Source organism: Rhinatrema bivittatum, chromosome 3 (assembly GCF_901001135.1).
Source record: "Rhinatrema bivittatum chromosome 3, aRhiBiv1.1, whole genome shotgun sequence".
NCBI classification, from domain to species: Eukaryota; Metazoa; Chordata; class Amphibia; order Gymnophiona; family Rhinatrematidae; genus Rhinatrema; species Rhinatrema bivittatum.
Genome location: NC_042617.1, coordinates 538,596,444 through 538,718,155, shown reverse-complemented (window position 1 = coordinate 538,718,155; position 121,712 = coordinate 538,596,444). Strand labels below are relative to the sequence as shown.

Sequence of the window (121,712 nt, the reverse complement as noted above, 5' to 3'; positions counted from 1 at the left end):
CCCCCCATGGCCCAGTGCAGGGGGAACGCGATGGAGGGTGAAGTGACTTACCCAAGGTCACAAGGAATGGCAATAGGATTTGAACCCTGGCTTCCCTTGTTTGCAGCCCAATGCTCTAACCACTCAGTTTTTGGGGGCTGTTATTTTTTTGTTCTCAGTCTTTGGCATCTGCACTAGGGAGCGCCGGAGAAATGTTTAATGGGGTGGGGCGGCCTTTGGGTCTAGAAATAGAACTCCATTCCCTATTGCCTGCCTCCCACCTCTCATACCCTCGGGGTATGAGAAATTGGTGAATGGTGGGAGTCTGGGGTGGTGTGACACTTTCTTAGGGCTGATACAAGGGTATTAGATGCCCTAGACCAGTGGTCCCCAAACCTGTCCTGGAGGGCCACCAGCCAGTCGGGATTTTGGGATATCCTCAATGAATATGCATGAGAGAAAATTTGCATGCACTGCCTCCATAACATGTAAATTCTCTCTCATGCATATTCATTGAGGATATCCCAAAAACCTGACTGGCTGGTGGCCCTCCAGGACAGGTTTGGGGACTATTGCCCTAGACAAACCTTACAGCCTTTCATTCCCCCTTCCCTCCACTCCCAGCATAATGAAAGCTTATGTATTATTTTCCATTTTAAAATTTATTAACTCCCCCAAACTAAAAAGGAAAATAGACATTTAAAGTACAATCTTCTGAAGTAAAAATATCACTTACAACAACACATATACTGTATAGGCATACACTGCAAAAAAAAACACACTTTCAATAATAATAGTTTAATTGACTTAATAAACTACTTTTCTCATAATAATCAAGGCAATTTATGGATCCCATATGGTATTAAGTCTATGGTAAAGTGCACTGGGTGTGTACTTGGCCCAGAGAAAGCCAGGAATAAACTGAACTACAATTCCAATATAGTAAGCCTTCCAAATCATAACTGCCAGCACTCAACCTATGAAAAAGCCATACTGCAAATATTACATCAGGCTCTAAACACCAGTACACCTCCTATTAGGAAAACACATTAAAGCCAGGTTGGGGTAAATCCCTACACGGAAACTACATGCTAGCAGAATACCTAAAGCCTCAGTCACAATTGCAGAACACAGATAGACTCTCGCAAATACAGAATAAAGAGATCATAAAATATAAACGGAACCATGCAGGCAAAAACTGAACTGGAAATCACAAGAAGCCAAACTCTGTAAGCAATGCAAACACAATCAAGAAATATAAAACATTAAAGATACCAATAAAAAGAATGTCAAATCTGCTGATAAATTCATCCAATTAAAAACATGTTTAAAATATTACTAAACAATAATAAAATATTTCAAAACAGCAGATATATCACATCCAATAATTAAAACCAACAAGGATAAAAAAGAATCTCCCACTCTCCATACCTGGGAACTTTAAATTTGCAGTCCTCCTGAAATTGTCGTAGATTGGAGGAGGGTACACAAACTTTAACCTCCCTCACACACGTACACAGGAGGAATTCCTTTTATCCTCCCCTTCACTGGCTTCAGCTAAATTAATATGCTGCTCTTCCCCTCTAATGCTACACCAGGATACTTGTTACCTCTTATTTTGGGAAAAAGTCAACAACTGGCTGTTTAGTCGGCCTTCCCCTAGACTCCACAGTACAGATTTATTCCTCTGCTACCTACCTAAACTCTTTCTGATCACAAGTCCCTTAAGCTTCATCCACTTCTGGGTCATTTCTACTCAGCTATTTCTTAATATCCCTCACATCTCCAATAATTAACTTACTTATTAATTATATATATATGAATTTTATATATATATATATATATATATTTATTTATTACTATCCAGTGTATTCCACTTGCATTTATATTTATGCCTCATTTATAGCTAGGGACCTTCGTTTTCAGTTTTTATTTTATTTTTCCTGAGGATTTCAATGTTATAACAAAAAATTCAGTGGAAAAATTACTTTGTTGTAACACACAGGTGAAAAATCAGTGAAGTCATTTTTCCACTAATTGTTATAACACTGAAATTCTTAGGTAAAATAAAAGAATAAAAGCTGATAACTATTTATACTAAATGTACCTTTACTTGCAATCTACCCCATATCTGTATATCGTTCTTGTATATGCTCAATGTTCCTTTGGTTTTTTTGTAATCTATCTTGTGCCTACCTTTAGGGATAGGTAGAATATCAAACGGCTATAAATTAATTAAGGGACTTTTGTGGGTAAAAAAGTGTTTCACATGCAGAAATGGCCTTTTACAAAGCCACCTACCTGATATGCTGGCAAATTTACATGTGCGTGCCGTGCCATGTATGCTTGCAATTTTACCTGGATTGAGTGGAGGCATTCCCAGAGGTGGGGGCTAGGTAGGGAGTTAGACCTTCACACATTCTTTGGAATTTTAAAAAATATGCACCTACATTTTCACAAAACAAATTGTGAGGACATTTTAGCAGGCATAACTTGTATGGAAAGATTTTTGTGGGATAATTTTCAAAGCAGATTTATGCGTGCAAGTCCACTTTGAAAATTAGTGTTACTTATGCAAGTTTTTGTTGACTTTCTAATGCATGGTGTTGTAAAATTACGAAGAGGCAAAGGGTATTACCAACTACTTTAAGGGCTGTCTTTTCAAAATCTAAACGCCACATTGAAAGAGTGTTTCTATAAATTGTACACCCTTAAGAAATTAAAACCTGTACTCCACTCTCCTGATTTTTGTACAGTACTTCAAACTACAATATTTTCTAAAATCGATTACTGTAATTCACTCCTCCTAGGCTTACCCAAAAACTCCATCCACCCACTCCAAATACTACAAAACAAGCTGCCCGGATCCTTACTAACACGTGCAGAAATGAACACATAACACCCGAACTAAAGGAATTAACTTGCTCCCAATTGCATCCCGAATCCAATATAAGATCCTCTCCATCATACATAAGGCTCTTCACAATCCCAAGATGAATTGGTTCAACGACTCAATGATACTCCGAGTCAACTAAACCAACCAGAAACCAATACCTCACCACCATCCATACACCCTCCCCCAAAAACACCAACCCAGCCTCCACAAGAGCACGTGTGCTCTCCATAGCCGGCCCCACCTTATGGAACACAATGCCAGTAGATCTACACCAAGAGGACTGCCAAAAAATGTTCAAGCAAAAACTAAAGACATGGCTGTTCACACAAGCTTACACCTAACACTACCCAGTCTAGCCACACAAGCTTACACCTAACACTACCAGTCTAACCATACTACACCTTAGGCACCCAATCCCCGCTCTGTTCCTTCCTCCTTCTGATGTCTACTTCTTTGAGACTTTCTCTATTTCCTTGTTACATTTCCTTGATACTATATCCTTGTTTCTTGTTCAATATTCCCATACATATCCTAGATACTATTTCCTTGATACACGTTCAATTTTCCCAAATTCCTCAGTATAATGTAAGCAACCTTGCAAGTATTTAATAACCTTCCCCTTAATATACTTGAAGAATCTTAGTATACTTGAAGCAATCTTGTTAGTAATTTTTGTGCGGTGTATGTAGTTCCCACCTCATGAATTCATATTTCCATCTTTAATTAATCTTCCTGACTGAAGGTTTCCTTGTACCCTTATATTTCCATATATAGTTAACTTGAACCTTCATATATCCATATACAGTTAATCATTCTTACATATATATTGTTCATGGCATTGCATATATTTGTTCTCCTGTTTCTTGTCAAAAGCAACTTAAGCATAGTTTATTGTTTACTGTTAACCAATGTGATATCATTGATGAATGTTGGTATCTAAAACCATTAAATAAATAAATAAAATAAAAATGTAGGCATGAATGAACTACATCAACAGTCATTTTTAATGCAAAGTTTCAAAACAATCATTGGTCCCCTGACACAGAGCCGTGTTTCGCCCTGTCAAGGCTGCGTCAAGAGGGATAAAATCATTTAAAAAGAAAATGAAAAAAATCTAATATAATAGAGACAGATCCTATAAAGACTGCACAATCATAAGCCGAGCATAATAGACAACAATACATAACAAAAGGCACATAATTTCAAGCTGAAATAAGGTTATGCTTTCAAAAATTCTTGCATGTAAAGCAAACAGGACTCCTAGAAATTTACTAAATATCCTAAAAGCCATGACAAATTAATCACGTTATAGGAATGATCAATCAAAACTAAGGAGATAAAAGCAGGAGATAAACATGAATGAAAAAAAAACCCATGTCAGGAGAAAGCCAGAGGCCAGCATTGGGCTTGAAACACATCCCTTCTGAGTTGTAAAGTCTGGAGTGTGAAAGAATCAATGTATGGGATAACTAGAAGGTGACCAGAGGGATAACCTGGACAGCCATGTGCACAAATTATCAGGGAAATTAGAAATAAACAGATCACTCAATTTCCTGATTGAATCCAAATGGGGCCAAAATATAAATGTGCATAAATCATCATCGATGTTAAACCTATATAGGCCACTCAGTTTCCTGGATTAGTCCATCTGCGACCAGGGAATGAAGGGTTCACATCCACCACCCATATTTCTCTTTATCGTGCCCTTCTGTAAACCGTTGTGATGGCTATTTAACTTAACCACGGTATAGAAATTTTTTTAAATAAATAAATAAAACCACCCTCTCATACACACACCTACCCCACCCCCCTCTCATACACACACGAATCCCACCCCCCATCACCCTCTCATATATACACACATGCAGAATCCGCCACCCTCTCATACACACAAACCCCACCTCAATCCCCAGGACTCTGGGCTGCACTTTACCGCTCTCTCTCCGCCATGCTGCACTCTGCGCCGGCAACGCCACGGGACCTCTCTTGTGCCGGCAGGGAAAAACCCTGCCAGCACGTTGTAAAGCTGCGCCACTGCAGGACACTGGTGGGACCTACCTTTTGCTGGCAGGAAGAAACCCTGCAAGCACTTTACAATTCTGCGCCATCACAGGACGCCAGGACTTTTCTTTTGCTAGTGGGCAGTGGAAACCCCGCCAGCATGTCACTGCTCCACGCCGCCAGTCCTGCCACCAGAGTTTGCCAGCATGAAGGGTGAGGCAGCTGTAGCAGAAAAGATTCAGGGGGAAGTCCAGGAATACGGGCACCGGAAACCAAGCATGAGCCTCAATACCAAGGTCTGAGGAGCAGACCTTGCCTTAAATACCTAGAAATGAGGGAGGAGTCTCAGGAGGGAGCCACGACAACTTCCTGACATGGCCCCTTTAAATCTTATCTTCAGCCAGCGCGCGGCTCTAAGGCAGACAGGAAGGGGGAGGAGTCATCGCAGCCTAGTTGGGCCCTGCATCCAGCCTAGCAGTGGCCATGGCCGCGGGGAGAACACCGGAGGAGGCCCCCTGCTCCTGTAGGAGCCTTCAGACCAATCCAACGCCGCAGGTGAGTATTTGGTCCAGGCCGCGGACGGCGGCCATGACAGTCTGCCCCGGTCGTGGCTTGCCGCAGCCAGCGGCCATAACATATGGTATTAGGCCTAGTGCAACACATGTTGGGTGTAGGCTTGGCACTCAAAGTCATGAATAAAGTGAATTACATTACAATATAGTAAACCTCCCATACCAAAACAGTGTTAACTTCCAGCACTCAAATAGTAACAAACTTACCTACCTATGAAAAGGCAATGCTAAAAATATTATATCATGCTCTAAAACACCAATACACCAATTGGCTGCCAATAAATTATTCACTCGCTCATCTATAATACTTCATCTACCTGGCTATGTACTAATCTTCGCATATGCAAACCTCCCAGTCAACTCAGATCCCTCTCCAAAAATCTTCTAGATGTACCCACAATTAAACTGGCCAAATACGAATTAACTAGAAAGAGTGCTTTTTCTGTAGCCGGCCCTGTTTTATGGAATTCACTCCCAGACTCTCTCCGCCTCATTTCCTCAAAACAACAATTTAAAAAATCACTAAAAACTTATTTCAGAAAGCTTACAGTTTACTCTCCAATTTGCAAAATTAACATTCATTTACATTACTTTTATTTAAATAGTTTCAGTCATAAAATATAATATCACAGATCCAATCCACTTACTGTTTAATGATGTAGGGCACAAATGTCTATTGATTTATTTATCTAATGATAATTTTTAATTTGTTATATTTTGGTTTATGTATGTTCGGTTGGATACCGCTTTTTTATTTTTATTTATGTATGTTTGGTTGTTAACCGTTTTGATTAATTCTTTGAATTGTAAAGGCGGTATATAAACATTTTTAAATAAATAAATAAATAATACACCTCCTAGTAGGAAAATGGAGCAAGCCTAGGTGCTATAGAACCCTACACAGAAACTACACACTGCCAGAATACCTCAATTTTAATCACGCATGCATAACTCAGACAAATAAAAACACAAAATACAGAATAAAAAGAATATAAAGTAAAAATTAAAATGTGCAAACAAAAACTGAAGTGGAAACCACAACACTAGACCCTGTATGAAGCACAACAATAGAAAAACAGAAATACTACCATTCTTCATAAAATATATCAAACAATAAAATCAAGAAATTTAAACATCAATAATAGTAAAACCATACTATTAAAAACAATATTTCAGAATAGCTGACAAATAGAATGACATCCAATAATTAAAAATTCCTAAAATAAAAATGTTCCAATAAAAAAAAAAAAAAAATTAAAAAACAAACACTTCAAATAACACTCAATGCTTAAAACTAGCAAGGATATAAAATCAACCACTCTCCATAACTGGGAACTTTTGATTTTCAGATGCCCTGACATTGTTGTGGATTAGCAGATGGGGTGGGGAGCAGAGGTTGTTGCACACAAACTTTCTCCTTACTCTCTCTCATATATACACATACATATATTCGTTCTCTCTCACACGCAAACACACAGGCTGTCCCACATATGCATGCTCTATTACGCACACGTGCGTGCTGTTTTGCTCTCATACCCTCTCTCACTCAGACAGGACCTCTCTCTTTCTCGCACACACACACAGGTTCCCTCCATCCCCCTCTGTCTCTCATATACATACACATGCACCCTTACTCCTTCATACACACAGATAACCTCTCACTTTTACACACATTCTCAGCAGTTCGTTTGGTAATGAAAACTGCATCTTAGGAGCATGTTACTCCTATTTTGCAGAATTTACATTGGCTTCTACTGAAACAAGGTATCAAATTTAAGATTTAATCATTGGTACATAAATTTTTAACATAATGGTCCTTGTTATCTGAACAGTTTGCTGAGTTTGTACTCTCCAACCAGGCCACTGTGTTCCCAGGGGAAAACCCTTTTGAATATTCCACCTATAAAACATAGTCATTTAAAAATTACGAGGAAAAGAGACTTCTCAATCATAGAACCAACTCTTTAAAATCAACTGCCTGAATCTCTACGTTCCACAGATAATTATTGTACTTTCCCTAAACATTTAAAAGCTTTTCTTTATTGCAAAGCATTTGGTTCTGATGTTACCTATTGAGATGTAATTTGATGTTTTTATTTGGATGTTTTAAAAGTTATCTTTATATTAAGTAATTATGGGCCTCATTTTCTAAAGTATCGCAGGCCTGCGATACTTTAGAAAATCGCGCTAATGGGGGCACAGGGGCGACAAGGGGGACGGTCCTGCGCTAGCCGGCAGCGATCGCACCGCCGCGGTGAGATCGCTGCCGGTTTCCCACCCAATAGCGCCACCATAGAAGGTGTAGCTATTGGGCACGAAATAGGACGCGAAAAGGCACCTACCTTTTCGCTGTCCACGGCGTCTTCGCGGAGTCTGCCCCGGTGATGCCCCGACTCCTCCTCTTCCGGGGCCAACTCCGCCCCGATTTAGGTAGCGCAGGCATGCGCTACCTTCACAAGCTATCGCAGGCTTGCGCTGTTAGCCTGCGATAGCTTTAGAAAATGAGGCCCTTTATTTGTTGTACTTCGCTTAGAGTGAGTTTGTTATAGTCAGATAAAAAATGATTTTAAATAAATAAATAATAGAAGCTCCCTCTCTCTCTTATTCACATACACACTTCTTCATAAAGGCTCCCACTGTTATATTTGGGAGCTTGCGGGACGGCCTCACTCATCCCTGATCCGGCTGGATGCTTCTCACAGCCGGGATGCTGCCTCAGCCAACCACACTGCTCAGAGTGGCTTGCATTACGCCTTGCTGGCTTCCCCTAGGTGCACACATGCCCGATGCTCCTGCTCTTAAAGGGTTCGTGACGGGAAGACAACCACGGCGCCCTATGATGATGTCAGTGGTACTCCACTACAGATGCCTTAGCAACAGGCTTCCTGCCATGCCTTGAGTCATCAGTGCATATTGCCTTGTTCCTGCGTTTCTGGGCTCCTGAGTTCATGTTTCTGCCTTTCTGCCCGCTCTGCCTTGCCCTTACCTTGCCTCTTCCATGTCCTTGTCTTGTCCTTGCCCCATCTCTCTCTGTCTGTACCTTGGCTTGATCTCCAGGATTCTGACCTCTGCTTTGGACCTCAGCCTTCCCTGATTGCTGCCTGGTCCTGACCTTTTGCCTTGGATCTGACTACGCCTTATCTGCTACCTGCCCCAACCTCTGGCCTGTCTCTGGTATGTCTTGTCTGCCGCTAGGCCTGACCTTGGTCTGTCATTGGACTCTTGTCTGCCTGACCTCCCTAGGGACCCACCTAAGTCCTGCTGGCCACCAGAATGCAAGGGCTCAACCTGCGGAGGTGGTGTCTAGTATAGGTGAAACTCCAGTCCATCTCTTCGCAGGACACATCTGCCAGCCATTGGTGTCAGCCTGGTGGGCTCGCCCACTAGACTGCACCAACCACGCCACAGCACTAAGGGTCCACTGATACCGAGCTCATTACAAAGTTTCTGAGGCTATGGCCCTGGTGGACCTAGCCATCGTATAGACTATTCCTGGTATGGCTCAGTGCATTCAGCAGCAGCAGAATATCCTTGACCAATTAACAGGGTCCTCGAGAGACTTGCAACCCAAATGGACACCTTGCCTCCCGCACCAACCTCGCCTATAGGCCTCCTGCCATCAGGGCCAGCTGTTTCTCCAAGACCCATTTTGCAGCTTCCACCACCAACTTACTACCACAGGGATGCTAAAGAATGCATGGGCTTCCTGAACCAATAATGCAGCCAAAACAAAAGTAGATCGGTACTAAAAGTATTTTATTGATTAAAATAATAGAACACAGTTGCCTGACTCAGGCTGAGTTTCGCCCATACAAGAAGGGTTGCTTCAGGGGATGAATAAATAAATAAAAAGAACCCAATATAATAAGTTATTTAAAAAATAGTGAAACATAAATAAATACAGAAGTACACATACAATGTTTGAATAAATACCACATCAAAAGCAATAACAAGAAATCAGCCAGAGATAGTCAAAGTAAGAACATAAATGGACAGACAAATCTGAATAATCATATTACTGATTACCTAAGTTCATGCAAGAAGCTCAACTTAGAAGGTGTCCGTTCAGACCACAGTTTTTAATAATAATAATTCTTTTCCAATGGCTTGGAGCAGTGTCACTGCAGGTGCTATTCTATTGAAATAATGCATATATCTTATTACATCACAATAAAAGCTCAGAAAAAAAATAAATTTAGAAGTTCACATTAATTCTTAAGCAGTTAGCTTTTGTATATTTATAGACCCATTACCACATGTTATGCATTATTTATCAATAGAGCTAATGTTTTCACAAAGTAATTCCACTTTTATTTAAAAGGAAAAAAGAAAAAAAAAAGAAAATGCTGTAAAGGTTTAGCAGTAGCACCTTATTAATATTAACATGTGAAATAACAACAGAGTTTTATCAAATCAAAGCAACTACTATGGAGATTAACACTAGTTTAACGAATATGTAGACAGCTATCATTTTTAGAAGTGCTATCATTAAAAATAAAAAATATGCCTCAAGCAATTAGCATATATGGGGTCACTTGCTGACCTCTTGGGGCTTATGCCCAGACCCTGAAAAAGGAGAACATCAACAGCCATACCCAAGTAACAATACAAGGAAAGTCCCAGGGCGGGAGGATCTCTAGAGAGTACTCTACTAGGGGAGTGAGAGAAGAAAAATCCTTTAGAGTTGCAGTTGGATTTTTTTTTAATTGCACTAGAAGACAACGTACCAGCTGAAAAATTGTCCATATTTACCAAGTATTCCAGTACATTTTGTTGGTGGAACAGCAGTCACTGATGTGCTGTGGAAGTTAGGAAGGACAGAAAATATCCAAAGCCTAAGGGCCCTGAAAAAGTGTCTCTCTGTTCTGTCAGTAGGACCTTAGAGCTCCAAGAGGCTTTTAGTGGTCACTCAGCTCCCAGATATAGTCCTGAATCAGGACAGCAGGTGGACCAGGAGTTACACACAATTGCAGACACACTGGAATTGGCACTTCCAAACACAGATGAACAAATTCCAGTAGAGCAAGGAGCCACCTATGCTCCACCTTCTCCAGGAATCCTCTCAAGATTCCTCCTGAAGCCCCCCTCACAGGCTGCTCCAGAATTTACTCATTGTCAAAGCTAGAGGCTGCCTCACCTCCAGGAAGCATGGATCCATCTCAAAGAGCCCAGAATACCCTGAGCCTCTGCTTTTTTTTATTTCTAACTCCCAAGGTAGCACCTGGAGGGGGGGAGCACCTACTCCTTCTACTAGCTCTATGGTCCTACTTGTCTTCTAGTGGAGACTTATGGTAACCTGGCAATGAACCTTTAGGTCCCCTTACAGGTGGGAAAAAATCTCCAAGCATTCTCCAAGGCCACACACATCATCTATCCTGACGTGTATCCAGCTAAACTTAGGACAGCCATCAGCTATCCAGCCAATCATAACAAAGTTTGTCCTAACCAGTCATAGTCTGACCACACCCCCGATAGGCCTCAAAATACCTTCTTTTTTTTTTTTAAATCCGGCTTGATGCCGCTGCACATCCAATATATTCAGCCCAGTCGCGGCTGACAAACATGCTGTATAGCTGGCTATGTGTTTTATAGCTGGCTAAGAAGATAATTTTTTGAATATGGACCCCTTTATGTTTTGCATCTATCGATACTGTAATTCATCTTAAAAGAAAACTATATTTGAACACCTATCCACTGAATCCTGCCTGGCTTGTAAGTGTACCTGTCCCAAAGAGCTATGGTAAAACACACACACACACACAGGAGAACACAACTGACTGGGCCAAGGTGGTTAGCCTTCACCTCCACAAAAAGGACCCACACTTGGGGGATACAGGAAAGGGGAATGAGAAGTGTGAAGACAGCCCTGGTTATAAATTCTTTTATGGCCCTTAAGGATACGTGCCATCCGCCAAGAAAGGTTTACATACACAAAAAGCCTAGTGGTCAAAAAACCAGGGAAGTCAAGATCCGAATCTTGTTTCACCTACTGATGCTTCTTGTGACCTTATATAAGTCATTTCACTCTCCATTGCCTCAAATACAAACGTAGGGCCCTATTTACTAAGCATTTTTCCCATAGATACAAAATGGAGAAAACCTTTAATAAATGAATGAACCCCTTAGACTATAAGCCCTTAAAGGCAGGGAAATACTGTACTGAATTTGTAACATGCCTTGAGCATAGGTTTGGAAAGAAAAGCAGTTACATCCAAACCCAGTAAAACCAGATTTGAGTAAGCAGGGCAGACCTCACTGCTTAGGAGTGGCATCAGCACTTAGTGGGCGAGGCTGGTTACTTGTCAAAAAAGATAATTTATAAAGTTCAGTCTCTATTAGTAATAGGCTGGGCTACATCTAAGTCAATCAGAGAAGCTCCTGTTTTTCTGTATTGCTTGCATTTCTAAGAGGCAGAGTACAGTACAGTATTAGCTGGGGGTTATACTCCATTGGAGAGTTTTGTTCATGCACAGATTTGCCGGCCCTAAGCTGAGATGGGATAAAAAGTTGTTTGGTGAAGCTGGCAGTCTCTGAATGACTATTTCCTGGTCCCTTGCATGAAGCAGCAGAAGCAGGGTTTAACCAGTCTTCATGCTTTCCTGACAAAGGCTGTTATATTGAATTTTGCAAAGTCCCCACTGCTCCCCAGGTCAGTTGGAGCTGTGCAGATGGTGTTCACAGCCCCCGGAAGAATGGGCCACATTCAGGATCCCTTATTGCAGGAAGCGCTGCTGTGTGGCCCTAAGCCAAAGGACTGTCACTGCAATGATGTTTTTTACAAACTCCACGTATTAAAATGACTAAAACCACTATTAGATTTCAGTGACTTCAGAACAATCCTATAAACTTTAATATTTTCCACAATTGACTACTGAAACTCTCTTTTATTCGGGCTACCATCCATTTGCATTAGACCCCCTACAGTTACTGCAGAAAGCCACCGCAAGAGTCTTATGCGGTGGAACAAACTTGGACCACATTACACCAACATTAATCAATCTTCTTTGGCTACCAATTAAATACCGAATTGATTACAAAATCTTATGTCTGATTCACAAATCAATATAGCTTGATAACACAGAATGGCTTAACGCCCAACTTCATCTACATACCTAGGAAAGAAACTTAAGATCAGTTAACAAAGGACTGTTATCAGCCCCTTCCATTACATCTAAGAATATAAGAACATGCCATACTGGGTCAGACCAAGGGTCCATCAAGCCCAGCATCCTGTTTCCAACAGTGGCCAGTCCAGGCCATAAGAACCTAGCAAGTACCCAAAAACTAAGTCCATTCCATGCTACTGTTGTTAGTAATAGCAGTGGCTATTTTCTAAGTCAACTTAATTAATAGCAGGTAATGGACTACTCCTCCAAGAACTTATCCAATCCTTTTTTTAAACACAGCTACACTAACTGCACTAACCACACTCCCTGGCAACAAATTGCAGAGTTTAATTGTGCGTTGAGTGAAAAAGAACTTTCTCCAATTAGTTTTAAATGTGCCACATGCTAACTTCATGGAGTCCCCCATGGTCTTTCTATTATCCGAAAGAGTAAATAACCAATTCACATTTACCCATTCTAGACCTCTCATGATTTTAAACACCTCTTTCATATCCCCCCTCAGCCGTCTCTTCTCCAAGCTGAATAGTCCTAACCTCTAATCTTTCCTCATAGGGAAGCTGTTCCATCCTCTTTATTATTTTGGTTGCCCTTCTCAGTACCTTCTCCATTGCAATTATATCTTTTTTGAGATGCGGCAACCAGAATTGTACACAGTTTTCAAGGTGCAGTCTCACCATGGAGCGATACAGAGGCATTATGACATTTTCTGCCCACTTATCAGAAAGTCAGGGAGAAAGCAATTTCTATCGCAGGCCCAAAATTGTGGCATCAAATACCATGTGAATTGTGAATGCAAAAAGATCTAAAGGCTTTTAAAAAGACATTACAAACTTGGCTTTTTAAAAAGGCATATGATTCTTAAAGTTTTTGGCAGCCAAGGCCCATTTGCAATGTATAATTTTGAGTTCATATCTTAGGCCTGGATTTTCCATTCTCGCAGAGAATGGTGAATCCAGCGGTAACGGGGGTCGGGCCTGCGAAAGCACCCGGGTCGGGCCTGCGGCGATCGCACCACCACAGTGTTATCGCTGCTGGCTTTCGCACTCAATAGCGCCACCGTGAAAGGTGGTGCTATTGGGCGCGCTACTGGCGATAACAGTCCTTACCTTATTGCCACCAGCAAAGATAACGCCGCGTCTGCCTCTTCACCCCCCCCCCCCCCCCCCCAACTCCTCCCCTCCCCCGCCAAGCTCTCTCACCTGTGCCAGGAGCCGCTGACCCCGTCCCCGGACCACCCTGCCCCTTTTCCCAAGCCCCGGGACTTACAAGCGTCCCGGGGCTTTACGCGCACCCCTGGGGCTTTTGAAACTAGGCCCGGCGCGCGTAGGTCTTTGAAAATCTGCCTATTAGTGTACAATTCTTGTTGCCTCTATCCATGCAAGTCTTTGGTAAGGCCGGGAATCCAACCAACCTCCTGGGCTTAGGTTGAGCAGTGGTCTCCTTTAGTGGGCAGAAGCCCCTCCCAGATGGCAAAAACAGTCTCTGCACAGAGAGTAAATCTCTCTCTATCTCCCCAGGATGTGCAAAGATTCCAGTTGGTGTCCTCCTTTTAGAACTGATATTTATTCATAATTAGTCGTCTTTTCTCTTGAGGTAGATCCCTGGTGGAAGGGATCATGGATGGAACTGCAGGTCCACCGATAGGTAGGAAGAGGGGCAGAAAATCACTTCCTTCCAAGTCTTGAAAATAACTTCTTTGCTCCCCCCCCAATAGATAATACCTGATGTCCTCTGCACCAGGTCACCACCACTTCTGGGGCAGGTCGTCCCTAAACCTGGGCACCTTCAGCTCAGGGTTCCTTAGTTCCTGAGTCTCAGAAAGGCCAAGGCCTTCAGCAGCAGGGCTCCTACTAATTAAAAGTCCGAAAATCCAAATCAATCCCTGAGCAAGTACTCTGCACCTGGTGTGGCGAGAATAGTAGTGGAGCCCTGACCTGCCCTGAAGGGGTCTCAGATGGCTTCCAAGGCTCCAGGAGAGCTCAAAAAGTAACTAAGGAAAAAGTCCGATCTTCCTCTCTAGCTTCCAACTTGGACTGCCCCCAGGGCCCTTTGTGGAACTCTGCTATAAAACCTCCTGCAGGGGATATCCATGCAGCCCGCACTGGGAGAGCTGCCAATGAATGGATCCTCCCCCTGATTATCTTTCTCCAACTGCACTAACAGGTCTATGCCCAGGGCTTACTGGGAACCTGGAAAGGTGCCCGGGTTACATAAGGGCACTGGGATTTTTGGAGTGATGATTTTTATGTTGCTATAGTTGATGATTTTTTTGCTATAGTTACCTGGACTTTGTTTTTTAAACTGAAGTGCTTTTTTTTTTTTTTTTTTTTTTTTTTTTTTTGAGTTGAACACCACAATTGTCTCCTTGCCATGTTCTGGGGTGCTTTGCTACCTCCGGAGGATTCCTCTATTAGTGAGTACAAACTGATCCGTGACCGTGAATTGGGTGAAAGTGAATGACGGTGCCCTGCTGGGGATCTGTCGCACAAAGTGCCCCGGAGGTATACACCTCTTCTCTGCTGGTGGATCTGACATCCCAGGTGCTACCAAATTGAAAGGCCTGGAAAGTCAGTGTGCAGCCCTGGGAACGGTGTGGTCCCTAATTCCGCCCACCCAGCGAAGAGGGAATTATACCTATATTATAAAAAAATCAAATTCTAGACAAGTCAATGCACAATGAAGGGCATGTCACATAAATCAAACATGCGACCTGACAGGAACCCTGTTTCACTTGAATCATAAATCAGTAACTATCGATTGTGGTAGCAATATAATAGCGTAAATGTGAAACATGTTGATCCAGACCTGACAGGAGCCCTGTTTCTGTTTATGAATGTCTGAAGTGGAGAAAGAAACAACATAATAGCATAATTATAAAACATGTTGCTCTAGCATTATTTGTTCCTCCAGACTCATAGCCAGATTTCATAATCAGCACCTTTATATCAGAATAAGAGTCTAACAAATGACACCTAGAAGTCTATAAAGAAAAATCACTCTCCTTCATTACAGTATGCATTTTCTTCCATAGAGACTTAGAGGCCAATTTTAGGAACCCAAAAAGTGGGTCGCTAAAGGGGGTGGAGTTAGGAGAGGGGAAAAAAAAAAGTTAGGAATGTACCACTGAATTTCAGAACTAGGCACCTAAATCGACAAAATAGATGGCTTAAATTTAGGAACCCTAGGATGTAATTTCCAAAGGGGTTGTTATGTTTGTTGGCTGGCGGACTGCCCCTGTGAGCCAGCTCACTCAACAAGCACTGCCCAGCCATGCTGGCAATACTATTCCACACATCCCGGAGCACTGCCATCACCGTTGGGGGCCTTCCTCTAGGCATGTGTATGCAGCACACACTAACCTATGAAAGCCCCACAGCAGGAACAGACTTTCCCAATGCCCCATGATGACATCACATGGCCAGGTATTTTAAGCCTGGCCGTGCAACACAAGATAGTCTCAGCAACAGGCTGCCTGCTTGCTGCTACTCCTTAATGTCTTCATCCTTGCCTTCACCTCTCCAGCCTGCCTTCATGCCTTCAGCCTTACCCAGCCATGCCTTTGTCTCTCCAGCCTTTCCTTTGCCTCTCCAGCCTTGCCCAGCTTGTCTTCATCTCTCCAGCCTTGCCTCATTCTCCTCGCCAAGCCTATCACCTTCTCTCCTTTGGAGAGACACCTAATATTGATCTTAGCTTGAACTCTCAATTTTCTTTGCCTGGCACCTGCCAGTAACAGCCTGGACTCTCATTATCCTTGTTTGCCACCTACCTCCAACCTCAGCCTGACACTGGATCTACTCTTCAGCCTGCGACTCAGAGACTGCCACCTACACCTGCCTGCTCCTGGAACCCAAAGGCTCAACCTGAGAAGAAAGGGATTTGTTAGGTGAAACTCGAGCTCAGTCTCTACACCATTTGCTCTACCAATTGGCAGTAAGGACCTACAGGGTGTTTTCTATAGATTGCATCAACCTCACCCCAACACTAGGGTCCACAATCCTAGCAGGAGTTACACTGCCAAGATGGCAGCTGCTGTATGAGGCCAAAAAATGACATCATGACCACTGATACACAGTAAAAATAAAAACAAATGCATTTTACCGGAGATGCCATTGACTGTATGGGAGCAGCCATTTTTAATAACATCACAGGCAAAGACATCACCACCGAGCATGTTCAGTCAATGGCTATTTTTGTTTTCAGAGATGGCGCATGTAGAGGCAGCCATATTTAATGAATGACATCACAGTTAAGCATGTGCAGCTTCCCCTGTTTTTTGCAAATGCCCGCTGCTTTTAAAAAAAAACCATAGTACCAGCTAGCTTTAATTGGTTGATACAAGGGCTTTTAACTTTTGTGAATCCTTCTGTTTTTTTTCACAAAAGATAACAATGCACATTGAGTTGGTTGCTTTTTTTGTTGTAGTAAAACATTTTCCATGAATTGCACTAAAGGTTGTCTACAGTCTGGGTGTACAGCTGCCCTACAGACCATAAATAAAAACCATCTTTGCTGGAATCATACACTGTGGCCCCTGGAATGTGTCTTATTCTCTCCCCTCTTACACCCCCTCTCTCCCCACCCCACAAAGGGATATGAGACAAAAAAAAAAACCATGACGTACTGAACCCTTTTCAGTTTGGATTTTATCCAAATCACAGTACAGAGAATCTTCTATTGGCAACTCTAGACACACTCAGATGCAGATTTGAGATGTCCACTAAGTACATTCTTGTCTTATTGGACATAGCAGCTGCATTAGATATGCTAAATCATGAATTACTGCTTTTACAACTACAGAAATTGGTATTTCTGGGCATGTATTCAATTGATTTAACTCTTTTCTAAATAATCATTTTCAAGTAAAAATTGGCCCTGAGAGGTAAGAGTGATACCCAGTCGAAACGAGCTCCTCAGGAGTTGGCACTTTTATTTAATAAATATCTCCATCATATCTGTAGCCTATTCACCAATTTTGGAGTGGGCTACAGAGTATACTCACATATAACATTTTTTTGTCTCCATCTCAACTTCTGTGAAGGATGCGTTAAATCATATTGGAGACTGCTTAAAATCCATTCAGGACTGGCTGTTTGTATACAAAGTAGCATTAAATATTAGTAAGACAAATATAATTCTCAAAGGCACTTTGTTCACAGAATTCCCAACCTTCTTCACTTTTCAGGACTTTACACTAAACATTTCTTCATCAATTCAAAACCTGGGAGTGCAATTTGAATCCGATCTATCGCTAAAGGAACAAATCAAAAGCGTAGATACAAGTGCTTTTTACAAACTTTGGCCTGGATTCTCTAAGGTCGCAGACCTTAGAGATAACGGGGGTCAGTCCTGCGAAACTGGAGGCGATAAGGAATCTTATCTTCCGCCGCCAGCGATGTGTCCGCAGCATCGGCCCCGGTGCCGCCCCAACTCCTCCTCTTCCGGGGCAGACTCCACCCTGAGCTAGCTATCGCATGCGATAGCGTTAGAGAATGACCCCCTAAGGCTCTTGTGACCTTTGGAACAATTTTTGACCATGAGCGACTTTAGAACTGTGATTCACTCCCTGGTTATATCAAAACTTGTTTTTTGCAATGCTCTTTACATAGGTCTCCCAGTATATATGTTTAAATGCTTACAAGCAGTTCAAAACAGCAGTGAGACTTATCACAGGCACACGACTTTCTGTTCCCATAATTCCAGTTGTATATACATTACACTGGCTCCTCATAAAATGGAGGATCCAGTTTAAGATTGCATCTCTGGTACATCTAGCACTAAACCAAAAAAAGAGTCAGAAAAAGAATGCAACCACAGCACAGTCCAAGCTCCAAAATAGCATTTAATACTAAATGTGATAGAAATTCCTGTGAATGCATGGGTGCCTGCCTGAGGGTGTGTCTGTGTATGAGAATGTATGGGTGTCTTCCTGGGGTTTGTATGTGTGAGAATAGGTGCCGGCCTGTGTGTGTGTGAGAATGAATTGGTGCCTGCCTGGGGGTCTGTGTGTGTGAGAATGAATGTGTGCATGCCTGGGGGATGGTGAGGGAGTGGTGTGAAAATGACTGGGAGCCTGCCTGGGTGTGTGTGTTTGTGTGTATGTGAGGGAGCCATAGAGAGTGAGAGCATGAGTGTGTATGAGAAAATCCAGGGGAGTAAGAGTTTGTGTGTAGGGGGGGGGTGTGGAGGGGGAGAGAGTGTCTTAGAGCCTGAGAGTGTGTCAGTGTCTGTGAGAGCGAGAAGTTATGGTGGGTATAAGAGCATGAATATGTATGTATGTGACAGTGTATGTGTGAGAGAGAATGGACATGTGAGTATGTGTGAGAGAGAGGATAACCTCCTAATCCTCGACAATATCAGGGTGACTGGAAATCAATAGCTCCCACGTATGGACAGCAGGGGCTTTTTAAAATCCTTATTAGTTTTAATTATTGAATGTTATTTGATATATGTGCTGTTTTGAAACATTTTATTGGTATTTGGGAAATTGTAAAAAATGTATATGATTTTAATTAATAGAAATTCTATTTATCAGTAGTTTTAAAATATTCTTTTATTAGTATGGTTTTACTATTATAACTGATGCTTTATGTTTCTTGATTTTATTTGTTTTATGAGGAATGGTGGTTCTGTTTTTCCATTGTTAATACCAGAGTCTGGCTTCTTGGGGTTTCCATTTCAGTTTTTGTCTAATTTGTGCTCCTTTATTTTGTATTCTGTATTTGGTAAGGGTCTGTCTCTGCTCTGTGTGTGTGACCATGAGAGATTCTGCTAGCATAGGGACCTATAGCAATCTGGTTTGTTTTGTTTCCACAGTAGGTGGTGTATTGGTATTCTAGGACCCAGTGTAATATTTACCCTTGCTTTTTCACAGGTAGGGTTATTGTTGTTTGAGTCCTTGGTGTTATTACTGTTGTGTTACAATGGGATTGCAGTATAGATTCTGAGTGTCTTTTTGTGAGGTTTTGTGTTAGTTCACAATGTGCCTGGCAGTGGAAGGTGTTTGTGCTGCTGTTACTGTGAGGTGACACCAGAATTTGAAAATATTTTTTAGTATGATGAGCTGTAAGTGAAACATCCAAGCTCCATTGTTTGGGGGAATTTCAGTGGATGCAGAGAGTTACAGAACTGGAGGTGCAGGATTTATATTGACATTCTGTCCCTTCCTATAAATTCCAGACTTCACTCTCCTAGCCATATAGAATTAGTGGACTGAGGCTATCAAATAATTATATAGTGTGAAACTGGCCAGCTTTTTAAAGTTACGCAGAAGACCCTTTGGACTTTCTTATTAACACCAAATATTCAAAAGCTGTGTTCATCCCATCAAGGTCATATATCTCATTAAAGAGGTAAATTGAATAACACAATAACTTTGTTTTATTATTGTTATTCATAAATTAGAACAATAACATTAATCTTGGAATATTATATATTTTTAATATAAATGAAAGGTTTTCACAAGATAGGTTGTGTCGTGAAACATTTTATTATGTATATATTTAAGGAAACATATATAAATTGTCAAAATATATTTTGTTAGTTTAACCTTTAACCTCTGGTTTGCTAGTAGACTGAATTACTGTGTCCCAAAATTATGTTTGTCTAAAAAGTGTGTCACCAACATGAAAAGTTTGGAAAGCTCTGCTCTATAGAGTTGCAATCATGAAAAATGCCAGAGGTCATAGAAAAAATACCAGAGGGTGATGCAAACATCCCCTAAGGGTCTACAGACTTCTTCCAATACAATACTCTGGTCTCGATGAACATGGCCATGTGTATGTTTTTAAAACCCCAAACCATAATACTATCCCCACCAGATAAGTATCACTGGCAGACCAAGTGATATTTGACCTCTGGGAAAATACAATTCAGACACGCTCTATAGGGTGGCGAATTTCAGTTGGAATCCTACTTTCTCGAAGGCTATGCTTGTATTAATGAGGTGCACACAGCTTTTGAATTTAAACAGGTGCTTCTATCATGGCTGCACAGATTGTTATAGGGAACAAGCACAGAACCTTTAACAGCCCCCACCTTTGAGCTTCTGAACTACAAAATACAAATAAAGGCAGATTTCCTAAACTGACGAGGATATAAGGTCATAAGTATCTGGGGAACAGTATGGTAAAAAAAAAAAAAAAGACAGTTCCTGCGTAGCCTTCTTGGCCAATGCCAAAATACTGGAGCCTCTGATGCCTGTACACAGAGTAAAACCCCTATGAGAAAATACACCATTACAATTTTACCAGCCTAAACCCTTTTTCATCAATTAAAAAAAAGCAAAAAAAAAAAAAGCATATCTGATAGGCCACCCCAAATCATTTACAATCAATTTGAAACACTCAGAGATTATTTTGGAATCATTAAAGGCAAAGTGTACCCTCCACAAGTGCTCTTTTCCTCCGATGTTACTGTTCCCTCCATGCCATATGTGCTCCCAGACCCTTCAACGGGGAAAACTGCACCCACACAGACGAAGAAGGGGCCTTGATGTACCATAGAGATGGACAAAGAACTTTCAAAAAGTTACATATTAAATGAAATCTGACACTTTGAACAAAAATCTCTTTTCAGAATACATAAATATGCAGCTGCGTCAAGGTGTGAGATTTCATTGACTGCATACCCTTCTGAAAAAGCTTCATCTATTCCAAGTCAACCTACTCTTACACTTGGACTGATTATTTCATGAACTCCTACTTAGAATCTTCGTTATCAATCAGTTCTAGTCTATATGATGGTCCTTTATAAGTAATTAAGTTTCTCAGGTTGGTTCAGTTTTAATATTTATATTTTTACCTCTTGAAGTTCAAAGGGGTTTGCTTTTGGATATTGCCTTAAAAAGGCACAAGATCTTAAATTGCACCCTATACCTTATATTCAGCCAATGTAATGACTCCAGAATCAGAGTAATCCTCTCCTAAATGCTACACCTATTTTCAGATGCCTCAAGAGCATTCCTGACAGACTAGTAATTAGAATATTAAACTACATCACCTCCCACTCCCCCCAAAAAAGCACAGTCAGAACTAAAACTATATATATACACACATATTTTATTATAAACCGTGCAAAAGAAGAATGGATGAGGAAAAGCTACAACATTCCTGTTACGCTATAGAAGCAGAGTGAAAGGAACAGGTGTAACTCAGGTTACTGATGCACTCCATTAGGACACCAGGAGCTCAAAGCTTTGCCTATTCCTGCGATCCATGTGAAAAAAAACCCGCACACTGTGTGGTGGACAGCAACCTAGCGACTTCTAGTAGGGTACAAGCAGATGTTTCTTTCTTGAAGTGCAATTCATTATCAACCCTGGAAACCAGCAACAAATGTAGCTTGAGGGCAAAAACGACAGTCTTCTTTTCCAGCCCGGTAATTTTCAGAAAGAAGAGTCAACAACTGTGGAGAACTCTGAGGTTCTAAGAACGTCTGCAACATGTTGCACCCCAGACACTGCAGCCGGCGACTGGAAGCACCATGGTGTTGTTCAGTGCCACTCCATTTGTGATCTGCTGATCAATTCCACAGGCAGCAGAAGTCTTTTCATTCCCCTCCTTCCTCTCTCTCTCTCTCTACATCTTTAACAGAAAGACTTCTGTCTATTTGCCATCCCTTTACTTTTTGCTGCCCCTGCTCTGGTAATGCATCCTGGTCTCCTGCATGAAGTTCCTGAAGGCTGGCTCCTCGTGGCTTTCTTCGGTTGCTGACATGAAAGAAAAAATGAAAAAAAAAAAGTCAAAATAATATAAACTACAAAGTTTTCTCAGCGGTAAAGAATGAGAAACAATACACCAGGAAGTAAAGGTGCAGAGGTGGGAAATTATGGCCTTCGGGTCACATCCGGCTTACATGAGCTTTTAGTCTGGCCTCAAAAGAAGGTCCAGTTAGCTTTGGTTGCTCTGGGAAAGTGGCAGCAGACTGGGAGAGTGGGGGGTTGAAAACACCCTGCCCACCCCGCTCCTTCTTGGATCTATAGGAGGTGGGGAAAGTGGACCCAGGCCAAAAAGCCTGTGAGCCAGGATGCCCTAAGCACACTTTCTGGAACTAAGAATACAATGGGCAACAATGAAAGTGTTACTGACCTAAAAAGGTCCTACTCTGTAGTTTCTTGATGTGCTGAACATGAATATGACCATGAAAAGTTTTTTTATTGGCTCTCGTTTTGAAGATATTTAATATAGTTCACTTTCTATGTTTAGTCATGTAAATTTATCCAGTATGACTGTAAATAAGCCTAGAATGATGTAATATTGCATCATATTGCATAATACCATCATGCACACATCATCCAGAGTTTATTACATCATTTTCTGATGCAATGCAGTTCTACTGCCATGCTGCTGCTGAGTAAGCTGACGTCAGCAGTGTACTATATGAAGCCCAGTCAGAAAGGGTGAGCATTTGAAATATTCATGCTGGCTGACTACTGCTGGACACTCTGCAGAGATGCTCCCGAACAGGTGTACAAGAGACAAGCAAAGAAATCTAAGACGTAGTCTATGACTTCATTTTTCAAACGGTATTAACCGTAGGTCTCCTACTATTGGCATACAGTTCAAGATGTAATTATATTATTGCATATTACAAAAAAAACTAGAGCCAATTTTGCATTTTCACAGTCACATTCGTGTTTAGCACATGGAAATGTATAAGAATTGACTCATTTCATTTCAGTAACATGACTTTTGTGAAAATTTGTTGCCCAGTGATATAGGAGAACTTCCAAACCATACAGCAGGAAAGGAACAGTATTGCTATCACTGTACTATTGACCTGTCAGTGACTATAATCAATATTACACAATTGTGCTTATGATTGCATCTTCCTTATTCTGATACTGGATAAGAATATTACCCCTGTGAATATATGTTAGGAATTTTATTTACCTTTCTCTAATGGTGTAGATAACTCTTAGAACTCAATCTACTAAAACCTTTTCCTATAGACACGGCATGGAAGAAAAGCCCTAATGAATTAGGCCCTTCACGTGTGCACGCCAGAAATGATATCTTTGCTGTATTATGGAAGATAACTGTTGTAATAAACAGAAGCGTTCAAGCCCCTGTCAGGATATTTCCAATGTGTGTACAGGAGTTTGGGGGGGATTCTCACTGTAATACACTGAAAGACATGGCTTGGCATTTTATCTCAGCAGTAAAAATTTCTGTCTCAGTGAGTTCTCATTTCTCTGAATGACAGCATGCTTTTCCCCTAAAGGGCAGAACTACTCAAGAAGCGATCAATGGTTGAAAGAAGTGAGGCCTTTCCTAAAACTGTTCTCTTACACACTATTATTAATTGGATTACACAAACTCTTTCTCCTTTCGTTTGGTGGTTACAACGGCACCACTATACTAAACCATGATATTTATCTGCTCAGTTTTTCTTAACACACGGTCCATTTCCTCTAAATTCTGTCATATTCCAGAAATACTCCGCTAAATAAGACACATCAAAAGATTTTTCTAAGATTTTTGCACTTGTCTGGCTGTAAAAAAAAAAAAAAAAAAAGCCTGTGGGGAATCTGAAAGTAGAAGTGTGTCACAACTGTAGGAGGTTTCATTACTTGAGAAATTCAGGTTTAGAAATCAGTCTAAGCTATATGCAGTGGAAACCAGCAGCTGACAATTTATAATTTTTTATCTCTGAATCTCCGAACAGACACTACAATGCTAGCTAGTCATCAGTTATATGGGAACTGAAAGAGGTTGGTAGCCCAGAACTTTTGATGTTCTGGGCTACCAGTGCTGAGCTCACCATTTCTACCCAATGTATCTATCAGGCCTTAATGAACATCTGGATCCCTTTGCTAAGAGAACTACACTATGGTATTATTTCTTGCAAATTTCTGATTATAAACTAAGAACTGATATTTCCCTTGCTCCCCCCATTGCTTTGAATTAAGAGACTTTGTCCTGCCTCTGGATAGAAAAGTTGTGGGCACATGCTAGCCCGAAAAAGGTGAAATTATTACTTACCTGATAATTTCCTTTCCTCTAGAACAGTCAGGCCAGTCCATATCAATTGGATTATGCACATCAAACAGCAGATAGAGACAGATCAAAGCTCGCTGATGTCACTCCTTATATAAAACTCTGTACTGACATCAGTCTGCCAGTAAATTCTGCAAAAGCTAACTGTGGACAACTTTGACAATCAGAAATAATTAACTTTCTTTTAAAAATTCTTTTTAAATTCCAGGAGAACAAGGAATTAAAGACAATCAGAATGAAGCGAACCACATGGGGAAGGAAGTAATACTCAAAGACCTTAACTTCTGATCAATATAAGACGAATGTTTCTTGCTTTAAGGCCACAAGTACTAGCTTTGGGGTTTTCATACGTATTGAAATATCCATGCAAGTGTCTCGTGAAGTCTCCAACGGAATGTTTCGTTTTCTTTTATCCCGAACAATTAAAATCCTTCCTAAACGCAAGGAGGGTTGTTACTCCCTCAGTTTCCTTAATGTGAGGAATATAAATATGTGAAAGTCTTTATTAATGTTAAGCCGATTTCAGTAAAGATATTTAGTATTTTTCTCCCTTTATATATTCTGTCCCCCCTTCTGGGATATTTCTTTAAAGGGGATTACATAATGTAGATTTAGTTTTGGTTTCTGTGATTAGATTGAATTTCCTTTGATGTACTAATGTATTCCTATTTTCTGTAAGTAAGAATTGTCTTGCTGTAAAGTTTGAAATGATAAAAATAAAATTAAAAAAAAAATTATGTTTAAATTCCAGGAGTACAAGGAATTAAACACAATCAGAATGAAGCGAACCACATGGGGAAGGAAGTAATACTCAAAAGACCTTAACTTCTGACCAATATGAGCACCAACGACTCATTTATTTGTTTGCTTTTATCTACCGACGTTTGTCAGGAACATCACATCACATGCATTATCTGCTCTAAAAATAAACAGTAAGCAGCATTGGGTGGGAATATGGACTGGCCTGACTGTTCTAGAGGAAAGAAGTTACATAGAAACATACATAGAAACATAGAAATGACGGCAGAAGAAGACCGAATGGCCCATCCAGTCTGCCCAGCAAGCTTCACACATTTTTTCTCATACTTATCTGTTTCTCTTAGCTCTTTGTTCTATTCCCCTTCCACCCCCACCATTAATGTAGAGAGCAGTGATGGAGCTGCATCCAAGTGAAATATCTAGCTCGATTAGTTAGGGGTAGTAGGGGTAGTAACCGCCGCAATAAGCAAGCTACACCCATGCTTATTTGTTTTACCTAGACTATGTTGTACAGCCCTTGTTGGTTGTTTTTTCTTCTCCCCTGCCGTTGAAGCAGGGAGCTATGCTGGATATGCATTGAAAGTGAAGTATCAGGCACATTTGGTTTGGGGTAGTAACCGCCGTAACAAGCCAGCTACTCCTCGCTTTGTGATTGCGAATCCTTTTTTTTCTTCACCCCTGTCGTTGAAGCTATGCAGGATATGCGTGAAGCATCAGGTTTTTTTTTGGTTTTTTTTTCCCTGCTGTTGAAGCAGAGAGCTATGCTGGAAATGCGTGATGTATCAGTCTTTCTCCCATGCCGTTGAAGCAGAGAGCCATGCTGGATATGCATGGAAAGTGAAGTATCAGGCACATTTGGTTTGGGGTAGTAACCGCCGTAACAAGCCAGCTACTCCCCGCTTTGTGAGTGCGAACCCTTTTTTTCTTCTCCCTTGCCGTTGAAGCAGAGAGCTCTGCTGGATGTGTGAAGTATCAGTTATTCTTCTCCCCTGTCGTTATCAGGTAAGTAGTAATTTCACCTTCACCCAGTCAGGCTAATCCAAAACAAACGGAATGCACCAAAGCTACTCCTTCACAGGACGGGATACTGCTTGTGCTACCTTCAACATCATTGAGGTAAACGAAGCTTCCTCCTTTACTTAGATATCCAGAAAATAATGCTTAGAGAAGATATGCAAGGACAACCAAGTCTCTGCTCTGTGACTCTCTGCCGGAGAGACCAATTGCAGTTCTGTGCTCTTGTGGAATGCATCCAAATAAGGTTTAGGCAAAAGCACATTAGCCTCTACGTATGCAGCTGTAATCAATTCTTTAATCCATTGTACCATGGTTGCTGTAGAGGCTGCAGCCCCTTTCCATTCATGGCCATACAAAGCAAGATGGTCCAAAGCTCTAAATTCATTAGTCACCTTAAAACATAGCGCAACAGATGCTTATGCACATACAATGACCAAAGAAACTCGTACTCCATAGCATTTGCCTTTTTGTCTAAGGAAAGGAAGGAAATGGAGAACTTATTTACCTGATAATTTAGTCTTCCTTAATGTAGACAGATGGACTCAGGACCAATCGGTATTGTGCTCTTCTGCTAATAGATGGAAGACTGAGTCAGATTTCAAGGCTGATGTCACTCTAGATATACCCCTGCACTAACCTCAGCTCTTCAGTATTCTCTTCGAAAAGCCATTGTGGATATATCTTTGCTTAAATAACTTGATTAAACTTGATTAAAACTTGAACTGGTTCAATTAATTTCCAAACTGGAGACCGCCAGTGCACTCAACCAATTATGCCAACACCGGAAAACTGTGGGTGTCTTGAACTAGGGGTAGGCCGCGGCTTACCCGTATTTGCTTAGTCTCGAGGTTTGCTATCAGAGGTTCTCCTTTTCTGGGGCAGCCGTGGGCGGGATGCTGAGTCCATCTGTCTACACTAAGGAAAACGAAATTATCAGGTAAATAATTTCTCCATTTTCTAGCATGTAGCCAGGTGGACTCAGGACCAATGGGATGTACAAAAGCTACTCCCGGACAGGGTGGGAGGCTGCCCGTGGCCCACTTAGTACTACCCTAGCGAAGGCTGCATCTTCCTGGGCCTGAATGTCCAGGCAGTAGAACCTGGAGAAGGTGTGCATGGAGGACCACGTTGCCGCCCGACAGCAGCTTGATTTCTGCCCGGGCCCTCGTAAAATGAGCCTTAACCTAGAGAGGTAAGGGCTTTCCTACCTCTATGTAGGCCTCCTTGATTACTTCTTTGATCCAGCGGGCTATGGTCGCCCACGAGACCACTTCTCATTGTTTCTTCCCGCTGTGAAGAACGAACAGGTGGTTCGTTTTGCACACCAGTTCCGATCTTTTCAGATATAAGACTAGAAGTCTGCCAACATTTAAATGGCGAAAAAAGCGTGAATCTTCAGAGTCCTTATGTTCATCTGGAGATGGTAGCAAGATGGTTTGGTTCAAGTAAAACTGGGAAACCATTTTCGGTAGGAAGGAGGGGAGTGCGTGTGGCTGTATGGTTCCAGGCGTGAACCTAAGGAACGGTTCCAGACAAGATGCCTGTAGTTCGGAGATACGACGTCTTCAATGTTAAGAGGCATAGTGACAGACTGCATGTTGGTATGAAGGAAGCCCAGCTAGGAAGTCTAATACTAGATTGAGATTCCATAGAGGAACCAGCCACTTTAGGGGTGGTCGGAGTTGTTTAACCCCTTTCAGGAAGGGGGATAAATCCGGATGGGTTGATAGATAGATACTGTCCACTTCGGCTCTGAAGCACACCAGTGCGGCCAATTGGACCTTGAGGGAGTTAAGTGACAATCCCTTCTTCATACTGTCCTGTAGGAACTCCAGAATCATGGGAATTTTGGCTGTCCGCGGGACAATCCCGCGGTCCTCACACCAGGTTTCAAATACTCTCCAGATCAGTATGTATGACAAGGATGTGGAGAACTTGCGCGCTCGGAGTAGGGTGTCAATCATGGCCTTTGAGTAACCGCGCTTCTTCAGGCGAATCCTTTCAAGGGCCAGACCATAAGAGAGAATCTAGACAGATCTTCGTGGAGGATCAGGCCCTGCCGGAGAAGGTCCCTGTGTGGTAGGCACAGAGGGTTCCCCGCAAGGAGTCCGTGCATGTCTGCGTACCATTGTTGTCTTGATCAATCCTGGGCCACTAGTAGAACTATTCCCTGTGATGTTCTATCTTGCGGATGACCCTACCCAGTAGTGGCCACGGGGGGAAAGGCGTACAGTAGGTCTTCCTCTGGCCAAGTCTGGACGAGAGCGTCAATTCCTTGAGATTGTGGCTCTCGTCTGCAGCTGAAGAACCTGGGGACTTGGGCACTGAGACGGGTGGCCCCAGCGATTTACTATCAGTTGGAAGGCTGCGGTCGACAGAAAGTAATACCAAACCTTGGGCACCAATAGGCACAGTGGTCGCAAGACCTGACCCTGCAACTTAACTACCCTCTCTGTAGTCAGAAACACTTTCCCTAATCGGGTAATGAAGCGCAACCCCAGATATTCCAAATGACTGGGTCGGTGTCAGCTGACTCTTTGCTAGGTTCACCACCCAGCCCAACAATTCTCGGAGCTGCAGTACCTGCTGGACTGAGCGAACACACTCAAATCACCCAATCATCCAGGCATGGGTGCACCAGGATATCTTCCTTCCTGAGTGCCACTGCCATCACCACAGTCACCTTTGTGAACGTGCACGGCACTGTTGCCAATCCAAAGGGAAGAGCCCGGAATTGGAAATGTTGTCCCAGAACCATAAACCTCAGGAACCACCAGTGATTGGCTCGAATGGGATACAAAGATAAGCTTCCATCAAGTCCAAAGATGTAAGAAAATCTCCTTTACGCACCGCTGCTATGACAGTGCACAACGTTTCCATCTGAAATTGTGGAACCCGGAGGGCAGCATTGACCTTCTGCAAATCGAGAATGGGCCAAAAAGGGCCCTTCCTTCTTTGGAACCACAAAGTATACAGAATACGACCCTGGAACAATGGCGTGGAGGAGTTCAATCCTTCCAAAGTATCCTGCACCGCCTCTTGCTTGCACTGGAAGATGCAACGGGTGACCACAAAGGCATCTCTGAGAGGACAAGAAGATTCTAAGGCATAGCCGTCTTATCACCTCCAGGACCCACCGGCCGATGTGAATTTGGTCCACTTCTTGTAAAATAGGGGACAGCTGCCCTGCAATGGCCACCAGAAAGGAGCAGACCAATACACTTTCCTTGTCCAATCTTGCTTCTGCTGACCCCTTGAGAACCGCCATTCCTCTGAGGTCTGCACTGGCTCCCAAAAGGCTGCTGCCTGCCAGAACTCTGCTTCTGCGGCACTGCTCCAGGGCTCCTGCCTGCACGAAGCTTCCTTGCTTTTCGAAAATGAGCTTGGGCGGAAAGGACATCTTAGAGCCGTTTCCGTCCTCAGGCAACTTATTACCCTTCAACTCTCCCAATTGCTTCATGAGCTGCTCCAAGTCCTCCCCAAAAGAGCAGCTTTCTCTTGAAGGGGAGATTTGACAGTTGTGCCTTAGACCACACATCTGCCAACTAATTTCACAGCCATAGGAGCCTCCGCGCTGTCACCGCAGTGAACATACTCCTGGCAGAGGGCCAGATCACAGAGCATCGGCCACATAGGCTACTCCCACTTCCAAGCGGGCCGCCTGTGCTGGCCCAGTCACAGTCCCCGACCGCTGGTCATGTTCCTTCTGCATCCACCTCAAACAGACTCTCGGCATCAAACTTCCACGAACCATGGCACAATGACTCAAAACCGAAACCTCAAACAATCTTTTGAGCAGGATCTCCAGTTTCCGATCCTGGACATCCTTTAGAGCTGCCGCTCTGGCTACCGGAATGGTTGTATTCTTAGTGATCGCAGACATGGCTGCATCCACCTTAGGAATTCTCCAGTATGTGCTCTGGCAAGGGGTATAGCTTTACCATAGCTCTTACCACCTTCAGGCCTGCCTCGGGAGACTTCCGCTCCACCAGCTTCTTCACTGTCTTTGGCAATAGAAAGGCCTTGGAGGGGGGGAGTCTCCTTAATCCCTCTAGGACCAGATTCACCCCTTCATTATTCGAGTCCTCTTGGATGACTTTAATCCCCAGCTCCTCTAGCACCTGGGGAATCAACTGACCCAGCTCCTCCTTGCAGAAGAGGTGGACCACACATGAGTCTTCAACCTCGTAATTGGAACCGCCTCCAGATCCTGCATTGGATCCGCCAACGCATCATTGTGTCCTGGTGTGGATCTGAAGTGGATCCCCCATAAAATCAGCAAGATCCTTGTCCAGATCCACCAAACCCCTTTGGAACTGATAGAGATCATCCGTTCCTTCCGATGATTCTTCCTCCACCGTGGACCTCTGGACTCCCAGTGTGCTCAGGATCCCACCTGATTCCTCAGGTCTCCTAGCCTTCTTAACCGGCCGGGAACTCCTGGAGCAGAGTCTTTTGGATCCCAATTCCTTCCTGGCTAGATAAGCCTTTTGAATGAGCAGTACAAAATCCGGAGAAAATGCCTCCAGATCAGTGGAGGAAGAGTCCTGAACAGCAACATCTAGAGCATCTGTCCAACCCCTGCTACCAGCAGGGTCCTTCTCCACCAGAAACAGGGTGGGAGCGGGGGTCCCAAGGCACTGAAATGGCAGACTGAGCCTCAGCAGATGCTGCCAAAATGGCCACTGGCTCTTCCAGTCTCCCCCGCCCCCCCCCCAGGGCCTCCAGTCAGCCTAGCTGCCTTCACATTTCATTCACCCCCCAGGGTCCCGGCCAATGTCCCAGCCCCACCCCCCCAGGCACAATCGCAGCAAAACAAGGCCAAATAGAGGCGAGCCTGCCTCAAACTGCAGATGTGACAAAGTTTGCCACGCTGCACGGGAGCCTGCATGTGCAGTCAGGCCTAAAAATAAACCCTGAAGAAGCAATTGCTCCTGCCGCTGTCAAGTGCTGAAACAGTCAGCTCCTAGCCCTGATGAAGGTAGACAATTCAACCCGCTCCCTTCTGCCTGCCTCCCTCCCCGCAGGAAACAAAACTTACCCGCTCCTCAGTCCTGCTCCCACATGCTGCCGCACTGTTTTTTTTGTTTTTGTTTTTTTAAAGAAACAGGAGCAAAGAAAAGGGGAAAGAACTACTTCCCTGCTTCTGGAGGCCACACATTGAGGAGTCAGGCACACAGAGGGAGTAAAGGGCCCAGAGAGAGAGAGAGAACCAGACCCCCTGGCTATCTACCCCCTCTGACAAGAAGGGCCGAGCCCGGACAGGAGTCACCAACCCCCCGCGCTCATCCTGCTCCACCCAAGGGATGGCCCTCGAGGAAACAACTCCAGACTGTAGGTTGGCACCTCTACCATCTGCTGGAGACAGAGAAATATTGAGGGACTGCAGGTGGCACTCTCAGTTAAGTAGGAGTTCCTCAAAGTTTTGTTCTCTGGTTCCATCTGCTGGTAGGGATGCATAAACACACTTGTCTGGACTGATCCAAGGTACAAATAAGAAGGGAATTTATATACACATCTATTAAAAAACAGACTGGGCAGACTAGATGGGACATTTTGGTTTTTATCTGCCACCTGACACTATGTTATTGTAACATTACTCTAACGTGGTTTTTGTGAATAGATATCTTCCTTACTATGATGATCGATATCATCTGTATCACTGTCTACTTCCTCTTCTTCCACATCCACGTTTCCTCGTGTCAGGATGAGGTCAGAGGGGCCCAATTCTTGATCATCTGGACCTAAAACAATACAAAGAACACAAGCAAGTCATAACACCCTCTGCCTTCTTTTGCACCATACCTGAGGCTCTGCTTCCATATGATGGAGACCAGAGACAGTCTTGCATAAACTCATCTACTTCACCCAACAGAAGATCTGCTCATACATCCCTGCTCCTAGTATGACTAGAAAGGCTCAATGTATGATCATTAGAGCCCAAAGATAGATCTTAAATATGAGCAATGAAGAGTAGCAACCCTTGTCTCACCCCTCTGCCAGTACCAGATCCAAAAGATTCAATTCAGTGTCAGGGAAAGCTAAAAAAAAAGGAACAGCACCAACAATTTCTACTCCATGTATTTAGCTTACCCCATGATAGGCTTAGGTATTTCATTCCTTCTCCCCTTCTATGCTGCACCTACCATTATGTTTCCTACCTCCATGGCCCATGTCTCTGTCAACCTTGGCTCTCCTCGAGGAGTATATAACTACTGTTGAGCCAATATGACTCTCAGTCATGCCCTATGCCATCATGAACACCCCTTTATCTGGAATATGTACCTGTTACTGAGCCAGGTTCCAATGAGACAGGGCCCATGTCTTTACGCAGACGTTCCAGCTGCTCCCTCTGCTGCTTGCTCTGAGCTTCAGCCTACAAGGAATATTGAAAAATGCTGAAGTGTGTAAGAATCCTGAGAAGCCAGTAACACTGGGCTATGCACTGTACACAAGACTTAATGGGTACCCTAGGAAACCTTGATATTTCAGGCTAAGGCTACAGTATATCATGGTAAGCCAGTGACCCAAAATGTGCACTTCATGTACTAAACCTCCAACAGTTTTGATTAGACAGCCTACTAACAAAGCCTTGGCAAAACAGGTAATCTACTATCCCCTAACATTAACCAAGTTTATTAGTTATTGCAGTAAAATAAAATTTTGCTTTAAAAAAAATGAATATTAAATGCCAGCACCTGTCAGCTGCACTGGCACTTAGATAAGCACCCTACAGGAGGGGATAAGAACTTCTCCTCCTGCTGGGGGCTTGGGAAGCTCCTGCCTTGTTATAAAGAAGAGAGATCGGGATGTGACACATTTATTTGTAAAAATGGTTAAGGAGGGAAATCAGGTTGTGGTGGTCCTGATATGATTTTATAAAACTTGAGTGGGAGAGGAATCACTACTTTCTTTAAAACAAGTGCCACTGAATACACCAGGTTAGGTTTAAACTTACCAGATAACTTTAGATCTGCCTCCACCAAAACCAGACGTACCCGACTAAGATGAGGCCCTGATTCTGGAACACCCCTGGAGTGTGTGTGAGAGAGAGTGTGAGTGTGTGACAGTGTGAGGACAAGTCCTTATTTAGATAAAACTTAGCTGGCTAAAATTATCCAAGAAATGGAGAAACCTGGGGTTTTAAATATCCCCATAAGTCCTGAATTTAGTAAAATAAACTTCCCTGAATATTGGCTTCTGTGTAAATCTTGCTGGCAGAATTCATATCAAAATGGGGAAGGTGAAGATGTCCTTGTAGTAATACAGGGCTAAGTGCCTGTTGTGCCATCTTTTGTCACTTAATATGTTTTATGATCGTGATAATTTGGGTTACCCAAAGGATAAGGGAATGTGCAGTCTGGAGAAAAAGAATAGGAAAATTGGTTCTTGCCTGCTAATTTTCATTCCTGGGATACCACAGAGCTGTAGACTCCTGGGTTTTGCCTCCCTGCCAGCAGACAGAGAAAAAAAAGTTTCACTGACCCTGCCATATAACCTACTGTGCCACCTGTAGTCCCTCAGTATCGACCTGTACCCAAGCCAAAATAATAATTAAAAACACTAAAACTAAGGTTCCAAATCTCCCTCAATGAGGAGGAAGGTGAAGCCTCAAAATTCAGAACTCCATTCCAACAACAACAAAGTTGAACATCATTGAATCCCTCAAACCTTGCATAATATTACATACTGCCAACACTAGCAGACTCTCTTAATTGGATGGGCTCTGGACTAATCTATGGTATTCCAGGAATGAAAATGGGCTGGTAAGAACCAATTTTCTTTTCCTGTTCATACCCCAGATCAGTCCAGACCCTGGGATGTACCCAAGCTCTCCTAAATAGGATGGGAACAAATAGTCCCACTTGAAGATCACTGTCAGCAAAGCCTATACTTCCAGTCGATAATGTCTGGCAAAAGTGTCTAACAACTTCCAAGTAGCTGCCCTAAAAATTTCTTGAGGGGACACCTGTTGATACTCAGCCCAGGATGTTGCCTGAGACAGTCGAGTGAGCCCTCAGACCCACTGGCACTGGGCTACTTTTACAAAACCAATAGCTTCCTTCAGCCAACAAACATTCGTAGCCTTGGACGCCTTGCAATCCTTCTTTGGCCCATTCCAAAGCACAAAGAGGAGATCCGACTTTCGGAAATTGCTAGTAACCTTGAGATACCTCCCCCATGTCTACCATATATCCAACACCTGAAGTTCCTTCACATGAAGTGTGGATAAATTCAAATTCAGAAAAGCCAGAAGCTCCACTGTTTGACTAAGATGCAACACAGAAACAACCTTTGGTAGAAAAGAAGGTACCCTGTGCAAAGAGACCCCAGACTCCAAAATCCATAGAAAAGGATCTCTACAAGACGAAACCTGAAGTTCCAAAATAGCTCTGAACTGCCACAAAAAAACAAACCCCACCTTCAGGGTTAAGTCTTTAATAGTCATCTTTTTCATTGGTTCAAACAGAGCCTCACACATACCCCTCAAAACTAAATTAAGATTCCAAGAGGGACATATCCTTTGCACTGAAGGCCACAAATGTTTCGCTCCCTGAAGACAACGAATTACATCCAATGTGAGGCAAGAGATACTCCCTGCACCTTACCCCAAAGACAGTCTAAAGCCGCCACCTACACTCAAAGGCCCAAATAATCCATCCGGTCTGCCAGCAAGCTTATGGTAGTATCTTCCATGCCATACAATTCACCCCCATACTTAGCTTCCCAGACCATCAAGCCAGGGGCCTTGTTGGTTGCTGTTTGAGTCCAATTTCCCGTCACCTCTTGCCGTTGAAGCAGAGAGAATGATGGAGTTGCATCAACAGTATAAAGGCTTATTGGTTAAGGGTAGTAATCACCATACCAGTAAGTCACCCCATGCACCCTTTTTCATTTCCACCCTCTCATCTTTAGGGATTCACCATGTTTATCCCATGCCCCTTTGAAATATTTCACTGATTTAGTCTTCACCACCTCCTCTGGAAGGGTAATTCCAGGCATCCACTACCCTTTCCGTGAAGAAATATTTCCTGACGTTGGTCATTCTCCCTGGAGTTTCATTACATGCCCCCTAGTTCTATTGACTTCTTTCCAACGAAAAAGGTTTGTCGATTGTGCATCATTAAAATCTTTCAGGTCTCATAAAAACATAAGAAATTGCCATGCTGGGTCAGACCAAGGGTTCATCAAGCCCAACATCCTCTGAAGATCTGTATCACATTCCCTCCTGCACCTCCTCTTCCAGGGTATACATACAGAGAAGGGCTACCAAAATGATAAGGGGAATGGAACAGCTCCCCTATGAGGAAAGATTAAAGAGGTTAGGACTTTTCAGCTTGGAGAAGAGACGACTGAGGGGGGATATGATAGAGATGTTTAAAATCATGAGAGGTCTAGAACGGGTAGATGTGAATCGGTTATTTACTATTTCGGATAGTAGAAAGACTAGGGGGCACTCCATGAAGTTAGCATGGGGCACATTTAAAACTAATCGGAGAAAGTTCTTTTTTACTCAATGCACAATTAAACTCTGGAATTTTTGCCAGAGGATGTGGTCAGTGCAGTTAGTATAGCTGTGTTTAAAAAAGGATTGGATAAGTTCTTGGAGGAGAAGTCCATTACCTGCTATTAAGTTCACTTAGAGAATAGCTACTGCCATTAGCAATGGTAACATGGAATAGACTTAGTTTTTGGGAACTTGCCTGGTTCTTATGGCCTGGATTGGCCACTGTTGGAAACAGGATGCTGGGCTTGATGGACCCTTGGTCTGACCCAGTATGGCATGTTCTTATGTTCTTATGGTTCTAGGCCTGGAGGGATTTCTCTGTCAGCCAGTGGACCCCATCATCATCTGTGATACCTGTGTCCCTGTCAGGAATACTCTTGGTGAGGTGTGGCATGTCTCGTGGCCCGCAGAGAGTGAGGGGGCCCCCCCCCCCCCCCGTTGGGGCTCAACTTGGGCAGGGACCGGTGATGACTGTGCCTGAACAAAGGCTTGGAGGCTCTGAAAGAATTCCAACCAAGAGAAGGTCGCTGGTTCCATATTTGCCCCAGGGGGAACTGGGATAGGGGCCACTGAACCTCCCTCTCCCAGGGACGACGCTGTCCTGGAGTTGCCCAGTTCTGGGGGAGCTATCAGTTAAGGTTGCGGCTGACCCGTCCTCCTACTGGGATAAGCCAGGCTTGGAGAAATTTTCAGAATCCAGCCCTCCCCGGGCCTCCCCACAGTGCTGACACAGGCAGGATTCCAGGTCAGACTATGTGGCTCTAACATGGCAGGCCACTCAGAGAGAGTGTCGCCTGAGCTTCTTTGCTGCCGGGGCCATAGCCTGCTTGGTTTATGCATGGTTGTCTACTGTGCGCGCACATGTCTAAGTGGTCGGTTGTGTGAGAAGTTACGTGCACGGTTATGCTCAAAGTTATGTGCGCAGCTATGCGCGTATTTATGCGCACAGAAGGCCGGCCAGCCCCGCTCGTACCAACGGCCAAAGGGGGAAAATGGCACCTCACCAAACCGCAAGATGGTGCTGCCGTGGCTCGCCATGTGGAGAGTCGACCGAGCCAAAAATGGGGCCTAGCCCATCGGTGGACCGCTCAACCTGCTTGCAACCCCCTTCCCTCGCTCGAACGGAGATCGGGAACGAAATTGGAAGGGCTCACTGAGCAAGGAGACCAGAGGATAGACTTACTGAAGCCCTTCCATGTCTCTGAATCTGAGGAGTTCTTCTCTACTTACCTGGTCTCAGCACTTACTGGCTGAGTACAGAGACGGTTTCCGGCTGCAAGGTGAGAGGGCTTTGGCCTTCACAGTTGTGCTCAGCTTTTGCACCCACTGCCTTTCAGCTGCTTCAGCAGCTAAGTCTACGCCAGGAACCAGCTATTGAACCAAGGCACACCTCTGAGGGATCTCGGAAATCTCAACTGGGGGAGGGATCCTTAAGTATCACTGCAGGAGAGCGGGGCTCGATCTTCTTTTAAAGTGGAGATAAAAAAATGTCTTTGTTTGTGCTGCAATCCAATTAACACTGTGCTAGTGTGGGGATAGTGTCCGCATCTGCTAGGAGACAGAGAGATACTGAAGAGCTGAGATCACTGCAGGGGAAATCTAGGGCGACATCAGCTTTGAAACCTGACTCAGTCTCCCATCTGCTAGCAGAGGAACAGATAGCCCACTGGTCCTGAGTCCATCTGGCTACACGCTAGGAAAGATTGAGATTTTCAAAGGCTGGTACAGTAGAAAAAGGAATCAGTATAAAACAGTTTGAAAAACAGATGTTTTGCTAAATGTTCAGATCTTTTACAAACGACCTAAGCTTGCATTATCTGAAATGCTTTTGTAGAAAATGTATTCCAATTGTATCCTGAAGAACCTGTTGTAGTTATTATATATAAAACTGTTTGAGTTAGGGGATGGCAACCTGGTGTTTTGTGGAAGTCCCATTTCAGTAAAATAGCCTCCCCCCCCCCAAAAAAAAAAAAAAGATAATCCAGTAACACTCAAAGGAGAATTGTACCATAATAAAAGCAGGGCTCTCCCCCAATGCTCAGCAAGTACTTAATTCCTACAGAGGATCACGATTCTTTAACCACTTCCACATACCATTCCAATGCAGACATTTTACATCTTGTCAAGTAGTCCAAAACATTCCTCCTGCTTCCTCCCCTCTATCATTCAACACGAACTGGTCTTCTGGAGGTCAATTTTCAGTAACACAGTGAGTGGCAAATTTATGTGTGGAAAGTTATGTGCATAACTTGCTCCTGATATTCAACAAGACATTCACATGTCTCCTGCTGAATATACTCAGGTAAAGTTATACCTCATAACTTTAGACAGATAAAGTTAGGACTGCTCTTTCTTTTCCAATCGGACATATGCCTATAACTGTACCTGAACACCACTGAACATGCAGCACCGGGTACAGTCAAGCTCCATTTTGTCTGGCTAAAAGATTTATGTGCACAAAAATTTTATGTTGGGTGAAAAAAAATATCTGAACTCAGCTTTTGTGCACTTAATTCAAAATATACATGCATAAAAGCTTTTGAATATAAACCCCTTGATCTTACACCATCACGCAGTGCTCCCCCCCAGAACCCTTTTACCTTCTGTATCATTCCATCTTTTTCCTATCACATGGCCAAGTTTTTTTTTTTGTTTGTTTTTTTTTGCTCTCGCCCTTGTCTCCATTGTTACCACTCCCTCCTTCCCCAGCAAATACAAACACACTTACAAGTGTCTTCCTCAGACGCTCATACTCTGGACGATATTCCCTAGAGAGAGAGAAAGAGAGAGAGAGATCAATACAAAATCTATGAAATGTTTTAAAGAAGTGTCTCAAACTGTGGGTCCCATCCCCCCCGGGAGTAGTGAGAGCTTACAAAGGGGTACATGGGATGTCAGCAAAAATAAGTAAAACATTAGAAATGTTAGTCTTGGGGGGGATTCTGCGCTACTGCGGAACTCAGAATTTGCGCAGAATTCCCCCCCTGCGCAGAAAATAGTAAAGGAGACCCTGGCATGCTGCAAACGGCGCGCGCGAAGACAAAGGCCACCCGCAGGACGAAAGGAAGAGGAAGAGGCACTGGGACGAGGAGTACAAGCTTTTCGAGTTCCCCGAAACCTGGACCTAGCTGAGAAGGATCCTCTGGCGCGTGTTCTGTCCTCAGGGAGACGATGAACCTTATTTTCAGCCAGTGACTGAATCATATCCTCCAATTCCTTTCCAAATAGAAGTTTGCCTTTAAAAGGTACGGACCCCAGCCGGGATTTGGAGGCTCCATCCGCGGACCAGTTCCTTAACCATAATAATCGTCACGCCGAGACGGCCAAGACCATGGAACGAGTCGAAGTTCTCAGGAGATCGTACAGCGCGTCGGCACTATAAGCCACTACCACCTCGAGATGGCCCGCCTGTCAGGCTTCCTCCTCAGAAAGGCCCTCATTGGCGAGCAGTCGTTGCACCCAACGCAGTCCTGCCTGCAGAGCAAAATTGCTACAAATTGCCACCCGGACCCCTAGAGCGGATACTTCAAAGATCTATTTAAGCTGAACCTCCAGCTTCCGATCCTGCAGATCCTTCAGGGTTGTGGCCCCCGTGACCGGAATAGTAGTCTTCTTTGTCACCGCTGAAACAGCCGCATCCACCTTTGGAACACGAAGAACTTCCAGGGCATCTTTGGGCAGAGGATAAAGCTTATCCATAGCCTTCGTGACCTTCAGCCCCAAATCTGGGGTATCCCACTCACGAAAGAGTAGGTCCGTAGCCAAAAAATGAAAAGAAAAATGTCGTAGAAGGGCCACTCAGTCCCAACAATACTGGGTCCTTCAAGCCCAGACGGGACTCCTCGGGAGGAGCCGCAATTCCCAACTCCTCCAAAATAGCGGGAATGAGGGGTCCCAGCTAGTCTTTGCGGAAGAGGCGGACCACACTAGGGTCATCTCCCTCAGAGACATGGCTCTGCTGTGTCACCCCTGCGACTGGACGCAGTCTCCCCCTACCCCTCCTCAGGGGCGGCCCATCCTGATCCTCATGATTTGGAGGCTCCGAGGCTGAATCCGTATCCTCCCGGGGAGGAATAGCCCGTAACGGACACTTTGCCCTAGAAGGCCCCCCCTCCCGGGTCCCCCGACCGGGGTCGACCCTTGCCTGCAGGGGGTGGTCCATCAAAGCCCCCGGACTTAGGAGAATGCCGTTTAGAGGCTTTGCGCACCTTAAAGGAGCTATGCATAGCCAGGATAAATACTGAGGAAAAGGAGGAACATGAAATATCCGAATCTGTCCCTGTATCGTCCCCTTGTCCTCCCCCCTACTGCTCCTGCCGGCGAAACAGGCCGCAGAACCGGTCTCTCCGGGGAGAGGAGGACAGGGAATTCCTTGCCCCCACCACGAGAGGCGCCGTGAAGTAAGCCGAATCCAAAATGGCGCTTTTTCCCACGCTCACCGGCAACTGCCTAGAGCAGAGCTTTCCAAAGTGTGTGTCGCGACACTTTAGTGTGTCGCCTGAGGTGTGCCGGTGTGTTGCGCAAGCCCGGTGCACGTGACACACCGGCAAGTGGGAGCCAATGCGGCCGCCGGTGGACCTCATCCCACTGGCGGCTGAGCAGTGAAGTTTCGCTGGGCTGTGTGCCGGAGACACACAGCAGGAAGATCAGCAGGGCCATGGTGGAGCTTATGTCACCACGGCCCGAAGAAAAAGGTCACGCAGGTGCTCCTCCTCCTTCCTGCCCACTGGGCCCCGGAAGAAAAATGTTGCCGGAGCCGCATGGGGAGGAAGGAGGAGGAGCATCAGCCGCGTGCAGAAGAGGAGCAGCGGGCTGAGAAGAGGAGACGGCCCGGGTAGCAGGGTCCCCACCGCAGATCGGTCCGCGAAGATCAGGGCCGCCGCAGAGCCCATCCTGCAGCGACCCGTGAAGAGGAGCCCAGAGGTAAGAGAGGCTGAGGGCCCGTAGAGTGCGTGTATGAGATGAGTTGAGAGATTGTGTGCGGGAGTGAGGACCTAAATGTTTGCAGAGACAGCATGTGAGAGCCTGTGTGTGTGTGAGAGAGAGACAGCATGTGCCAGTGAGAGCCTGTGTGCATGAATGATTGTATGAGAGAGAGCATGTGACAGTGAGAGTCTGTACTTGAGCAAGACAGCATGTGGGAGTGAGAGAGAGCCTGGGTGTGTGAGTCAGACAGCATGTGCAAGAGAGACTGTATGAATGATGGTATGAGAGAGAGCATGTGAGAGTGAGAGCCTGTGTGTGTGAGAGAGAGAGAAAGCATGTGAGAATGAGAACCTGACTATGTTTGAGGGAAGAAGATAGATGGAGAGAAAAGAAATAGAAAACAAAGACAATATGAAAGGAATTGGCAAAAAAATAAGAAAGGGGAGGTGGAACAAAAAAGCCTGTGACCAACCGATCAGACAGCAAAGGTAAAAAAAAAAAATAAAAATTACTTTTTTACTGATTGGTACATGTAATCTTTGGTAATGTGCAAGAGTAGCACTTTCTCTATGCGGATCTCACAATGTACGAGATCAACAGTAACATCTTATAAGACACTACACAATATTATGTAAATTATTAATGTAAATAATTCATCTTTACTACTCAACTATCTTACTCTAATTCTCTCCCCAGTTTTATGACCCTGTTGTAATGTAACTTTTATTTCTTTGCACTTGTTTATGTTCTGTTTTTTGTGCACACCCTCTTGTTATTTGTAAACCGGCATGATGGGGTTCCTAATCTCGAATGCCGGTATAGAAAAATCTATAAATAAATAAATAACATGGAGGAAGTGGAAACCCACGGGGCCTGCACAGAGGAGGCAGGAGAATGGGCTTCAGTGCCAATAGCAGCAATCAGCACCTCCCAAATAGCCATGCGGCATCAGTGACAGTGACAGTGACTGGCAGCAGAGGAATGAGAGAGGCTCCGAGGTTGCTGGCAAAAGAAAGAGAGGGGGTCTGCCTTTAGTGTGCATGTGTATGAATGGGTGAATGCATGGGTGCCTGCCTGAGGGTGTGTCTGTGTATGAGAGTGTCTGTGTGTGTGTCTGTGTGTCTGGAAGCCTGCCTGGGGGTCAGTTTCAGTGTGTGAGAATGATTGGGAACTTGCCTGGGAGTGTGTGTTTGTGTGTATGTGAGGGAGCCAGAGAGAGTGAGAACATGAGTGTGTATGAGAAAATCCAGGGGAGTAAGAGTTTGTGTGGACGGGGTGAGAGTGTCTTAGAGCCTGAGAGTGTGTCCGTGTCTGTGAGAGCGAGAAGTTATGGTGGGTGTAAGAGCATGAATATGTATGTATGTGACAGTGTATGTGTGAGAGAGAATGGACATGTGAGTGTGTGAGAGAGAGAGAGGATAACCTCTTAATCCTCGACAATATCAGGGTGACAGGAAATCAAGAGCTCCCATGTATGGACAGCAGGGGCTTTTTAAAATCCTTATTAGTTTTAATTATTGGGTGTTATTTAATATATGTGCTGTTTTTAAATATTTTATTGGTATTTGGGAAATTGTAAAAAATGTATATGATTTTAATTAATAGAAATTCTATTTATCAGTAGTTTTAAAATATTCTTTTATTAGTATGGTTTTACTATTATAAATGATGCTTTATGTTTCTTGATTTTATTTGTTTTATGAGGAATGGTGGTTCTGTTTTTCCATTGTTAATACACAGAGTCTGGCTTCTTGGGGTTTCCATTTCAGTTTTTGTCTAATTTGTGCTCCTTTATTTTGTATTCTGTATTTGGTGAGGGTCTGTCTCTGCTCTGTGTGTGTAACCATGATGAGAGATTCTGCTAGCATAGGGATCTATAGCAATCGGGTTTGTTTTGTTTCCTCAGTAGGTGGTGTATTGGTATTCTAGGACCCAGTGTAATATTTACCCTTGCTTATTCACAGGTAGGGTTATTGTTGTTTGAGTCCTTGGTGTTATTACTGTTGTGTTACAATGGGATTGCAGTATAGATTCTGAGTGTCTTTTTTGCGAGGTTTTGTGTTAGTTCACAATGTGCCTGGCAGTGGAAGGTGTTTGTGCTGCTGTTACTGTGAGGTGACACCAGAATTTGAAAATATCTTTTACTATGATGAGCTGTAAGGGAAACCTCCAAGCTCCATTGTTTGGGGGAATTTCAGTGGGTGCACAGAGTTACAGAACTGGAGGTGCAGGATTTATATTGACATTCTGTCCCTTCCTATAAATTCCAGACTTCACTCTCATAGCCATATAGAATTAGTGGACTGAGGCTATCAAATAATTATATAGTGTGAAACTGGCCAGCTTTTTAAAGTTACGCAGAAGACCCTTTGGACTTTTTATTAACACCAAATATTCAAAATCTGTGTTCATCCCATCAAGCTCATATATCTCATTAAAGAGGTAAATTGAATAACACAATAACTTTGTTTTATTATTGTTACTCATAAATTATAACAATAACATTAATCTTGGAATATTATATATTTTTAATATAAATGAAAGGTTTTCACAAGATATGTTGTGTCGTGAAACATTTTATTATGTATATATTTAAGGAAACATACGTAAATTGTCAAAATACATTTTGTTCGTTTAACCTTTAACCTCTGGTTTGCTAGTAGACTGAATTACTGTGTCCCGAAATTATGTTTGTCTAAAAAGTGTGTCACCAACATGAAAAGTTTGGAAAGCTCTGGCCTAGAGGCAGGAGAAGGCAGCTCCCCGATCGCAACCGCCATTGCTCTGTGCCAAACGACCCCCCCCCCCCCCCCCCGACGTCCCTTATCCTCCGAGGATGCAGGCTGAGCACAGCCCATCCCGTGAGAGGCACGCGTGCCCCGAGCCGCACGAACCGCGTGCCATTACGAAGTCAGGCTGCAGAGAAAAAAGTAAAAAGCGAGGGGAGAGGGGACGCGAATAACCGACCGCTGCAGCAAAAAGAAAACAGAGAGCCGCCTAAAATTCACGTCCTGTTCACTTATTTTTATTCATTTCCCCCCCCCCCCCCAAACCTGTGCTGCTGTCCAACGTCGAGTCCTGAAGCGGTCTGGCTGGGGTGGGTGATCCGGGCTCCCCGATATCACCCCCGGCTGGGCTGCCAAGAGACAAAAAGGTAGGGTCCTCGACCCTTAGCACCAGCAGCCTGAAGAACCAGGGGGGATGGTCCCCTCAGGACCTGCCAACCCCCTGGGAGGCTAAGACCGTCGCTGGACGCTCTGTGACTGATTCTCTGCCTTCTCAGTCTTATGTTTTACTTTTTTTGTGAAAACTTAATAAATAAAAGTAACCAAACAAAACTCTGTAAGGCTATCTAAATCTACCTCCCCCCCCCCCCCCCCTTTTTTTTTTTTTTTTTTTTTTTAGTATCAGCTCAGACTGTGAATAAAGCACCCAGACCATCTGCTGGAGACAGAGTAAATACTGGCAGACTGCGGGTGGCACCCTGGTATTTATGACAGAGCCAGTCAAATCTTGCTCTGTCTCCATCTGCTGATGCGGAGGCAAAACCCAGGAGTCTGGACTGATCCGGTACATACAGGGAAACACAAAATGTTGATGATCCTTGCTGAAGGGGATATGAAGATATCCCTCTGAGGTTGACCTCTGCAATCACTGAGCCTAGGGTCTCCATTCATAAATGTGGGACCCATAGGGTCTCATTCACTTTTCTTTAGGTCTAGAATCGGATGGAAGATACCTTCCTTTTGCAGAAGCACCAGAGGAATGGAATACCATCCCTGGCATCGCTCCCCTTGGGATAAGGGCACTATTACAGTTGATCCAGGGTAGACAATCTCCCTTTTTTGCACCCCACGTGCACTACAACATTTTCTGTGGGCCTCAGCCACTGCTATGCTTCACATGTCTCTCACACAGCGGTTTACCCTGTCAGCCAAACACCACCTTATGGCGAAAACAAAGTCAATCCCCAGCTTCTCCTGCTGGCACTCCTGAGCTGCATTGGTGTCACTTTTTCTTTTTTAAACAGAACCCTCAGAAAGCAGACACCAAAAATAAAAGGTAAAAATAGTAATACTTCCCTATCTTCACAGCTGATCCAAGTTGTCACCTTTGTGCTGCCCCAGAGTGAAGTGAGCCATGCAGGGAAACGGAGAGAGCCAGACCACTGGCTATCAATCAACCTCCCCAGCACCTTCAGGCAAAACTATTTAAGGGTCACCAACCCCATGCTTACCCCACTCTACCGGGTAGATGGCCCTTCACAGCGCCTAAACCCCTAGGAGCAACTTTCTGGATTTTTTTTTTTTTTTTCCAAATCTCCAGACTGCAGGTTTTGCACCTCTACCATCTGCTGGAGACAGAAATATTGAGGGACTTCAGGTGGCACGCTAACTTAAGTAGGGCAGTGTCAGTAAAGCTGGACTGATCTGGGGAATAAGGAACTGCTATATCTCCCTTCACCTCCAAGACCATTTCAAGCATTTTTTCACAAATGCAATCTCCTCTCAGTTCTCTCAACCAACCTCTCATCTCCTGCTTCATAAACACCGATTCAGGTTTAATTCTGACCTCAGTCATGTCCAACTCCAATTCAGTATCAGAGGCCACCTCCCTTGCTGCCATTTTGTGGCCTTGTGCTCCCATGCCTCTAGCTTTTTCACTTTCCCAGCAACCGATTCTATAGTATAGCCTAATACCAGTGGGACTGCTTATGGACTGACTAACGCTGATGTCCGTGGGGCTCCACTGTAAAGCAGCCATCTCTACCGAAGATTCACTTCATCCCTTCCATGCTTGTCTAGTTCTGAAATTTCTTTTATATTACAGTTAAATTATGAGGGTGTGGAGAGGGGTGGAGGTGGGGATGGCAGAGGGGCTTGACATAGATAGTAAAACTTTACAATTCCAAGGGATCTCTCTACCCCCCCCCCCCCCCCCCCCCCCCCCCCCCCCCCCCCCCCCCCCCCCCCCCCGATTCCACACAAAGCTTTTATTAATCTGTAACTGTAAGGCTACTTTAAACTGCCTGATATGTGCAGACAATCTAATAACTAGCTGATTTTGTACTACTTAAACCCAGTGTAACTGTGCTGTTTCTTCACTGACCTGATGAAGGAAGAGTAGCTCTCAAAAGCTCATTGCAGAGAAATTGAGTTAGTCCAACAAAAAGGTCTTGCCTACAACTTGTTTGTTAACCCTCACTGTTATATTTTCAAGTGGACTAACACAGCAGCCACAATACTTTGTTCAAGTATCTTTAAGTATTAACTGCAACCACCTAGTTTCAGTACTCAGCCCTTTTCTTTCTTATGCATCTCCTCTTTTTTGTGTACGGGGCATCCTCATTCAGAGACACAATTCTGGGTGTGGCAGAAGCAGCAACATGTTTGCAAGCACAAAATTGTAAAGGCCACATTGAGCAGGTGCACCATCCTAAATGGAAATACATTCCACATGGCTGTTTGACTAAATGGGAGCAGTGGGTGACTGCTGAGTTTGGCCAAACTGATGCACATCTTGAAACGATGCCTAAGGTCACACATGCCAAACATGTTCATGCGACGAGTTTTGGAGGATCGGTCCCATGCCCTGTCCAACGTGCGAGTCTTAGGTTAATACTTAAAGATTACCTTTCATATTCTTCTGCCGCCTGAGACACCTGAACAAAGAAGTCATCCAATCCTGTCCCAGCCACTGCAGAGACACCCACCACCTGCAATGCACAACAGAGAATACTAAGAGGCAGTGTATTCCAGGAGGGCTTATTTTTTTTTTGTAATTAAAGTTTTTTATTGAAAGCGTACCAAATATAAACAAGCATATCATGAACGAATAAGCCATGAACAAGAAAAACATGGTATCCAAGCAGTAAATATCGTTCCATCAACAATTCAATGTGCTTCCGCTCACATATCTATAATATATATCCCCTCCCACCCACCCCCCACCCACCCTACCATCGATGAAGAAGAACAAGGAGGAAACCGTGTGTAGAGGATGCATAGGCTGAACTGGCGTGTATGCAGATTAAAAGGAGAGTGAAAAACTCAACGGCCTGTTCGCGCTAGCCAATCCCTGTAAGGCTGCCACACCCTCCGTGATAAGGCCACCTCTCTGGTCTGGAACGAACTAACACTATCATGCAACAGACTAAGGGTCTGCAGACTACCATGGAGTTTCTCAAAATCAATAGGACCAGACAATTTCCATTCCAAGGCTATCTGGCATTTGGCAGCTGAGATAATATAAGTAACCAGTTTTCCCTTAAGCGCTGGCAAGTCCCACGGCATATTCAGTAACACCTGTTCAGGTGTGAGTACTATCGCACTCCCCAATACCTCACGAAGGAGGGAGGTCAAGGCAGCCCAAAATTGCTGTACATAAGGGCAGGTCCACCACATATGGTAGAATGTGCCATCTTCCCCGCATCCCTTCCAGCAGCGAATATCATAGGTAGGTTTAAACTTATGTAGCCTAGCAGGCGTATAATACCATCGAAGTAATATCTTGTACCTATTCTCCATTAACTGTGAGTAGGGGAGCCCTCTTTTTGTGCCGGCAAAGATCTGATCCCATGTCTCGTCCGACAAGGATCGTGCTAGATCCCTCTCCCAGGCCTGCATGTAGGAAGGCTTAACTTTAGGATCCTTATTGAGATAGTTATAGACCTGGGAGATTGCTTTCCGCAAGGTATCTGCTTGGTCACACCAGGACTCAAACTGGGTCTTCCCCAAGGCTAAGTCACTCCCCACCCTCTCCGCCCGAAGGAAATGTCGAATTTGGAGATAGAGGAATACATCTCTCGGTGGCAAGTCATACCTCTCCTGCAAGGTTACAAACGGGAGAAGGCCCTCCAAACCCCATAATTGACCAAAGGTTTTAATCCCTTTCACAATCCAATTGCCAAACGTGCTGGATATCTGTCCCGCAGGAAATTTAGAATTCGTTTGAAAACTGGAACTATAGTAGTACCGTCTATCTCCTGTCAACAGTGCCTTCCACTTATCCCAAAGCATGACTACATGAGTAGTTGAGGCTAAAGCTTTGTCCAGTGGGAGGCGCGTGTTTTTAGGCTGCCAGAGCAGGGAACGAAGAGGGGTCACGCCCGCCCGCTCTTGGGCAATTACCGCCCATTGCTTCTGCTCTTTTAGTCTATGCCAATCGAACAAAGCTCTTAATTGGGAGGCGACTAGGTACCATTTCAAGTTTGGGACTCCCAACCCCCCCCCTCAGGCAAGGTCGGTACAAGACCATTCTGGAAACCCTGGGAGGGCGTCGTTTCCATATATAAGAGAAAATACGCTTCTGCCAGCTATTGACTATCGCATCAGGGACAGGAATCGGGAGCGCCTGAAATAAATATCCAAGGCGGGGAAGCACATTCATTTTTACCGACGCTATCCTCCCAGTCCAAGAGAGATATAGTTCAGACCAGCGATTCAGATCATCAAATATTTTACGGATTAGGGGTGGATAGTTCAGCTGATAGAGCTCCGCCGGATCTTTACTAATGTATACTCCCAAGTACTTTATTTTGGAAGACGCCCAGCGGAACTGAAATTGTTGTTTAAGGGTCAATAGCTCCGAGGAGGGCAGGGAAATATTAAGAATCTCAGACTTGTCTACATTAAGCTTAAATCCAGAGACCGCCCCAAAGGTATGTAAACGACGCGGCTGGCTCGGTCAGGGTAAACAAAATGTCATCGGCGAACATGGACATTTTATAGGACCCCTCTCCAATCTCCACCCCTCTGATCCCCTGGGCAGTACGCACCGTAGCGGCTAACGGCTCCAAAAACAGGGCGAATAATAGAGGTGACAGGGGACAACCCTGCCGAGTTCCCCGCCGGATAGCAAAGGCGTCAGAATAGGTTCCATTAACCTTTACTCTAGCCGAGGGATCAGTATATAGTAGCCGTAACCACGTTAGAAATTTATCCCCAAAATTCATAGCGTGCAAAGTCTGAAATAAAAACGGCCAATGCACCATGTCGAAGGCCTTCTCTGCGTCCACAGAGAGCAAGACCATCGGCACCCCCTCCCTCCTGACCCACCCAATTAAATCCACAATTTTATGGATGTTGTCTGCTGCCATTCTGCCTGGAATGAACCCTGCCTGATCCGTATGCACTAACTTCCTCATGACCCTGTTCATTCTATTTGCCAGAATTTTAGCTAAAAGTTTAAGGTCAATATTGAGAAGGGAGATGGGCCGATATGAGCCGCATTGAGTGGGGTCTCTTCCTGGTTTCCCAAGGATGGTGATACCGGCTTCATTAGAACCTGACCGCAAGGGACCCCCACCCCTCAAATAGTTACAGGAGGGCTTATTTTAAGAAAAACTCCACATCACTGTAGAAACACAAAGTCCCTGGGACAGAGGCAGATTTAATATGTGCATGCTGAGGCCTGTATGAACAATCTCACATCTAAGATGCAATTCTAACTTCTAGATGCTGAAGACCTGTCAGTCTCAGAACAGTCCCATATACAGTTTTCAAGGCAAATATCCTACCACTGTAGCATAAGCATAAGGCAGGCAATCCTAATGCATGTCACATGTACTATGTACACGAGTGAGGATCTGCACACTTATTCAGTTCAAGGCAGGGAACACAGCTAGGTTGACTCATAAATAGAAGTATTTATTTTCCATTAAACCATTTCATGAATGCATCCTGATAGTAAAGCAGATCCTATCTCAAGGACAGGTGCTTTCCCTGTATGGGGGCTCCACTCTATGGGGTAGATTTTATAAATGTACGCGTGGGCGTACTTTTGTTCGTGCACCAGGCGCGAACAAAAGTACGCTGGATTTTATAAGATATGCGCGTAGCCGCGCGTATCTTATAAAATCCGAGGTCGGCCCGCGCAAGGGGGTGCACATTTGTGCAACCTGCGCGCTCCGAGCCCAGCATGCGCTGCCTGTTCCCTCGGAGGGAGCTTTCTTTCCGCCTCCCCTCACCTTCCCCTACCTAACCCACTCCCCAGCCCTATCTAAACCCCCCCCCCCCCCCACCTTTGTTGGCAGATTGCGCGCACCAGCAGGCTGCTGGCGCGCCATCACCCGACCCGGGGGCTGGTCCGGAGGCCTCGACCACGCCCCGACATGCCCCCTCCATGCAAGCCCCGGGACTTACACGCGTCCCGGGGCTTGCTCGGCGCACGCAGGGGGGGTTTGGGTAGGTTTTCGGGGGGTACGCACATATCGTACGCGCATACCCCTTTGAAAATCTACCCCTGTGGATGCAACCTGACAAAAGGAGGCGTGCAGAGTGTGGTTAAGGATTTCAGCAGCACCAAAGGTTATAAGAAATGTGTGAGGAATGAAAGAAGAGCCTCACCGCCAGGACCCCCAGCTACTGCTGGATACCTGGCTGTGCCAGGAAAATCAGTAACAGGAGCTCCTGGAGCCTGCTGAGACCCTCTGCAGCTCAAACATAGAGTCCTTCCCTTGTTCTATTAATATACATGTTTCATTTGTATGGGTTATTAATGAAACAAGAGTACTTTCCTTAATGCTGCTGAGTCGAGTATAAGATCCAAGGGGCTCTCCTGGGGAATGAGGGAACAACCACCAGCTTTACAATTCTCCACTTTAGGACCAAGCCTCCTCCAAGATTCACCAACCCTCTACACATCCACTTTGAACCACCTAACAACCCCCTGGGAGGATTACTTCTAAAAAAAAAGGTTTGTTTTTTTTTAATGTATATTCCAGATTGCATGTTTTACACCTCTACCATCTGCTGGAAATAGAGAAATACTGAGACTACAGGTGACGCACTAGGTTATGTGGCAGTGAAACTTTTTCTCTGTCTTCATCTGCTGGCAGGGAGGCAAAACCCAGAAGTCTGGACAGATCTAGGTTATGAACAGGAATAAGAGAAGTGTGAGGATTAAAAGAAGGGCAGAATATCATCCCCATAAGCGTCATACAAATTAAAGATCCCAACATCTACATATAAATGGGAGAACAGTAAAGAGCCACCGCCCTGGAGACATTACACCAAGGCAGAGAAGAGAAGACGAACTGTTACTCAAAAATACTTGGAAGAAATGCACAATATTGACCCACAGGATAGAAAGCAGCAGAAGGTACAGAAAAGAAAAAGGCATTCAATCACTATATCAAATGCAGATGAGAGATCACAAAGTACGAGGACAGATAAGTGTATTTAACAGAATAGACTCTGAAAAAGCCAATCCAGCAGCACTGTGCAGATAATTCCCAAACTTGGGAGCATAGAAGAAAGGAAGGAGCAAGCAACAAAGAACAACTGGAGGGAACTGGGAGAAAAGGAAAACTGGTTCTTACCTATTAATTTTCATTCCTGAAGTTCCACAGATCGGTTCAGACAAGTGGGTTTTGCATCCCTACCAGCAGATGGAGGCAGAGAACCAAAGACTTTGAGGCACTGCTGCATAACCTAGAGTGCCACCTGCAGTCCCTCAGTATTGACCTGTACCTAAGCCAAATTAGAAAGCAACCACGCTAAACTTCCTAAATGAGGGGGGGGGGGGAACGCCAAACCCAAAGGTTGGCGCCACCTGAAAATAGAACCACCACAAATAACCCAAGGGTTAACAAAACCACCAGGTAATCCTCTGAAGGCTCTATATATGTACAACCCGACAGTTCTTCCCAGAAAGTATGACTTAAGACAGACTTGCTGCAAAGGTCTTGAGGAAAGCTACACAGGGTTGGGTCTCTGCACTGATCTGGGGTACATCAAGAACAAAAATGAGCAGGTAAGAACCAAAAAAAAAGTTTCCTTTCCTTTTCATACCCCCAGATCAGTCCAGACAAGAAGAATGTACCAAAGCAACCCTACACTAGGCGGGTCTGCAAAAGATCCCCACGCAACACACCTTCGCCAAAGGACATTTCACCTGGAGCTTGAACATCCAACTGATAATGGCGAGAAAACGTGTGTAAGGAAGACCACGTCGCAGTTCTACAAATCTCCTGCAGTGAAACCAAGTGATATTTAGCCCGTGAGGCCACCTGCGTATGCAAGCCCTCCATATAGGCCAAAATAATAGCTTCCTTCAGCCAATGTGCTATTGGAGGCCTTGCAACCCTTTTTCCACCTCCAAACCCAAACAAATGATCCGATCACCAAAAACTGTTGGTGACCTTTAAATAACGCAATAGCATGCGATGAACATCCAAGAAATGGAACTCCTTGGACTTCTGGCGACTTGGCCATCCAATTCGGGAAAGCAGGAAAACCTCCACGACTTTTTCAGATAAAAAAGAGGGAACCATCTTAGGGAGGAATGAGGTAGCAGTGCGCAATGACACCCCCTCTTTCGCGATTCTCAGAAAGGGTTCTCTACAGGATAAAGCCTGCAGCTCTGAAGTCTTTCGAGCCGAACAAATCGCCACCAGAAACACTCTCTTCAGATTGAGGTCCTTCAATGATGCCTTCCTCAACAGCTCAAACAGGGGCCTACAAAGCATCCATAAGACTAAGCTCAAACTCCCATGCCGGACACAACTTGATCCCTTCAGAAACCTCACCACATCCAGTTGTGAAACCAACGACCTCCCCCAGAGCTTACCTCCAAGACACCCCAAGACTGCCACCCAAACCCACAGGGAATTGTAAGCTAAGCCCTGTAAAGAGCCGCTGCCACCACCACCATCACCTTTGTGAATGTGTGTGATGCAGTTGCCAGACCGAACGGGAGAGCCCAAAACTGGAAATGTTGACCTAGGACCACAAAACGTAGGAATCTGATCTCTGCCCTGATGGGAATGTGCAGATAGGCTGCCAGCTGCCGTCAAGATCAGAGAAGCCAGAAATTCCCCTTGATGAATAGCAGCTATAACCAACCGCAATGTTTCCATATGGAAATGGGGAACACGCAATGGTACATTTACCTTCTGCAGACTGAGGATGGGGCGAAAAGACCCCTCTTTATTTGGAATGACAAAGTAAATTTAGTCTCTTCCATGTCTGCATTCCATTGTCAGCACTATTGTGCTTAGCTCCTGAAGGCACTCCAGCGTATCCTGAATTACTTGTTGCCTTCCTCATGCCCCGCAGTGAGAGATACCACGAACACATCCCTGATGGGGTGAGAAAGTTCTAACGCGTAGTCGTCCCTTATTACCTCTAGGGCCCCTTGATCCAAGGTAATTCTGGCCCACTCCTTGTAAAACAGCGATAGATGGCCCCCAACTGCCATTTTGAGAGAGTGGACCCAGCTGGCTTCACTAAGAAGCCTTACTACCACTGGCCCCCTGACAAGAGCTCTCTGGGGTTCTACGGGCATCTGAAAGGACTGTGCTGTCCGGATCCCTGTTTCTGCCCTGCCACCAATGCAGAGCCCATAAGGGAACAAAAATGCTGTCCATCCTGATACCAAGAACAAGGCGGGAAAGTCTTCCATAGAGTTTTCTTGTCCTCCGGCAGTTTATGCCCCTTTGACTCTCCCCAGAACCTTAAATCAATGTTCCAGTTCCTCCCCAAACATTAATTTTCCCTTAAAAGATAGATTACAGAGCTGAAACTTGGACCACATACCAGCCGACCAATTTTGCAATAATCGGCACGCCGAGACATAACCATATTCCTGGCCGAAGTCCGGGTCAGGTCATAAAGAGCATCCGCACATAAGCAATCCCAGCCTCCACCTGTGCTGCCTGGCTATCCGAGCCAGTGTTGGCTGAGGACGTCTCCTGAGTTCTGGACCCAGCGCTGCATGAGGCTACCACATGAGCCTACCACAGATCGCAGCTTGCACACTCAAAGCCGGAACTTCATACTTCCACTCAGGTGAATTTCCAGCTTTAACGCCGCCAAAGGATTAGTTGTCTTCTTGGTGACTGCAGAGATTGAAGCATCTACCTTCGGCAACTCTAATAGCTATAGAACCTCCTCCGTTAGAGGATACAACTTCGCCATAGCCCTGGCCACCTTAATGACAGTCTCCAGGAAATCCCATTCCCGGTTTACCAGCTTCTTCAGGAGCAGGAAAGCTTTCAGAGGACCCCAAAGGCCAACCAACATCGGATCCACCCCCTTCATTATCAGAATTCTCCTGGACCAATTTAATACCCAGCTCCTTCAGGTCATGGGGAATAAGCAGCTTCAATGCCTCTTTATGGAACAGCCAAACCATACGTGGGTCATCCCCCCTCAGCTACCGGAACCTCCTCCGGAAACGCTATATCCTTATCCACATCCTAGTCAATATTTGTTGTGGGAGACGCTAGGTCAACAGGATCCACCCCTGAGTACCCCCCCAAGACCATATCCCGGATCATCCATCTGAACCATCAGCCCCTCCAGGGTGGTCCAGGCTCAAGCAATGCAGGTGGTCTCCTGACCCCCTGGCCAAAGAGGTCCTTTGCCTCTTCGCAATGGGACAAGACTACTGCCTCGCAGACCACTTAGAACCCACGCTCTTTTTGGCTAGAAAGACTTTATGCATTAGCAGCATTAAATTCTGCAGAAAAATCCCACGTCATCCTTGCTCCCATCTGACCTCGGGCTGGCCACCTGATCCTCCTTCCCCATCTCTTTCCCCAACGGAATCACTGGAAACAATGGGGGGGGGGGGGGGGGGGGGGGAGGGAGACAATGGGAGAGGGGAGTCCCTTGGCTTGAGGAGATCAACCATCCTACTGGCTGCCACTTTCTTCCTGCCTGAAAGGCTCTCCAGACCTACTGCAGAGTTTTTCACAGGGCCCTGAGACCACATGGGTCCTCCTACCAGTCTCAGTCCCCCCAGAGGACCCCTCAGAGCCAGACACACAATCGCAGCATAAACATGAATCAAGCCGCAGGAATGGCACACTTTCCTGTGCTGGGAACCTGCAGCCAGCGCCATCTTGTCTGCATGTGGTCGGGCCTGCTAAGAGCCGTGCGATTGCAGCACGCGGACAAAGAGGGGGGGAACACTGCCAAGTGCAGCCTTTGGCTCCTGGAGCAGCCTGCCGCTATTCACCACCAAAATACCTCTTCCTTTCCAATTCGGGCCCCAATGCTAACTACTGCAAAACTTTTTTTCTTAAAGAAAAAGCAGCCCCAGCACAGGAAAAGACCAACAGGATTTAAAAAAAAAAAAAAAAAAAGATACTTCCCTGCTACTGGTCACTCTTCTGGGAAGAAGCCTTTAGGAAATCAGAGGTAGCCAGGACAGCTGTCAGACCCCTGGATCTGGTGCAGGTCAAGCTGCCCAGGGATCACCAACCCCCTCGCTTGCTCGGCTCAACCTGAGGGATGACCCATGAAGGAACTTAACACCTCAGGGAGCATCTCCCAGCTTCTCGCTTCTTCTTTCTTTTCCTAAACATTTTTTTCTAAACTCCAGCCTGCAGGTTTGCACCTCTTCCATCTGTTGGAGACAGAGATACTGAGTGACTGCAGGTGGCACTTTCAGTTATGTAGCAGTGCCTCAAAATATTTGGTTCTCTGTCTCCATCTGCTGGTAGGGATGCAAAACCCACTTGTCTGGACTATTCTAGGTTGCAAACAGGACAGCGTGGACGATTACTTCTGAAGTCTCTAATACCTGCAGAGCAGTACTCTGTAGCTAGAAGGGGAGGGAGGAGGAAAGAAAAGAGCAAAACTTACCCTAAGCGAGCTGTAGAACTCGTCCAACACCAGACTCATGGAGCGCGTCAGGTTACTCACATACGTTGTTTCCTGATTCAGCGCATCCTGGAAGGCCTCAAATCCTGCATCCATTCCACTGCAAAGCTGTGATCAATTATATCTGTCTGAAATACACCCAGAATTATATGAGAGAGAACTAGAGCAACTAGCACATTCAAAGCACTTTCCGTATGCACTCCTCCAGAGAGAGAGAGAGAGACATGGTTTGCATTCGGTGACTATGCAGAGGGCACCTAAGACTTTCTAGCTCATCTGACATGACTGGCAGATCAGATGAATATTCCCAAAGCCAAACAATCCTAGTCTCCTCTGGCGTACAATTCCTACAGCTGAAGAACTGTTCCTTTCTTTTGTATCTCCCTGAACAGCATATGCAAAACTGCATGATAACCAAGAAGCCTTACTATGCAAGAGACAACGCACCAAAGTACATAAAAACTTTCCAACACAGGGAGCTCTAGCTCAGCAATATTTAAACTGCTTTATCAACACTAGTGTTTTTCATTTGAATACACTGCTTCTACAGCCCTAGGCACACAAAGGGTTAAAAAAAATACAAATTCTATCTACTTCTAACAGGTTCTTAGTATCTCTCATACTGCTGGTATTTAAGTTAATAAGTAACTATATACATGCAATTTATACCCCAATGGACTCACTTCCTTAATCCTACCTAAATGTACCCTATTTCTTATCTTTCATTTGCAGCGTGGATGTATTCATTACTTATTAACTCCATGCCTATTTTATGTAATCTGCCTTTGGGCCTATCTTTAAGAAATGCAGAATATCAAAGCTTAGAAATAACAAGATATTTAGAATTACACAATGTACATTTTCTTCTCTCTCTTGCAGAGTTGAAAGAGGCCAGAAAACTGGAAAGCACCTCTTTGTAAGTTTACAGAGTGTTGGACACAAGTATGCAGCTCTTCTCTGGCTGGCTAGTTTTATGTTGCATTTTCCAGATAAATAATGAGAGGCTGATCTTGTTGAAGTTTCCATTTAGGCTTGGCCTTAGATTTTAAAAGCAGCACCATAGCATGTTTTTCCTACCAAGTCTTATTCCTAGGTCTCCTATCTCAAGAGGAGAAAAAAATGCAGCATACTAGAGGAAGTCTATCCAGAGCTTTGTCTCATATTCAAGTATGAATATTAAACATCACATACGTACCTTGTTCATGACCACGATGGAAAGGTAGCTTAGTTTTGTATAATATACTGAAAGAAAAGAGAATCAATAGATAGGTTATATAAATTAGCCTTCTATGTGACTCCAGGATAAAACGTATAATACTGAGGTCTAAATGCTACTATTTAGGAATACTTACATAGCAGGGAAAGGACAGGGGAACAGATAAACCTTGGAAGTACAGCAGGGGATGGGGAGGAGGTGAGTGTACACACACCAGGTGCAGAGCACAGAAGAGACAGGGAGGGAAGGTTTGTACACAAAGGATCCCAAGGCATCACAAATCTCCTACATATTTTTTGAAGGGGCGAATAAACATGTGGACAAAGGTGAACTGGTAGATATGGTGTATTTGGATTTTCTGAAGGTGTTCGACAAAGTCCCCTCATGAGAGCCTTCTAAGAAAATTTTAAAAAGTCATGGGATAGGAGGCAATATCATTTGTGAATTGCCAAACTGGTTAAAAGACAGGAAACAGAGTAGGAGTAATGGTCTGTTTTCACAGCGAAAAAGGGATAGGAAAATTGGTTCTTACTTGCTAATTTTCATTCCTGGAATACCACGGATCAGTCCAGACTCCTGGGATTATGCCCCCCTTTCTGCAGATGGACACAGAGAAAGTTTCACCTGTAGTCCCTCAGTATTGACCCAAGCCAAGAATATCCCTGTAACAACCTTAACTCAAATAACTTTCCATAAACAAGCAAGGGGAAGAAAGGTTAAACTCCCAACAGAAAACTGTTCACTCAGAAAACTCCAAACCAGGAGAACAAACTTGAAATCTTTAGCAGCAATGCATCCTACATAAACCAGAATTAAGTCAGAAATACAAGCAGACTCTCCCCCACACAGCGCAGGACTCTGGACTGATCCATAGTATTCTAGGAAAGAAAATTGGCAGGTAAGAACACATTTTCCTTTCCTGTTCATCAAAGCCTGAGTCAAGACTATTCCTTGACTCAAAGACCTTCCAGACTCTTACATATGATAAAGAAATGAAAGTCTTTCTAGCCTGCAACAGGGTGGAAATTATATCCTCAGATATCCTCTCTCTCTCAAAATCCGAGAGGATTCTGACCTCCCGGTTCCGAAGAAGCGGGAGAAAATGCCGCAACGCTAGGCGGGCCGCTCTGGTCTCCAGATGGTTGATGGACCACGTCGCCTCCAACGCTGACCACGTCCCCAGCCGACGAGACTGGCATCCGTCACCATTGGGAACCTCGAGGGAGACCCCGCAAGCCAGATTCGACGGGTCCAACCACCAACTCAGACTGTCCCTGGCAATCTGCGGTAGGGGAAGTATCAGCTGATAATCCTGTGAGACTGGCTTCCAACGAGAGAGAAGCACCGCCTGTAACGGCCACAGGTGTGCAAACGCCCAGGGCACGAGATCGATGGTGGAAGCCATCATGCCCAGGAGCTGCAGATAGTCCCAGGAGGTGGGTTCTGGCAACGCAGAAAACCGCCATACGTGTTCCCGCAAGGATTGAGCCTTGTCCGCGCGGAGGAAAACCTTGCCCTGACGCGTGTCGAAGCTCGCCCCCAAGAAGTCCAAGCGCTGCGAAGGGACGAGGGAGCTCTTGGAGAAGTTCACTACCCAACCCAGGGAACGAAGGACCTGGACGACCCGGGCTACCGAAGCCAGACCGTGGCTGAAGGACTTCGCACGTATGAGCCAATCGTCCAGATAGGGATGAACCAGAATGCCCTCCTTCCGTAGGGTCGCCGCCACGACCACCATGATCTTGGTGAAGGTTCGGGGAGCGGTCACCAACCCGAACGGGAGTGCCTTGAACTGAAAACGTTGGCCCAGGATCTTGAAACGGAGGAAACGCAGGTGGTCCGGGAGGATGGGGATGTGTAGGTATGCCTCCGTCAGGTCCAGGGAGGTGAGAAACTCCGCCTGATGCACTGCCGCAATCACCGACCGGAGCGTCTCCATGCGGAATCGGACAACCCGCAGAGACCTGTTGACGTCTTTGAGGTCCAGGATGGGACGAAAGAATCCGTCCTTCTTGGGCACGACGAAATAGATGGAATAATGGCCCAAGCCCACCTCGCCTAAGGGGACGGGAGAAATGGCCCCTATGTCCCGTAGTCTGTCCAGAGTTTGCTGCACCGCTCTCCGCTTGAGGTCGGAGCCACAGGGGGAGAAGATGAACCTTCCCCTCGGGGGGCGGACAAATTCCAAGGCGTAGCCGTGCTTTATGGTATCCAGAACCCACTGGTCCGAGGTGACACGTACCCACTCCTCGTAGAAACTCGCCAGCCGACCCCCAATCCTGGGAGCGGAGGAGTGGGCGAGGTTGGCATCATTGGGTGGACTTAGGAGGGGAGTTCCCCTATCCTGCCCCGTCCCACGTGGGCCGGCGCCCACGAAAGGAGCGCGGCCAAGACTGCGATCTGGGGGCGGGAGTCCGAGGCCCAGCCTGCCTGTAACTTCTGTAGTGCCGCTGCGCTCTGGCCCGGGAGGAAGCAAAAGCCCTTGAAGGTCGGTGTCTATCCTCAGGGAGACTGTGGACTGCGTTTTCCCCCAGGGACTTGATGATCTGATCCAAATCCTCCCTGAAGAGGAACTTGCCCCTGAAAGGAAGAGAGCCCAGGCTCGACTTGGAGGAGGTATCCGCTGCCCAGTTACGGAGCCACAACAGACGCCGTGCCGCCACCACCGAAACCATAGACCTGGCCAGCACCCGAAAGAGATCTACAAGGCATCCGCCCCGTACGCAATGGCAGCCTCTAGCCCGATCCGCCTGGGCAGCTTCTTCAGGCGGCAGGTCCTGAGACGTGAGAAGTTGTTGCACCCACCGAAGACTAGCCCGCTGGGCGAGCGAGCTACACATCACCGCCCACATTCCCAGGGCGGAAACCTCAAAAACCCGTTTGAGAAAGACTTCCAACTTGCGGTCCTTAGTATCTCGCAGAGCCGCTCCGCCCGTCACCGGAATAGTTGTCCTTTTGGTAACCGCGGACACTGCGGAATCGACCTTTAGAACCTTGATTAGCTCCAGGAAATCTTCAGGAAGAGGGTACAACTTCTCCATGGCTCGACTGACCTTCAGGGAAGCCTCCGGGGTATCCCATTCCCTGATCAGGAGCTGCAGAAAAGAATCATGGATGGGAAAAGCCCGTGACCTCGGCCGAAGAGCCGCCAAGACCGGGTCCCCTTTCCTGGAGGACGTGACGACGGCCGACGCTACTGGTGCTGGTGGGTCTGGAGGCGGGTCCAGGTCCAACTCAAGGAGGATCTGTGGAATGAGGTCGTCCAGCTCGTCCCTCTGAAAGATGCGTAGCGCACGTGGGTCATCCCCCTCTGGCGGGCCGTCCGGCTGTCCCGAGACCAGGGGTTCCGGGGGATCTCCCCCCAGGTCTGGAGTCGCACCCCCCACTCCAGGGGCCAAGCGAACCCGGGCAGGGACTGGGGGGGCCCCCGCGCCCGAACCCACCAGGTCGGGGGGGACCTGTGGCGTAGCCGTGAGCAGAGGAACCTTGGCGGGGGGGGGGGGTCCCTCGGGCAGCCCCCCGGGAGCCGCCAAACCTTGCAAATAGGCAGTGTGCATTAATAAAATAAACTCCGGGGAAAACCCCAGCCTGCTCGGGGGGACCCCGGGGGCAGAGCCATCCGAAGGCCCCGGGGCCTGTAAGCCTGGCTCCGGAGCCAAAATCGGCGGGGAGCTCTCTCTAAAATCAGTTTCCGCCTGCGCTGTATGAGAATCCACACCGCGCTGAGACTGCAAAATGGTCGCCGTTCCCGCCAAAAATGGCGAAGTGGCCGGCCCGCGCCGCCTGGGCAGAGCTGAGGAAAATGAAAAATCGCTGAGGGACTGCGAGGTGCCTTCCCCCCCCGGGAAGGCATCGTGCGCAGATGCCCTCACGAGAAACGCGAGACCCTGGCCCCAACAATAAAGAGAGCTGCCGCGGAGGGGCCCTGTCGGCCTGCGCTGCCCGCTGTCCCAACTACAGAAGAGGTGCCGCGGGGGGGGGGGGGGGGGGGGGCCTGCCTGGCCAACGCTACCCGCTCGGGGAGTCCCCCCCTCCCAGCCACAGCAGCCCTCGAGGAACTCGAGTCGGGCCGCGGGCGAAAACTGTCGCGGAGAGGCCGGCCCCACCGGCTTCCACGAGGCACCGCTGAAAGAAAAAAATCACAAATGCAAAACACACAAAGAAACTTACCCCCGGCGAGAAAGAAACAAGGTCACGGGAGACAGAAGGGAAAAGGAGAGAGAGGCAGAGAAAGAAGCCACGCCTCCCCAAAAATTGAAGTTGCTCTTTTTTTTTTTTTTTTTTTTTTTTTTATATTTAACTTGATCCAAAATGGTACAGAGAACTAGACAAGAAGAAGAAGCAGAAGAAAGAATTCCCTGCCAAACTGGGGAAGCACAAATTCCCCTACTCTCATTTGCTGGAGTCAGAAGATACTGAACTCCTGCAGAGGGGGTACTGGTATATATGGTTACGCCCCCTCGAAGTCTGTTCTGACTCCATCTGCTGGACTGGGGGACATAACCCACCGTCTGGACTGATCCTGGTACGTACAGGGAAAAGGCCCTTTCTCTCACTTGGGTTAGTCTTGCTGTTTTAACTGATGGAATGGTTAAGAATGCTTTGTTTGCTGATCGAAGGTTTTCTGTGTGGGACATGTACCCGTAGTGCTGTGTTTAGCCAGTCTGCTTTTCCATCATGTATTAGTTTATGTATAAGAACATAAGAAAATGCCATACTGGGTCAGACCAAGGGTCCATCAAGCCCAGCATCCTGTTTCCAACAGTGGCCAATCCAGGCCATAAGAACCTGGCAAGTACCCAAAAACTAAGTCTATTCCATGTAACCATTGCTAATGGCAGTGGCTATTCTCTAAGTGAACTTAATAGCAGGTAATGGACTTCTCCTCCAAGAACTTATCCAATCCTTTTTTAAACACAGCTATACTAACTGCACGAACCACATTCTCTGGCAACAAATTCCAGAGTTTAATTGTGTGTTGAGTAAAAAAGAACTTTCTCCGATTAGTTTTAAATGTGCCCCATGCTAACTTCATGGAGTGTCCCCTAGTCCTTCTACTATCCGAAAGAGTAAATAACCGATTCACATCTACCTGTTCTAGACCTCTCATGATTTTAAACACCTCTATCATATCCCCCCTCAGTCGTCTCTTCTCCAAGCTGAAAAGTCCTAACCTCTTTAGTCTTTCCTCATGGGGGAGTTGTTCCATTCCCCTTATCATTTTGGTAGCCCTTCTCTGTACCTTCTCCATCGCAATTATATCTTTTTTGAGATGCGGCGACCAGAATTGTACACAGTATTCAAGGTGCGGTCTCACCATGGAGCGATACAGAGGCATTATGACATTTTCCGTTTTATTCATCATTCCTTTTCTAATAATTCCCAACATTCTGTTTGCTTTTTTGACTGCCGCAGCACACTGAACAGACGATTTCAATGTGTTATCCACTATGACACCTAGACCTCTTTCTTGGGTTGTAGCACCTAATATGGAACCCAACATCGTGTAATTATAGCATGGGTTATTTTTCCCTATATGCATCACCTTGCACTTATCCACATTAAATTTCATCTGCCATTTGGATGCCCCAATTTTCCAGTCTCACAAGGTCTTCCTGCAATTTATCACAATCTGCTTGTGATTTAACTACTCTGCACAATTTTGTGTCATCTGCAAATTTGATTATCTCACTCGTCGTATTTCTTTCCAGATCATTTATAAATATATAAATGTATGGTACATAGGGCTTTGTATTTTATTCTGGTGTTCTATAGGTAGCCAGTGTAATTCTGCTAGAGTTTCAGTTATATGATCCCTCCTTTTTCCAGTTAGTATTCTAGCTGCTGTGTTTTGTAGTATTTGAAGAGGTCTTAATGTTGCATTAGGGATTCCTAGTAAAAGTGCATTACAGTAATCCGTGCTGGCGAAAACTAGTGCCTGAAGCACTGTTCTAAAGTCTACGGGTGTTAGAAGTGGTTTTAGTTTTCTGAGGATCATGAGTTTCGCGTAGCCTTCTTTTACTTTTAGCGATATGTGCTGTTTTAGATTGATTTCTGGGTCCATTATTATTCCAAGGTTCCGTACTTTTTCAGCTAGTTCTATTTTCTGGTTGTTTTTTTAGAAATATTGGAGTTTGAATAATTTCGATATTTTTCCGTTCTAGGTGTAGGAATTCCGTTTTTTCAATGTTAATCACGAATTCTATACAGTTTAGCAGTTGTTTTATAATGTCTAGGTACATGTTAGCTAGGTTTAACGTTTTCTCTATTGTGTCATCGATTGGTAGAATTAGTTGAATATCATCTGCATAAATGTAATGTATGATTCCCAGTCCTGCTAATAGGTGGCATAAGGGCAGTATGTATATGTAAACAGTGTTGTGGACAGGGCTGATCCCTGTGGTACCTCCTGTTTCGAGAGTGAACTTTTCAGATAATACTACAATGCTATGTTACATTATATGCAAAAATAATGGGACACATACTCTGCGCATAAATCACGAAATGAGCCGTGAAGTAGGGAGAGAGAATGGGCACGTACACATACAATATTCATACTGTGGTACACACTTAGAAATAGCTATTCATATTGCCAAAAATGTGGGTGGAGGACTTTTTAGAACAGGAGACTCTTCCTATAGAGGAGTAACTTTAAAGGCCATTCACACCCAGCATCCATTTAGGTCAGGGCTGTAACCTGTGGGTGATCATAGCATACTGGAATCTGAGTCGTATCACTGCACAGCTTCCAAATTCTCTTGACTATATGCAACACAGAGAGGTTTAAAGATTGACTATTTCTCTCTTACACATGTGTTGAGACAGCATTTACTCACCTGCAGGCATACAACATGTTGGACATGAAGGTGACTGGATTGGTGCTGCGAGATGTATCCATCACATAAACCACTACAGAGGGAAAAGACGAGGCCTAGAAAGAAGAAGTGGTAACTACAGGTTATCCAGTGCTCTGTGCAGACAAGAAAGGACACTTTCTTTCTCAACATCTTTCTGCTTGTCCCATCCCTGTAGGTTCCTAGAAGAGTGGTTACTTTCTGATCCTGAAATATTCCCTGTAACTACACATCAGGAAATCAAGCCACCCACAAGGACAAGGGAGACTGCTCTGTCACCTCTTTGCAATAAGAAAAGGGTTTCTCATTTTCCTTGGTCAGTTCTAGCCCCTCTCTCCTGTTCTCTACAGCTACACAATGGAAAGATGATTGCCAACAAATCCCCCCAACACCTTCTGATCATTCCCTGCCTCTGCAGCTGTGTAGCATACCACAAGGTCCTTACCAGAGCTTCTGTGATAATTGTCCCAGATGCTGACCAAGTAAAAACCTCGATCTGTCCTGGAGTATCTATCAGCACATACCTGAGCAGAAAGTAACATGGATGAAACTCAAGATACCTTTAAGGACAATACTGGATGTCTGACATCAAGTATGGAAATTCAGAGGATAAACTTGTGTTCATGTGTGTTTATGTATCTCTTCCCCGAGACTACCAGCATCTGTAAGATGGATCTATGTCTAAAAGCTTTGTGTAATCCTATTATGGTAAGCAGTCAGTGAAAGAAGCTTTAGATCTGCTTCCAGGGGTATTCAGTAACAGGTCCCAGTGATCTTCCTCCCCACAAGCCTATGTCATGGCCCAAAGGAGATTAGGGTCAACACAAAGGGCTATTGCCCAGAAAACCAGAAACTTTGAAAGAAAGATTGGAAGAAAACAAACAATATAAACTAGAATATGACAGCAAATAAAGCTCAGAAGGCCTTAGTCTGTTCATTTTCATGCCTTGTGCATTGGCACAGATTCCAAGTGATGATCTTGTACATGAATAGTTTTGAGGTATTTGAATATCTCTTATATCCCCTATCTTTCCTTTTCTCTAGGGAATACATATTTAGGTCCTTCAGTCTTATCTCAAATGGCATTTGGTATGGACCCTGTACCATTTTGGTTGCCTTTCTATATTCGGAGGTACAACTTCCAAAACTGGATATCATATTGTAGGTGAGACCTTAACAACCTGTATAGAGGCATTACCACACCTTTTCCTATTGTTTATACCTCTCCCTATGCACCCTTCTGAATTTAGCCATCACTAGATCACATTGTTTTTCTATCTTAAGATCATCAGATGCCACCACCCTGACTTATCTCCCGTTGTCAGTGCACAACAGTATCCCACCTACCATCGTAGGTGGGGTACTGTTGTGCATGATTTTGCACTTTGTTGCACTGAATCTCAACTACCAGTTGCTTGATCACTTCTCATTCTGTCTATTCCCTCAGAGGTGTGCATTCTATTGTAGATCTGTAAAATGGCAGAAACTGTTCCTTCTACCCCTCTGCAGTATTTTTATACCACCTTTTCTCTATAAATTAAAATAAAAAGAATCTATAAAAAGCAAAGGAACTTATACACAAGCTGACTGAAATCATTTTATATTTTATTTGCCTGCTGATTCAGTTTTAGTTACTGCCACTCAGTTTAGCTCTTCAGCTCTAAGTAGACCAAGTTTCTAGCACTCCAAGGGCCATTGCTCTCAAGTCCGTGGTACAATGGCTTGTGCAGCCCCTGGTTGATGTCCAAGGGACACAAGTTAAAAGGAAAGTAGCACTATTTATTTATTTTTGGCATTTACATGGTACCTTCATCCAAGGAAATGAATTTATAGCAACAAAAAGATCGGAAGAAGTTGAAAATGTTTAGCTGTACTCACTGACAATTTTTCTGTCTCTTCTCAATAAACTTCATCACCTAGCAAGAGAAAACAAAACAAAAAAAAACAAATCATGAATAGATTTCCATTATTAATAAGAGAAACCTGTCCTAAGTACAATGCCTTTGTCCTTAAGCACCATGATTGGTACCTTATAGCCCTCTGGGGAACCATCAACCAAATGATGAAAGTGCCTCCTAGGTCCTCATCTCACATTAGCCCCTAGCCACTCGTCTAACTCCTAGACAGCAGCCATTCTGTTCGCACTAAGAAATTCATGGAGTCAATTCAGTGGAATATTGAATCACATATCTATTATAGGAAAATTGGTTCTTACCTGCTAATTTTCGTTCCCATAGTACCACAGATTAGTCTAGACTCCTGGGTTTTGCCTCCCTGCCAGCAGATGGAAACAAAGAAAATTTCACTGATACTACACATAGCCTAGTGTGCGACCTGCAGTCCCTCTGTATTGACCTATACCCAAGATGACAGCAACAACCTTAAATTTCTAAGCAAACTCACTCCCCTCCGAGCTAGAATAAGGTGAAGTTGCCCAAAAGACAATGGAACACTCGTTTCCCAAATTTAACTTAAGCGATCAGCAATGAAAAACCTCCAACAACTCATACTATATCCAAAGCAACAGTATGAGCAGCAGACTCTCCCCCCCAGTAAATGGGTGGGTCTCTGGACTGATCTATGGTACTACAGGAACAAGAATTAGCAGGTAAGAACCAATTGTCCTTTCTCTGCACATACCCAGATCATTCCAGACTCCTGGGATGTACCTAAGCTCCCCTTAACTTGGGTGGGACCTGGGGAGTTCTGCTCATAGAACACTAAAGTACATAGAAGCTGGATCTCCCATATCCAAGCGATAATGCCTAGCTAAATTGTGCAATGACTTCCCAGTAGCTGCCCAGCAAATTTCATGTGGAGATGCCTCTTGTGACTCAGCCCAGGGAGTCACCTGAGAACGTGTCAAATGCACCACTAAACCCCCGCCCTCTACCCCCCCACCAGCAGCGGTTGCCCTTTAGAAATGTAAGCCAACTTGGATCGCTTCCTTCAAGAACTGCACAATTGTAGCCTTAGACAACTTATTTCCCTTCTTTGGTCCACTCAACAGTACAAAGAGGTGATCCAATCTATGGAAATCATAAGTGACCTTTAGATACCTCAATAATGCATGCCTCCAATCTAAGAGCCTAAGCCCCCCTGTGTGAAACAGAGGAATCCAAATCCCTAAAAGATGGAAGCTCTACTGTCTAACTAAAATGGAACAGCAAGACTACATCAGGCAGAAAAGAAGGCACCATGCATAAAGATCCCCCGAAACAGATATCTGTAGGAAGGGATCTCAACACAACAGCACCTGGAGCTCCGAAATTCTCCTGGCTGAACAAATAGCAATCAAGAAAAACACTTTAAGAGTCAAGTCCTTAAAGTAGCTCTCTTTAGTGGTTCAAACAGAGCCTCACACAATCTACACCAGAGGATGCAAGTTCTTAGCTCCCTGAAGGAACCGTATAACATCTGGATGTTGACAGAGGATACCCTTGCACCTTACAATGGGGCAACCTAGTGTCGCTTCCTGAACTCTTAGAGAGTTAAAGGCCAGTCCCTTGACCAGAACCTTTCAGTAGAAAAGCCAAAAATATGCAACACAATAGCCTGAACAGACTGAGGCTGCACTCTGTCAACAGCAACTCGAAGATTCTCCAAATTCACACACAAGTCAAGGATGTACAAGATCGCATAGCCTGCAATAAGGTGCAAATAACCACTTCAGAATATCCCCTCCATCTCTGACATCTCCTCTCAGAAGCGAAGCCACAAGCCAGAAGTGAGCTGCCTGACCCAAAAATATTGGCCCTGGTGGAAAACAATCGACCAGTTTCCAAACCTCAAGGGCCCTTCTAAGGCCATGTTGATCAGATCTGGGAAGCATGGTCGATGTGGCCATTCTGGAGCTACCAGGATCACATTGCCTAGATGTTTCTCTATCCGCCATTTTCCCTTGTCCACCAGAGGCCATGGGAGGGAAGAAGAATCCCTTGAGTCCATGGCAGCACCAGAGCTCCGATTCCTTTGTACCGTATCCTATTCAGCAGCTGTAAAACTGACACCTTGATATTCTCTTTGGTCAGGATATCCCCCCATCTTCCATGAATGAGACACATCGCTGCCTCAGACAGCTCTCATTCCCTGGGGTCTAACTTTATCAGACTGATAAAATCCTCATGAATGTTGTTCATTCTAGTGATGTGAGATGCGGCCAGCCACTCCAAGTACTGCTCTTTCCAGAGTACCAACTCCAGGGCCTCGAGCCACTGCCTGATCCTTGATTCCGCCTTGATGGTTGATGTAGTCCAACATCGCCGCATTGTCCGATAGGATCCGTACTAGATAGCCACATAAACTTGGCAGACAGGCAAGCGATGCGAAATGCACCACTCTCGTCTCAAACTGATTGATAGGCCATGAGCCCTCCTGTTTCAATCATTGGCCTTGCACTGACTGATCTTGCCACACTGCCCTCCATCCAAAGAGGCTTGCATCAGTGGTGACTATTATCCAATTCAGAATCTCCAATTCCACATCACGCTTGAGACTGATGCAAGTAAACCACCACAAAAGACTGTCCCTGGCTTCCCTCTCTAACAGAAGAGGAAGATGAAACTCTTCCAATAATGGATTCCAGTGGGAGAGAAGAGCCCCCTGCAGAAGCCATATATGTGTGAACGCCCAATGCATTAATTCCAATGTTGATACCATAGAACCCAGAACCCGTAAATAGTCCCAGACCCTAGACCCTAGGCACTGAAAGTTCTAGCAGAAGCCTAATCTGACTCTGCAATTTCAGCAGTCTCTCTCAGTGAGAAACACACTTTCTGCCAGTGCATCGAACTGAGCTCCCAGATACTCCAGGGTTTGTAAGAGAACTAAATGGCTTGTTGCTAGATTCACCAACCATCTTAGAGACTTCAAGTGGCAGGGTACCTTTTGTACTGATTGTCGACGGAGGTCATCTGACTTTGCACGAGCGATCCAGTCATCCAGATACAGATACCCCAACACGGCTGCCCTCACCATCACAGGGGATGGCAGGAAATTTGAATCAAATAGTTACCAACAAGAGCCCTGAAGTTGGTGGTTGGTGAAACAGATAAGTATGGGAAAATAAGTGTGGAAGATTGCTGGGCAGACTAGATGGGCCGATTGGTCTTTTTCTATCACCTTGATGAAGGTACACGGAGCCATCGCCAGCCGAAGGGCTTGAAACCGAAAATTTTCCCTTAGGACCATGAACCTCTGGTGCTCCAGCCTGAAGGCTATGTGCAGATATGCCTCTATTAAGGCGAGAGATGCCAAGAAGTTTCCCTTGCGTCCTGCTTCTATGACGGACCTCACAGTTTACCTTCTTTAAATCCAATACTTCTTGAATTGGATACGGAGGGAAAAGAAACAGGACATTTAACTTAAAATTGACCTCCGAACACACTAATCGTGTTCAGAGTCTGAGCCAACAGACTCTGGCCTAGCCAAGCGTGTTCAGAGTCTGAGCCAAAAAACTCAGCAAGACATCTCTGTGAAAAAAAAAAGACAAAATCTGAGCAGAGTCCGAAGTGGCTCTCAATCATATGCAATTTCTCCCTCTTTGAGAGGTGAGAAAGCCAATTCCCCATCGAATTCTCCGATGTCATGATCCACAACCCCTTGAACATTACCAGGGACAGCCTCCCTGGGGCATTTGCCCACCGTGAGACAAATGGGAGGCCCAAGCACACAATCCCTACATAGTAAATTGCTTCGTCTTGGCTGGGAGCCCCTGCAGAAAGGTCTGCAGGCCCTAGAAACATTCCATCCAGGAGAAGGGGGATGGATCTATACTGGAGCCCATAGGCCCAAACTTGCTCTCTCCAACCTCTCTCTGGAAAGCTTCTTCCGTTGGGAACAAGGGAGAAGGAGAACTTCCCATTGCCTCACGTCCCACTCCACTCCCCTCCAGAAACACCATAGGCCGAGAGGATGTCCCAACATGGGTAAAAGCTGTAGTAGTCAAATCGCTTTGAGCTTCTAAACAGCACTGACACAAACAGAGAGACAGGAGTGAATTCCTATCAGATGGCAAGCCTCACAGATAGCAAGGTGCTTGGACCTGTATGTCCCTGTTGCCTAGCTCTCTTGAACTTCGGCTCTAGGTGGCCTCCTGTGCGCACACCAATGCCACTCGGGCATATATGTATAACCTTCCAGGATGCGCACAATTACGCACTCAAGACTAGGTCATGGTCGTACGTGCACAAGTACCCGCACAACTTTTGGTTGCACAAGTACCTTTGCAAATATGAGCACCAGTCTAGGTCTCGGCCTTACATGCACAAGAGCTGCGCAAGTATGCGCTCAAGTCTAGGTTACAGATGTATGTAAAGGTCTCTGTGCATGAAACTGCCATGCGGCGAGAATGCACGCACACGCTTATGCACACGGAAAAAGAACCACTGCCACAGCCTACAGGACAGCTAAGCAAAGCCTGTCTACACCTTCTGTGCTTTTAGGCCCGGATCTGTTTAACATCCAGCACCAAAAAACATTGAAGGACCGAAAAGTTTCTCAACAGCTCAGGCCTCTTCACTGGCCAAGAATCCATAGAGACTGGGCCAAGAGCCAGCATCCCATTAAACACACTTTGTGCATAAGCAAATTAAAACCAGCAGGAGACCACTACCAGAACCAGAGACTCCTCCCTCAGTGCAAGTGCCTCTCTGCACCTCTGAGGCGACAATCAAGGAGGGGATTCCTCTGTCTCTCCTGCTGATGCCGTTAGAGAATCGGAAATAGCTCTCATTTCCACACTGATGGGGAAAGCCTCAGCGCTAGACCCCAGCACTCGCAAGGCTCGTTCTACCAGTACGGTCATACTCTATGTAGACCCCCAATGCCATGCTGCTCTTGCCGCACGCACATGCTGTTCCTCCCTACACCTGCGGCAACAACAGCACCTCAACGGCAAGCAGGGGGAACAGTCCCTCAGCGCCATGGAGCCAGTTGTTGCGACCGTCACTGCCCGTCTTCACTTCGCCCTTTTTACCTCTGTGGGGACTCCCTGCCGTCTCTCTACTCGTCCCCGGGCTGGCTCGACGCTGCAGATCCGCCATGTTGCCTGAAGCCTAGGGTGCCCGCGCGCGCGCTCCGAGTGAAGTACCAGCAAGAGCGCAAACCTCAGGGGCGTCCCCCTGAGATGACGTCATCCGCTTCCGATATTTAAAGGTCTCTGATATCGCTACTAGTTGAGTTAGCAAGGGTTAAGGTTCAGATTGGGTTCTCTGCCTAAGCTACTCTGCCTCCTCGGACTTACCAGAGGTACCTGCTCCTCAGGGGCCTCGCTCTCTTCTCTTTGCCTTTCAGGTTACAGACAGGAATCTGTACTCACTCCTCAAGGACCTTCGTTCCTGACTATCTGCTGATTCTCTTCTGCCTGGAAGTCATCATTATCTACATCATTTTGAGTTACCATCGCTCTCTTAGAGCTTTCCCTGGAACCAGGTACTCACTCCTCGAGGGCCTATCCTTTCCAACTCCTGAGCTCCCTGAGACCAATATGTGAGTGTTGTCATCTACTTCTTTCATGAACTCTGCATACCCTGCCTACTCATTGTCTACGGTTTCTCAACAGCTCAGCCTTCCAGGGATCGCTGTTACAGTATCTGAGGGACTTCAGCCCTACCGGGCACTTCAGCTCACTACTGCCACCTCTGGTGGTTTCAAGACCTGTTTAATAAAAGAACTAGTGTGTGTCTGTCTCCATATTCTAAGCCTAGCCAGTGGTCCCTCTCGGGATCTTCCCCCTGGGGCGTGGTCATCTGCCACCGGCTCAAGGATCCCCTTACTACTATCTCCAGCAGTCTATAACAACAGATTGCTAAGTCCACCTATGGAATACAGATTGACACTCCTATCTGATTGCTCCTCCCTTCAGCATGACACCAGTCTCCTCCACAGGCAGAGAAGCTGCTGAAAGACCTCATCACTGAGCTTTGAGCTGCTAAGGTAGCTTCCCCCCCTGGAACCTTGCTGCTGCATAGATTCCTTGTTCGCTCTTTTTTTTTTTTTAATCTGAGAACAAATAAATATACATACATAGAAACCAATACTTTCCTTTGGTGCAGAGGGTCAGGTTTCAGGAGTGTAGGCCGCATGGTGGATCAGAAAAGAATCAGACCACTGGCTATATCTTAGCAACTAAAAGGGATAATCCCCTGTTCCACTGGGCTTGCAGTGCAGAACTGCCAGCAGATTCCACTGCGGTCTTATGGGGATTGAGAGATCTGGACCACCAAATGTCCACCCCACAGATTTTGGAGCGAGCTATCATAAGGGTAACCAATCCCCTTGCTTGTCCACCTCAAACCAGGGGGGATGGCCCCACCAGGACCTCACAACCCCCTGGGAGGATCCAGAAATTCTCATCTTTTAATTTTTTTTTCTCTCTCCAGATTGCAGGTTTTCCACCATCTACCATCTGCTGGAAACAGAGAAATACTGAGGGACTGCAGGTGGCACACGGTTATCTACAATGTCAGTGAAACTTTCTCTGTCTCCATCTGCTGGCAGGGAAGCAAAACCCAGGAGTCTGGACTGAGCTCGGTACATACAGGAAACATCCCACCATAATACTGTTGACCATAATTGTTCTCTCCAGACCCTCTTCCCTCCAATTCCACATTTTCTCATACACTCAAAGGAGAATATACGGAGCTCCATACCTGATCAAATCTGGTGGCAAACAGATTTAGTGAAGTCACGATTCCACCATTTGGGCCAAGTCCATATCTATGCATTCATTGAGGAGAACACAGAGCACATCCAACAATCACAGTAAAACATGTCAATGGAAGCTTGACAAAACAAGAGAACGCAGCCCCAGTGAATCAGCTATCTACCCAAACATACCAAAACCCATTCCATTGAACCAATTCACAATCCAACTAGTAGGGAAAGAAAAAGAGTGGCCTAGTGATTACAGCAATAGACCGCAAACCAGGGAAACCAGGGCTCTAATCTCCCTTTTTTCACTGATGCTCATTGGAATATTGGGCAAGTCACATCACCCTCCAGACTGTAAACTCTTTGGGATAGTCCAGAAATAAAAAAAATAAACAACCCCTGCCAGACCCAGCCCCATCATTCAATTCACTCACACCAGAATCCAGCTCTAAGTCAACTCAAAATCAATTTATGCTATGTGAAAATCCAATCGAAACTTGTTCAATACCAGTTATTCAGTCATTCAGCAAAGCACCACCTTTCACAATTCACATCTACCCCATCTTGCTGGGTGGGGGCGTGCATATGAGACGGCCACTGTACTCAATTCCTCCTCCAACCACAGTGGTGTAGCATATATCTAACTATGTCAATAGTCAGCTGGAATATTGTTATAAATTGGGGATAACTATTCAAAAATTGAGCCCATCTTTGGAAGCACCTTGACTGGGTCTCACAGTCCAAACGATGCACAATTGTGACAAAACCCTGGTAACTCCCACATACACGGTGACTGGCAAAAAGAGATAGATGTAATTGCTCTGCCAGGATTGAACTGGAAAGGATACTGTTTCATGACTTCTTTGTAGTTGACCGTGTCTCGGATATCTGCAGACAGAAAGAGGATGGTTCAGTGCTAGAGAAAGTCGAGAGGGCACAGAGGCTATGCAGCGAGACAGAATTAGTTAAGCAGATTTCATCAAGAGTACTGCAGTTGGTTAGGATTTTGGATAGCAACAGCAATGTGCTTCTGAGACAAACAAGATCTGCGCCAAAACTGAAAAACATTTGTGGGGGGGGGAAGGGGCAGCGCATCGTCCAATAAATCAATGTAAGCCACATCTTAGCTCTCAAAATCCACACCTCTTCATCTTCCCCAGCAGTACCGAACTCTGTGGTTGTTCCTTACACCTGGACTAACCTCTTTTGGTTCATATATCATTAGGTCTTCAAAAAAAGGAATGTGTATCAACAGAACTCCACTGGGGTTGGTTTTTTTTTTTGTTTGTTTGTTTGTTTTGTTTTTTTTTAAAGATTTTATAGCTTTAAAGGGCTACTGTCACAACTGGTAAAATGGGAACTTGAAAATTTCTAAGAGATCACTTGTCTTCCCCCAGTGTTAGTTGCTGCTACCTATTTAGCTACACCATGTATTTTATGAAGCTTTCAAATTTAAACCTTTCCAATGAATAATCAGATGTTTCAGGAAAGGCCAAATCCAGGCACATTTGCATCACTCTCTGCTCAATCCTGACTCCAAAATGCTGGAAATTATGAATATTAATTTTAACAATCTCCACAGCATCTCTTTAAGAAAAAGACCAGTGGAAAATTACAGCATGATGCCAGCACTCTTTGACATGGTACCCAGATATGCTGTTTCTCAAAGATGAGTCCTTCTGTTATTCACCGACTCTAAAGTGAAAGAACTAGTGGATACTCAATGAGATTACTAGGCACAAGTTTAAAAAAAAAAAAAAACCCCAACAGGTAGAAAGTCTTCACACAGCACCCATGGAATTCACTGCCACAGTCCATAATGGCAGCAAAATAGTGCAAATGGGCTCAAAAAGGAATTACCGGTATATAAATTTAGAGAAGATAATCACAAGTTATGTTAAGCTAACAGTCTGGAATTTACCTTCTACCAGAGGGACTTTCAGTTCTTCTAAGTGGAGCTGAAATGAGTGGCAGAGTCTAACTTATCTGGGAGTACTTATTAGTAGATCACAGTCTTATTGCAAAGTTTAATTTTACTCCATGGTTGGAGATCACCGAGAAATAGTTATGCATTTGGTTATCTTTCCTCTTATCATTAATGGGGAAGATTCATTTATTTAAAATGATTTTGCTTCCTAAATGGATTTGTGTTTTTGGTATGTTCTACTTTTTTTGTTTGAGAACGAGAGAAAACTGAATAAGCTTTGGGGGTAATTTCTTTAGTGTGGGGAAAACACGCCCATGTTTCTTTGCACTCCATGATGAAACCTTGGTCAAAGGGGGGCTTGGGACTGCCTAATTTAAAATTTTACAGACGGGCGGCTAATCTGTCATGTTGGGGACTGGTTGATGTACTCTAATTACTGTACCCCTGTAGATAGAGGCCTCCTTGACCAATCCTTTGAGCTTACAGTTTGCCCTACATTCAGACTCCAGTAAGCTGCCAGATCAGTTTAGATCCCGTATTTTGGTTCAACCTTTATTAAAATTATGCTGTTGATTTTACACATTTCCTAAAAATGTTAACTTTTTTTTTTTTTTTACCCTTAGTGGGGAACAGTTCATTTCTTCCAGGGATGTTGCAAAAAGTCTTTTGAGAATGGAGTCAGAAGGGACTATTAGTGGTGTTACAATTTTTGGACCCACAAGGGTGTTTTGTCTTTTCTGGAACTGCAGGACTCTTGCTTTGGCCCAAAGAGATCTTTATGGCTATCTGCATTATATTTCTTGTATACCCAGTTCTCTGTTGGGTGCACAGCAATGGTCTACAATTTGGGAGATTTTCAATGTTTTAGAACCAGAGCGTCCCCTCTTTGTCCAACATGCACAAATTATTAAAACAAGCAGACAGATAAATTCCCATACTTTAGACAAGTGCAACAAGAGCTGCATATTACATTGACACAAACATTTTATTCCTTACTTTGTTGCCATCAATGCTATCACTACTAATATATCATTAAGGAAAACACAATATAAATTGACTCATTTCTTTGACTCACAACATGGAACTTTTTTGGCTAACATTACTTCATCTGCAACTTGTCTGAAATGCCACAACTCTGAACCATGCCTTTTGGTCCTGTACATGCAATAAGAGTTTTTGAAACAAGGTGTTAAAAGGGATGCAACGGTTTCCCTACGAGAAAAGGCTAAAGAAAATGGGTCTGTTCAGCTTGGAGACGAGACAGCTGAGGGGGGATATGAGAGAGGTCTATAAAATGATGACTGGAAAAGAATAGGTAAGTGTAAATTGGTTATTTATGCTTTCAAAAACTACAAAGACTAGGGACACTCCATGAAGTCAATAAGTAGCACATTCTCTCTCTCAATGCACAATTACTTTCTGGAATTCATTACGGATTTAAAAAAGATTTGGACAAACTCCTGGAATAGGAGCCAATACATGTATTAACTAAGCAGACTTAAGAAATAGCCACTATTTACCACTGCGCAATAACAGCATGGGATTTATTTACTGTATGGGATCTTGCTAGATAATTGTGACCTGGATTGGTCACTGCTGGAAACAAGATACTGGGCTTGATGGACCTTGGTGTGACCCAGTATGGCAAGTTCTTATGTTCTTAAATGAACAGGATAGTGGGCTTCATTATTCCTTGTATTCCTGAGCTTGTCCTGTTTGATTATTTCTCTTCTATGGGAGAATGGAATAAGTACATTAAATTATGGTTAAGCAAAGATTTTTTTTTATTTGGTAAAAAGGCTATTCTTCACTTTGGAGAGAGAACTTCCCCTTCCCAACTTTATTTTCTGGAGAAATGCACTTCATACTCTACATTTGATGGAGAAGATGGATGCCCAACAGACTACATTCAAACAGAAAACTTCCTTTTTACAGACTCTTTATTTGGCCTCTCTCCCAGTTAGAGTATATAGTTTAATCTTGAATGACCTTGCATGAAATGTCTTTGCCTTCTGATGATGGATGGGTTGGGGGGCTGATACTGTAATATCTTTAAAATGTGCTCGTTTGTCTGAGACATGGTATGTTAAGGAACACGCATGACCATGTCCAGTTGATGCATTACTATTGTTGTCTAATAAACAAGAGTTACACATAAATTTCACCTTCCTTATTGTCCTTGACAGACCAGTGCAGAAAAGTCGAAATGTAACAAAGCTTCTCCCAGATTATGCAGGAGGAAGCAACAATGGCTCACAGGACTCCTGAGTCCAAAGGCTTAATCTCTCCCTTCTTGCATGCCCACACTGAGGTACTTAAAGCAGGGATGCAATGGAGGTAAGGGAACTGCCCAGCCATTATCTTCTGGAAAGACAGATTCTGACTCTGCCAACGAAACAGTCAAGGGTTGTAAAACAGAATGAAAGGGATAAATCCTCTGACTAAGGGAAAAAAAGTTATAAGAAGCCTGAGCAGTTGGTTTTTCACAGCTGTCCCCTTCAGGTAATGGATCTTGAGTCCCATACATGGTTCTTTTGCACCACAGGCATGAACCTTATAAATTAAGAGCGGAATCATGATCCAGGGCATCTGAAGAAGGGACAGGCCAGAGCCAACCATCTAGCATTCCAGAAATTCTGGCTTCTAACTCAGGTAGTAGTGATCAATGAAACATTAGCTGATGTAAAGAAATTGAGGGAATCTAATAGTCCTCACTCACCAGATTTGGTCTGGGATAGAGTTCCCCTGCAGGACCTAGCCACAGCGTAGCAAGCTAATATGGACATCATACAGAAACATGTTTCGAGATGACAACTTTTGAGACTCTGAAGCAAAAGGAGCAGTAGAAGTGGCCTCTGCCTTAACAGAGATCAGGTGGGATGCTTCAGTGAGTGGATTTCAGATCAGCCCCATGAAGATCCAAGTCAATCAAGTTCTTCAGCTGAAAACAGAAAGCAGGAGCCAGGGGGTTTGAATGTACTGGTAGAACCATGTCTAGTAACCAGTCTTTGGTATGTATTTCCTCTGGAAGCTTGGACATTCCTCGGACTGGGTTTTGAAGGTGCAAGCATCCCCCTTCTTAGAAGGCACGGCTATCTCCTCCTCCTCTTGCCCTGCCACCAACAGAAGAGTGCTTTAGCACCTCAAACATTGCCAAGGCTAACCCGAGGTTCTTCTAAGTGGGAACATGAATAATGGCTAAGAAGCCCTCGCTTAGAGGTACTTGGGAGAGAGACCCAGAGCTGCTGAGAGTTTCTGTCCATCACAACGACACCCCAATCCCCGTGCCAATACTGCTGCTGACGTCACCATTAGGGGATACCCGTCTCCTATAAAATCTACAGGCCTTTGGCGTGAGCCGTCGGCACACGGCTTACTTCGTTTTGATGGGGAAGAAAAACGAAATTGAAGGTTTTTGCATTCTCGCCGGCTCCAGCTATTATTTGAGGCCCATTGGACAATCATTTACTTTGGATAAATGAGTTATCCATCAGTTACTGCGCTGGAAGCTCCTTTACGCAAATTTCTATGAGTCCTGTAGATATTAGGCCTCCTCCCCAACCATTAGCTCCCTTATTGCAGGAAGTGAGGCAGGATCTTCCCCCAATTTTGTAATCCTATGTGGGGGATGACCCAAGTCCTGGTTCACAGGCATGTGAATTAAAAATGCCTGTTGATACAAGGGCTTTTGATAAATCTGGTCCTGTAGTTTTGGAAGTGAAGGCAACTTCACTGGATATAGGTAAAGATCCCTCTTGTGTATCACTTGCAGATCTATGGAAACTGATCAAGAAATTAGACAGTGATGTGACTCAATCCATTACTCAGTTTAAAGTGTTTATGACTAAAAGTAAGTCTACTATTCAGGCACAAAAAAAGAAAATTGCAAGAGCTGGAGAAAACATCTGTTTTGTATTTACAATTGCCATTGTTGCTTAATGTTGAATCGGCTCATATTAAGGATAGTTTGTTCCTACATAATGAGATTGAGTCCTTAGAAAACCTTGCAAGTTAAGAATTTACGTTTAATTAATTTTCCATGTTCTAGCTTACTTTCAGCTTTAGAAATGTTTAAAAAATATTTACAAAAGATGAGGTCTCTCACATTTATAAAATATTTTATGTAACTAAGAGGAAAAGTTCAGAACAGATTAATCAGCCTATGTTGGATAGTCCTGGCCTCTCTACATTCCTTAAAGAATCAATAGACATGATAAATAATAACAGAACTACGCTTAGAGGTAGATCTTAAAAAAGTTTGCGCCACTGGCGCGAACAAAAGTACACCGGATTTTATAAGATACGCGTGTAGCCGCGCATATCTTATAAAATCCGGGGTCGGCGCACGCAAGGCTGCGCAAAATCGGAAGCCTGCACGCGCCGAGCCGCGCAGCCTGCCTCTGTTCCCTCTGAGGCCGCTCCGAAATCGGAGGGGCCTCGGAGGGAACTTTCCTTCCAAGTCTCCCCCACCTTCCCCTATCTATCCCCCCCCCTTTGTTGGGCAAGTTACGCCTGCTTGAAGCAGGCGTAACTTGCACGCGCCGCCTCGGCATCCCCCTGCACAGGCCGCAGTGCCGGGGGACTCAGGCACTGCGTCCCCCGAACCGTTGCCACGCCCCCGGACACACACCTCTCCCGCCCCTTTTAAGAAGCCCCGGGACTTACGCTCGTCCCGGGGCTTTGCGCGCGCGCCGGCGCACCTACTTTGCATAGGCCACCGGCACGCGAGTGCCCTGCGCGCGTAAATCCGGTAGGATTTACGTGCACAGGGCTTTTAAAATCTAGCCCTTATTGTTTCTTTTTGTGCAGAGCGAGACAAAGATGTAGTTTTCTATAGATACTTGAAGAATAAGGATATATCCTTTTGTGGCCAAAAGATATTAATTTTCCCTGATGTCTCCTGTCCTACACAAGTGCTTAGGGGTCATTTCCTCTCCTTAAAAAAAAAAAAAAAAAGTTTTCGCCCTAGGAGCATCCTTCTTTCTTAAATTCCCTTACAGATGTTTCATAACTTTGCATTCAAATAAATTCATGTTTACTGATCCTCTCCATTTGGAAACTTTTATATTAAATAAGAATATTGAGAAAGGCCCAGAAGACTAGGGTTCTTTTTTGAGGTTGAGCAAGTAGTGGGGATAGTCTTTATTTTAAGTAATTCCAGGTATATTCTCCTTTTTCTTTAATGATGTTATTTTGATGTCGTTTTGTTCTAAACTCCCCAGATTTATAAGGCATTCAATTGCTGTAATTCAGTTTACTTTTGATAGTAAATATTGCCTGTAATTATATGCTACACCAATTATATTTCTTTATCTTATTGTATTAAATAACAAATTTAATAAAGATATAATTAAAAAAAAAAAGCATCAGCATTCAAGGAGGAATCTTAAGGTGCTACCCAAGCAAAACCCTGGGATTTTTTTTATTTTATTTATTTATTTTTAAACGGGCTGCAGTCATTTTCAGAAGCACAAGTTTAATCTGGTCTTAAAAGCCCCTCTAGAAAATCTCATTTGTGTAGAGGGGAAGGAAGCTAGTTCTACAGGCGGCTCCCTTGATCGCTCCACTAGCAGGGAGGGTGGGAGAGAGGAACACCCACATGCTTGGAGGTCACCTGTTGCAATAACTCCATAGAGAACTGCTGCTACGCAGACTCTGTCGTACCACAGGGTAAATCTGTAGCCTCCATAAGTTTCTCTATTCGACTATCAGAGGAAAGAGAAAGGTAAAAAGTCTGGCATGCTTATTTATACACTTTTATTTTTTTTTTTAGCTCAAAGCGACAGTAAAATCGCTAATCCTACCAAAATGGGCAGGTTAACCAAGCCCTGTTCCATATGTACCACAGCGCTGCCTTCCCCTATAGGGGCCAGAACTGGGGAAACTACACAGTTTTGCTTTTTGGCAGGGTACCAACCTTCTGCAGATCACACATCCCTGCATGGCAAAATACGTTGGCTGACATGCTGAGCTGCCACGACTTAACCATGGTGCTTCACCTTCCTTCCCTTTCCACCCACCTGCCCCTCCCACCAAAACCAAAAGCCAGCAGAAGGAGGGACAGGGAAGGGCAGTCACCTCCAACCCCTTGACCAAATTCAAATCCAGCACACTACCATAGAAGACTGAAAGGTACTATAGGGAAGAGGCTAGGCTGCGAGTCTTTTCTTTTTCCTTCTTGTTCTAGGAACCTGCTCTAATAAGAAAAATCAGACCAAAGACTGTTGCCCTAGGAACCTTGTCAGTAGGTCCTGCTGCTGGACCAACCAAGGAAAAAGTCACTGGGGATGACCTCGTGCTGGACCCACTGACACAGGAATTCAGAATCAAGAGTCTACTCCCAAGGGGGTTAGGATAATTAGTCTAACAGGACCGTCACCTGGAGCACCCCCAGGACTCAGCCTCCACCAAGAATGTGGGCCTAAAGCCTTCTTGGGAGCATCCTACTCCTAGCTGCAGTACCAGTCCATATGCCTAGACCATCTGCTGGAAACAGAAAAATACTGGAAGAGTTGAAGCCAGTACCAGACCTTTATAGGGGAAGCACAATCAGCTTTGAGCTATTTTCTCTCTCCATCACCATCTACTGGCAGGAGAACATAACCCACTTGGGGGTCTGGACTGGTCTGGCATGGACAATATGGAAACACCGCCCTAAGCGGATTACGAAAGAAAACACGGATTATTTTAAAACGAACATAAGATGTGTTATATTGGGTCAGACCAAAGGTCCATCAAGCCCAACATCCTGCTTCCAACAGTGGCCAATCCAAGTCACAAGTATCTGGCAAGTACTCAAACATTAAATAGAAAACATGCTACTAATGCCAGAACAAGCAGTGGCTAGTCCCCATTGATTAATAGCAGTTCATGGACTTCTCCTTCAGAAACTTATCCAAACCTTTTTAAAACACAACTTCACTAACCACATTCTCCGGCAATGAATTCACGTTTAATTGTGCATGGAGTGAAAAAAGATTTTCTCTGATTTGTTTAAATGTGCTACTTGCTAACTTCATGGTGTGCCCCTAGTACTTGTATTATCCGAAAGAATAAATAACTGTTTCACATTTACCCGTTCCAAGTCCTTTCATGATTTTGTAGACCTCGGTCATATCCCCCCTCAGCCATCTATTCTCCAAGCTGAATAGCCCTAACCTCTTTAGCCTGATATGTGTACCAGAGTCTGAGACCAACATGGAGACTGCGATTGATCCAGAATCCTCTGCTGCCTTGGCCAGTTTACAGTTCTGGCCATGTGAACTCTAAATGCACTATTGAGCCTGACCTAGAGAAATTACAGGAGACATCTGGACAGCAGCCGGAGCTGTCTAAAACTTGTGATGGAAGGTCATAGGGTCACAAAAAAAAGCAGAAGGAAAGGGTCAGAATCTCAGCTAAAATCTCAACTATAGTGCACCAGCCTAAGCCATGTAGATCTCCCTGAGGGTGAAAAAAATGACAGGACAAAAAGGACTAATGGAAGATTGTGACACCAGGCAATTAGCCCCCAATTTGGGAAGGGGATCAGGGTAACATAAGTAATTTGCCTCTTTTTGACAAACTGTGTACGTGATACTCCCATAGGTTCAATGCAATTTTACTTTTACTTGAGATTGCCTGTTTCATCTATAAAAAGAAAATCTCACTGATGCACGAGAGACAGGGGCTAGTGCTTCTCATAAGCAGAAATTCTGCCATCTGTATCTCCCAAGGATATCTGTATTGCTCATTGATATGCAATAAAAAAGTAATATTTGTTTCTACAAATTTTGGTATGGTATCCTCGTGTCTGTGGAGAAGCAGCTTAAGCGTGTTTGGCGCTTGACAAGCCTTTCCTCATAGGGGAGTCGTTCTGTGCCCTTTATCATTTTGGTCATCCCTTCTCTGTACTTTATCCAGTGCAACTACATCTTTTTTGAGATGAAAGACAAACATTCGACATAAAAGACAATAAAATACATTTTCTGATTTGCTATCATTCACAATTTTTCTAACAGCAATCATAACATTTTCAGAAAATGAAAAAGCAAGCATGAGAGAAGAATGACAGATCTAAATGAAATAGGCCAGTTTTGTTATTGCTATTTTTTAGGCTGCATTATACAGTCTATTTCAAGATGGTAACTTCATGACAGGATTCCTTTTTCCATTATCGTGTTTCTTTATTTGTCACAGAAATAAAGCCTTAACACTACATTTCTAAAATAAGGACGAAGACAAGAAAAATGCACACCCCCCCTTGCAATGAGAAAGATAAAGGGGAAGGAGATAGGGGCAGATCTACACTCACCGATGTTTGCTGGAAATGGGATGTCGTGCACAGCGGGATCAAGATTGATGACATACGGTGGCGATTTCTTCCCATGCAGGTATGCCGTCAGTCTCTGTTGAAAAATGGGGGGGAGACTTTCTTCAGGTGAGGTAGAATGGCACCGACACAACAGTGGATTGTGTATGATGACAGATTTGCCATTAAAGAGCACCCAGAATACTAGTATCACCCCCACCACCCACATTACTGGATGTGTCAAATAACTTACCAGCACACGCATGCTACTGAAATGTGCGTGCAATGAGATCACTTGCTCAGAAGGATCAGAAATGCATGCTTCAATAATAACTACTAATACTATAGCAACCCTGCTTCATAAACTGAAGACTTAGAGCCAAGTTAAGCCTAAGCCATATGCAGCTACTGGAAACACACCCAATGTCTCCCTCTACACCCCTCTCCAGGAGCCTCCAGCACTACAGGTGCTGCTGCTCATTCTTAGCATGGAAGTGATATTCCCTTCTTCACTCTGTTACCTGTAACAGAGCCACTGAAGCAGCTGAAAAAAGCAAACAGCAATGCCTGTGTGAGACAGCCGAGAAAGGCAACTTAGCTGAGCAATGGAAGAAAAAGAAAATAAAAAGAAAATAAAAGGTAGACAGAAGTGGGAGTGCAGAAAAAGAATATTGAAAAAATAAAGAGAATGGATGAAAAATGAAAGGAATATGTGATGACAGACAAGAAAGAAAAAGAAAAAGAAATATATAAGGAGAGAAAAAGGGAAGATGGCATTCTGCCAGCTCTTGACACTCACCAGGATCAGCAAATCCAGTTACCAGGGCCGCTGCCAGAGGTAGGCAAGCTGGGTTACCATCTGGCTGAGAGAGAAAGGAGGCTCCCTTCTACCACCCATGCCTATCCTTTCCCTCCCATGGTTTGTGGGGTTCCGTAGATACACATGTAAGGGACCTTTGGTTCCCCCTTACTAAAGGAGGGTACCATTAAGCAGGGGAGGCTCAATGAGGAAATAAGTGAGAGAGGTTTGGGTTTTGCTCCCCCATCTGGGAACATGCAGATGGTGAGTCCTTGCTGTTTATCATCCCACAGAGCAGTCTAGCCTCATGGATTTTTAATTACCCTTTCGAAGAAGCAGGTTGCTCTCTGTATCCTACTTTAATTTTTCCTAATTTATGGGACAGGAGTAAGGAAGAGTCCCGATGTAGGAGTCAGCCTTCCGTTGACTTGATATTCCATCCCTTTACATATTGCTTTGGACTTAAGACAATTTTTGAGAATTCCGTGAGAGCCAATCCCTGTATTCGAGGCAAGGAAGACCTGCAGTGTGCTCTCTTTCAGAGTATAGACTTGACAGTGACCTGATATAGAGGAAGAACATTTTTTGCATTTACTGTCTTTTTGAACTCTCTCCTTTATTTGGAGGCACAGAAGTTTTTATTCTACCCTTCCTGCTTGATTTTTCTCCTTTTTTGCATTCGAGTAATATTTTTTCCATTTGGATCAGACAGCCCATAGTACCTGGGGTCGGTATTCCAAACCTACCAAAGAAGGAAGTCTTTCATCCAGAAAGATACAGAGGAAGCAAGGAATCCCAGTAAAGTGCACTATCAGGAAAAACAAAGAAGATACAACATAAAGGTAACAAGAACTTTGCTGCTATGGAGGGAAATCTTACATGAGGTGGTGAGAAGGGCCCACTAAACACTGCCTAAGGAGTTACAAGAATCGAGTAACATACCCTTCTGGTGCTGTCTGAGGAATTAAAGTATGTCTAAAGGATTTCTTGGAAGAGATTAAATCTGGGACTATGCTGTAATTAAATATTGGGACTGTATACATTCTAACCACTTCAGTGGGAAGATTTAAGAATTAAAATTAGGAGTTAACATGGACTAAATTCAATCTACTAGGATATTGGAGAAAAATTAGCGAATAAAAAGAATTCAGTATAAATCTAAGAGCTTCCAGTTGAGAACAGAGACTTTGATGAAGAACTAGAGTCACACGTTTATTATATTTTCTTGCTATCAGATTTATTTACTTAACCTCCGGAGAATTTAATTGTAAATAGCATCTAATCAACTATCAGTAAAGTTGGAAACCACTATTCTTCTCCTGTGTGTTATTGGATGTACAGATAGTGTACTGAGGATGGGAAAAAGGGCTTGAAATGCAAAGAAGCAAGGTGTAAGAACTATTGTCTGTCCCCACACTTTGGAACCTGGATCTCAGACAGCAAAGCAATTTGGTGGGAGGCAATGAGTTTCATACAGAGATTGGAGTGGTTATGCAAATCAGGGTGGTCTCTCTATGTGTGCCTGGGTGCCAGTTAAAGGATCCGTTCCCCCCCAGTGTTCAGTGAGCTGCATGGCCTGCAAAAAGAACAGCAGAGGCACAGGCTTTTCAATCTACCTTATAAATGGCCTGTGACCGACGGCCCGCAAATGCGCAGTAGAGACCAGCTCTACCGCGCATGTGCGGGCGAGCACGTCGCTCTGAGGCAGCTTCAGAAAGAAAAAAAAATGGCGGCGTCGGCGGTACCGGCAGCGGGCGGCGACGGCGGTAGCGAGCGGCGGCGGTACCGGCAGCGGGCGGCGACGGCGGTAGCGAGCGGCGGCGGTAGCGGGCGGTAGCGAGGGAGGGAGAAGAGAGAGAGAGGGAGGGACGGACTGAGTGGGAGGGAGGGACGGAGAGAGAGAGTGGGAGGGAGTGACTGAGTGAGAGGGAAGGGACTGAGTGAGAGGGAGGGAGTGGGACTGAGTGAGAGGGAGAGGGGGGGACTGAGGGAGGGAGGGGGACTGGGAGAGAGAGGGAGGGAGTGGGACTGAGGGAGAGTGAGTGGGACTGGAGTGAGTGAGAGTGAGGGGGAGGGACTGAGGGAGGGAGTGGGACTGAGGGAGAGAGAGGGAGGGAGGGAGTGGGACTGAGGGAGCGGGGACTGAGTGAGAGTGAGTGGGACTGAGTGAGTGAGAGGGAGGGAGAGAGGGGGGAGGGAGTGAGTGAGTGAGACTGAGTGGGAGGGAGGGACTGAGTGATAGGAGAGGGAGGGTGGGGAGGAGTGGGTGAGGGAGGGGGTGGTGAAGAGTGAGGGGAGAGAGAAAGAGGGGGAGGTGAGAGACAGAGGGATGTAGCCCGTTTTAACGGGCTTAACGGCTTGTATATGTATAAATGATCTGGAAAGGAATACGACGAGTGAGGTAATCACATTTGCAGATGATACAAAATTATTCAGAGTAAGTGGATTGTGAAACTGCAGGAGGACCTTGAGAGACTGGAAGATTAGGCATCCAAATGGCAGATGAAATTTAATGTGGACAAGTGCAAGGTGATGCATATAGGGAAAAATAACCCATGCTGTAGTTACACAATCAGGCCCATACAGTAAACTGCGCGGAATAGCCAGCTCTCAGAGGCAAGCACCCGCTCTCCCAATGCGCGCCCAGGCACCTCTCCTGGGCACGTGATGCAGTATTTAAATTAGGGCCCGTGCTAATAAGGAGGCACTAAGGACACTAGTGCATTCCTAGCGCCTCCTTATTGGTGGAAGCGTCGGCTGTCAGCGGGTCTGACAGCCGATGCTTAATTTTACCGGTGTCGGTTGTCGAACCCGCTGACAGCCATGGGTTCGGAAAACGGGCGCCGGCAAAATTGAGCATCTGTTTTTCAACCCGCGGGCAGATTTATTTTTTTTTAAGAAGATTTTAATTTTTTTAATTTTGGGGCCTCCAGCTTAATATCGCTATGATATTAAGTCAGAGGGTGTACAGAAAAACAGTTTTTTCTGCTTTTCTGTACGCTTGCCCAGTGCCATCTGAAATTTAAATGTGCGGCTTAACCGCACATTTTATTTTCTGTATTGCGGGTGAATATCTAATAGGCTCATCAACATGCATTTGCATGTGATGAGCGCTATTAGTTACGGGGGGGGGGGGGGGGGGGGGTGTTGGCTGGGCGTTTTCCACGCGCTCAGCCGAGCACACCATTCTGTATTGGCCTGAATGTTAGGTTCCATATTAGGAGCTACCACCCAGGAAAGGTCTAGGCATCATAGTGGATAATACATTGAAATCGTGCGCTGCAGCAGTCAAAAAAAGTAAACAGAAGGGTAGAAATTATTAGGAAGGGAATAGTGAAAAAAAATGGAAAATGTCATAATACCTTTGTATTGCTCCATGGTGAGGTTACACCTTGAGTATTGTGTTCAGTTCTGGTCGCCATATCTCAAAAAAGATATAGTTGAGATGGAGAAGGTACAGTGAAGGGCAACCAAAATGATAAAGGGGATCGAACAGCTCCCCTCTGAGGAAAAGAGGTTAGGCTGTTCAGCTTGGAGAAGAGACAGCTAAGGGGGGATATGATAGAGGTCTTTAAAATCATGAGAGGTCTAGAATGGGTAGATGTGAATTATTTATTTACTCCTTCAGATAATAGAAGGACTAGGGGGCACTCCATGAAGTTAGCAAGTAGCATAGTTAAAGAAAATCGGAGTAAATTATTTCACTCAATGCACAGTTAAGCTCTGGAATTTGTTGCCAGAGGATGTGGTTAATGCAGTTAGTGTAGCTGGGTTTAAAAAAGGTTTGGGTAAGTCTTTGGAGAAATCTATTATTTATTTATTTATTTATTTATTTAAAATTTTTATATACCGGCATTCATGTTGCAAACATATCATGCCGGTTTACATATAACAGGGGTGTACAGAGAACAGTTGAATAACCTAATAGTGAGGAAGGAAGCAGTTACATATAACAAGGTAATAGAACTGGGAGAAGAGAAGAGAAGGGAGAGGATAACATTAGATAGAGGTATTTACATTAGTAACAACATTTTTACATGTGGAAGTGGTAGATCTGGTTGAATAGAATTAATCAGTGTCCGGGAAGGCTTTTTTAAACAGCCAGGTCTTAAGTCTCTTCCTGAAGGTTGGGAGGCTGGGCTCCTGTCTAAGGTCCGGTGGGATGGAGTATTAATAACTGCTATTAATCAAGCTGACAAAGAATATCCATTGCTATTACTGGCATCAGTAGCATAGGATCTACTTAAGAGTTTGGGTATTTGCCAGGTACTTCTGACTTGGATTGACCACTGCTGGAAACAGGATGCTGGGCTTGATGGACCCTTGATCTGACCCAGTATGGCAATTTCTTATGTTACTGTAAGAGAGGCAGTCGAATTAGAAGCAACAGGACATGAAGAGTAGAGGTGAGAGAGCGCTGCCAGGGGACTAGGTGAAAGAGCTGGGACTGTCAGGGCCAACAGTGTGCAGGGAACCCACACTTGTTTCTCCTCCTGCCCCCCAGGTTCTGTTAAGCCCAGTTAGAAACCTACCAATTACCTTGAACTTTGGACCCTTAAACTAAAAACAGGTTCATCATCCCCCACATATTTAGTCATTAACCTGTTGAAGAAAAGATAACTCTCAAAAGCTTGTCACCGATTTATCAAATTAGTCCATAAAAAGGTATCACCTACAACTTGTTTGTTAAGCCCTAATTCCACAAATCCAAATGTACTAATACTGCTACCACAACTTCTAGTCACAAATGAAGAATGGACCTAAGGGTCGTAGGCTTGTCACTTCACCCCAACAGGCTGATCCAGTCCTGGTATTGCAGGCATAAAGTTGCAGGTCTGCTAGTCTTAGAGAAATCAATGGGAAAATCAGAATTACAACAGCTTGCATGCACTAGTGGAAATCGGGCCTGGACCAGCGACAGTGATGGCAGCGAAGGAATATGGTAAACACAGATCAGCAGAGATGCACCGCATTTCAGAGCTTCCATGACTCCCGGGGGGTCTGCCCTCCCAAGGGATAGGCCCAATCCTTTAGCTACCAACTACAACCCAGGGGCGCCCTGGGGAGTATCTGTAGCTCGGATTCTTCCACTCCCAATCAGTAACGCAGATGTCAGAGCGTGCGAAAGACAAACGGTCTGGACGGGCCTGCCGGCTCCTTCCTGCCTCTTGTACCACTTGCCGGACCCCCAGCACCCGTGGAGCCTCAGGCCGTCTCCCTCCCCTGGCCACAAGCTGAGACGAGCGCTAACATCACGGGGCTCGGCCCAGTTCCTCGCTCACCTGCACGAAGCTGGTCTTCCCGGAACCCGCCATGCCCAGTACGATCAGACACACCGGCTCCGGCCAGTCTCTGGGCGGCAGCATCGCCACCGGCTCGCCGCTTCCCCCGGCCGCCATGACTGCGCCCGGAAGTCCCTTCCACCTCCCTTCGCGTTGGTGTGTGGGAGAGAATAGATTGGAGGAGATGCGGAAATAGAATCAATACGTCACGCAGACGCACGCGGACGTGGGCAGAGCGAGGAGCGCTGTTGCCGGATAGCGAGGACCTGTTCCACAGAGATGCACCGGGTTAGCTAGCTAGAGCGGCAGGTCCGCCCGGACTCCCCCGGGTGATCGAGTGTGACATGGTTGATTCTGTGCTGTCTGCTCGAGCTGCGCAGTGAATGCCTCCCCCTGTCCATAGTCGTTTGCAGGTAATCTGACCAGGCATAATAGGAACCAGCACCTTGCACTTGTCTGTCATTGTCCTTCTAGAACCCTGTAATTTTATCTTACTGTTATTATCACTATTTTGTAAATGTTTCCCTTTTATTTTAACTATTTTGAGAGCAATAGTAAAAGCTGCTTCCATAAGTGAAATGCTGTTTTACCTTTGGAAATGGACTTTATACATTTTTTTAAATTAATATTTTATTGACTTTTTGCAACGGTAACAGCTGAATAAACAAAGCAGTCACTTTTTTCAATATTACATCAATCGCCCATTTAGGTAATGGAAAATTCCAAGGGGATGCATAATGAGCAGCTTAAACTAGTCAGCATGTCCCCCCAGCAGTGTTTCTGCCAGCTGGCGGGACAGCATGAAATAAGAAAGCACAACAAAATATAATGAGCAAATTGCAGAAAGCTCCCCCTACCCCCCCCCCCCCCCCCCCTTCCCAAATATCAAGACATAAAGTAAAAATTAACATCCTATTACAATATTTTGTGTTAGGGAACGCTAGGAGAGCGATCCCCACTTGAGGGGTTTGTGTGCCCTTGGGCCTCTGCACGATCCCAGAAGAATCCAAGACAGCACCGAGGGTTGGCGAGACGTGTCCAAGCATGGATGAAGACAAAGTCTAACCCTCTGCCGAACCAGCATGCTTCTGGAAGCCAACAACACTATATTGGTTAGTGAACAGTCCGACGACCATTCCCAACCCTTTCGGACCTGCCGCTGGGTATCGGCAAGAAGCAGCAGGCCGGACTGAGGATGAGGGCAGATGGAGGCCTTGTGACACAGAAGACTCAAGACATGACGAGAAGACTCTGGATGTGGATGAGGAGCTTGGAAGACTAGACGAGACGAGGAGCTTGGAAGACTCTCAACGAGATGAGGAGCTGGGGAGGTTCAGACATTGGCACCGTCTCTCAGGGCGCCCTACACAGCCCACCGATACAGGCGGACCCAATGAGCTGGTCACGGACCACCCTGTCCCTGTCGCACGCCCTACACAACCTGGAGAGATTGGTCACGGACCACGCGGAGAACGGGACTAGCACAGGAAGGGAATCCTGCTGAGACGAAACTCCAATGACGAGAACAGAAACCGACAAGATGGATTTACCCCAACAAGATGTCATCTGGAGAACCAAAGGAGCTGGAGGGTCAGGAGGACTCGGAACGAGCGAAGGAGGAGCGGCTCAGGCTCTCACGGGCTCCTCCCAGGGGAGTAGCGGCTCAGGCTCTCACGGGCTCCTCCCGGGGGAGCCGCGGGCTTCCGAGGGTGAAGGCTCTTCTGGCCTCCAGGGCCCAGCCGCTTCCATCGACCATCTCTTCGGCCGCTTCCTTGATCCTTGGTCACATAGGGTCACACCTAAGTTCAAGAGGCTCGGGTCCCTACAGTCCCTCCTGGGGGGACCTTGGACTTCCAGTGGTGAAGCCTTCTTCGGAACACCTCTTCAGCGCCGCCTTCCGGCTGCGACGCCCACTGTGGGTCCCCACAGTACAACACCTGCAGTCTCAGCTAGCCCAAGAGTCCACAACCGTAACAGCCGCCTCCGGGTCCACCTCTCTTCGCAGCCTAATACCGCCGTCGGGGCCTGCTCCTCTGTCTGCGCAGCAGGGACGCTGCTGTGCGTAGTCCTGCTCCTCCATGGGCCCTCCTCTAGGCGCCGACGCGCACCTCTTCGCTCTATTTAAAGGGCCAGTGGTGGGAAAATCCCACGGCTCACCAGAAGTCCTCTTCACTCCACTTCCTGCTTCAGCCCGATTTAAGGATTCAGTTCCTGTTCCTCGAGGCCTTCAGATCCAGAATCCACAGTTGTCTGTGTTCCTCTTCGGGTCAAGGTCCTCCATGGTCATTATTTGTCTAGATGGCTCTTCGTTCCGTGTTCTTGGTCTCCTTGTCCTGATGTTCCTGGTCTCGTCCTTCGTCGGAGCTCCTTTGACGCCTGTTCCAAGTCCTGATGTTCCAGATGTTCCGTGTTCCTGATGCCTTCATCTTCACCTCTGCAACCAGTTCCCAGTTTCCTGCGTCCACCTTTCCTGGCGTGCCACCATTGTGGTCCGTGACCAGCTCATGGGGGACTGTGTAGGGCGCTTGGTGGTACAAGACCTTCTTCTTATCTGCAGCACAAGTCTCTGGAAGACCCTTGTTTTTAATGTTCCAATTTCCGAGTCTTGAATCCTGAATCTTGAATCCTGTCCCGGTCTTTGGAGTTCCTTGCCTGCTTCCGTCCATGCCCAAGACTCTTCCAGAACCTGCTCTGCTCAAACGTGGCTGTGTAGGGCGCACCCCGTGCAGGCCTCTACTGAATCTTTGACATGTTCCACTACTTCGCCTGGAGTCTGCCTCGCGCTCAGTGTGGTCTACGACCAGCCATGGGCGGCTGTGTAGGGCATGCTGCGATGCAGTTCTCACCCAGTACTTTCGCCTGAGTCCTGAAACCTTGCCTGAGATCTTCTGAGTAACCTGAATCATTGTCCGAGTCCTTCCAAGTTCCAAGTCTTCGTCTGAGTCTTCCAAGTAACCTGAGTCCTTGTCTGAGTCCTCCCAAGTTCCTAGTCCTCGTCTTGTTCCTGCCCTCAGCCTCCGTCTGGCTTCACGTACTCGTCATTCCCAAGCAACGGGTCCAAAAGGGCTTTCAAGTGGCTGGAGGGCTACTCCTGAGACCAGCATTGAATTGCTGGGTCTCCTTGGTGCATGTGGGTCCAGCAGAGGGCTGATCCTGCTTGGTGCCTGTTCCAAGTACCTTGCTTTAGTTCCAGTCCTGCTTTGTTCCTGTTTGCCCGTGCTTGCATGCGCTCACCTCCCACGGTGTGATTCGGGGCTCCTCTCTGAATCGTGCTGTGGTTCAGGGGCTCACGCTCTCCCATGAGCTAGCGGCCATGCCGGTATCAGGACCTGTAGGTCGTGGTCGCAACAGTCAGGCCTCGGAAGAGAGCCGCCTAGTGACCCACAAGTTGATCTCCCTGTTGCAGGAGCTCTGCTGGGTGGTGAAACTGGCCAAGAGTAGTCTTCAGGCTGCTCAGTCGGCCGAAGGAGGAGAGAGTGCGGGCCTCCTGCTATCTTTGAGCTGTTCAGCCCACTAATCTTCCTGCTTGGGGGGGAGGGAGGGAGGGAGCGGAAGCTGTGCGCGCATGCATGCCCATACCAATGCACGCCCACGCACAGCTTCTGCTCTCTCCGCCCCCCCAAGCAGGAAGATTGGTGGGCCATACGACCTGAAGACAGCAGGAGGCCCATGGCATCGTGGTGGAGCTCATCCCGCTACGACCCATGATAACAAGAGACCATGTGTGTGTGAGCTTGCATGTATGTGTGAATGAGTGAGAGCCTGTGTGTGTCTGAGAACCTGTTTGTGTGTGCATGTGTGTGTGTGTGTCTGTGCAAGATCCTGTGTGTGTGTGTATGAGACTATGTAAGAGCCTGTGTCTGTGTGAGAGCTTATGTGTTTGTGTGTCTGTGAGAGCCTTTGTGTCACTGTCAAATATCATAAACTGCTGCTTAACCCAAGGACTGTACCCAAACAGTCTAAAAAACGCTTCCCTCAAACCCCTCCTTAAGAAACACAACTTAGACCCTAGTGAACTAGCTAATTTTCGCCCTATATCAAATCTTCCATTCTTAGCCAAACTTACAGAAAAGGTGGTTAATACCCAGCTCTCAGAATATTTAGAAGATCACAATATACTCTATCCTTCACAGTATGGTTTCCGCAAATCACACAACACAGAAACCCTGCTCATCTCACTAACAGATCATATTATTATGGGACTGGACAAAGGACACTCTTTTCTTCTAATCCTCCTAGACATCTCGGCGGCGTTCGATACTGTCAACCACGCCATCCTCCTGAATCGCCTATGAGACATAGGCATTTCAGGACCAGTCTACAACTGGTTCAAATCGTTCCTTAGTGATAGAAGCTTCAAGGTCAGGATAAATAATAAAGAATCACCACCGACAAATTCATCTCTGGGCGTACCTCAAGGATCCTCCCTGTCCCCCACCCTTTTCAATATCTACCTCCTCCCCCTGTGCCAACTCTTAACAAGTCTCAACCTTATTCACTCCATTTACGCAGATGATGTTCAGATCCTGATCCCCATAACGGAATCCATCACCAAATCACTCTCGATCTGGAACAACTGCCTACAATCTATCACTAGTCTCCTCAACAGTTTAAATCTGGTCCTCAATGCTAATAAGACTGAACTCCTCCTCATTTCCGCCAACCAAGACAACTTCCAGTCACAGACTCACCATAACCACGCCCTCACTCATACTCAGGTTAGAGACCTTGGGGTAATACTCGATAACCGTCTTAATCTAAAGAGTATGATTAACACCATAACCAAAGACTGTTTCTACAGACTACAGGTATTAAAAAGACTCAAACCTCTATTATATTTCCACGACTTTAGGACAGTTCTTCAATCCTTGATATTTGCCAAAATAGACTACTGCAGCGCTCTTCTCACAGGACTTCCCAGCTCAACCACCAAGCCACTACAGATGATACAAAATGCCGCGGCCAGAATCTTGACCAGCACCAACCGGAGAGATCATATTACACCCATCCTCCGAAACCTACACTGAGATCCACAGTCAACCACAGAGTCCTACACAAATCTTTAACTTTAATACACAAATCCATCCACAATCTCCTTTATCTCGACCTTGAAATCCCGTTCAAACTTCATACATCCAGCAGACCAATGAGAGAAATATACAAAGGAGCGCTACAAGCCCCTCCAACCAAAGCCACGCGACTCATCTCATCCAGGGACCGAGCATTTTCGACAGCAGGCCCAGCCATCTGGAACAACCTCCCTGCAGAACTCAGGCTGGAACCTTGCCTGCTAACATTTAAGAAAAAACTCAAAACGTGGCTGTTCCGCCAAGCCTTCCCAGAACCCTGGGACACACATTAGGCATTTAATCTACTCTCGAACAATGGAACCTCCCCTCCCCGCTGATTACCTGAACGGCATGGATACCTCCTCTAATATGTGGACTAACACTAGTCTGAAATTTTGTTATGTCTCCCTCTAACTTAATCTAAGTTGATGCCCTCTTCGGGCCTTTTTTCTTCCAGCTACCTAAGCTTCCAAGTTCACGGTCCTCGTTTAATGTAATTTTTGTTTCCTTTATCTCAGTTATTTACCCCTGTTCGATGTAAACCGAACTGATATGGTATTTAACCATGAAGGTCGGTATAGAAAAATGTTAAATAAATAAATAAATAAATAAATATAGGCTCTCACAGGCCCGCACACACATTATGTATCTGTGAGAGTGAGGGAAAGGCAGTCTGTATATGTTAGAGAGAGGGAGTGTGTGAGAGAATGAATGTGTTATTGTGCATGTGTGTAAGAGAGAAGATAAAATTTATGTGGCCCTCCCTCCCCCAATCCACGACAATCTCAGGGTGACTTGAAATCAGATCCCAGGTATGGAGAGCAGATTTTAAAATCCTTTTTAGTTTTTTTTTTTTGTTTTGTTTTAATTCTTTATCAAGTTTTTCAATTACATGACAAGGAACAACCTTGCAAGAAAATACAGAAACAAATAATATTTAAGAAATTATACATACATTCACTCATGTATATGATTCTTTTAGAAATTTTCCTCTATAGTTTTTCATTGGAAATTTGAGGGGGGAGGGAAAAGAAGAAATTTAAGGCAATACAATTTCAACTATTACGGTCTTTCAAACACTCTGCTTTCTATTTTACCCCGATTAAACATGGTCTATGTCCCCCCATCTAAGAACTGTCTCAATTGTTCGGGCATAAAGAAAATATATGTATTTCCTGCTGATTTTACAAAACATTTACAAGGAAAACATAATAGGAAACTCGCTCCCTTGGCCAAGACCTCTGGGCGCATAGCTAGAAACATTTTTCTATGTTGTTGAGTGGACCTCGAAAGGTCTGGAAAGACCCTTACCAACCCACCCATAAAAGCATTATTAATATTTTTGAAATACGCTTTCATCAACTGCCCCATCTCCGATTCTGTGAAAAAGGTAATAAAGAGAGTCGCCCTTTCTGAGACTTCCATATTTGAATTTTCCAAATATTGTGTTAAATTTGCGAACTCATCCCTAGTTTCCTCCGTTGATATCTGGGGGCTGTTCTTTCTAGGTGGCAGAAAAAAATATTTTCTTTACAGGTGGCACCATCTCTCTTGGCATTTTTAGGGTCTCAGTCACATATCGCTTGAAAGTCACCAGAACTGGTTCTCCTAATACTTTAGGAAAATTGACCATCCTAACATTCAGATGTCGAAGGTAGTTTTCTATAGATTCAAGTCTCCTTTGTGATGTTTTGCAATCCTTCATAAGGGTTGTATTAAGCGCTTGAGTCTGATTTAACTTACCAGATATATCTTGCATAAGGTTTGCATGATCTTGCAATTTCTGTGTATGCTCTTTATCCACTGAAGCCAATTTCTTCTCAAAACTACCCAATGGATTCTAATGTAATCTCTGTCGTGGTCTTTCTCTCGCCGTTTCCAGAGAATCAACTCCTGTTAATTTTCTTTCCTTTAATCCTGCAAGACCAGTCCAAACAATTTGGCTATGTCCCTTCTGCCAGTAAAATGGAGACAGAAAAAAAAATCTTAATGCTGACTTCTCTTCCCCTATAGAGGTCTAGTGCTGCCTTCAGCTCTTCAGTATCCTATGTCAAAGCTAAGACAACCAAAGGCAATTGTTTCTTTTGGTTTCCAAATCACCACCACAATCAAAACCTGATGCAGCAAGAAACTTCACTCCATGGTCATTAATCCAAGAATTAGATAATCCCTACACCAAAGTCATGATTAGGCCAACAAAGTACTCTCTACTAATTTTCTGAATTTGTCAGACTGAGAGCCTTTGATCATTGTGATTTCCCTGGGTGGATTATGAACTGATCTAGAAGGACTAAAGGAAACTAAATTAGCAGGCAAGTTTAAATTTCTCCTTCCTTATCATTCAGGGCTAGTGCAATTGTGTATTGGCTCCCTAGGTGAACCTTTGGTCATGCACCCCCCATCCCCATTCGTGGTAACTCTAGCAGTGCGCTACCTGCTTTGGTAGTATCGGTTCTCCCCCACTAGGCCTCATGCTGGTGGGATTTTGCTGCCCCCAAAATTTTGGCACTTTAGGTAACGGCCTAGTTTGCCTAATGGAAGCACTGGCCCTGTTATCAACCATGCCAGACCAGTCCAAACAAGTGGGACTTTCTAAAGCTCCATTCAGACCTGACAGGAGGAAGCCACAATAGTTCTTAGACTCCTGCATTCAAGGCATAGTCGTTCCCAGCCTGTTCATCCACACTGACATCCCTAGAGCAGAAATGCACCAGAGACCAAGACATTGCAGGCCAGTATCCTCTGGAAAGACAGGTTCTTATTCTGCCTATGAAGAGTCTTGCACCCTTATCGAGTGGATCCTGTAGGACCTACAAACTCTTGCAGGAGCAGGCCAAAGCACTCATCATCTTGATTCTTCCTGAAATCAATGCCTTAGAAACAACTGTGTTTTAGGATGCATCAAAGATTTATCCAAGAAAAAACTGGCCACCTACATACATCTCAAAGATGACCTATAACAGACTTAGATTGGCTGCCCCTGTCCTGGCTTACATCACTCTACTTTTTCACCATCATAAGTGAGAAAAGCCTGATTATGACTGAAGTGAAACACTATCCTTAGAAGGGGGATAGTACTGGGCTCAGAGATACCTTTTCCATTAAAATTACCAAAGGCCACCAAGGAGACTGACTTCAACAACAAGACTCAAGATGCCGTATGAGATTTATTTATTTATCTATTTATTTAAAGTTTTTCTTTACCGACATTCGTCAGGGACATCATGCCGGTTTACATGGAACAAGGGTAAACTCTGGAATTTGTTGCCAGAGAATGTGGTTAGTGCAGTTAGTATAGCTGTGTTTAAAAAAGGATTGGATAAGTTCTTGGAGGAGAAGTCCATTACCTGCTATTAAGTTCACTTAGAGAATAGCCACTGCCATTAACAATGGTTACATGGAATGGACTTAGTTTTTGGGTACTTGCCAGGTTCTTGTGGCCTGGTTTGGCTCTGTTGGAAACAGGATGCTGGGCTTGATGGACCCTTGGTCTGACCCAGTATGGCATTTTCTTATGTTCTTATGTTCTTATGTAGGGTAACAAGTTAATAATCAGTTACAGAAAACAAGGGCATAGTAAACTGGGAAAGGCGACAAAGTATATAACTATAGATAGGACAAATTGAAATTGGAACAGTAAAGATAACTGATGATGAAGGATATATTAGCGGGAAAATAAATAGGTAAAATTATGTACATGATATGTTTCTAAATCTAAGGTAGCAAAGAGACAGGGGCTTATCAAAGTATCAAGTTTTCTACAACAAATAGCAAGTTTCCTAGGGGTTAGGAAGGGAAGCTAAAGGCAAGAAGGAAAATTGGGGAGAAAGCGGAGAGTGCTAGGTGAGAAACGGTAGGAGATCCTTGGGGGTTAATGTGTACAGAATTTGATAGGAAGAGAGGACAGATCCCTTTAAAATTAAACTCAGGTTCTAAATTGAGTAGACTTTCCACAGCAGAAGACTTGTGTTCTTGACTCCTTAGAAGAAAGTATCCTATTAGAAACAGTAGTCAGACAACTTCTATGACTGTGTCCCTTCCAGCAACCAGAGCCAGTCTTTGCTTTCTGTGAGATTTGCAAGTTATACCTTCATCCTAGTCTCCTCTGGCAAAAGGGCAAAATTGAAGGAATGGATCCCTCAAAGGAAAATATTGTCTCCTCTGTAAACTGGACAAACAGAAGCTCCAAACTCTAATTCTGATCCGCTAATGGTCCTCTTTCAAGCCACTGAAGGCTGTTACCCTTGACACCAAATATCCTTATTATGTGGCCTGGTTCTCTCATCAAACAAGATTTTAAACCCTAAATGATTCTGTCCATTCTCTTTTAAAACCTAGAAGAATCATCTGACTGGGAGAAAGGGTGAAGGAAAGCCTTTGCTTACACTTTCAGAACTCAGTGTAGGGAATTTCCAAGCTCCTAGTGGGACCACACATAGAAGACTAGATATCGGTCATAGTTCTACAAGGATATCCAACCTCTGGACACCTGATTTCTTTTTTTGGCTGAAGAACTTGCTTGTCTTGGAGCTTTACCGGGCTGATCTGAAATCCACTTGTGTTGGTGTCCCATCTGACCATTAATAGGGCAGAAGCCATTTATGTCAGTCCTTACACTTCAGGGTCTCAAGACTGTCAGTTGAAAACATTTGTCTTTATGATGATGGTGTTGGCTCTTGCTAGATACTGCAGGGGAACTCCATCCTAGCCCAAATCTGATCACTTACCAGAGTACCTGAGGGCTATTAAATTCCCTCAGCTTGCTCACATCAGCATTACATTGACTGCCACCACCTGGGCTGCCTTCTCTTGCAAGAGACCAGAATTTTTGGAGTGCTAGATGGTTGGCTCTGGCCCTCGCTCTAGATCTGGACCCATGAAGGAGACTTATCTGTAGCATGGGTCTCCCTCTTTTTACAGTCATATTGGAAGCCAGCAGAGGGAGAGAAAAGGGAATGTGATTATCTCAGATCCCTTGACCGAGTCCAAATACGGCACAAGACCATAGGAGACTGGGAAGCAGTTCAGCGAAAATGCTGTGCTGCAAGCCTTTTTTTTTAAACCATCTGGTGCTTGATCTACTGGTGCGAGAACTCAGGCCCCATCTGAGTCAGTTCCCAAGACAGAAGGGAGAATCAGTTCCACCAGGACCATCATCCAGAGCGCCCCCCCAAGACTTGGCCTATGCTCCCACTGGGGAACTGAGCCTAAAGCTAACCTATGCTCCACCAGCAACCTGGGCCTATAAAGCCTTCCCGGGAGCAACCAACACATAGTTGCATCACCAGTCCACACATTGGCACCATCTGCTGGAGACCAGAGAAATACTGGATAGCTGAAGGCAGCATCAGATGCCTGTAGGGGGGCGTGTAGTCAGCTTCGAGCTTTTTTCTTTGTCTCCATATACTGGCAGGGGGATCATAACCCATTTGTTTGGACTAGAAGAAAAAGTATAGGTAGATTTGTAGATATGCCTCATTTCTGCATCCCACTGCTACTCAGCCTGGGTCTGTTCTATTTCTATATTTTTCCACATGTCAATCACTACTGCACACTATACCCTGCAGCTGTGCCACTTTCTTGATAGGAGAGATGCCCAGGAGAAACAGTTAAGTAATTCTGAGCTGATCTTTGTGGTAGATGACTCTCAAAGCCACAGCACTGGGAGTTATATTGTAGCGCACTGGTAGTTAGCATTGATTGCTCTGTGCGTACAAAATACAGATTTGGCACCTTTGGAGCTGTACTAAAAGGGGGTTGTTTGTAATATCTGCCCCATCTGCCACCCATCTCTCTCATTACATAACTATCATATCACGTGGAATCCTTGTCCATACATGCCTCTACATTCACTCATATAAAAGAAGCACCAATTACTACTACTGCTGCTCTGAGATCTGAACTCTTAGGAGAAAATTATACAATTTAGTTATAGTGTTTTGGATACCTGGCACTGGGGAGCAGAAGGTAATAGTCCCTTGCCATGTGTGATTTAGTTACTGGAAAAAAGCTTAAGAGACAGGAAGTTTTGTTATTTTGTGATATCCAGGAAATTCTTGGAGAAGCAACAATGCTATAACTGAAAAAAAATACACCAAAGGACACAAACGTTAGTGGTAGAATCAGGGATAGAATCAACTGCTTCCAACTTGAATTCTAATGTTATAACCATGGGGAACAATCTTTCTTCCTCTTTTTTCTTCTCTACCATCCCCATCTCCAAACAATTGGGCATCTATTTCAGTTCTCTCAGGTGCTTTGAGATGTGTAAGATCAAATATGTATTGTAATAATCAGGTAAATCTAGCATTCCTTTAAATCCCTTTCTGTTTCTCATAATCTAGCCCTGAAGATCAACTTACTCCTAGTTTTTACTTCTAAATTCTACCTCTACTGCTATCACATCTTCTATTATTGCTTTCTACCATCTCCTGGATTATTATAAGAACATAAGAAATTGCCATGCTGGTTCAGACCAAGGGTCCATCAAGCCCAGCAACCTGTTTTCAACAGAGGCCAAACCAGGCCACAAGAACCTGGCAATTACCCAAACACTAAGAAGATCTCATGCTACTGATGCAATTAATAGCAGTGTCTATTCCCTAAGTAAACTTGATTAATAGCAGTTAGTGGACTTCTCCTCCAAGAACTTATCCAAACCTTTTTTGAACCCAGCTACATTAACTGCACTAATCACATCCTCTAGCAACAAATTCCAGAGCTTAATTGTGCAATGAGTGAAAAATAATTTTCTCCAATTAGTCTTAAATGTACTATTTATATTTATTTATTTATTTCAAATTTTTATATACCGGCATTCGAGACAGCAGTCACATCATGCTGGTTCACATAAAACAGGGGTGCATAGAAAACATAACTATAACAAAGGTGCTGAAAAGGCAGTTACATATAACTACTACTTGCTAACTTCATGGAATGCCCCCTAGTCCTTCTATTATCCGAAAGTGTAAATAACCAATTCACATCTACTCATTCAAGACCTCTCATGAACTTAAAAACCTCTATCATATCCCACCTCAGCTGTCTCTTCTCCAAGCTGAACAGCCCTAACCTCTTCAGCCTTTCCTCATAGGGGAGCTGTTCCATCCCTTTATCATTTTGGTTGCCCTTCTCTGTACCTTCTCCATCGCAACTATATCTTTTTTGAGATGCAGCGACCAGAATTATACACAGTGTTCAAGATGTGGTCTCACCATGGAGCGATATAGAGGTATTATAACATTTTCCGTTTTATTAGCCATTCCCTTCCTAATAATTCCTAACATTCTGTTTACTTTTTTGACTGCTGCAGCATTCTGAGCCGACGATTTTAAAGTATTATCCACTATGATGCCTAGATCTTTGTCCTGGGTGGTAGTTACTAACATCGTGTAACTACAGGAAGGGTTATTTTTCTCTATATGCAACACCTTGCACTTGTCCACATTAAATTTCATCTGCCATTTGGATGCCCAATCTTCCACTCTTGCAAGGTCCTCCTGTAATGTATCACAATCCGCTTGTGGTTTAACTACTTTGAATAATTTTGTATCGTCCGCAAATTTGATAACCTCACTCGTCATATTCCTTTCCAGATCATTTATATATATATTTTATATATATATTGAACAGCACCGGTCCAAGTACAGATTCCTGAGGGACACCACTGTTTACCCTTTTCCACTGAGAAAATTGACCATTTAATCCTACTCTCTGATTCCTATCTTTTAACCAGTTTGTTATCCACAAAAGGACATCGCCTCCTATCCCATTACTTTTTAGTTTTCTTAGAAGCCTCTCATGAGGGACTTTGTCAAATGCCTTCTGAAAATTCAAATACACTACATCTACCGGTTCACCTTTATCCACATGGATTATTATACTTATCTCTTCAGTATATTGGCTTTCTTCTCTCTGCTTTAACATTAAATGATCCTCTTTCTAGTCTCACTTCTAGATCTTTCAAAGCTTTTGGTATGATCCATCATTTTTTTTTGTTTCATGTTCAGTTTTGTAAGATTTAACAGCAGGACCCTCACTTGGTTGGCTTTCTGTATAACCTGTAGGTGCTTTCTGATATCCGTGAATCACTCTGTCTTTTCACTTCTTGCCTGGACACTGAGGCCTTACTGCTACCTCTACTTCTACATAGTAAATGTCAGCAGATAAAGACCAGTTGGCCCACCCAGTCTGCCCAGTTGATCTTGCCTACACTGCTCTAGCTAAGGATATCTGCCAGCTGTCAGCCATACAATTTTAACCACCCACACTACTCTAACTCTATTCATCACTTTTCCTTATTCTTAGAATAATAGGAGGTGAAAAAGGCATCTTCCAGTTATCAGCTATACAAGCTTGATGGCATACTCTTTATCCTCATCAGTTTTCTTGTCTTCCTGAGTTGGTTCTCTATTGTTACGGGTAAAAAAAGCATACAGGTTTCCAAACCTAAATCAACACCCAGGTCCCTCATTTCTTTTACCAAACCTCTCATTCCTGTACTTACCACAGCCCTCTGTATTTGCCCCAAAACTTCTTAAGTTCCACCACCTTTGAAGGTAGCTTATTCTGAGTGCTACCATCCTATTAAGAAATACAGTATTTCCACAGAGCCTCCCTCCCTCCAAATTCATAGAATGATTCCTTGTCAATTAATTTCTTTTTCTATAGAAAATTGCACCTGTGTGTACTTTATTTTAATGAATAGAAGGTTGTCAATAGAAATAAAAAAATACATTTAATTGTCTGTATGCAAATACCAGAAGTTTAAAAAATAAGACTGGAGAGTTAGAATGTATGACCTTAAATGAAGATACAGACATAATAGACATCTTTAGCCTTTCCTCATAGGGGAGCCATTCCATCATTTTGATTGCCCTTCTCTGTACCTTCTCCAATACAACTACATCTTTTTCAGATGTGGCAACCAGAACTGCACACATTATTCAAAGTGTGGTGTCACCATGGAGCGATACAGAGGCATTATGACATTCACTGTTTTATTTGCCATTCCCTTTCTAATAATTCCTAACATTTTGTTTGCTTTTCTGACTACCACAGCATACTGAGCTGACAATTTTAATGCATTATTCACTATGATGCCTAGATCTCTTTCCTGGGTGGAACTCCTAATATGGAACCTAACATCATGTAACTACAGCTTGGGTTATTTTTCCCTATATGCATCACCTTGCACTTATCCATATTAAATTTGATATGCCATTTGGATGCCCAATCTTCCAGTCTTTTCAAGGTTCTTCTGTAACTTACCATAATCCGTATAATTTTGTGTCATCCACAAATTTGATCACCTCACTCATCATACCTCTTTCCAGATCATTTATAAATATATTAAAAAGCATCGGTCCAAGTACAGATCCTTGAGGCACTCCACTGTTTACTTATTTCCACTGTGAAAACAGACCATTTAATCCTACTCTCTGTTTCCTGTCTTTTAATCAGTCTGCAATCCACAAAAGGACATCGCCTCCTATCCCATGGCTTTTTAGTTTTCTTAAAAGCCTTTCATGAGGGACTTTGTCAAACGTCTTCTGAAAATCCAAGTACACCACATCTATCGGTTCACCTTTGTCCACATGTTTATTTACCCCTTCAAAAAAATGTAGCAGATTTATGAGGCAAGACTTCCCTTGGGTAAATCCATGCTGGCTGTGTACCTCTGTTGTGAGGGTGGACCTTTGGGCCGAGGGGGAGTTGGTGCTACCTGTGGGAAAGAGCCCCAAAGGTCCCCACCATCGGCAAACAGAGCTGGTGGAAGCAGAGGGCCAACTGGAGCTTCACCAATACCAGCTCACATTCCCCTTAGGTTGAGCCCTCGAGTGCCAGGGCCGGTCGGTCTTAGGTGGGGGCCTCTGCAGTAATGGATGTCCAGGAAGATGGGAACTCTGCAGCCAGCACACTGAAAGGTCAGCAGAGGAACAGCCAGGAGTCAAAAGATGATTAAGCAATGTAGGTATAAAGGCAGTGGTCAGAAGCACAGAGCAAAATACAAGGTCGGAGTTCAAGCAGTGGTCGAGGCAGGTGGCGAGAAGCAAGGTCGGAGTCCAGTCCAGAGTCAAAGCCAGAAGATCAATCCAAAGGGATGACAAAGAGGAGGAGGATGAGGACCACAGACGTAAGATGGGACTTTGGATCCAGACAAAGGAGAGACTGACCAGGAAGACAACTCAGGAAACAAACCGGACTGCCAGGAAAACAGGAACAGGAACTCGGGAACAACGTACAGAAGAAGGAGCCAGGAAGCAAGGATCAGAGTTCAGGAACTAGGAATGCAGGCAATCCGCTAGTCCCAAAGGTGTCGACCCATTGCCAAGGCAAGGACTGGAAGCTGGAGCAGACCTGAAGAAGTCCTGGGGTGATGATGGGTGCCAGGACACCGTTTTCCACCACTGGCCTTTTAAGAAGGGCAGGATTGGGCACTCATGTGCCTAGGGTAGCAGTGCGGCAGGGCCAGGGAGATTGCAGCGGAACCGCACAAGTGGGAGGAAAGCTATGTTCAGCGCTCCCGCTCCATGGGAGGAATTCCCTAGCACTGGAGAACACAGGAGTGAGTGCGGTGGCTCACGGGAGGCCACGAGCCACCAAGTGTAACAGTACCTCCTCCTCTAAACCCCCCTACTGAGGGTTTATGCTTCTTGGGATGAGAAGCGTGGAATTGTCCAATATGTTGGAGTTGGGTTCCCAGGTGTTTTCCGGATCATGTTGTTCCCAGGAAAGTAGATACTTCCTGTGCTTCCACATGTCCAAGACCTCTCTTACTTGGTACATGGTGTCTTTTTCAGAAGTGATCTGCGGCTCCAGCATCTTCTGAGAGGGCCAAGAGAATATCAGGGGTTTCAGGAGTGAGACGTGGAAGGAGTTGTGAATCTCCAAAGATGCGGGTAGCCAAATTTGGTAGGTTACTGGCCCAAGCTGTTGCAGCACAGTAAATGGCCCCGATGTACCAGGGAGTGAGTCGCATGGATGGAACCCGAAGTCTAATATAGCATGTACAGAGCCATACCTTCTCCAAGGGTTTTAAACTACAGTACGGGCCTCCGGTGAACTTTTTGGCTTTTAGGCCTGCTTTCTGTAGCATCTTCTGAGTATGACACTAGAGCTTTTGGAGTTTTTGCGAAGACGTTGAGCTGCCGGTGACAAAACTGTTAGGGGAAGAGGTAGAGGAGGTAGCGGCTATCCACCATAGACGATTTGAAAGGGTGAGGAACCCACGGCAGCACATGGGTGAGATTTGTGGGAGAAATCCGCCCATGGAAGCAGAGACGTCCAATCATCTTGGTGGGTGTTAATATAAGCCCGTAGGAAGTTCTTCAATTGGTTCATTCAGACTGACCATTCACTTGAAGGTGGTAGGCTGTATAGTGTGATGTTGAATTTCTTGCACAGGGACTGCCAGTAGCGAGCCGTGAATTGGGTACCAAAGTCTGAGACAATGTGTTTGGGGAACCCCTGGAGTTGAAACACATGGTAAATGAAGAGTTGAGCTAGTTCTGGGACCATGGGGAGACCAGGCAGTGGTGTGAAATGGGCCATTTTAGAGAAATGTTCAACTACGACCCAGGTGACCATATTGCCATTAGAGAGGAGGAGATCCACGATGAAGTCTGTGGACAAATGGGTCCAATGTTCCCTGGGGGCCAACAATGGCTATAACAGCCCCCAGGGTCACCTGTCAATGGTTTCTGCTGCACGCAGGTGGGACAAGAGTCCACATAGGCCCAAACATCCTTCTGCATATGGGGCCACCAGTAGAACTATTGGAGTAATGCGAGAGTCTGGGCTCTTCCAGGGTTGCCTGCGACTTGGGAATCATGGGACCATCTTAACACTTTCTCACGGAGCTTGTGGGAACAACCATCTTCCCTGGAGGGATGGTCATGGTGGATGTGAGGAGAACCACGGGCCAGGTCAATGATGTTTCAGAGTGGTTCCAAGATGTCCTGAGTCAGAAATGAGTGGGAAAGACCATCTGCCTGGACATTCTTGGCTGCGGGCCTGTACCTGAGTTCAAAGTCAGAGCGAGTAAAAAATTGGGACCAGTGGGCCTGTTGGGGATTCAGATGCTGGGCTTGGTGGAGGTGCTCCAAATTCTTATGATTGATGTAGATGGTTATGCGATGTTGTGCTCCCTCCAACCAGTGACCTTTCTTCCAGCGCTAATTTGATTGCCAGTAACTCCCTGTTGCCAATCCCATAATTGTGTTCATCTGGGGAGAATTTCTTAGAGAAAAAGGAACAGGGGTGCAAGGTGCCAGTGGAAGAGTGCTAGCTCAGGATGCGCCCTACCCCCTCAGAAGAGCCATCTATTTCAACAAATAAAAGGGAGCATTGGGTCAGGGTGGCAGAGACAGGGCTCCGGAATGAAGGCAGCCTTTAATTCTTGGTGTTAGCCCCCTTATGGGTAAGGGCCGTGAGTGGTGCAGCGATCTTGAAGTAGTTGTTTATGTAGTGATGATAATAATTAGCAAAGCCCAGGAATCTCTGCAGGACTCGCAACCCACAACCTACAAATAAGACTGAGTTTCATACTCAGCAACCTCTCCATAGCCAAAAAAACAGGAGTCTGGCCAACTATCCCTTGAAAGAATTAAAGCTGGGAACATCTTTCCCTGTTTCTACCATCATATATCTCAGGGAGACTTCTGTGAAACCTTTGGGTTCTAACTGTCATCTGCCATGTGGGGTTTGCTGGATTTTCCCTATGGCATGTTGAGACAGAAACCTGGATTTCTACAGGAGTATGACCTGGATTAGATAAGGAGGAGATAAAACTGTTTGTTTACCTTTCAAATGGGTTAATTAGTTTGGCAATTGATTAATTAACAAGTTCAAAGTTGGACTTGGAGACAATGCATAATTCTGTTTTTTTCATTATAGTGCTTTGCTCTATGAAACTGTAACAAATTAAAATAAAAAAACAAAGAAAAGAAATATCCAAACCATATTAAAATTTGTATACTTATGCTGCTACAATACAATGGATTAAATACCACACAAAAGTGTAACTGCTCCCTTAAAACTAATGAATTCATATCATAAGGTTATCAGATTAAATTATTTTAATCAATTGTAGATATTTTTACAGGTTCACCATCAGTACAGCCTTCTGCAGACTTGTAAGCACTACCATTAGTTGCATTAAATGTGTTTTCCAGTCGCTCAAGTTAGACCACAGCATAGCCATAGTGTGAGTATAGTAGGCAGTCATTCAATCTCTGGAATGTAGCTGGAGCTCCATGAAGTCCAAAGGATAGCACTGTAAACTGGAAGTGCCCTCCATGTGCAGAGAAAGATGTTTTCTGATTTGCTGCCGGAGTGAGGGGCTCCTGCCAGTATCCCTTTGTTAAGTTCAGCATGAATATAAATTGGGCTGTTTCCAGCCACTCAAATTTATCTACATGGTGTCACGATCCTGCCCTTCCGCTCAGCATGCTGTGGGGCTTTGCTGGGCTTCAGGCCTCTGGCTTCGCTCCTATGCCACGTCCCGTCCACTTGCACAGCTCATGCACAGCGCTGCTATGGACTCCTCACAGCCTCTAGTTAGAGTGCCAGGCCTAATCCTGGCACTCCCAAACAGTACACAGAGAAAGAGGCTTTTATCACAAAAAGGTTTAATGGAGTCCTGTAGCCTCACCGGCTGCAGCCCTGCACAATGCCTGCTTGATTGTACAAACCCCCAAGCCTAACTGCTTAGGTCCTCCTTAGCAAGCTTAGAAGTAAATAGCATTTGAACCATAATATCCTTTCAACATTTCTTAAACCTCCTTGTCTAAACCTAGGATTTACCATCCCCCAACCTCCCGGTTATTCTAGCTCCATAGAGGAACAGCTGGAGCTTTCCTCTCCCAAGCTTACCTCCATCTCCTCCTCCTGAGACTCTGAGGAGCCGGGCTTTTGGTGGCCAGTTCCACCACGGTGGCACGCCCTCTTCCTCAGCCTCCATAGACTCTGCTGAGTCATAAGGATCAGTCCCAATTTCCTCCACCTGTTCCTGCTCAGGCTCCAGCCAGGGGTCAGGTGTTGGTTCAGGGAACCTGGGAAGTGTAGTCTTTGCTACCTTCCTCAGCGCCCTCCGGTGGCTAAGTTTGGTACCACTAGCTTCTGCTTGGCTGTGTTTCAGCTGTTTCTGCCCCGGGCCAGGTCGTACTGCATCACAATGGGCATCAAATATGCATTTAGTTTTGAGGTCTCATTGACTTTTTTTGAAGTCTATGCAGAAGCAGATGCTTTTAAAAATTTTGTTTAATTATTTTCTATAAACATTTTTGTATTGTAACTTAGAATGCATTTATTTAGAATAAAATGTCAGATGTGATTAATTGTAATTCAATTATTTAATAATACATATTCCTTTTGTTATATATTCAGAAGCAGATCCTGACATCTGGTTTGGGAACAAGCACAATGGGCAAGAATCCAGTCACTGTTGGACTCTTCTGTTACTCCAAGTTAAAGCATTTCTTTAATCTCAGTCTCTACATCATGATGCTTGGCATCTGAATCTGGTAGGGTCATTATCAAGCCACCACTCCTGGAGGTATAACAATATTGTGGTAAGCAAGGGAAGTTTGCCTTGGAACATTGGAAAAGACATCTTTATTTTAGTTTACCAACTGGTCTAGATCCACTTTGTGATACAGAGAATTGGGCCCAAAAGGGATTTATAATAGTCCAAGTTTGGTGAGATTTCTGGGCCAAAGTCCTCTCCCAGGACAAAGCCACATGTTGGGGCAACCCACTTCTTCAGGAGGTTCACGTGAAAGATCTGGACTTTTTTCCTTTTGTCCAGTTGGGCCACTTTGTAGGCCACATAAGCTATCTTCTCTATTATCTCATAAGGGCCTTGCCAGCAGGATAGTAATTTACTTTCTGAAGATGGTAATAATGCCAGAAAATGGTCTCCTGGCTTGAAGATCCACTGACAGGCAGACTGATTATATTTCAAGGCTTGTGTAGCTTGGACCTTTTCTAGGTATAGGCATGTAGCTTCCACCATTATTAACCATTCCTGCAACAAGATTACATAGTTGACCAGGTTGTAACCTCAGGTTGGTTCCTCCTCCCAGGTCTCCTGGACTATATCTAGGTCCCTCTTGGTCTTCTTCCATATAGCAGTTCGAAGGGGGAGAAACCAGTTGAGCTTTGGGGAACTTCTTGGACTGCAAACAATATATAAGGCAACAAGTCCCAGTTCTTGCCATCTTGCAGAAAGAACCTCCTCTGTATTTGTTTAAGGGTTTTGTTAAAGCATTCCATCAACCCATCATTTTATGGATGGTAAACTTTGGTCTGAAGGGTTTTTACTTCCAATAAGGCATAAACTTGCTTCATCACTGTAGACACAAATGGAGTCCCTTGATTGGTCAATACCTCTACTAAGGCAGTAATAATTGTTTGAGTATTCATATTCCATAGAGGGGTCCAGCCTCTGGATATCTGGTGGCATCATGCAGAATGACTAAAATATATTTCTTTCCATGACTGGTCCATGCCAGAGCTCCTACTACATCCATAGCAATTCTTTCAAAGGAAGTTTCTATGATGGGCATTGATACCAGGGAAGATGCTCAAACCCCAGCAGGTGTTACGATTCCTCCTGTAGCTGTGCCACAGGAGGCCTCTCACCTTTTCTCTGGAGGCCGCACTGAAGCCGAGGCCTTGCCTGGACAGTCTATCCTGGTTTTGCTCCAAGGCCTGGGAGGCCTTCCTTTGCCATCAGGGCCTGCCTGGGGCCTGCTCTGCTTCCTCCTGGACTCTCTGGTTTGGACCACGCCCCTTCTTCCTAAGGGGCCGGCTCGCAGCTCTTCTCTCTAGTTATAGGGCCAGCCGGGTGTGGCCCATCTAAACTCCTCCCAGGGAGTTGCCTGCTTCCTGCACTACAAAAGGACTTTGCTTTCAGTTCTGCCTTGCCTTGCATTGGAGATACATGTTCCTGGATGTCTCCACTTCCAGCGCTCCGTCAGACCTGTGTTCTTCGTTGGAGCTCCATGTCTTGTCTAGATGTCTGTGATCAGTCCTGATGTTCCTCGCCTGTTCCTGATGTCCTGTACCCCAGGTTCCTCGTTGCCTCCTTTCTGGTGTGCCATGTTGTGGTCTGTGACCAGCCATGGGTAGTGGCTGTGTAGGGCGCTCATGGTACAAGGCCATCTTCACCTGCGCAAGTACAAGCCTCCAGAAGACTTCCGCTTCAGTCCTGAGTTGTTTTAGAATCCTTGCTTGCTTCCGTCCCAGTCTTCGGAGTTCCTTGCACAGTGTCCGTCCATGCCAAAGACTCTGAATGAACCTGTGCCATTCCAGCATGGTCCGCGACCAGTCTAGGATGGGCTGTGTAGGGCGCGCCTTGGTACAGGCTTCTACCGAATCTTCACCATGTTCTAGCTTTAGTCATTCCACATCTCGTCTAGAGCCTGCTTCGCATGCAAGCGTGGTCCGCGACCAGCCCATGGGTAGTGGCTGTGTAGGGCGCGCTGCGTCACAGTCTCAACCCAGTCCTTGATCCTGCTTCTGAATACCTTGCCTGCAGTACCTTGTTCCTGAGTCTTCGTCTGTGCACCCAAGTAACTTGTTCCTAAGTCTATGTCTGTGCAGTGCACCCAAGTACCTCGTTCCTGAGTCTACGTCTAGAGTCTCTATGTTTCAGAGCCTCCGTCTGCCCTCATCCTCAGTCCGGCCTGCTGCTTCTTGCCGATACCTTGTGGCAGGTCCGAAAGGGCTGGGAACGGTCGGAGGACTGTTCAATTACCAACACCATTGTGTTGGCTCCAGAAGCATGCAGGTCCTGCAGAGGGTCAGACCGTCTGTCTCCACCCATGCTGAGACACGCCTCGCCTACCCTCGGTGCTGCCTTGGAGTTCTCTGGGGTCGTGCCGAGGCCCAAGGGCACACAATCCCCTCAAGATGGGATCGCTCTCTTAGTGCTCCCCATCCGTAACAGTATGCAAGGCCTTTCGTAACAGTATGCAAGGCCTTCTTGAACAGGAAGGCCTTTCGTAACAGCAGGTTTGGTTAGCTGGCATGTAGGGCAGAACTGACAATAAACCTGGACTAGGATTTTCTCCCAAGTTTTCTCTTCCCTTTGCTGACCAACTAGGAGGTGGCTGTAGGCTAGTTGCACTTGTTGGCAGTAGGGCCAGGGCACCAAAAAGATGCTCAAAGGTTTCAGCCTTTAGATTCCCGTTTGCTACTCAGTACATTGATCCTCAAAAGTTGACTTGAAGACAGTCATGAAGTGGGAGAGATGACGGAGGATATCATCGGAACGCTCCCAAAGTGGGGAAGCCCATGCCAGGGCTTTCCCCTCAAGATGTGAAAGGATGAAGGTAATCTTGGTGGTCTCACTTGGAAACAATGTAAGCTGCAGGGCAAATTGCATAAAGCACTGATTGATGAAGCCTCGGCAGAGGCGTGGATCCCCGTTGAAACGAGGTGGAGCTGGAAGGGCCAGAGATGCCTGTGGAGGTGGGGTTTCAGCCCAACCCCCAGAAATGGCAATGACAGAGTCTTGTAGCTGAGACCGTAGTCTCTCTACGGATGCAGTCAAAGCTTCAATGGTTTGCTGTTGTTCTCGGACATGAGCAGCCAGGCCCGGAATGGCCTGCAAGGCGAGAGACTCTGCCGAGTCCATGGCCTTGGCAACTTGTTGTGCTGGAGGTGGACCCTTGGTCTGGTGCAGGGTTGGTCCGGCCCTCCGGTCGGACCCGGAGGGCGCCTGCCACCAGGAGGCGGAGCACAGGAGGAGACAGAGGCTAGCTGGAGCTTCACCAATAGCAACCCGGGGTTCCCTCAGGTTGAGTCCTTCGTTACCCGGACCGCCTGGTCTTAGATGGGCCTCGCAGGGTCTCCTAGAGAGGAAGCACAGGGGTGTGCCCACCATGAACAAGGGTGCATGGTCGATGTTCAAAGAGGGTCCGAGGATCACAGGAGGCCAGAACAAAGAGTCCGAGTGTATAGCGAGGATCAAGGCCAGAGTATCAGTCCAGAATGGTCAGCCGAAGCAGGGGTCGGTACCTGTGGTCAATCCGGAAGTAGTCAGGTCAGGCAGAGGTCAAGTTCCAGGCAGCGATCAAGAATAGTCAGAGAACAGGCAATGGTCAGTACCGTAAGATCAGTCCAAAGGGTACTACCAGGGATGGAGAGACGAAGGAACTCAACTTCTCTGAAAAGTGTGCTTTTTAAATTGGTCAGCAGATCGTAATTCCGCCAATGGTTAGGAGGACATCTTGCGTGTTACGTCACACATTATGTAGCTAGTCAAAATGTATCTCTGTTCCCGATACTTTATAACAGAGTGTCTGTGTTCTCTGAATCTTACAAAAGACCTATTTAATATCAAAGACTTTTTTCTTTTTAGGATGGTAAGGATGGTTTAAAAAGCACACTTTTCAGAGAAGGAGAAATAATGCCGTCATTTGGAACTGTTCAGCTCGAGAGAGAGGAAGGAACAAGCATGCCATGGATCAGCGTTTATCAACTTGAAATGATAGAAGCACGCCATAGAGCAGAGTCTTTGGGACCTGAGAACGCGTATAAAAAGAACGGACACATGCTCCCCTGATGAAGAAAGGACACCTTTTCGAAACACAGCTGTGTTGGGAGATAAGTCTTATATTATAAACAAATATTCTGGCGTTTTCATGAACAGTTCTCAGTTAGAGACAAAAATGACATTATTCTTTACCTAATAAGTTACAAGGTTTAAGTGACATACTTTAATTACTGAAAAGCCTTTATAGGCAGAATTTATCAGTATGGTATTGGCGTTTTCATGAACAGTTTCTAAAAAGAGACACCTTTTCATTGACTAGGTTGGTTACAAGATTTAAAGTGCTTAACATTAAGAATATATGGGAAAACCTTTTAAGGGCACCACCTAAAGAGAGGGTGAAGATTAATAGTTTTTAATGAAAAAAGAAGAAAAAATATTAACAACAAAACTTACAACAAAACAGCATAAAATAAAGTGAGTGGGAGGGAGGTAAGTTAATGATTATATCATAAAGAAGAAGCAAGGCCGTGGAGGCATGCATTCAAGTATATGAAACTTACCTTTCCCCGCATTAAAATATTTTTCAAAAAATAAAAAAATTGAGCTCGAACATAAGTTTAAGGTTTACAAGAAGATGAGATTATTATTGGGAAACATAGATTAAACAAGTTGTTTGGTCTCATCTTAGCGGAGATTGGAAGGAGTGATTCATGTAAAGCATCATTGCAATGGGAACAGCTAGAACATGGGCTTAGGGCCTTAGATAGGGACCGCTCAGGGAAATATAAGCTCTTTTAAACTGGGGACATGCCCATAACAAAAAATACACACCTTGTGCTCCAAAAGAAACTTGTAGAACTATAAGAAATAAGATATATGTTATAACATCCATTAAGGAGACCTAGCAATAAGGTCAAGGGGCAGAGCATTAGAGCCAATAAACGTATGGATGTTTTGAAAGATTTAGCAGCTAGTCCTGTTGTTTTACACCTTATATCAAGCAGATGGTGATGCTAACGTTTCTACTAATCTTGAGCTGAATGAACAGTAGAAGTAATGAACTTAAAGTTTAAAAAGCTTTATGGTCTTAGATGGCTCAACTGCAAATTTCTAAAATGTTTGTATTTGTGAGCTACAGCATCGTCATACATGCTTGTTCTTTGAAACATATTTAATTAGCATTTTTTCTTAAGGAGAAATATTAAAACATGGATTTTTAGACAAGCTTTTGGTTGAGTTCAGCGCTTATATTGGTTTAATAGTCTTTTCAGTGTGTCTATATTTTGGCACCAATGTTTTTTGTATTCCATCACAAACTGTTTATACCATAGGTATTTTATCTTATTTTTGCTGATGGCTATTCTGTTTTATTTATGCATATTGATCAGTTGTGTGGATTTATTATATTTTTATTTTTTGAATATGCCTTTGTACTGTTGCTAAGTGAATATTTAGTATGTTTTTAATTATTGTATATTTATGCTTATGTGTTATTGACGTGCCTTGGACACTATTTTAGTGACAAATAAAAAAGTGACTAATGTGATGAGATACAAAATAGCAAAAACCCTGGACCTGATTTTCAAAAGTATTTACATGCTTAAAAAATGTGTTTTGCATGTGTAAATGCACTTTACCTGTGCAAGTGGACTTTTGAAAATTGCTACAATATATACCATTCATATATGTATTCGTAAGATTTATCTGTGTGCTACAATAAAAGCTACATTTACATGTGTAAATCCTTTTGAAAATTACCCCATATGTATTACTTTATCAACATGTATAGCTGCCTTGTCAGTAAAGTCTCTTGAATCTGAACATACACATATACCAGTGCATTGGAGGCAGTCTACTTTTCCATGGGCCACCCTGTATATGTGTTGCACCCGTCGGTTGCAGACGGCTGCAACCTCTGATGCCCACCTCTTTTTTTCCCTGCACTATTGATTCTTGGAAGATTGGCAGTCTCCGCCTGCAAACGCTGCCTTCCCCGGCATCCCCGGGACGGCGTGGGCGATCCTGTCCGCCATCTTGAATCAGGAATTACCTAGGGCACTCGCGCGCGTGCCAGGCCTTCTCTTAAATACATCATGGTGGGAACCTCGGGGGCGTCCCCTCCGCATGACGTCACCTGCCAGTGTATTTAAGCTATTCAGACTTTGCTTCCTACGAGTTAGCAAGGACTTCCTTCCTGCTGAATTCCAGTCCTCTTGGAGACGCTTCGCTATTCTCTACTCTGAACTCGTTCCTGCACTCTGGGTCTTGAACGCTTTAGGTACCCACTTCTCGGGGGTCTTGTCGCGTTCTAGCTATCCACTCCTCGGAGGGCCTTCCTGCCTGGAGAATCCATCTACTCATATTGGGACTCCGTCTTGTTCAGCCTTGTGAGTACACTACTCGTTCGTTACTATCTTGCTGACGGAGCCTCCAGTGTATCCCGTGCCTCAGACCACTACCGTGCTCACCTCAGCATATCTGCTTCTACACTTTGGAGTGAGTAACCTCATCTATTCTGCTCTGCTGAGCTCCTGCACTTCGCTACCTAACATCTGTGTGATTCTCGGGGTACCTACCAGATCTACCCCTGAGAACTGTTCGTTGGAGGAGGAGTTCCCTGGTGTACCCCGCTCCGCGGGCCACTACCGGGGATATCATCACAGAGCAACATCACTACTCTGGACTGTGTCTTTCTTCCCACTCAGTGGGTTACTTCACCTATGTTCCAGTCTAATAAACTGTGTCCGTCTCAGCTGAGACCACGCCTATCGTGGTGAGTCCCCACAGGGCTCCTCCCTGTGGGTGGAGTCAGCTCTCACTACGATTCAGGGTCCACAACCACACCAGAATATAACACTATGTATAATCAGATGTGTATGCAGTAAACATATGTTGTATCTCTCTTTCTCTCTCTCTCTCTAGATATATCTGTCTATATAGATATATATATATATATATACATACACATACACACTTAGGGGCAGATCTTTAAATCTGCGCCCGATTTTATAACATGCGCGCGCTGCCGCACATATGTTATAAAATCCAGGGTCGGCATGTGCAAGGGGGTGCACAATTGTGCAACTTGTGTGCGCCAAGCCACGCAACCTTCCTCCATTCCCTCCGCCCCCCCCCCCCCCCGCACCTTTCCCTCCCTTCCCCTGTCTAACCCTCCCCCTGGCCCTACCTAAATCCCCCCCTACCTTATCTTGCTGAGTTACGCGCGCCGGCTCACTATCCCCCGGCACAGGCCCCGCCCCCGGACTGCCCATTTTTGCAAGCCCTGGGACATACACATGTCCCAGGGCTTGCGCGTGCCGCTGAGCCTGTGCAAGATGGGCTCGGCACGCAGGGGCAGCTTTTCGTGGGTTACGCGCATAGCCCTTTGAAAATCTGCCCCATATTGATTACTGTTGTAAACATAGAGAATCATGGAAGGGGAAGGGGGACAGAGCTAGCTAATATTCAAGCATGTGTTACCATGTGTCCAATATATGCACATGTACTTTTCTAATATTAGGTGCAACCAATAGCATATGAAGGAAAAGTGGAATTCAATGCTCCAAAAGCAGGGAGAAGTTTTGCATATTAGGGATGTTCTCAGTGCGGTGAACTTGCAACCACACCGGAAAACATATCTGCATGTTTAGAGTTAATGCATTGCTTCTGAGTGAGAAACCCAAAAGCTCAGGGGTTACTGCAGGTTTAACAGTGCCCCCGTCATCAACAGCTCCTCCCCTCTGCCTGCTGCCACCCAGGACAGAGTCAGCCAATCAGAAGCACGGAACAGAAAAAGCCACCAGAAAGAACTGTGGTATATAAGGGCAGTCAGGGAGAGAAATGAAACAGTTGGGAGCAGATCCCAGGAAAACTGGTTTTGGTGATTGAAGATGGAGGAGCCTTGGATCAGAACTGTGCAGCGACTGTTCTACCCCATCATGTCCGTGTTTGGGCTGCCTGGTGAGTGAGGCTGTGCATCTCTTTACAGTACTTTGTTAATTTAGTTCAATGTCCGACTTGATATTCCATTTTAAATAGACATCCTAAATCAGATTAACAATATAAATATGCAAAATTAGTACATAATGAATAAAACATACAACAAATAAAATAAACAACATAGAAACCTACCTAAGCAGCAGTATTATAAATGTAGCTAAAAATCTTAGTTAAGGATTAAAGATTGTATCCCTAAAGAATAGCTAGTTCTTTGAATGCTTTCATTTGATCAGAATGAAAAAGAGAGAGGTCACATAGCTTGGAAAGCAGGTTTACGGCTGGGGTATGTGTAATCTGTTTTTGCATTCATTGTACAATCTTTTCAAGAACTATGTTTTAAAAAATATATTGGTATAGTGGACTCTTGTACTAGAAAGTTTATGCCTCAAAAAATCTGTTAAGTCTATAACAGGACACACCTAGCCAGTCAGATATTCAAAATATCCACAACAAATATGCATGAGATAGACTTGCAGGCACTGCTTCCATTTTATGCAAGTCTGACTCCTGCATATTGATTGTAAATATCCTGAAGTCCTGATTAATTAGGTGTGCCCCAAGGAGTGGGTTTAAAATCCCTGGTCTATAAGATGCCACCAGTCTGCTGTGTCATTTTTTTGCTACTACAGACTAACATGGCTACCCCTCAACAAAAAAAAAAAAAGCCTGGCTATCCACTCTCCCTTACTAAAATCTAGTATGCTATAGGTAAAGAGACACAGGAAACAAAGCTGAAAGGTAAGCAAACTAGATGTACTCATCGCTTTATAATCCTTGAACAAAGAATATTGCAGCCCTGCCAAATACTGGGAAGTGCATATATATATATATATATATATATATATATATATACAAATACTGTATATATTCCATTTTTGAATACTCAAATGTCAAATTCAAACCTTCAGGTTTTGCTGTAGTTCAACATGGCTGCTTTTGTGGTAATTTAAAACGTCTGAACATTTATAAGTTCAGAGGGTAACCACTGGGCATTTTCTTTGATAAGAATGTTACATAAACAAAAACTAATTGACTAGTGTAGGAGGCTTGATTTTTGGATACAACATCCGTTTTAAAAATCAATTGTCCGTTTATTGTATTTTTTTTTTTTTTTTTAACATGATGCATGAAAATGATGCCCACAGAACTGCAATACTGGGAAGTGAGCGACTATGCAGGAATGCAGCTCTATATAGGGAGCTGTCATGATGTCACTGCAGGAATGTCATGCCTCCAGTAACATTATCCACAAGGTTTCTTCTGCTGTTGTACTACATCAAAAACATAGAAAAAAATGATTAATATAGGGGATGATTTGCTAAAGTGGGCTGTTAGAATAATGTGCATTATCCATGCATTTTAGTAAACAGGTCCCATTTGCGCCATCTTGTGCTCCTACCATGTGACAGGAGCCGACCAATGGCACCGGTAGCCCCTGCGACCTAGGAAGGGCAAAGTCTATCGGCGCCATTTTGAATACTGGCAGTCGACGGCCCGCATGCAGGAGATCGCTCCAGGACCTCCGCTGGACCACCAGGGACTTTTGGCAAGTCTTGGGGGGTCAAGAGGGTGGGGAGTTGTAGTTAATTAAATTTAAAGGGTTGGGATGGGTTTTTTTTCAACTTTAATGGGAAACGAATACCATATGTAACGAATGGACGAATCGGGGTCCCCTGAAAATGGATGCAACGGATTTGGGTCCTGACGAATACTGAATTGGATGAATCCGTCCCTGCTGCACATCCCTACTGGTTATTTCCTTCACCCATGTATGTTTTAAAATGTGCTCACTTGTTCTAAAGAAGTTCTAAAGAAGTGTACGCCAATAATGTTTCCTCGTGTAATTGCTTAAAATTAGGAGCACACATTTACATGCTAGGCGTAGCATATTTTATATTAATCGTGCTTACTTGTGCAGCAATTGAAAATTCCAGTGCGCTTGCACCCACATATGCGCATATGTGGGTGTGCACATGCTCGAATTGTTTTTATTTTGTTTTATTTTTTAAAGTCCATGGTCATCCTCTTTCAAAAGTTATACACTGCACTTGTAGAATCTTCTGAGCTAACAGTATTATGTTGAGTATTTTGATGAGGAAACTGTTTCTCTTGCTGTGTTCAGTGGATTTGATTAGAAGGTTTTGCATCTGTTTCCTCAGTCTCTGACCAATGATAGGCATTTGTAGCAGAAAATGTAGGGTCTAGTGATCTCTGTACAGTGTGGTTTCATCTTACATATTAGACTCAAACAATCAAACAATACATGGAGAAGGCTTCTGGACTTCAGGTGAGCTACCTTCACAATCATGAATGATAGTATTGAGGAAGCTAGGAGCTTTAATGTACAGAGGAACTATAGGTAATAATAAAAGAGTATAGAAAGTAACAAATCTCTAAGAAAAGCCAGTAAAGGAAAGAGAAAAAAGAAAACAATTGGCTCTGTAAGAAGGTAGCAGAAATGGTAAGAGAAAATACATTAGCATACAAAAAATAAAAAGGTCCTAGAAAATATGACTTGAGAACCTAAATATTTATACCCTAGATAAGAGGACAGCTGGGGAAATGTGATATAAAGAATTTAAATACCTGAAAGGTATCAATAATGCAAAAGAAGCAAACATTTTTCAGAGGCAAGAAGGCTCTAGAACAAGAGGCTTCAAGGGAATAAACTCAAAAGCAACATCAGGATATACAGTATTTCTTCATGGAAATAGCGGTGGATACATGTGGTCTCTCAGGGGAGGTGGTGGAGATGAAAACAGTGATCATATTCAAGATAGCATAGGATAAGCACAGTTTTCCTAGTTGTGAAGAAGACAGGGGGCAGTAAAAAATAATTTGGGGTCTATGGCACTGCACCAGGATTGAAACTAGGCAGACTGGATGGAGCTCATAATCTGTGTTTTGTAGAAAGTACTTATATAAATAAGGCAATAGGAGCTGATGGAATTCACCCCAGAATATTGAAAGAGCTTAAGAAAGTTCTTACTGCACCTCTCATGGCTCTGTTCAGTTTGTCTGTAGCAAAGGGGAAGATTCCAAGGGACTGAAGGAACTCAGAGGTAATCTTACTTCACAAAAGTGGGAACAACAAGAAGGTAGGTAACTATAGACCTGTCAGTCAAAGCTCGGTAGTAGGCATAGTTTTGGTAACACTACTAAAAGAAAGGATAGTGCAGTATCTTGATGCAAAGAGAAGCAGGACCCTAGACAATAAAGGTTCACAAAGTGGAAATCATTCAATCAAACCAACTTCAGTTATTTGATGAGGTGGCAATGAGTGGACCAGGATGCCGCAATGGATGCAGCCTATCTTGACCTAAGTAAGCCTTTTGATGCTATTTTACATAGAAGACTGGTAAACAAACTAATCAGTATAGCAGTAGGGCAGAATGTTGCTATCAAGACAAGAAATTGATTCAGCAATAGAAAATGGTAGTCAGTGGAGTCAGTTCTGATGAAGGTAAAATGGCCAATGGGGTACTTCAGGGCTCAGTGCCAGTTCTTATCAATATCTTTATTTTTATTTATTCATGCTTATATTCTGCAATTCTAATACAATTATTCAATGCGGATCACAAGATAAAAATATGCATAATCAAAAAATAACATGCAAACATAACATGAAAACATTCAAATAGACAAAACATATAAAAAGTCAGATAAAAGGAATAAAATTAACTAATATTATTTAAATATTGAACTAAAAAGAGCCGTTAGTAGAAATGTACATCAAAAATTAAAGGGAAAATGGCATTTATGGGAGAACCCTCACTCTCCTAACAATGGGCACAGAAGTCTTGTGAATAACACACACACACATTGTTACACTGTTAGCCCACCAGACACACCACACATGTACCTCTTGCAGTGTGTATACTTTCACATTGTTTCCCCAACAGATGCAGAATGTGCATACCTCTAGGAGCAAGTGAAACACTGTGCACTTTAACACTATTTTCATGCCAGACGCACTATCAAGTGAATTTTCAAATGAGTTACTCATGTAAATGTAACATACTATTGTAGTAATGTTCAAAAGCCATTTACACATGTAAATTGCACTTACACAGGTAAATCCTATGGACAATTCAATGGCATTTATTGTAGCAATTTTCAAAAGCCACTTACACAAGTAAAGTGCATTTACACGTGTAAAACCCAGTTTTACTTTTTTTAAAATCAGACCCATAGTGTGTACATCTTGCAGCCTAATTTCATACCACTGTCCCTCCAGACACACAACATATGTACCTCTTGAGGTAGGTCAAAAACTGCACGTACTTTCATCCATCAAGAAACAGTGTATCAATTCATAGTTTATAAGTGTAGAAGGCTCCTGACACTTGGGAAATGTGTAAAATCCCTAAATTATTTAAATTGGATTTCTTCCTTAATTAACATTTCTAAGGAACAATTTTTAGTGGGATAATAAGAAAAAAGCCCAAGGAACAAAAATCAGTCACCACGTACACCAAAATGATAGCAAACATGTTTTTTCAAGTCTGATGCACACTGGGCCGGATTTTAAAAGGGTTACGTTATGCGCGCAACCCTCTTAAAAGGCCCCTGCGTGCGCCGAGCCTATTTTGCATAGGCTCGGCGGCGCGCGTAAGCCCCGGGACGCGCATAAGTCCCGGGGCTTTGCAAAGGGGGCGTGTCGGGTTGGCGGCGCAAATTTTGGGGCAGGGTGGGAGGTGGGGCGGGGGCGTGACGCCGGCCCGGGGGCATGGTCGAGGCCTCCAGACCAGCCCCCAGGTCGGGTGATGGCGCGTCAGCAGCCCGCTGGCACGCGCAGATTTACGCCTGCTTCCGGCAGGCATAAATCTGCCAACAAAGGTAGGGGGGGTTTAGATAGGGCCGGGGGGGTGGGGAAGGGAGGGGAAGGTGAGGGGAGGCGGAAGGAAAGTTCCCTCTGAAGCCGCTCCGATTTCGGTGCACATTTGTGCAACCTCGGTGCGCGCAGGTTGCACAAATGTGCACCCCCTTGCGCGCGCCGACCCCGGATTTTATAAGATACGCGCGGCTACGCGCGTATCTTATAAAATCCAGCGTACTTTTGTTCGCGCCTGGTACACGAACAAAAGTACGTGCGCGCGTAAATTTATAAAATCTACCCCACAGTGATTAACTCTCACACTTAGCAAATTTTAAATAGAGAGAGTATTTCTTTTGGTTTTATTTTTGTATATTATTATATTCCACAAGCTTCCAATATAATAGCCCAGTGCAAATTACAATGAAACATGCCATCTAGATAAGAATTAGAGATTGCTGGGGAGAAACCTGCTATTGTTGTACATGTGGGTACCAGTGACATAGGAAGTTGCAAGAGGGAGGTTCTGGAGGCTAACTTTAGGCTTTTTATGAGGAAATTGAAATCCAGAATCCCTAGGGCTGCATTCTCAAAAATGCTCCGTTTCATGTGCAGGAGCCCAGAGACAGGCTGAGCTCTAGAATCTCAATACATGGATGACACAATGGTGCAGGGAAGAGGGTTTTAAATTTATTAGGAACTGGAGAACATACTGGGGAAGGAGGAAGCCCATTCTGTTGGGATGGGCTCCACCTTAACCAGATTGTTAGCAGGCTGCTGGTGTTAACCTTTTAAAAAGGAGATAGACCAGCTTGAAAACTAGATGATGGGAAAAGCAGACAGCTGCTCCGGCGCTCATGGTTCAGCATGATGTATCTCTGAAGGATACTAACAAAATAGGGAAGTTAGG

The 121,712-nt window shown here is 44.8% G+C and overlaps 1 protein-coding gene and 1 long non-coding RNA gene across 2 annotated transcripts; one reads left to right on the top strand and one right to left on the bottom strand.

The window, feature by feature from the left end:
* Positions 1 to 21,610: 21,610 nt before the first annotated feature.
* Positions 21,611 to 88,595, bottom strand: GPN1 (GPN-loop GTPase 1). Its single transcript, XM_029596379.1, is given in 16 exon segments — positions 21,611 to 22,281; positions 31,984 to 32,091; positions 32,633 to 32,723; positions 38,584 to 38,623; positions 46,415 to 46,497; positions 55,376 to 55,479; positions 55,482 to 55,521; positions 56,589 to 56,606; positions 56,608 to 56,635; positions 63,446 to 63,540; positions 63,909 to 63,987; positions 65,342 to 65,379; positions 72,115 to 72,181; positions 72,964 to 73,003; positions 82,336 to 82,429; positions 88,414 to 88,595. Coding segments are annotated over 16 exon segments (1,131 nt in total). The 5' UTR covers positions 88,531 to 88,595; the 3' UTR covers positions 21,611 to 22,192.
* A 23-nt stretch (positions 88,596 to 88,618) lies between these two features.
* Positions 88,619 to 113,723, top strand: LOC115088267. The gene is made up of 3 exons (XR_003855734.1): positions 88,619 to 88,826; positions 89,348 to 89,525; positions 111,853 to 113,723. It is a non-coding gene; the product is annotated as an uncharacterized LOC115088267 (long non-coding RNA).
* Positions 113,724 to 121,712: the final 7,989 nt, after the last annotated feature.